At 58.0% G+C, this 140,761-nt stretch overlaps 1 protein-coding gene across 3 annotated transcripts; it reads right to left on the reverse strand.

Moving 5' to 3' along the window:
- Positions 1-34,604: 34,604 nt before the first annotated feature.
- Positions 34,605-90,131, reverse strand: PCDH1 (protocadherin 1). 3 transcript variants are annotated; one of them, XM_068205470.1, is made up of 6 exons: positions 88,719-89,084; positions 82,095-82,909; positions 78,370-80,562; positions 61,775-61,994; positions 37,659-37,701; positions 35,364-35,500 (listed from the first exon to the last, which is right to left on the reverse strand). In XM_068205470.1, the coding sequence occupies exons 1-5, from the start codon at positions 88,780-88,782 to the stop codon at positions 37,676-37,678; spliced, it is 3,318 nt and encodes a 1,105-aa protein (XP_068061571.1). In that variant the 5' UTR covers positions 88,783-89,084; the 3' UTR covers positions 35,364-35,500; positions 37,659-37,675. The 3 variants fall into 3 exon arrangements, with proteins under 3 accessions (XP_068061570.1, XP_068061569.1, XP_068061571.1); XM_068205469.1 differs by lacking the exons at positions 37,659-37,701; positions 88,719-89,084 and adding an exon at positions 89,998-90,131 and having other exon boundaries at positions 34,605-35,500; XM_068205468.1 differs by lacking the exon at positions 37,659-37,701 and having other exon boundaries at positions 34,605-35,500.
- Positions 90,132-140,761: the final 50,630 nt, after the last annotated feature.

The following is a 140,761-nucleotide window of genomic DNA, read 5'->3' on the forward strand; positions in this document are numbered from 1 at the left end:
GCAGATCTGCTGCAGTTTGCACCAGTGGAAGCTTTCTCAGCCTGCTTGGCTCGCTTCCCGGAGATAATGAGCTGCAGTAATTGAGCCCGGAGGTCAGGAATGTGCGGCTGCTGCTGCCAGAGAGGAGAGGGCACTGTGCTGTGCGCAGGGAGGCTCGGCAGAGGTGATGCCGTGTCTCCATGGATATCGGGATGTCGAGCGGTGCCGCAAGGACCAGGAAATCTGGGAAGAGCAGTGCCGGGCAAACAGGGCTGGAGTGAACACTCAGGTGTTGCCTCCCAGAACAGAGGGGAGCAGAACCAGCAGGACCCTGGATCCAGCCAGTGGTTCTGGGGCTCTGCAGGAGCTGTGCCCAGGTGGGAGGGTGGGGGGCAGCCCAGTGCTGCTCCTGGATCCCCTTTGGGATCCAGCTCCGGGCCAAGGTGGGATCTTGTCTGGTTTGAACAGACAGGTGTCTGCCAAGGAAGGCAGGAACCTCCCCTGAAAGGGAAAATGTAAACCCCCTCCCTCTGACCTGTTCCAGTTTTGAAATTATGGGGCTCTCAGGCAAAGATATGGGAAGAGGAATAACAGTTCTTTACTAGAAATTCTAAAAATACAAATGCAATAGTACAAACAAAACCAAACACTGCCAGAGTCAGAGCAGGCCCTGGCAGCCTGTGGGTCAGGCTGGTGGCAGCAGTCCCATCCCATGGTGGCTCAGCCCTCCTGCAGTGCCAGCTGTGCTTCTGCTGGAGCAGGGATCCTGCACAAGGGTGGAGTTTTCCTCTGAAGCTCCAGGGCTGCTGGAGATGGGCCTGGGCTTCCTCTGGGAATGCAGTGGGCAAGAAAGCTGCTCCTCTGGGAATGCAGTGGGCAAAGGCTGCTGTGGTGTTCCCAAGGTCAGATTGTATCCAGGTAGGAATGCTTGGCTCCTCCCCTGGGCGGAGCATCTCCCCATGGATGATGGAATTTTCTCAGCCATGCAGGGACACTCACTGGCCATGAACAGAAGAGATCTCCTGGAGGGAGGATTGGCTGTGGGAGAGATAAAGAAAACTGCCCATGAACAGAGGATATCTGCCCCAGCTCTGACAGACAGGAATAGTATACACGCCCCCAGCCACATCTTTCAGCCCAGGACAGATCTCATCCTGTTTTTCCTATGTGGAAGCTGGGCCAGAGCTCTGCGGGTCCCACTCAGCTTCCCCCGTCACGTGGGGACACTGGGTGACAAGAAGTTCAACAGGACCTGGTGCTGTGTGCAGGTGGGGGAGGAATGATGATTCCAAATGCTGAGATATTTTTATTTCTCTTCTCTTTCTCTCACAGGGGACCCTGGCTGGGTACAGGAGCCCTGAGACCACAAAACCTGCCCAGGTTTAGGGGAACCTCCACAGGGTCCCTGCTGCAACCCTGGGTGGCTGAGCTGGAAACACCTGGAAAACGAGCGATTTTTTTCAGGCACTGGAGCTTTTAATAACCCATGTCTTGCTCCAAAAAACAGGACAGAGGGAAAGCTGGGACAAGGAAAAGCAGAACATGTGCCTTCAAACCCACAGGGGAGCTGCTGGGCACATGGAGCTCACCCGGAGCTTTTCCCCTCCTCTGCAGGCCCAGGGATGCTCTGGCTGTTGTCAGAGCAACAGCAGCTCCTCGGCAGCTTCTCCTGGCAGGAAAGTTCTGCTCTGAGCCTCCTCGACAGCTCCGTGTCCTCCCAGCCCCGCTGCACGGGCAGCACCACCATAAAGCACGTTTGGAGCTGCCCCCAGGGAGAAAGCTGCTGCCAGTGAGCACCAGGCCAGGAAAAACAGCCCCATTGCCCTGGTAATTCCCACTAAAAACCACTGCAGGACAGCACAGGGCACAGCCCACCCCGCTGGCAGCTGTGTCCCACATGCAGCTTCTTGGGATCAGAGCCTGCAGTTCTGTTTTGGGCTGGGCGTGGGGATTGGGTTGGGTCTGCACTGCTGGCAGACCCTCAGCACACTCACACCTTCTGGAGGTGGGAATTCCATATCCCACCCTCCTGCCACCATGGGCAAGGGGTTTTTGCTCCTTGCGTGTTCAGTAGCCCTCAGCTGGCAAGGAAAGCCCCCGTGGCACTAGGGCACAACCAGGAGCTGGTCTGGCACACAGAAACCTTTCTGAGTGCACATCAAAATGAGATGTGGGCATAGAAAACCCCCCAAAAAAGGAAAAATTAATTAAAATAACCTTAGTTATTACACGTTAAATATTAAAAAATATTAATATTTAAATATTAAAAACTATTTAAAATAACAGCCCCAAATGGGAAGGTCTACAGAGGTTTGGGGTCCAAAAGAAAGCCAGGGATGAATAGCAGAGGTCAGGGCTGATGGTTTGCACCCTTCCCAGTGAGCTGGACGGGGCACCAGGCGGCTGGGAGCAGAGTGTGACATCAAGAGGGGTTTTTGCTGCCTTTTGGTTGCTGCTTGGTGTGAGAATTCAATGCTCATAAAGCCCCCTGGGAAGCCCCGCTCTGCTGGGTGCCTCATTAGAAAGAGTTCCTTTATCCCTCTGCCAAAGAAGCCAAACTTCACCATTCCCATCTCCCCCTCCCGGGAATGCCTCTGGGTCCCTGCTGCATCCCAGAGCCTTTGAAAATCCTGCAGTTGCAGCAGCCACACTGACGCTTTCATGGTCGGGGTCACGGCTCCTTCCCAGAGTTATTAGTGTGCCTTTCTCTGGCCTTGAAAGCTCTCTCATATAATGTTCCTTCTATTTGTGTTTGGAAAGGATTTTCTATGGATTTGCTGCTGCCAGGGCTTTTTCTGGGGGGAGTTTTTCCTGCAGTGGAGCTCATGGTGTCCTTTGGCTCTGGCCCTGGCTGGAGGGATCTCTGAGGGGCTCTGGGTGTGGGGGTCTGAGGGGAAAAAAATCGGCAGCACTGATTTTCCAGGCTCCCAGATCCCCAGGAGGATGGGTCAGGGCTCCTCCCAAGGATATCAGGACAAACAGGCACCAATTCCAGCAGCAGGAGGACACCAAGTGCAGCGTGACCCTTGTGCCAGGGGTGTTCCCATCCCTGCTGGACTCTCGGGGTTTGTACCCAGGGCTGGAAATTCCTGCCCCAAAGGGCCGAGTATCCCTTCTCTCCCCAGGCATTTCCCACCCTGCCTGGGACAGCCTCATCCTGCTCCTGCTCTTTGTCCTTTCTGCTTTCCAGAAGCAGATCCCTGCCGTCCCCTCTCCACACCTCAGGCAGTTTTCCCCGGAAATCTCCCAGGATCCTGCAGCAGGGATGAGGCACCTGGTGGAGCCTGGGAGCCAGGTCTTGTCTCCAGTGGGACAATCCAAGTTTGCTGCTTCCTTCTGAGACTCATCACAGCTGCAGCTCCTGGGCTGCTGTCTGACCCATCTCCAGGCTCCACACAAAGTCCTGCCACGTTCCCAGAGGGATCCCCCTCCCTGCAGATCCCTGAGGGCACAAGAGGATGCTTTATGGCCCAAAGAGTGCAAGGTTTTCTCCTGGCTCAGCCAAATGTGTGATCCCGTCCAAGGGTGCCCCCAGGGACTTCGTCTAACCCACTTCCAGGTCTAACCCTCCTCTGATCCCTGCTAAATCCAGATCCTTGGGTGCTCCTTGTGGCCATGAGTCCCTCCAGCTATTCTTTTGCTGTATGTAGGAAACAGATTCTTTTATCTGCTTAGAAGCCTTCTGCTTTCCTGCTCTGGCACTTTCCTTCCCACTTGGAGAGAAGGGGAAAGGGGGACGGGGCTGTTCATAGTACCTGTGATGGACAGGAACCTGCACCACATCCCCAGGCAGCATCTCCTCCCCACACAGTGACTCCAGGCATGGAATCAGGGAATGGGGTGGGGTGGGTTGGGTTGGAAGGGAATTTAAAGCTCATCCAGTGCCACCCCTGCTATGGCAGGGACACCTCCCACTGTCCCAGGCTGCTCAAGTCCTGTCCAGCCTGGCCTGGGACACTGCCAGGGATCCAGGGGCAGCCACAGCTGCTCTGGGCACCCTGTGCCAGGGCCTGCCCACCCTCCTAGGGAACAATTCCCAATTCCCAATATCCCATCCATCCCTGCCCTCTGGCAGTGGGAGCCATTCCCTGTGTCCTGTCCCTCCAACCCATGTCAATTGTCTCTCTCCAGGTTTCCTGTGGCTCCTTCAGGTCCTGCAAGGCCACACTGAGCTCAGCCCAAAGCTTCTCCTCTCCAGGTGAACAATCCCAGCTGTGCCAGCCTTTCCTCCCAGCAGAGCTGCTCCATCCTCTGCTCATCCTGGAGCCTCCTCTGGGCTGGCTCCAGCAGCTCCAGCTCCTCCCTGTGCTGGGCCCAGGGCTGGGGCAGCTCTGCAGGTGGGGGCTCACCTGAGCACAGGACAGTTCCTCTCCAGTTCCCTGCAGTCCCTGGAGTGCAGCACCTCCATGCCCTGCTGCCTGCTGCTTTCCAGCATTCCCATATGTAGACTCCCAGCTCATTGTCCTTGTGCTTCCCCAGGCCAGAATTCTCTTCATTATCCATGTCCTATCCCAGGTCACTGTTGCCCTTCCCCTCCGTGTGACCAACCAAGTCTTTCTCCCCTACCTTTGTGTTCCACCACCAGGCAAAATCTGTCAGATCCTCCCGAGCACAGGAGGAAACATTCTGTCTTGGGAAGGCAGGCAGTGCCTCTGGAAGAAGGGACATGGGATGGCAGTGGGGGAGAGCTCACCCATTTAGCTCAGAGGCCTCAGGAAAATCAATCCTCTGGTGTTGAGTTCCCCTCTCAGGTGTGGATTCCATGCCACGATTCCTGGAAAAGCTCCTGCCCCGCCTGGCTGTGCCCAGGGTGTGAGTGTCATCAGGGATGAGCTCAGGCCCTGAGCTGAGATGCTCCCACTTGGCTTTGGATGTGTGTGGCTCACTTCTCACCGCTCAGTCCCATTTCATTCGCACTCTCTGCAGAGGAAAATCAACTCCAGGCACCACACGTCTGATAGAGTCTGGCACTCACCCCTGAGCTGCTGCAGGAGGAGCCCAGGGTGATTAACGGGGCGAGGATCCCACCTCTGGCCTGATTAGTCTGACCTGTGTCTGGTTTCATCTTCTCAGGAAGACAATTTTGCAAGGAGGGCCGGTAGCACAAAAAGCTGCTGTGCAAAGGCCGAGTCTGTGGGAGCTGGGAGCTCTTCTTCCTAAATGGAGAGGAAAGCAAAGAGATGGAAAAAATCTGGGAGGTTGGAAGGAGTTCAAGCCCTGTCGAGGCTTTCTAGGAGACCCAGAGCGATGATCTCCAGCCAGGAAGGGTCAGAGCCGCCTGCCTGGGAGCAGCAGCTCTGCCCAGGGCTCGGGTGTTCAGGCGGGGTTTCAAGGGCAGCCTCCAAGTGCCCAGTGCTGGAAAACTGGTGAGGGAAAACCCCAAAACATCTCCCTGGAACCAGGAGAGGAGCCAGCATTCCCTGGCCTGCCTGGCACTGGATAAGGGATGGGGGCCTGGAGAGCTGCCCGCTGCCCAGACCTGGGGTCTGGCACAGCACAGGGCAGTGCTGAGCCCGGGTAAGCTGTGGCAGCCCTGCTCTTCCACATCCCATGGGAACACAGGCTGTTCCCACCCGCTGCAGGTCACCCCCTTCTGCCACTGCTGTCACCCCTCCAGGCAGCTGTGGCTCAGGGCCATGTGGCAGCCCCAAGGGACAAGGCAGGGATGGAGCAGGCAGGAGGATGAGGCTGTCAGGGATGAAGAGGGAGGGAAGTGAGGCAAGACAGGAAGATGAGGCAGACACAGGGATGAAGAGGATGAGGATGAAGCAGGAAGGGGATGAGGAGGAAGGGAATGAGGCAGGCAAGGGATGAAGAAGTAGAGGACGATGGAGAAGCAGGGAATGAAGAGGCAGGGAGGGAAGAATGCAGAGGATGAAGCAGGAAGAGAATGAAACAGGCAGGGAATGAAGCAGGCAGCAAGTGAAGCAGGCAAGGGATGAACAATGCAGAGGATGAAGCAGGCAGGGATGAAGAAGGCAGGGATGAAGAAGGCAGGAAGTGAAGCAGGTTGATTTTAGCCCAAGAAGCCAAGCCCTGCTGCAGAAGTTTCCCTGCACTGATTTATCCAGGGCTGGCCCAGATCCCGGCATGCTGCCTGGGACAGAGCCTGTAGGGGCTGGAACTCCTAGGAGGCTCCTCCTGGGCAGCAGGGTGGCACAGATGGTGGCACAGAGGGTCGGGAGGAGCAGGCCCATGCTGGGGAGCTGTCTCCCAGCCATGCAGGGACACGGTGAAACCCACGGGCTGTGCACACCAATGTCCCTCACATCCCTCTATTTGATTAATGGTCTCTCTGGACAGCTGGAGAAATGGTTGGACTCGACAGTGCAAGAGCAGAGATTGGCAATCATGTGAAAAATAAGGAAAAGGGTTCAGTGAAAGCCTGGCACTGTGAAATGAATGGAATTAATTCAAAGGCAGCCAGGCCACAGTGTCACCAACATCACGGGCAGGCAGTGCCCTGCTCGGGGAGAGAGCAGAGCCTGGGAATGTGGGCATGGCCCCATGGCCACCCCATCGATCTGGGCAGGAGCCTGGCCCTGGATGAATCAGGGAAGAGCCTAGAGCCACATCTGACAGCTTGAACAGGGATATAGGAGTGGATGTGTGAGCAATGCCAAGGGCTGGGGTGCAGAGCACGGGCACAGGGCAGTGCTGAGGCACAGCCTGAGGGAAAACAGCACCTGTAGTGCTGCAGGGAGACACGGGGACGTTTGGGAACATGAGGAACTGCCCCAGATTTCATCAAATTCCACCTTTGGCGATGGGAGCAGGTTGGCAGGTGAGCCACGAGCAGGCTGTGTCCCCTGCAGGCGCTCCAGCAGTGGTGACACGGAGTGGGGATGTGTGTGGGCAGTGGGGTCAGGCTGCAGCCAAGAGCTGCTGTGACAATATTTGCTGCTGCTGCTGTGTTTGTCACCTCAGAGCAGCTCCGAGTTCCGAGTTCCTGGCTGAGCACAAAATGATTCTGTTTCATGAGAACAGAGAGAAAAGCCCAGAGCAAAAAACCCATCGAGGGACAAAGGGGAGCTGTCAGCACTTTGAAAATGAAAAGGAAAGCAGCACCAAGCAGTTCCCAGAGGTGGGCTCCTCCAGCAGGATCTGCAGGACAGCTGGAGGGATGCAGGGATCCAGGCAGGGATGGGGCATGGTGGAGGGAGGGCTGGGGGATCTCATGCCGGAGGATCCGTCCCATAAAACCTCCGAGTGCAGCCCAGCAGGGCTGGAGGGAGCACAGAAAGCTCCTGGGATGGTCCTTGATGGGCTTCCCAAGATGCCTCCTCAGATATTTAAATCCCTGTGGCAGCTGGCTGTTTTCCAGCCCTATCCATGAGGGTATCCAAACCTTTCCCACTTCAGAGCTGCATGGAATTAATTTCCATCCATGGGTGATGCCAAGGGATCACAAGGCTTCTCTGGCAGGATCAGAGCAGGGCACAGTGATCCCAAGGCTGTGGGATGGGATGCAAAGCACACCTTGCATCCAAAGCACACTCCTTCATTTCCTACCTGCTTCACTCCCTGCCTCTTCATTCCCTGTGTCTCCATCATCCTCTACATCTTCATCCCCTGCCTGTTTCATCCCCTGCCTACTTCATCCTCATCCTCTTCCTCTTCATCCCTGTGTGTGCCTCATGGCTCCATCCTGGCACTACCTGTGGTGTCACCCCAGGTGTGTTTGGGATGGGGGAATGTCCCTCTGACCTGCTGGATCAGCTGGTTCCCACTGGGAAGTGGTGATAGTAGCACGAGGGAGTCAGCAGAAGGAGGACGGACAATTCCAGCTGAACATCCCGATTTTGCCGGCTGAGAAATGGGAAGTGACAAAAGCCGGGCTCCTTTTGCCGAGGCAGGAGATGTTCCTGGCACGGGCAGCCCACTCAGCATTCCTCAGGGACACATTCCCTGCTGCAGGCCCTGCCCTGGAGCTGCTGCCACCACGGCACAGGCAGCACCCGAGGATCCCTTTTCCCTTGCAGGGATTTGCTCCTGCAGCCAGCGAGGCGTGGGATGCGTGTGGATCCCGGTGTCACTCCCGGGAAAGGTCCCGCCAGTGACAGCACAGCAGGTTCCAGGTGCTCCACGCTGCAGGGTGTGCAGGAATTTTGGGTCTCCAGCCTGGAGCACTCGGCTTAGCCCTGGAAAAATGCATCTGAAAACTCCAGAGATATCCAAGTGTTCTGCAGAAACTCCAGAAAACACAAGGATCTGTCTGGGATCTGGATGTGGAAGCTGAATTTTCCACCCTTGTCCCTCCAGTCACTCATACTGGGATGTACTGGTGCATTTGGAGGTTGCAGCCTCTGCTCCCAGGCAACAGGGACAGGAGGAGAGGGAACGGCCTCAGGCTGGGCCAGGGCAGGCTCAGGGTGGACACCAGCAGGAATTTCCCCATGGAAAGGGTGCTCAGGGATTGGGAGGAGCTGCCCAGGGGGCTTTGGACTGTCCACACCTGGAGGTGTCCAAGGAAGGGCTGGAGGTGGCACTGAGTGCTCTGGGCTGGGGACAAGGTGGGGATCAGGCACAGCTGGGACTCAATGATCCTGGAGGTCTTTTCCAACCTTGATGATCTCGGGATTCTGGGATTCTGTGCTTCCACATTCCCTATCCTTACATGATAGAGAGGAGGAGGATGGCAGAGGATCCATGGATGGAGATGTGCTTCTGGAATGGGCAGGAGCTGCTCCCCATGAGCAGCCTCTGCGTTGGAGCTCCCTGGGATTCTTGATTTCAGGAGCTGCTCCAGTTCAAAGGCATTTCCAGGCTCTTATTGGGAAGATGTGGTGAATTCTGCCTGGCTGAAGAACACACACAAGGAACTGGTATCCAAAATCCAGGCTCTGGGGAAACTCCAGGAACTCCTCTGACCCTTTCATCCCCCAGTTCAAAGACGTGTGATGTTCTCAGCACTTCAGGCTGTGTTGGGAACTGACCAAAAATTCCACCTCATTTGTTTATAATCAGCTCTGAGTTTTCCCCGGGATCTGTGGAAGCTGGCAAGAGGACATGGTTGTTTATTCACCAGAGCTTTGCAAACATGGAATGCAGGGGGAAGGGGCTGGGAGGCTGCAAATGCAGCTTCCTGATCCAAATGTTTGCTCTCCCTTTTCCCCTTGGGTCTGCACAGTGTGGAAAGGGGGTCAGGGAAAAGCGTCCCTGCTTTGGTCACATTCCCATAGGAAGCATCTGCTGCTAAACATATGGTGCGGAATAAAACCCATCCCAGAAACACAAACACAGCCTTCTCCTTGGTTTCTGCCTCACAGAAAATTCAGGAAGGGGTTCTGGGAAGAGGGGAGCTGGCCTGTGGGATGTAGGTGGCACAGCAAGCTCAGAGTAGAGCTGCTGGGAGTGGATCAGCGGATCTCTCCCTGGATCCATCAGCTGAAGGTCAGGAGGGAGCTCTGAGCTATCCCAGCTGTGCCAGCTTCCCAGGAAAAGAGAGCATGGGGAGATGGAAGTGCTGGAATGGGAAATATAGGGTGTGTCCAACTCAGAAAGTACCTTTGTTCCTTTTGGGCAAGGGGTTGTGGCTGCTGCTCAGACTTTGGTGTCCTTATCCATCACCAAGAGGTGGGAACACGTTTCCCATGGAGGCTTGGCCTGGAGTGTCCAGGGGTGTGACTCTGCACCCTCAGAGCCTCTGGCCTCGTGCTGCAGGTCCCTGGACTGGGAACAGACCCAGAGCTGTCCTCTTATCCCTGTTCTCAGCCAGGCACAGCCCTGCTGGGAGAGCCTGGGCTGACCAAAGGGAATTCCACACCTGGAGCATCATATCCAGGCTGTAAACTGGGGGAGTTACTGGGAAAGTGCTGAGCTGCGTTCCAGAATGGGGGTCTGGCATCAGTCAGCGAGTGCTGAGTAATTGTTTTGTGCATCACTTGTTTTTTGCCATTATTATAATTATTATCATCATTATTATTAACATTGTTATTATTATCATTATTATAATTGTTGCTATTATTATTATTATTATCATTATCATTGTCGTTATCATTTGCCATTATTATTTACCATTATCATTTATCACCACTATTTACTATTATTACGGCATTTTACTTTATTTTCAATTATTAAACTGTTCTTATCCCAACACACAACTTTTATTTTGATTCTCCCCATTCCATCAGGGTGGGTCACATCTGGGAGGCTTCTCTAAGCTGTTCAACCTTGCCCAGGCTGGATTCCCAATAATTCCCTTCTCCTACACTATGTGCCCACAGGAATTCTTCCCTGGGATGAAGAACTGACTGACCAAAACCAGGGAACAAACAGGATCTGGAGAAAAGACAACTTGAGACCTGAGCTGAGCAAGAGGCTGGGCTTTAGGTCAGACTTTAAAGGAAACTGTAATTAAAAGTACTGAAATAAATAGAAAAAAGGATTAAATCCCACATGGATTTACCAAAGGCACTCCATGGCAGGTTGGCTTTTTTTAGGAAAGTAGCTGCTTTCCTAGACAAAAGAATTCCAGGAGATCTCATCTCCCTGAACCTCAGTCAAGCATTTGATGTAAGGCACAGAAGAAATTATTAATTAAACTGGTGAGGATGGGGATTAATGGAGAAAGGAACCTGGGAAATGCCCGGAGGGGAGGTGGCAATGGATGGAGTTAAACCAGCAAGCTTGGAGCTGCAGGCAGGCTGCTAATGGAGTTCCTCAAAGATCCATTTGGGCTCTGATTTTCTTTAATATTCCCACTAATGATCTTTGCACAAAAGGTAGGAGGTTGCTGATAAAACCTGCTGGAGGTTCAAAGGAGAAGCCGGTGATGGCAGCAGTGGAATATCAAACAGAAGAGCTTGGGTGACCTCAGAGGCTGCAGGAAGAGACCTGGAAGGGAATTCAGGATTCCAAATGTGGGGTCAGGGGCTCAGGAGCTGATCCAGGAGCTCTGGAGCTGCTCCAGGAAATGCAAAGCAGGAGGAGCTGCTGGGAAGTCACTTGGAGAAGGACCATCAACTCAGTTTGGAGCAGAGGGGAAAAGGGATGGTCAGCTGAGCTCCAGGAGCTCCTGGGGACAGGGATCCCTCAGCTCCAGGACCAGCCCTGCCACTCCTGCTCCCTCCAAGCCTCTCCCCCTTCCCACGCTTGGAAGGATTTGGCTTCCCTGCCCACCAGGATTGCTCTGCCAGCCCAGAGTGATCCAGGGAGGTGATGGAGGAGAACCCTCTGAGCTGAGGGGGGATGTGGCACAAAGGAAAACAGGGTTGGACAAGTCATGAGTCCTGGAATAACAGTGGGAAGAGGACAAGTTCCAGCAATACCTACTAAATATTTGTGTGATGCTGGGAGGGCTCTGGGAACCCCCATGGTCTCCAGCCCTGTGGCCACACAGAGATGTGAACCCCGTGCTCCAGGTTTGCAGAAATTCAGCAGGAATTTCTCCCTGGAAAGGGTGCTCAGGGACTGGGAGGAGCTGCCCAGGGAGGTTTGGAGTGTCCATCCCTGGAGGTGCCCAGGAAGGGATGGAGGTGGCACTGAGTGCTCTGGGCTGGGGACAAGGTGGGGATTGGGTGGCGCTTGGACTTGATGGGCTGGGAGGGATTTCCCAACCTCAGCAGCTCAGTGATTCTGGGAATGAGCCAGCTGGGGCAATGCTGTGTCACTGCTCTCTTCCCTGCCTGCTGCTAGAGGTTTGGCACCGAGCTGGGCACAAGGGACATCCATCAAAATATGTCAGCTCCTCTACATCACTTCTCTGTACTCTACACCTCACGTGACGAGGTGGCTCAGTGTCAGTGTGGGCAGTGGCCAAATCCCCTCCTCCCGGGCCACTCCTTGGGAGCAGCCGAGCCTTGGCTTCTGCTGTGGGGACAAAGCCCCAGTGGTTCCCTAAGGCCACACACCCATGGCACCCCCTTCCTGGGCCGGTCCCTCCGAGATGTCCCCTCTCCCACCAGCTGGAGCGTCACAGCGTGCTGCCAGGCGGGGTGAGGTGACAAGGCTGACGTGTCACCGCTCCATGGAGCTGACAGCCTTGGGATCCATGGCGGTGGCAGGACACACGCGGCCTGCACCCGGCACGGCTCATCCCGACGCCAGCTGTTCCTGCTTCCACTCCATCGCTCCTTGGACTAGCTCCCTGCTGGCAGCAGCTCCGTGCTTGGGATGGCAGCTCCTGGAGGAGGCCTGGGCGCGTGGCAGGCTGGTGACAGTGACAGCCAGGCTGCCCACGGTGACACGGTCCCACTGCTAGGGCAGGGCAGGAGCTGCACGTGGGATGGAGGGAGAGGGAAATGCCAGGAGAGAGTTCCAGGGGCTCACAGGGTTACCTGGAGGGGATGGGTTAGAGGAAGGAACCCCTCCCTGGGCAGAAGGTGCTCCTGTCTCCAGGAGGTTTCCTGAAGAGAGGCCCAAGGCCCTCACCTCCTCCCTGTAGGGCCTCTGCCTCCTTCCCTGAAGGACATTCACTCCATGTTTTCATCTGGAAACAGCCCCACTGCCACTCCAGAGATCCCAAACTGCAGTCAGCCTCCTTCAAACAAACCCACCCTGGGCTGTCTGGGCCCTGCTCATGGGACAGAGGGGTTTTCCAAACCTCCTGAGGGAAGAATTTGATCCTGGGGGATGCACACCAGCTGGAAAAGAACCTCAGGAACCTGCTTAGTCTCACCCTAAGTTGTCCTTAGGGTCTTCCAGCTGCCAGCTCAGCAAGGCCATCGCTGTTTACCCCAGGGAGAGCTTGGGAAGGGGTGTGGATTGAGGGATGTATCCCTGGTGCTGAGGACAAACCACATCCTGCAGCTGTCCCCTGTCCCTTCCTGCAGCTTCCCCAGCACCCACCATTGCCATTCCCTGAGGGATTACCCAGCTGCTGCTGCTGTGCAGCGCTTTTTCCTGGCACTTCAGCCCTTCTCCACATTCCTGCTGTTATTCAAGCACCCAGAAATGGGAGTTGAGATCCTCGAAGACTGGCTGGGGAGTCAATCCCACACAATCCCAGCTCCATCACTTGCCGTGTATCCTGAGCAAGTGAGAAGAACCAGGGAAATCATTCCATGGATAAAGAATTCCCAGCAGCCTCGTTGTGCCTGGAGCAGCAGCTCTGCAGCTGGAGTGATGTGCCCTGAGAATGGGGAAAAGCTGGGAATGAGCCCTTCCAAGCCTTTCCAGCCCATCCTGCCGAACTGACTGTGTTTCCACTGCTCTAAATATTGATCCATGGGCTGGGAGGCACTGGAATGACCTCTGTGCTGGAGCAGGGAAGGGACTGCCTGGAATGAGGCAGTGAATCAGGGGTGACCTTGTCACTCTCTCCAATTTCCTGAAACACGGCTGTGCTCAGGTGGGGCTGGGCTCTTTCTCCAAGCATCAACTGACAGAATGAGAGATCACAGTCTCAAGCTGCACCAAGGGAAATTCAGGTTGGATATCAGGAAAAGGTTTTTTACAAGAAGAGTGATAAAATTCTGGAATGGCTGCCCAGGGAGGTGGTGGAGTCACCATCCCTGGGTGTGTTTGAACAAAGCCTGGATGTGGCACTGGGTGCCAGGGTTTAGTTGAGGTGTTGGGCTGGGTTGGACTCGATGATCTTAAAGGTGTCTTCCAGCCTGGTGATTCTGTGAATTCTGTGACATGCCAGCACCCGGTGTGGCACCAGCCTGTCACCCCCCTGCGCTCACCCTGGGACATGGGGATGTTGTTTCTGGGTGTCAAGGGAGCCGTGAGTCCACCCTGAGCAGCGTTTTCCTGCTGCTTCCCTCGGTGGCTGACATGGAAATCCAGCCTTCTCCCAAACAACGGCTGCTCCTCTCCTCTCCATGATTTGCTCTCCTCGTTCTGCTCATGCTTGACTGCTGCTCTCAGGGCATCCCAGTCCCACTGATGCCTTGAGAAAGCTGCCCTAGAGCAGAGGCTGGACAGAGCTAAGGAATAAAGCAGGGATTTATTAAAGGGTCTCCATGGATCCACCTTGGGCAGCACAAGAGCCCAGCCAGGGCTGCACCCAAGATGAACCAAAATGGTCCCAAAATGCACGACCGCTCCCAGGGGCTCTCACTTTTGTCAGTTCTGCTCCACTTGCATATTGGAGTTCATTGTCCAATTCCAGCTCCAGCCCATGCAGTCCCATCCTGCTTGTTTTTCTCTCTTCAGCCCACGTTGTTTGTGCTCTTGGGCCTGAGATTTGGATCATTTGTCCTTGGTCCCCAGCTGGAGCAGGAATTGTTTTGCCTCCCTGCTCTGTGCAGAGAGCTCACCATGCCATAATATGAAGCCCAGACCCACACACTAAAGCAGCACAGAATATGGAACATAGAAAAGCCAAAACCTGAGGCATCACAAGGGCTGCTGATTTCTGCTTTTCTCCAGCTGGAAAAAACTCAATGGGCACTCTGCCACGCCAATCTGGCCCCGCTGTGGGCTGCAGCCACGCTCCTGCCCGGTTCCAGGGGTGGGATGGGACAGCAGGAAGCCACCTCTGCTCCTGTGGAAATGCAGTGTGTGCCCCACAGTGCTGTGCTCATTCCATTCCCAGTGGATGCACTGGAAATGGGAATGGTGTCTCCTCAGCTTCACCAGCACAGCATAGTGCACTGATGGCCAGGGGTGGAATTCCAAGATTTGATGGCAGGAATGGAATTCCAGGATTTCCCATGGGATTTGGGCTCCTGGCTGGATCCATTGCCAGGGAAGCAGGATGCTCCTGGCCTGGGGCAGGCTGGGACACAGCCCTGGCTCCCTCCTAGGCAGGGGCTGCATTTTCCAGCTGCCAGCAATTTCCATGAGAAACCTCATCAGTGCAGTCAAAACACGTTGGCTGAAGCTGTGCAATTTTGAGGGAAAAAAAAAAAGATATTTTAAGCAATGTCTTGGTCAACAGATAGAAAACTGGGGAGCCTGGAGGAAGAGATGTGGGAAATGGGGAACTTTAAAGGGAATTTTTGAGGGGCAGGAGAGCTTGTGAGGGTGGCTGACCCCACAGAGCGTTGAACACAAGGCATGGTGGTGACAAAGTGGCCCAAACCTTGGTGTGGGGACAGGCACTGCAGTTGTGAGGAGCTGTCACACGTGGAAATTCCCAGCTTGGGAATACAGGGAGAGATCTGACAGGATCCTGAGCAAATCCCAGGAAAAATGAGCCTCAGCTGCTGCCAGCCAGGCTCTGTTTTGTCATTCCTGGCAATCTGCAAACAAAATTTTGCTGTGACTGGTCCAGTTCCTGATAATATTTTTGTCTCCTAACCTGACTGTGCTCTGGAATGAAGAGGCCCAGGAGTTCATCAGTCCCACGATGTCCTTGGGAGCCATCTTTGGGGCCAGACTCAGAGCTTGCTGGGTGCCCAGCTGGAAATGAAGGAGCTGCAGCACTGCTGAGCTCCAAGGTGCTGCAAGCACATCTCTTGATCAAGAGATCAGCATTTCATGGCCTGTCCCAAATAAAGGGAATTTTTTTGGAATAGATTATTTCAGAGGTTCGTCAGCACATGGTGAACCATGGAATGATGCTGTGGATGCACCCAGGACACCAGGGCTGAGCTGGATCCTGCAGGATGAGGGAGTGGAGCTCCACAGCTCCTTCCCCTCTCCTGACCAGGTGAGACATGGAATAAGATAACCAGAGAAGCTGTGGCTGCCCCTGGATCCCTGAAAGTGTCCAAGGCCAGGCTGGATGGGGATTGGAGCAGCCTGGGACAGTGGGAGGTGTCCCTGCCCATGGATCTGATCCTTGAAGTCCCTTCCAACCCAAACCAGTCCGGGATTCCATGATTGCCACAGCCCTGAATACCTCCAGCACACATCATCTCTCAAACAATTCAGGATTTTATCTTTTATGGTGATTTTGTCCAAATCAAAGAAAAAAAAAAACTAAAATATGTCTATTCCCATCTTATTTTATTTTAATAGGATTAAGTATCCTTGTGCTATCAAAATGTCTGTTCAACATTTGCAGGCTGAGGAATTTCTCTGTCTGTTCCAAATGACATTTAGGAACAAAATTAAATCTAAGTGTTCCTTCTACTTGTGTTTGAAACAGTCCAAATTGCAGTGACGTATTTGGGCTTTGTTGACACGGAACATTTGGATTAATCCAAAAGAAACACTTCCCGAACTTCATCTCCAGAAAACACTCAGACTTTGATGGGCCTGTTTCATTTGCAAATGAAGGGGGAAAAAAGGGAGAAAAAGTCACATCCTCAGCATTTCCCAGGAAACTGCAGCTCCTTTCCTTCCCCTTGGTCTCTGAGGACTGGCATGTGTGCCAGGGAGGAACCAGCCGTGGATCATGGGCAGCTGGGGCTGGGCAGGGTGGGGGGGATGCTGTGCATGTGGCACTGGGCAGACTGGGACCGTGGCACCTGGGACTGTGGCCCCATCCCCAGCAGTAGGACCTCCCAGTCTGATCAAATTTGGTTTTCAGCAGAAGCCCAGAGCAGCTGGAAGTGTCCAAGGCAAGGTTGGACAGGGCTTGGAGCAACCTGGGATAGTGGAAGGTCTCCCTGACCATGGCAGGGGCCAAAATGAGATGAGTTTTAACATCCCATTCCATGACTCCATGACTCCATGATTCCATGATTCCATGAAAAGCTGTCCCAGAAGATGCCACTGTCACAGGCACATTCTTCTTTCTTTCAGGATTTTTCACAGAGGTGCACAGAGAGAAAGAAAGAGAAAACAGTTTTTATTTCTGCTCCTTGTTTTTCTCATGTGGAATGTGTTTGGAGAATTGTTTACCTGGGGTGACTGCTTGATTGGATTCTGGTGAGGATTGTTTGAGCCTGATGGCCAATCCAATCCACCTGTGGCTGGACTCTGGCGAACAGGGGCACGAGTTGTTAGGTAGGTATGGTAGTTAGAGAAAGTAGGTACGTAGTTTTAGTATCTCCTTTAGATAGTATATTAATGTATTATAGTATAGTTGTAATAAAGGAATCATTCAGCCTTCTGAACTGGAGTCAGACATCCTCATTTCTTCCCACTGGGTTCACCTGCATTTACAATAATGCCACCCACCCTTCTCCCAGCTCTCAGACCCGGTTCCTACAAGATTGGCCACCAGTGGACCAGCCATTACCACATTGTAAGGGATGGGAAGCTTTGGATACTACTTCCAGCCAGCCCTGGAGCACGTCAGGGGCATTTACAGCAGCTGGAATCTCGTGGCCTGCAGGGAACGTCAGGAGTGATGGATTCAGTGAATATCTCTGCTGCTGCAGGTCAGTCTCAGGGCTCCTCTCCCGCTCCGTGGGCGTTGTTTGCTTATCCGTGTCCTGCATCCATCAGCTGTGAGCTCTGTGTGCCAGGACATGGCTCATTGGGAGAGATTTCACAGAATCCCAGGATCATCAAGGTTGGAAAAGACCTCCAGTATCATCGAGTCCCAGCTGTGCCTGATCCCCACCCTGTCCCCAGCCCAGAGCACTCAGTGCCACCTCCAGGTGTTCCTGGGACACCTCCAGGGATGGGCACTCCAAACCCCCCAGAGCAGCTCCTCCCAATCCCTGGGCACCCTTTCCATGGGGAAATTCCTGCTGGTGTCCACCCTGAGCCTGCCCCGGCCCAGCCTGAGGCCGTTCCCTCTCCTCCTGTCCCTGTTCCCTGGGAGCAGAGCCCGACACCCCCGGCTGTCCCCTCCTGTCAGGAGTTGTGCAGAGCCACAAGGTCCCCCCTGAGCCTCCTTTTCTCCAGGCTGAGCCCCTTTGCATCTCCCTCAGCCTCTCCTGGGGCTCCAGCCCCTTCCCAGCTCCGTTCCCTGCCCTGGGCACGCTCCAGCCCTCAGTGTCCTTCTTGCCATGAGGGGCCAGAACTGGGCACAGCCCTCAGGGGCCTCAGCAGTGCCGGCACAGGGGACAGGCCCTGCCCTGGTCCTGCTGTCACCCAGGTTTTGATCCAGGCCAGGTGCCCACGGCCTCCTTGCCCACCTTGCCCAGGGGACCCCTGGGCTCGTTTCTTCTCAACTCTGGTGCTGCTTTACCCACTCAGGCAGGCCTGGAATTTTGCTAGAATTAATAAACCAGCAAGGCACAGACCATGCACTGTGTCCCCTTCCTGTGCCCCCATCCCTGGGCTGCTGGTGGGAGATGTCACCAGGAAAGGGTGGAATTTTTGGGGTGGGGTGAGGAGAGCCTGAGATATTCCCTCAACAACAGGGCAGCTTCCAGCAAGTCACTGAACAAGGAGCAGGAAAAGAGCAGCCAGCAGAGCTGGGAGCTGTGATGGGCTGGGACGTGATGTCCTGGGGACAGGGGGACAGTGACTCACTGCAACCTACTGGAGGGGGGCAGGGAAGGCACATGAACTCATGCTGCCAAAGAGGGGAAGGGGAATCAGATGGGTTTTTCAAATATATCAGGGGAGTCTCAAATACTGGCAAGAAAGTCGAAGCCATTAATAAATTAGGAAGAAGATTAAATTAATGATGACTCTCAAATGGCTGAAGCACTGCAGAGCCTTCTAAAATCTGCCTTCAACCAAGAAAAAAAAAAAGAAAAGAAAGGGAAGAGAAGAGAAGCTAAAGAGTTTCTGTGGACAATAAGAAAACAATGGAAATCCAAAGGATCACATTTGAATCTTAAGCAAGGGCAGGTGAAGCTGAGCAGGGCTGGGGGCAGGCAGAGGGCCCGGGGTGGGAGCAGGCTTCTGGGACAAAGCAGAGTCCCACATGGAGTTGTTGGAGTTGCAGAAGAGCAGGAAATGACCCGAGGGTTTGGGTGAAGGATGTCCAGCATGGAGGGACAGCAGCGATGGCTGTAGGCTCCATCTGCAGCTCCAGATGGGGAGCCCAGAGCCAGGGAGGCTTCTGGAAAAGAAAGGACTGGGGCAGGGGACCAGCCCAGCACCCACAGCCTCTGCAGGTGGGTTTGCTTACCCACAGAATGCCTGCCCCCTCCCCACACTGCCCAGGGAACTGGCAAGAAGGCTCTTTCTTCCCTTTTCCCTCTGGAGCTGCCAGCTGGGTCCTGCTGCTTCCAAGGGAGCCACTCTGGTCTTCTGGGTCTGGGAATACATTGCGGGATCCAGACAATCAGAGGAGATGGTGGAAAGCCCTCACTGGGCACAGAGATGGGAGCAGCAGCTGTAGGTACAGCTGCTGGATGGTTCTGGAATGGGAATGTTAATTTTCATGGCACCTGGACAAAATGTCTTACTGCACAGGGATGGGAGAATCACTGAATGACAGAATATCCTGGGCTGGAAGTGACCCACAGCATCATCAATCCAGCTCCTGTCCCTGCACACACCCCCCAACAATCCCCCTGTGCCTCCCTGGCAGCGCTGTCCAAAGGCTCCTGCAGCTCTGGCAGCCTCGGGGCTGTGCCCATTCCCTGAGGAGCCTGGGCAGTGCCCAGCACCCTCTGGGGGAAGAACCTTCTCCAAAATCCAGCCTGGCCCTGCCCTGGCCCAGCCTCAGCCGCTCCCTCGGTGCTGTCCCTGTCCCAGAGCAGAGCTGGGAGCTGTCCCTCGCTGTCCCTCAGGAGGAGCTGCAGCCCGGGGAGCTCTGCCCTCCGGCTTCTCTGGGAATGAGCCAAGTGCCCTCAGGCAAGATGCCCCAAATCCCCGACCCAGAGGAGCAGGACAGATCCCACTCTCCGAGCTGCTGGCTCTCTGCAGGGTCAGGGAAGCCTGGCTGGACCAGTCCCACATCCTCACCTCCATCAGGCTTCACATCATTTTGCATCATTTCCCCCCACAAATGCAAGAACCGCGGCTGGGTTTAGCCCAGAGCAGGGATTTTGGCCCAGATTTGGCAGAGAGAAAGCCCTGCAGGACAGAACCCCAGGCAGAGCCCTGGGACTGCCCAGGAGAAGCCCTGCAGTGCCTGGTGCTGGGCTGGGGACAGCGGGATGCTGTGGCAAGGAGCATGGAGAGAGGAATTCCAGGTTGTCCCATGGCTCCTCTCCCCACCCTGGTGCTCTGGCAGATGTTTCCTTCCACACCCATCCCAGCACAGGAGATAAAAGGGTCTCAGGAGGTCACTGGGGACCACCTGTCACATCTGAGGGTCTTGGTGTTGGCAGAGAGGCTCCTGCAGGCAGAGGGGACACCCCAGGAGGTCCCCAAGCATCCTTAGGGACCCAAGCACCCTGCAGGCTCAGGCCTGGACACAGCAGGGCTCCCTGGGGTGGTGCTGCAGGGCCAGACCCCGTGCCTGGGCACAGCTGGAGGCCCTGCTGTTCTGGGGAGGCACCACCACAGGAGAGGCACCAGGGAGGTGCTGAAGGGGCTGAAGGATGGGGTTTAGGAGGCAGATGAGATGAACTCAATCTGTCCAGCTCTGCTGATCAATCACACAGGCAGGGGCCGGATCACTGTCTCCGAGTGCCTGAAGGGTGGGAACAGAGGGAGGTGGAAATTTCTCACTGGAGTTGGGGGATCGGGGGGGGATTGGGAATGCCAGGGCTGCTGACTCAGCTCTTCCTGCCCTCCATGATGGTCCTTCAGGGGCAGGGATTAGGCTGAGCCCCAACCAAACCGTGTCTGGGCAGCAGGGGAAGCTCCTGGCCCATGGCTGAGGGTCAAGGATCTCTGTGGAAACCATCTGGGATGAGGGGATGGAGCAGGGAGGACATAGTGGGAAAACGGGGCTGTGCAAGGAGAGCAGTGGGGTAAGGAAGGTGGGATGGGACAGGTAAAACCTGGACAGATAAGAAGCTGCCAAGATTGGAATTTCTGCCGTGTCTGTGCTGTTCCAGACCCTGGTTTGGCACCGTGGTCCCGTGGGATGTTCCATCAGCCCTGCAGGGAGCTGCTCCTGGGGATGTGCAGGCAGGAGCCGTGGTGGGAGAGCCCAGGAGAAGGGAATGGGGACCCTCCATGCAGAAATCCAGGCACAGGGGTGGAGTTATTCCAATAGCACAGGGACAGAGGTCACCCCAGTCCTGTCATCACTGGAGCATCATCCCAGTGTTATGGGGAGGGCTGGGATTGGGATCCATCCCTCCAGGCATCACTCCCAGCCCAGGCACATCTCCAGTGCCATGAAGCTGCTCTGTGTGTCCCCTTCCCTGTCTGGAGCAGCACTGGTAGCTTTAAGGTGTCCCCCCTCAGTGTCCCCCCCTCAGCCCTGCTGTTTCTTGGGGCCTCTGGCAGAGCTGTGCCTCGTTCAGGCTCTTTATCTGTTTTCATTTTCTATGCACACCTCTGGGGCACTGCTCAGATATAAAATAATCAAAATGACAGTCCCCAGATAAAGGCCACTTCTGTTAGGAACACACCAAGCTCTCGTGGAAAAGCACACAAATGGCAGTTTATTTTCTACCTCAGCTCCTTCCGGGCCTTGCAAGTGTTGGATCCAAAGGAAAACCTCCCGCTCAGCTCTTTCCCACCTGTGAAACGTGGTGCAGTGCATAAAGTTCAGAGGCAGGAGTGAATAACAGTGACTTTCATTAAGTGTCAAGTGAAAGCAGAGCCAGGCTGGAGCCTAATTCCAGTTGGGACCCGTTCAATAGCAAATTAACCTGCCAGTGATCTCCCAGGAGGCTACTGAGCAGAGCAGGAGGAATAATTTGAAACCAGGTTTGGAGAGCTAGGTAATATCTTTTTTATTAGATCAGCAGATAATTTGTAGCCAGATATTTATTCCGCTAGCCTCTGTGTGCGTGAAGAGCCCTCTGCCACCCCCTCTCCCTCCCAGATCCCTGAAAACCTCTCTGGATATTCCCATCACGGAGGCAAGACCCGAGCAGGGGGTCGGGGATGCCCCGGGAAGGGCAGGGGGGCACTTCTGGGCGCTGGTTTCCGTGACCCCTCCCTGGCCGTGCCCGGGGGAGGGGAGGCAGAGCGAGGATGGCCACGGGGATGGCTGAAAAGGCTTTTCCCCCTTTTTTTTCCTTTTTCCCTGGATGCTGGCAGGGAGAGGCAGGGCAGGCGGGCAGTGCCGGAGCAGCATTACCTCACCAGCGCCGAGCCGCGTTGGCTGCAGCGCCCGAGGAGTAGGAGGAGGAGGAGGAGGAGGAGGAGGATGTTATCTCCTGGCAACCCCCGCGCCTGTCACATCCATCACGGCAGCGGATGCAGCGCAGGACCCGCAGCCCCGGTGCCACGGGGGTCCTGCTGAAGAGGGCTCCCATCCCTTGGTCTGGGGCTGTGGGTGACAGGGGTGGCAGCTCTAAGATGAGGGAACAGGAGTGATGGCAGCGTCCTCTCCAGGCTGGAGAGGATGGGTCCAGAGGCAGAAATCCCGAGCTTGTCCCAGCTGATGGGTCAGGACCCCCCCCCCCCCCACCCCCAGGGAGGGGCTGCTGTGGCACTGAGGGTCCTTCCTGCAATTCCAGCTGGGATTCTGTCCATGCTGGGACACAGAGAGCTGCCAGCACAGTGCCCTCCAGGACCAGGGAGCCCAGCAGAGCCCATCTCCACGAGGAGCTGCTCCCGTCTTGGCCGGTGGATCCCTCTGCAGCCACAGCCAGGCAACTCCGCTTTCCCGAGTCCTCCAGCACCGCAGTTTTTCACCTCTGGCTCCCAAAGGAGCAGGATGAGGTGAAATATTTGTGCCCTCTCTGCTGGGGGATGCAGCCACATCTGCATCCATCCCTGGCTCTAACCAAAGATTCCTTCCTGAGCATCCATCCTCTGCCTCTAGCCAAAGATTCCTTCCTGAGCATCCATCCTCTGCCTCTAGCCAAAGATTCCTTCCTGAGCATCCATCCTCTGCCTCTAGCCAGAAATTCCTTCCTGAGCATCCATCCCTGGCTCTGAGCCCCTCACGTGGGGTTGGTGGCTGCGAGCCGGGCAGGTGGGCACATCTCGACAGGAGCAGCACACACCTGTGGATGAGAGGCATGAAAAGCTGGGAATTGGCCTGGGGCTGACAGCGACGGCCTCTCTGGGCTACGGGCGAGTTGCCCTCAGCCTCACCCAGTCCTCCAGCAGCAGCCTGTTCAGGGACTCGCACTGGAATGGGAATGGGGATGGGAATGGGAATGGGAATGGGAATGGGAATGGGAATGGGAATGGGAACGGGAACAGGAAGGAGGCCCTGGGCAGTGCTGGGATGGACTGCAGGAGGAGTGGAGGGATGGGGAAGCAGGAGCAGAGCAGATCCAAGGGAATCCAAGGGGATCTTGGCTCCTCCTGAGCCGCTCTGAGCCACGGGCTCAGTTTTCAGCCGATTCAGCACCAGCCCCGCCAGGGCTGGAGGCGCTCGGCATCCCCGGGATGCTCCTGGCAGCTCCCGGGGCAGGGATGGAGATGGCGCTGGAGAAGAGCCACGATGGCCCCGCACCTCCTGAGCATTCCACGCTCCCGGGCTCCCGCGGCAGTGCGGGAGAGGGGAGGGGAGGAGAGGGAGGGGAGCGGGGAGGAGCGGGGGAGGGAGCGCCTGATGAGGAATCCGGGAATGGGAGGCAGACAGAAAAACTAATCGGGGATGATTGAGGGAGAGCAGGAGGATGAGTGAAAGATTGAGACAGAGTGATAAAGAATATGTCAGATGGACAGGAAAACTAATAAAGAATAATAACGGCCCCTGGCCCTGCACAGCGCCCACACCCGCCTCGGGCTGAGCGGGGGAGGGGCCCAGGCTGGCTGTGACACCCACCCCCTGCCCGGGGCACACAGAGGGACATGCTGTGTGTGAGTGTGACACCCAGCCCCTGCCCGGGACACACACGGGGACATGCTGTGTGTGTGTGTGACACCCACCCCCTGCCCGGGACACACACGGGGACATGCTGTGTGTGTGTGTGACACCCACCCCCTGCCCGGGGCACACACGGGGACATGCTCTGTGTGTGTGTGTGTGTGTGTGTGTGTGTGAGTGTGACACCCACCCCCTGCCCGGGACACACACGGGGACATGCTGTGTGTGTGTGTGTGAGTGTGACACCCACCCCCTGCCCAGGGCACACACGGGGACATGCTGTGTGTGTGTGTGTGAGTGTGACACCCACCCCCTGCCCGGGGCACACACGGGGACATGCTGTGTGTGTGTGTGAGTGTGACACCCATCCCTTGCCCAGGGCACACACGGGGACATGCTGTGTGTGTGTGTGTGAGTGTGACACCCACCCCCTGCCCGGGGCACACACGGGGACATGCTGTGTGTGTGTGAGTGTGACACCCACCCCCTGCCCAGGGCACACACGGGGACATGCTGTGTGTGTGTGTGAGTGTGACATCCACCCCCTGCCCGGGGCACACACAGGGACATGCTCTGTGTCCCCCCCGGATATCTGGTCCTGCACAGAGCAGCTCTGGTAGCTCAGCCTTGCACTCACAGCCATATTGGTGCCCCTGGGGAGGAGGATGGGGGTGTGTGTGGGTGTGCAAACCCGGGTGGCTTTGCCCCCCCACTTGTCACTGTCCTCAGGCTGCTGGGGACACCCCCAGCCCAGCCCAGGGGCAGGGTGAGGTGCTGAGGGAGGTTTGCCCTCACCAGGTATGTCCTGCTGGGTTAGGGGGTTAGTTCCCTTCCCTTCCCTTCCCTTCCCTTCCCTTCCCTTCCCTTCCCTTCCCTTCCCTTCCCTTCCCTTCCCTTCCCTTCCCTTCCCTTCCCTTCCCTTCCCTTCCCTTCCCTTCCCTTCCCTTCCCTTCCCTTCCCTTCCCTTCCCTTCCCTTCCCACCTGCCCCTGGCTGCTCCTGCCATCGTTTCTCTGCTCCTGCTCCAGCCTGGGATGCTGAGGGATCTGGACAAGCCCTCGCTGCTCCTCCCTCTCCACAGCATTCCCTGTGCTCCCCTCCTTCCCAGCCCGTGCTCCGAGCCCCTTGTGCCCAGGGCCGAGCTGTGCTCGTGCCAGCCCCCCAAGCTGTCCCCTGCTGTCCCCAGAGGGGCTGGGTGCCACGTCAGCTCCAGCCTCCTGCTCTCTGCTGTCTCTTGTGAGGTCAAACAAGTGGAGAATGGGAACATTGTCCCTGCTGCATCCCAAACCTGCCAGCACTGACCGCTGGCCCTGGACAGCTCACAGAGTCCCCGGCTCCGGACGTGGCTCTGGGCCGTGGGGAGCTCTGTGTCACTGCTGTGGGCTCGGGGCACTGGCATGGCTGAGATCGGTCTGGTGCCAAAGAACAGGCGTGAGGGACAGAGCTCAGGCTGGCCAGGCTCTGGCTGTGACACATTCCAGGTCACCAGGGCTGGGGACACACTGCCGAGACAACCAGGAGCTCTCCAGGCACCAGGCAGGCTCTGGGGGTCCTAAGGAGGTGAGGGGACGGGATGGGAAAAGGATGGGAGGACAAACATGAGGGATGAAAGCCAGGAGGGTGAAAGCTGGAGGGGACATCTCACACAGTTCTCACGCTGGAACTGTGGGATTTGGTGCTTCCTGGTGTTTCCCAGGCAGGGTGAGGATCCCAAGGAGCTCACTTTTGCCTGGACAGGAGAAAACCAGCACCCTGAAGGTTCAGGTGGGGCTGATTTTCCATCACATTTAGGATCCCACCGCATCCCAAGGCTGTCTGAGGGCCTGTGAAGGTCCCAGCGTTGCCTCCTGCTGCACTCAGCCCTGGCTGGGGGCTGTGCCAGAGCAGATTCCAGCATCCATCGGCCGGAGGCGGAGCCCTGGAACAGGGATTTGATCATCTCTTCATCTCCTGCACATTTGAGTCATGAGCATAATTCAGCAGCTTTCAGGCTTCAGGGAGGCCAGGGAAAACAGCCCCTCCTCGGCTTCTCCTCCTTGGAAATTGTTTGTCCTTCCCCACCCACCTCACCCCAAGCACAGACTTTTGGGGTGCAGAGGGTGCCACCACATTTGGGATGAGCTGGTCCACACAGCGAGGGAGCTGTGCCATGGCAGAGCTACCCTGGCAGCCAGGGAGGCCCTGGGAAAGGTGCCATCCTTTCCAGCAAGCTTGGAAGGGGCAGGGATGGGCAGAGCTTTTCCCAGGAAAGGAATGCTGTGCCCTGGTATAAATTCGTGCTGGTAGAAATCCTGCAGGAACCACAGCTGAGGGAGTCATGGATCTGTTCTCAGGGAGCTGGGCGAGCTGGGCTCTGTGTGTGGATGGAGCACCTGGACCTGCCACGGTCCGGGAGAAGCAGAACCAGGAGCAGAGCAGTGACTGGGATGGGATGGAGAGCACAGGGAGGGATTTGGGGTAGGGATGAGGAGGGCAGGAAGTCTCCATCCCTCCTGACACTTGCCCAGTGCTTCCCCACATCCCTGCCCTGCACTCCAGCCCTTCCTAGCACTTTGCAGATCCATCCCTGCTGTCCTGGCTGTTACAGCCGAGTCCCTCTGGCACAGAGCCCTCTGCTTCCTTCCAGGCTTTCCTTGAAGACCTCGTGTTCCCTTTCCCTGGCCACCCGGGATGCACTCTCAGGGCGAGTGCTCATGAGAGGGGCAGGCCAAGGTGGCCTCTGCTGTCCATTCCCTAAGGATGCACATCCTCCTTTGGCAGCCCTCTGCCGTGTTTGGGCAGAAAGAACTGAGGTTTGGGGCTTTTCCTGGATTTGTGGGTGGTTTTTGTTGGAGTTTTCCTGAGTGAAGGAGGTGCCACTGGAATGTGGTGTCACCATGCAGGCAATGAGTTGTGAGTGGACAGAGCAGCCTTCCTTGATGGCTCCTCCAGATCAGATCTGTGCAGGGAAACTGAGGAATGGTTTGAGCCAGTTGATTCCAGAGGTGTTGACAAAAGGGCACACAAAGTCCTGGGGACACTTTCAGCTCCACCTCATTCCATAGGATCATAGAACATGGAATGGTTTGGAAGCAACCTTCAAAATCAGTTTGTTCTACACCCTGCCACGGCAGGGACACCTCCCACTGTTCCAGGCTGCTCCAAGCCCCGGTGTCCAGCCTGGCCTTGCCACTGCCAGGGATCCAGGGACAGCCACAGCTGCTCTGGGCACCCTGTGCCAGGGACTGCCCACCCTCCCAGGGAACAATACCCTCCCAAAATCCCACGTGTGGCAGTGCCAGAGGAACAGAAACCTCTGCTCTGTGCCTGCAGGGTAACACCAGAGTGGGTTATGGGGGATTCCCCCATGTTATTACAACACTAATTAATCACTGGGCCTGATGGTTTTCCTGTGGGATCCTTGCTGTGCTTCCCAGAAAGCCAAAGTGAGCCTCACGGCTCTGTCCCTGCAGTGCTGGAGCTGTGACAAGGCTGCTGCAAAGAGGGAACTGAGCTGGGGCTGGATATCCAACCTCTTCTAAAACCTCCTTTTTAAAGGTTTTGGGAAAGAATCATCTTTCTCTGGAGTCAAACCTTGCAATTTGGGGCTATTTTAGGAGTGCGGGTGGGCCTCAGCTGTGTCCATATGAGATCAGAGTGGCGAGATGGGCTCAGGGAGGTCATTCCGAGTTTTCCAAAGCTGCCTTTCCCCGGGAATGTGGGTGCTGGGGTGTGATTGGCACCTGCTGGGCTGATGGACAGGCGGGGAGGGAGCCGGGGAGGAGGGGCAGGCGCAGTTCCTCTCCTTGGAGCAGAGCGTGGCTGCCATTCCCGTTAATCCCATTAGGGCTGCTCGCACTAAACCCCTGAGCTCTGCCTGCTCCAGGGAGCGCCTGGGCCGTGCTCTGGGCCAGGCTCAGCGCGGGTGGATGGGCAGGAGAGCCCGGTCCAGGCAGCTGTGCCTCCTTGTGGGATTAAATCATGGTGCCAGGCCAGCCTGGGCACTCATTCTGGGATAAAGGGGGGTCCTGGCAATGGGAGGGGCTGGGAGCAGGGCAGGGATGGGGATAGGGTGGGGTGAGAGTTTTGGGGATGAGGGGACAGGGACAATGTGGGGTGGGAGCTCTGGAATGGGGGATGGGGATGAGGGATGGAGACAATGTAGGGTGAGAGCTCTGGGGATGAGGGATGGAGACAGTGTGGGGTGAGAGCTCTGGGGTTGAGGGGACAGGGACAGCAGTGTGTGTGTGGGGGATGACCAGCTAGCCCTGGACACTCTCCCTGTGTAGGAGGAGGACAGTTCCCCGCTGGCAGAGGAGCAGAGCCCCTGCCCGTGATCAGCTGCTGGCAGCAGCACCCCAGCCTTGTCCCCATCAATCTGCCGTGGCAATAAATGGAGCCGAGCGTTCTGCTGGGGCTCCAGCTCCAGAGCCCCCAAGGGAGGGGGCTGGGCTGGTTCTAAATCTCCTAATCCCCTTCATCAGAGTGCCAGACAAGCAGAGACACCGAGCAAACTGCCTGGGGCTGGGCCCCCCTGCCTCCTCTGAGCTGCTGCAAATCCCAATCATCCTGCGGGCGATTACAGGGGCTTCTCCTGGAGCACAATATCCAATCTCCCCCAGAGGCCATCACAACATATGCAGGGCCAGGCTCCAGGGCCACCGCGGGCTTGTCTCTCGCTCATCCTATTAGCGGAGTGCCTGGCAGGGGTGTGCGGGGCCGGGCACCGCCCGGAGCCGGCGGGGGAAGGAGGGAGCGGCTCCCCCGAGCCGCGGTCCCGCTCCTCCGGCACTCCGGGCTCCGCTCCCCGCCCCGATTCGGCCGCTGCAGCCCCTCCCTGCCCTCTCCATGGTCCTGCTCTGGAGGTTTCACAGCCGCCTGTGGAAACCGTGGAATAAAACACATTTCGTGATTAAAAAAAAAAAAAAAAAAGTGGTGTCAGCTCTTCTGTTCTTTTGGAACCTCTACCCCGAGCACTGCGCTGGCTCAGCGGTGATCCAGAGCCCTGCTGCCGTGCCAAGAGGGATTTGTGGCCATCATCACAGCAGAAAGAGCTGTCCCATTGCTCATCCAAGGAAAAATCCACCCTGCTGGGCCCTCACTGCTCAGCCAGCTCTGGGCAGGGCTCTGCTGGCTCGCTCTGGAGTTGCTTGGCCCAGGAACCACCTCAGCACCTTTCAAATTCTTTAAGGATGCAGTGAGGAGAGGTCAGGCTGTTCTGAGGTTCCCACCTGGCTCACTGTTTCCAGCTGCCAGAAATGCCCACTGTTCTGGGAGTGAGGAACTTGGGGAAGCACAGATGGGATGGGGGTGAGGCCCTGAGGCTTCCCAGAGCAGCTGTGGCTGCCCCTGGATCCCTGGCAGTGCCCAAGGCCAGGCTGGACAGGACTTGAGCAGCCTGGGACAGTGCGAGGTGTGGCACTGGATGGGCTTTAAATTCCCTTCCAACCCAACCCACCCCATTCCCTGATTCCATGCCTGGAGTCACTGTGTGGGGAGGAGATGCTGCCTGGGGATGTGGTGCAGGTTCCTGTCCATCACAGGTACCATGAACAGCCCCGTCCCCCTTTCCCCTTCTCTCCAAGTGGGAAGGAAAGTGCCAGAGCAGGAAAGCAGAAGGCTCCTAATTAAAGCAGATAAAAGAATCCGTAGCTGGAGGGACTCATGGCCACAAGGAGCACCCAAGGATGTGGACTTAGCAGGGATCAGAGCTCCTTCCCCTTCCTTGACCAGGTGAGACACAGAATAAGATGCCCAGAGCAGCTGTGGCTGCCCCTGGATCCCTGGCAGTGCCCAAGGCCAGGCTAGGCAGGGCTGGGAGCAGCCTGGGACAGTGGGAAGTGTCCCTGCCATGGCAGGGGGTGACACTGGGTGATCTCCAAGGTCCCTTCCAACCCAAATTCTTCTGTGCTTCTGTGATCCCATGGCTACTGAAAATCCAGCTTTAAACCTCCCAGTGCTTAGGGCTGAGCAAAGTCCTGCTGGGAAAACCCTCAGGAGGAAATGGTGCCACTGCCCTGCTGAAGCCAGCAGGAGATCCCAAACCTCATGCCCATTACCATGCAAGCCCTGGAAATGACCCTGCCAGGTCTGTGCAGGCAGCTGGATGGCTGGGGCTGCAGGGTCAGGCCCTCGGGAGGCACAGGAATTCAATTTCCCATCAAAATGGATGTCCCTGGCCTGGCACGCACCCAGCTCCCGCTGTAAGCCAGGACCCAATTAAACCAGATGTACCTGGAAAAGCCAGGTCACAACAGGGCTTTGGCACGAGCCCAGCCCAGCCCTGTCACACGCTGTCCCCAGTTGTCACCCCTCACCCCGCAGGGATGGCCTGGAGCTCCCATCTCCTCCACCTCCAGCCAGGAATGGATCCCCACAGATTGACCATGGCACCAAGGCCACATCAGCCCATCCACGGGGACAGGCAGGTGGGACAATCCTGGGGTGGAAGATTCCTGTTCCCACCCCCTGCTGGGCTCCATGGGCACCAAATCCATCCTGAGGGTGCTGCTGGGATCCCTGTGCCCAAGCCCCCGGCTGTGCTGGGCAGCTGCAGCACCCACAGCATCCGCAGGCCCCTTCCCAGGCGGTAATTGATGTGTGCTGCCATGGAAACCAGAGGGTTCCAGCCCGGCTGGATGCGAGCTCAGGGCTGTGCTGGAGGAGTGGAAGGCTTCGTGTGCTGATGTGGGGTGAGGGGAGAGCACAGGAACGGGGAGGAGAGGCAAGGAGGGAACGAGGAGGGCAGGGAGTGGGTGGGACGGGTGGGAAAGGGCCAGCAGAGAGGGGAAGGAGGCACAGATGGTGTCAGGGAGGGGTCTGATATCCTGGAATGACTGAGGAAGAGGGAGTGTGAGGAGCAACTGCAGGGCATGGAATGTTCAGGTCGGACAGGGAGGGCCTGGGACTGTCTCTGCTTAGGAAAACACCTTTTGGTCACCTGTCTCTGCCCTCTGTGCCAGCTGTGCCAGCCTGGAACCACCCTCAGCATCAAGATCCTCTTTCCTTGGGCTGGCAGCAAAGGGCACGGAGCTGCCCAGGATCCCTGGGGACACATCCCTGCTCCCAGCTGGCCTGGGCCTGCCCCGAGGGGCAGCTGGGAGCCCCCCAGGCCTCACCACGAGGGGCAGCCCCTCAGGAATGGGGGCATCAGATCCCCTCTCACGGCCCTGCAGAGCCCTGGGGAGGGGATGGCTCAAAAGGAGTCTCTGCAAAGGGGAGGGGAGGCCAAGCTTCATCTTCACGTGGGAACTCTTCCTTCCTGGAGTCTTCCAAGATGGGAAGGAGCCTTTGCCTGGTGGTCCAACCACAGTGAGCCCAGAGCTGAGCAGGGAGAGGTGCAAGGCTGTGTGTGAGCCCAGCACAGCCCGGATGTGCCACACCTGTATGGAACTCACTGGAGAGGGGAGCAACCCTACCCCGAGCCAGGAAACCTCCTGGGATCGTTGGGATCCTGTGCAAAGGCAGGCAGGGAGACCCCACAGCCACGGCTGGAGGAGCTCCCTGCAGCTGGGGTGGGAAGAGCCACAAATGTGCCCTGGTTTGGAGTGGCCCAGATGTATCCAAAAGGTCTGAAATACCCAAAACCCCAGCCATGCCTGGGAAAGGAGCTGGTGAAATGGTGGGAAACAGACCAAGTCTCCAAGGAGCGGTGGTGGAGATGGGAAGGGGTCTGGAGAGCTTTGATGGGATTTTCCCTGATTCCCACCTTGGCTGGTGGCAGGTGCAGGCAGCCTTGGGGCTGGAGGTGATTTTTCATTGAAATATTTGGGTTTCGATCATAGAATCAATCACACAATCATGGAATGGCTTGGGTTGGAAGGGGCCTGAAAGCTCCTCCAGCTCCAACCCCCTGCCGTGAGCAGGGACACCTTCCACTGGAGCAGGATGATCCAAACCCCGTCCAACCTAGCCTTGCAGGAGTCTGGTCTGTGGGAAAGTGCTCTGGGGACTTATCCTCCTTGTCCTTGTGCAGGAACATCCATCAGCTGGCAAACAGGGAGCCAAGAGCAGGGCAGGGAGGCAGGTAAACCCCAAAGCCTTCCCAGCTCTTTCTTCCCCTGAGGATGCTCAGGGGGACGCGTGGGAAGGAGCAGCCAGGCCCAGAAACAGCCGGGTTTTCACACTTTTATTGTAAAGCTTTAGGAAGGGCTAATTACAATGGAGTTGGTCATCTTGACAGCTCAGCAAACGAACGGAACAGGGGAGAACGGAAAGGGGCATCACGACGGTGTCATGCTCACGGCTCCGAACAGAAAGAGTTACAAGGGAATCAATTGTGCTCACAGCGCCCGGGGAAAACCAAGCCCAAGGCCCAAAGGCTTCCCCACACAGGGAAATGCATCACACATTGAGCAGTACAACCTTAGCAAGAGGCGTCGCCTTAGACATAGGGCACCATCTGAAAAATAGTGGGGGGACTTTACTCTGCCATAGGATTTCTCCTTTAGAAAAGCTACACCTGCATGTACATAAAACTGTACAAAAAACAAGGCATCACAAGCAAGGAAATGAAATCTCGTATAAATAGAACCAACACTGAAGAGCTACAAAGGGGTCGCTTAGATCCTTCCCACGCAGCCCGCCTGCTCCCTGGCTCCCACCTTTGGTTTTCCCCCTGGCTTGTCCTAGTGCAGTGTGAGATACAGTGAACCCTCCTCCTCCCTGTGCTTGTCTGGACTGGGGCCCGTGGGGAGCTGTCCTCCCCCCACGCGCACAGAGGCTTTATCCTTCTGGCTTATAATTGTGCAAATGAGCTTCTTCCCACAGCACCTCTTCCTCGCCCTCCCCCAGGACTGATCCCCAGCCACACTGGCAGCTTCCCCCCGGGGCAAATCCCCTCAAACCCCTCTCCCAGGACTGATGTCCGGCGCCCTCTCCTCCCCAGGGACCCATCCCCCTGCACCCCTGGCAACCCACTGAGGCCCCGGTCCCAATGCCCCCCTCTGGCCTTCCCCGCACACCCACCCAGTGCCCCCAGAGCCCCAACCCCTCTGCACCCCCAGACACCCAAACCTGGCCCCACCGTGCTCCCCTTCAAACCCCCACCAGCCCTCTGTGCACCCCCACAGGACTCAGCCACCCCCAAACCCATCCCCACCCCCATCCTGCGGAGACCCCCCTGCACTCACCCCTCCCTCTGCACCGTGCTCGCACTGAGGACCTTGCCAGTGCTCCAGGGGACAGCACAGCAATTCCAGCCACAGGAATTCCAGCCTCGGGATCCCTCTGGAGACCCCAGCACAAGGTAGGGAGCCCCCCTGCCGGGATGAGGTGATCTTGGACAAGCCTCCCTCAGATGTGGCTCTCCGGGGGTCCCCGAGAGGGGCACTGGACACTGCCACTGCCTGGGCCCAGGGGAGGCGTGAGCAGCCGAGTTGGCAGTGGAGTCAAAGATCGTGGCCAGCGCGGCCAAATTGCACATTCTGCCCAGTTTGGCCCTGAAACTACAGAGCTACAATAAAAACAAGGTCAGGAGTGGCACCTGTTCCGGCAGCCAGACCGGGGGAACGCGGCCCCGAAGGGCAGAGCAGGAATCCCGGCCGGGCGGGCGGCTGGACCTCCACCGGGAGCATCCCGCCCGCTCCAGGGACACCCGGCCGGGCGGGAGCAGCAGCGGGAGGCCGGGAGGAGGGTCCTGCCTCCTCCGGCTGGCACCGCCGGGTGCCGGGGTCGCGGGCGATGCAGGGTGGCAGCGGTGCCACCCGGGGAAGGCAGGGCTGGGACACGAGGGACGCGAGGCAGCGGGTGCGAGCAGGCACCTTCTGCCGCCCTTCCTTTGTCCCCCGGGCTCGGCTGGCACCGTGTCCCCTCGGGGAGCCGCGCGGGGAGGTGGCTGCGTCTGCCACCGCCCCATCAGGGGGAGAGGAGCTGCTCAGAGCGGGGTGCTGGGGGGGAGAGGCTGGGCAGGGGGTCCCGACAGGCACTACAGCTATGGCAGGGCAGGCCCTGCCCCAGCCCTGCGGCGTCCCTGTGCCCCCGAAGCCCGGCAGAGCCCCGCGCCAGCCCCCCGGGCACGGACCGTGCGCTCCGAGGATGCGCTGCCCTGCCGGCCTCGCTCCCTCAGGAAGGTGCCAGAGCTGGAGACGGGAAGCACAAGGGTGCAGCACGGCCCCTCCCGTGGCCCGGCGGGCGAGGACGGGGAAGGGCTACCCAGGAATGAGGCGCAAGTCGCCCGGACCCCTCCGGCCAGGGGTGCACCCCGCAACCAGGACTGTGCCCCGGCTGCCAAGGGAGCAGCGACAGAGCCAGGGGTCCCGCTCTGAGGAGCCCTGTGAGGGGCAGGGGCTCCTCTCCCCCGCCCCGGGTGGGGACCCTGCACGGGAGCTGAGGACGCCGGGGCAGCAGGGACCTGCCGGGGAGACTGGCGACCTTTGACAATGGAAGAGAAAGCTGGACCCCGTGAGAGTGGCCCTGTGGCCTAAGGGCAGCGGAGTCCAGCGGGCAGGGGCTTGGCAGCCCCCGGTGTGACCCTGAGACAAAGCTCCTCCTCACAAAGGCAATGGTGGCTTTACAGGCGGATGGGACGGAGGTCGAGGGCACGGCACAGCCTGGCCTCGTGGGCATCCCCTGCCCCGGAGGAGGCCCGAGGCGATGGGCTGAGAGCCAGAGCCGCTGGCGACCTCCCTGCCAGCAGAGGCGGACTGAGGGCTTCTCCGGACCCAGCCGGTCCCTTCCTGGGGACATCCCCTCCCCGGACCCAGCCGGTCCCTTGACTGGGGGCTTCCCCACCCCTCTTCCACCCGCCAGGTGCAGGGCCACCACCGGGGACCCCCCCCACCCCCAAAGCAGCCCCCACCTATGGCACCGGGCAGTCCCTAGGGACCCTGCAGCTTGTGGGCACAGTGACAACGTTCAGAAAGAGATCCAGGCTGAAAAACAGCAAAGTCCCTACAGTCCAGCCAGGATGCTGCCCCTCTCCTCCAGCTCCCCAGCTGCTGTTTCAGGGACTGATCACATCTCTATTTACAATATAGAACACGAGTGCGGGCTGGACGCTGCACTCCCAGGGGCTCTTCCACGCAGGAAACCATTCAAAGTTGGAACTTGCTCCCTGTGGTTTGATTTTTTTTCTCTTTTTTTTTTGTTTTGTTTTTCCTCTTTTTTTTGTCTGCTTTGTTTTGTTTTGTTTTGTTTTCTCTTTAAGCGTCTTTTTTTTTTTTTTTTTTTTTTTTGTTTCAAGGACAATAAAAAGTTGCGATCAGGCAGGACTTGAATGTCATTCCTATAAGATTCGTATTTACAGGAGTCTACAGCAAAGAGACAGGCAGCTGGCTCCCCGTGCTCGGGGACACTCCTCGTCCTATGCCCCAGGAACTCCACCAGCTCTGCGTGGACCTTTGGTACGTAAGCCCTTCTCTCCCTTCTCCGTGCCCTCCGCACCAGGAGTCTGCCCAGCCCTCCCCGGCAGCAGTTCGGGATGCTCGGCAATCGGGGTTGGGATGCTTTTCACCCTCCCCACCCACCCCCAGCCCTGGGCAACACGGGGTTAAAAAGGCGCTCCTCTCATCCCTGCCTCGCCCTGCCCTGCTCCCCGCAGAGCCCCCTGCCTGGAGAAGCGGCCGGAGCCATAAAGCATCGAAGTGGAAAATGTTCCTCTGGCCTCTGCTCCCTGCCCCTCATGCCCAGCCTCACAGGTAGATCTCCCTCTTGGTGGTCTGGGCCGAGGGGGTGGTGGCTGGCTGGAAGTCCGAGGTCTGGGTGAGAGGAATTTCCTCCATGGGAGAGTCCTTGCAGGGCTCATGGCTACTATTGGAGAAGGCACTGTACGTGGGGAGCAGGCGGAGGTTGGCCATTTTGGTGCTGCGCTCTTCCGACAGTCTGGGGCTGCCGTTCCCGACTTGCTCTTGACTCCCTCTGTCTTGGTAAGGCACAAAAGTGGAGAGTTTGAGGGCGTTCTTGGGCCTGCGGCTGGGGGAGGACTGGCCAGGCATCCAGCAGGTATCGGAGTGGCCGAACTCTGTGCACTCCCGGGTGCAGGTCCCAGTCATGGCTACATCGGGCAGAGGCCGGAGATCTGCGGGGAACAAGGGACAGCGGCGTTACCCCCGGGAACCCCGGCTTGGGAACCCTGCCTCAGGAACCCTGCCTCGGGAACCTTGGCACAGGAACCCTGACTCAGGAACCCCGGCTCAGGAACCCTGCCTTGGGAACCCTGCCTCAGGAACCCTGCCTCAGGAACCCCGCCTCGAGAACCCCAGCTCAGGAACCTTGGCTCGGGAACCCTGCCTCAGGAACCCTTGCACAGGAACCCTGTCTCGGGAACCCTTGCACAGGAACCCTGCCCCAGGTACCCTGCCTTGGGAACCCCATCTCAGGAATCCTGCCTCAGGAACCCTGCCTTGCGTACAACACCTCAGGAACCCCACCTCGGGTACCTTGCCTCAGGAACCCTGCCTTGGGAACCCTCCCTTGGGATGCAGGGATGAGGAGCAGGGACTGGACATTTCTGTCCTGCCCATGCTGGGAGGGACAGCCGGACTCACAGACACCCCAGGAGCCAGACCCATGGACACCCCAGGAGCTGGACCCACGGACACCCCAAGAGGTGGACACATGGACATCCCAGGAGCCGGACACACAGACACTCCAGGAGCTGGACCCATGGACACCCCAGAAGCTGGACACACAGACACCCCAGGAGCTGGACCCATGGACACCCCAGAAGCTGGACACACAGACACCCCAGGAGCCGGACCCAAGGACAAAAAAATGGGAGCAAAGCAGAGCAGGGAGGGAAACCCAAAGGCACAGAGAAACAGGAGGAAGAGCACAGGGCAGAGCTGCCCGAGCCCCTCTGGAGACCAGGATTGCACAGGGAGGCTCCACAGCTTGGATTTGCACAGCAGGACACGCGCTGCCACACCAGGCTTGATCCCAGAAGTTTAGGCACCACCTGGAACCTGCTAAGCTCCAGGAATGCCCATTGGGCACCACGGCATCACTGTGCAGAGACAGAATTGCCCTGGACTCAGCCCCGAGGCACAGCCGTGTGTCCTGGGCAGCTTCCTCAGGCATCCCTGCCCTGCTCCCACTGGGCATTCCAGGCCACATTCCAGCCTCCCCTGGCACCCTCAGTAGGAGCCACAAGCCCAGCCGGAAGTCCTGGTCTCATGTGGAGCCTGAAATCTCTGAGCACGCAGAGGCAAAGCCATGCCCACCCTGAGAAAGGCTGGAGATGCCAGGGGTGCCCTGTGCACCAAACCCCTGCCCCAAGGGAGCCCAGCACCTGAGGGCACCACAGCTCCCTGCTCCTGGCACAGCTGGGACACCATTAGAGCACCAGTTAGACCAATTCACGTACTGGTGTGCTCACACACCAGCCACCCCCTGCCCCAGGTGTCCCTGAGGCTTGGCCAGGTGTCCTTGGCACAGGCAGCACCTGTCATAAGGTTTCTGAGGCTGGAATTTGGCACTTCCATGCAGAGCTGTGTGTCCCTCCCAGAGCCATCCCAGTCACGAGCCAGTGCTTGATTTCTGCCCCAATTTGGGACACCACAGAGTGCCCTGGGACACGTCACCGCCTGCTGCCACAAGCAGATCCAGCCTGGTGCTGATGCTGGGGTGGACGCAGGAGCTGTTTATGACCTTGAGGCTGCTCAGACTTCCAGATGTCCCTGTAGTTCCCAAAAATCCTCTCTGTGTCTCCACCACCATGGAGTTCTCTCCACTGACAGTGATGGAGGGAGATGCTAAGGAGCTCTGGGGACCTGTGGGGCACCCCCTTCCCATGGGACACACACTAGTCCACACAATTCCCTCATCCCAAAAGCAGGGCAGACCCACAGGTGCTCCCTGAGCCCTGGGAAGAAGCAAACTAGATCACCATGGTGGGGTTTCTGCCCTGGCCCACGCTCCCTCCTGCCACCAGTTTGGGACTGCCACACACCCGAGTCACCCTGGCACAGCTTTCACACACAGGATGCAGGAGAAGGCTCCAGACAATGCTGGGAATGCTTGACACCGGCATAGATGAAGGGGTGAAGTCAGCAGCCAACCATTGTGTGAGCACATCTTGCCTTAAAGCAGCCCCCAGTGACGCTCCCCAAACCCTCAGCGGGGGGCTGAGGCAGCCCAGTTTTCCCCCTGGGGCCTGTGCCCACATTCCATCCCTGGCACCCACGGGGGCTCCCCCTGGCAGCTGGGATATCCTGGCGGGAGCCACACGGACATACCTGATGGCAGCCCCCCTTCACAGCCTGCTCCGCTCAGGGGACTCTGATGAGGGGCAGAAAAAGGACGACAGCGTCACATAAGTGCACAGCCCCGGCCTCCACACCCCCGTCAGCCTCTGCCACCCCCTGTCCCCCTGGTCCCCGCTGCCTCCTTGGCCTCTCCTGGCCCTGCTCCAGCCTCCTGGAGGCTGCTCGGCCACCGCTGCTCCTCCCTCACTCCTTGCCCCAGCTCTGTCCTGATCCTCCCTGGAGCCCAGGGGCCCTGGCGGGACTCACACGGGACAGCGGGAGGCCACCTGGCTGTGACACCAGAAACTCGGGAACACAGAGGGGTTGGGGCTGTGCACACACACATGGATACACACACATGGATACCCACACAGGAATACACACACAGGAATACACACACAGATACACACACAGGGATACACACACATGGATACACACACAGGGATACACACACATGGATACACACATGGATACACACACATGGATACACACACATGGATACACACAGGGATACACACACAGGGATACACACATGGATACTCACACAGCGATACACACACATGGATACACACTTGGTTACACACACATGGACACACACACATGGATACACACACAGGGATACACACACATGGATACACACTTGGTTACACACACATGGACACACACATGGATACACACACACATGGATACACACACAGGAATGCACACATGGACACACACATGGATACACACACGGACACACACATGGATAGACACACACATGGATACACACACAGGAATGCACACATGGACACACACATGGATACACACACGGACACACATGGATACACACACATGGATACACACATGGATACACACACATGGATACACACACATGGATACACACTTGGTTACACACACATGGATACAAACATGGATACACACAGGGATACACAGACAGGAATACACACATGGATACACATGGATACACACACAGGGATACACACACAGGGATACACACACATGGATACACACATGGATACACACACATGGATACACACATGGGCATACACACAGGGATACACACACATGGATACACACACATGGATACACACACATGGATACACACATGGATACACACAGGGATACACACACAGGGATACACACATGGATACACACATGGATACACACACATGGATGCACACACAGGGATACACACACAAGGATGCACACACAGGGATACACACACATGGATACACACACAGGGATACACACACATGGATACATACACATGGATGCACACATGGATACCCACACATGGATACCCACACGTGGACACACGCAGGGACACACACATGGATACACACACATAGATAAACACGTGGATACACACACATGGATACATACACATGGATACACACAGGGATACACACATGGATACACACACATGGATACATACACAGGGATACGCACACGGATACACACACATGGATGCACACACATGGATACACACACAGGGATACACACACATGGATACACACACAGGGATACACACATGGATACCCACACATGGACACACGCACGGACACAAACATGGATACACACACATAGATAAACACGTGGATACACACACATGGATACATACACATGGATACACACACAAGGATACACACATGGATACACACACATGGATATATACACATGGATACACACACAGGGATACACACATGGATACCCACACATGGATACACACACATGGACACAAACACATGGACACACACACATTGATACACATATGGACACACACACATGGGCACACACACCTGGATACACACACATGGATAAACACATGGATATACACATGGACACACACACACGGATACACACACAGGGACACACCCATGGACACACACACAAATCCACACTCCGATACATCCCAGCAAGATGCTCCGCCCTGCTTGCCGTGCTGGGGACAGCCATGCTCACTCCGCGGGGACACAAAGCAGCAGCACAAAAGCAGCCCAGGGGACATGGCGGTGGCATGGGCAGCACGAGAGCATGGCTTGGCAGGGACGTCCTTGGGGCTGGCTGTGCACCAGCTGCCCTATTTCCTGGGGAATCACCTCAATTCTCTCTCCCACGTGAGATACAAAACCAGAGGCACAACGGCTTCGTTTCATCCCTGCTCTGGCAAGCAGAAGCAGAGAATGGAATCTGAACCCCAGAGAATCCATCAGGTTTTCCTCTCAGAACCACAGGATGCTCCAGTGGCCACACAATGGCTTGGGTACTTTGAGGTCATGTTCTGTGGTCTTTTCCTTGTGTCCATGAGGAATTATCGCCATCCTTTCCTCACCAACTTTTCTCCTGGATGTCCTTTTCTCTTGCAGAAAGGCCATGGTGCTCTGTGCTCCCAGGGGAGTGGATGAGAGCCATCCCCTCTTCCTGGGGCAGAAGGAGCTTTGCCGAGCCGGCAGTGGGGACTGGCAGGACTGCAATAAAATCCACCTCTGCAGGGAACAAAGCTACGGAGATTTCCTTGTGCCAGCAGCAGCTTGGGAATGGCAGGATCAAGCAGGAACGCTGTGTTCAGGATCTTTTATTCTGCTCTACCCATTGTCTGCTCCTGGCACTGAAGCCTTTTCCAGCGTTGTCCCCTTGCTCGCGGAGCCGCTGAGGAGCGGATTCTGTGCCATGAGCCCGGAACGGGGCAGGGTGGAATTCCTGAATAGCTGGGACTGAGGGAAAACACGACCCCATGGCCTAATTCCCAGCACATGCTGGTGGCTCAGGACTCCGATGTGCCACCAGACAAGGACAAATCCCTCCTTGGTGGGAATTTTGCCCATAGATCTTCCCCAATTTTGTGGGGTGGTGAGGAGGCAGGCTCACATCTTGGGGTGCACAAAGCTTACTCGGGATTTCCCTCCTCCACCCAAAATGCACTTTTGTGTCTCTGAGGCCCTGGAATGTGACAACATTCCCAGGGATGAAGAGGATGGCCACGCCCTCTCTGGTATCAGGGTGTCCTGGGCACGCCAAGTAAAGCTTTGTGCAGCTGCCATGTTTTCCTGAGCTTTGGCCCTTCCTGGTTATTCCAGGCCACCAGATTGTGCTTCCCAGGCAGAGAAGTGGTTGCTTGGGCATTCACAATCCTCACATCCTCTTGGCTCCCCCCTTCCCACACCTTTGCCTCTCTCTGGCATCCCCTTGTCAGCTGCCTCGGGGTGCTCTCCTCCTTAGGGAAGAACCCAGGGCAGGAAAAGTCGGATCCCTTTGGTTTCTTGGGGGGCACAGTTGGGTTTTACACCAGGACACCCTCAGAGATGCCAGGTTGGCTCCTCTGGGAAAAGGCACAAATTGGTGCCTCTGCTAATTATTCCTGTCTCACTGTCTCCCCACCCAGGGCAGGACCTCATCCCGTCATCCTGCCCGGGGCAGGGCTCCTCCAAAACCTTACTGGGGAACTCCAGCAAAGCTCTGGGGCACTTTGGGAACAAGACAAAAGCAGCAGCCTCAGCCAGCAGCACTTCCACCTCCTGCAGGAGATGGGCAGAGGTTCCCTGGCCCTCTGCAAGCCTGGGAGCTCAAATCAGAGGCTGAGAGCCAGCCCCGAGCATGTTTTTTATGCCAGCCTGGTTTTTATCCCCAGCCTGGCTTGGTCCTCCCGTGTCTTCCACTTGCGTCAGTGTGGGTAGAGCAGGGATGGATGATGCAGCACAGCAGAAGTCTTGGAAGGGAGGGGAAGTGCTGGAGCAGCTCTGGGAGGGGAGGCAGTGGGGCTGTGACAGAGCAGAGCATGGCAGAGGATGCAGAGAAGCCAAGGAAAGGGGAGGAGGGAAGCACAGCATGCCAGGAGGGACTGGAGAGGCTCTGTGGTATGGGGAAATGGGGGAGTGTGGGGAGAGCAGCTGGGAGGAAATCCAGATGCTTTCCCTAAGCTGGGATCAGAAAGAGCCTTCTTCCCTCCCTGGGGAGAACTCATTCCAGCCAGCTGCCCCAAGAGCAGAGCCCCAAAGGCCTGACCTGTGCTGCCCCTGGGGACAGAGGGATGGAGCAGGGCCCACGCTGCACCCCGGCGTGCCAGGGGTTCCAAAGGTCTGTCCTGAGCCAGGGAAAGGGGCAGTGCTCCCAGGAGAGGCAGCTTGGTCATGCTGTGGACACATTCCAAGCCCTCAGGGTTCTGCAGACCCCTCTGGGATGTCCCTGACAGTGGTGGCCCCCACGAGATCACCTCCCAGCAGCACTGTCCCCCCTCCCTGTGCAACAAGGGCACCCTTCCCGCCCCACAGCTCCTGGCAGTCGGCACCATTCCCCATTTCACCATTCCTGGTGCCGTTCTCCTGCACCATGGCTCCTCCAGGAACCATTCCCAGGAATCCTGCTCCCCGCTGCCCATGGCAGAGCTGCTGGCAGGCCCCATCCTGCCGTGCCAGTGTTCTCCACAGGTGCCACTCTCCTGCAGTGCCACTCCCCACAGGTGTGTCCTCCCAGGTGTGTCCCCCCAGGTGTGTCCCCCACGGCGCACTCCTGAAGGCACAGCTCTCCCACAGTGCTGCTCCCTCCAGGTGCCATTCCCCACAGCGCCATTCCCGGGAGGTGCCATCCCCCACGGCGCTGTGCCTCCAGGTATGGGTCCCCCAGGGTGCCACGTCCTGCAGGTGCCATGTTCTGTGCTGCTACCTCCAGGTGCTGCCTCCCCCCGCTGCTGCTTTCCCTGCAGGCAGCGCTGCTGCAGTGGAGCCATCTCCCCCAGGTTCCATGTTTTACAGCACTGCTCCCTCTAGATACCACTTCCCTGCAGAGCTGCTTCCTCCAGGCTCCAGTGCTGCTGCTCCCCTCCCTCCTCAGACACCCTTAGGAACAGCTGGGATTATGCAGCCCAACATCCCATGTTCTTACACTGGCTAGCCCCATTGCTATCCTATCCCCCTATCCTATCCTATCCTATCCTATCCTATCCTATCCTACCCTATCCCATCCCATCCCATCCCATCCCATCCCATCCCATCCCATCCCAGGAGCTTCCTGCAGGGAACAGGAGCTCTGTGCCTCATTCCCAACATGTTTTCCCCTTGCCAGGGCTGTTGGGAGAGGGGAGCTGTGCTGCAGGTGGCTCTGGAGCCAGGATCTCCTTCACAAGGCCCAGAGACAAGGTCCCCCTTCATGGTACCCAAATGAGGGGGGCACAGCCAGTGCATTATCCCAGCAGGGAATAATGGAATATTCTGAGCTGAAGGGACCCACAAGGATCATCCAGTCCAGTTCCTGGCCCTGCACAGACACCCCAGCAATCCCCCTGTGCATCCCTGGTGTCCAAAGGCTCCTGGAGCTCTGGCAGCCTCGGGCCGTGCCCATTCCCTGGGGAGCCTGGGCAGTGCCCAGCACCCTCTGGGGAAGAACCTTTCCCTGATGTCCTTCCCAAAGCTCCCCCTGCAGCCGTTCCCTCCTTCCCTGAGCTCTGCCCTCGGCTCCTCTGCTGCAGCTGAAGCAGCCCAGTGCCCTCAGCCCTCCTCGGGTGGCCCCTCCAGAGCCTTCCCCAGCCCGGCCCCTCCTTTGGACACTCTGGAACAGCTTTGGGTCTCTGATGTTGTGGCACCCGAGCTGCCCCAGCACTGGCGGTGAGGCTGCCCCAGCCCAGAGCAGAGCGGGACAGTCCCTGCCTGGCTTATCCCCCAGGGCACCCTTTGGATGCAGGATCCCTCCCACGTCTCCTCACCCATTCCCATATTCCCGTGGACAAGGCCAGAGCACAGCAATGTCCCCTGCAGAGCTGCTGGAGCGCTGCCTGTCCCCACAGCGGGCACGGATGGGCACGGAGCGCTCGGGAGCGGGAGCAGGGGCCGGAGCTCCCCGCAGCCCAGGGCAGCCCCCGCCGTCCCCTCCGCAGCTCCCGCACCCCCTCCCCTCGCAGGCGGCTTGCAGGACCACTGCTAGCGCTGCAACACCCAGCCAGACGGCTGTGGGACCAATCCTCGCACTACAACACCCAGCCAGATGGCTCCCCAAACTTCCCACCCTCGCTCCAGATGGCTCCCGGTATCGGAGCCCGACCCGGCACTGCCCACCGAGGTGGTGGCTGCGGCTCCAAGCCGCACCTCCGGCTCCCAGGGCAAGAAGGAGCAACACCCGCTCTTCCATCATCCCCCGAGCTGCCCGGGCTGCTGACAGCGCACAGACGGGTTTCTCCGGGGCTCCGGAGCCAGGAGATGGAACACACCCCCAGCATCCCCCCGGCCCCTCCCGCCCCGCTGGCTCTGCCCTTGTGCCGAACAACAGCGGCTCCGAGCAGCACAGACAGCTCGCCCTGAAGGGAATGGGCTGCCAGCCCCCAGCTGCGCTCACGGATCAGCCCCCAGCCCCTGCAGGGTATCCCAGCACTCCAGAGCTGCAAACGGCTTCCCAGCCCCTGCCGAGGGATCCCAGCACGAGCCAGGAAGGGATGTGGACAGATGAATCCACCAGGCTTAGCATTGCCAGCACAGCTGGGGCTGGGGCGCTTTCCCTGCTCCCAGGGGATGTGTTCTTCCTTTTCCCCGTTCCCAGGGGATGTGTTCTTCCTTTTCCCTGCTCCCAGGGGATCTGTTCCTCCCTTCTGCCTCCCAGGGGATGTGTTTTCCCTTTTCCCGGCTCCCAGGGGATGTGTTTTCCCTTTTACCCACTCCCAGGGGATGTGTTGAGCCAAAGGAGCCACCTCCCTGCTGCAGTCACAGTGGCCACACCGCCACAGCAACGGCAGGCAGAGCACCCAGACGGATGTTCCCGGACACTGAGCCCTGCAGGGCTCAGCAACACACTGAGGGCTCCCAAAATCCCCATCACCCCACAGCTTCCCTGTGATACCCAGCAAAACAAATTCAACCCCTCTAGAACAGATTTTGTGGTCATGGTGCCACCCCCATGGTCTCCTACCTTGGCACAGAGGGGCTTCAACATTCACTGGACTATAAAAAGCAGAATTATTACATTAAACTGCTGAATAATTATGTTAAGAAGCACCTAAATAGGATTACAGGGTTCAAAGGTTAGGAAATGCCAAAATTAGGATTGTCCAGGCAGCCTTAATTCTCCTCCTGCAAGTGCTTCCTGATGCAGAGCAGAGTCACACTCTGGTGGGAAATATTTCCCCTGGGGTCCCTTTGTGGCTTGCAGGGGGAGGACAGAACCACCTGGGAGATTTAACGGGGAAGGAGCTGATTTGCCAGTGAGCCTCTGCCCCAGAGGCTGCAGAAACTGGGGAAGTTACAAGGAAAGGGTCAAGAGATCACAGAAAACTCCTCCTTTAAAAAGGGGCTGGAGGATGGGGGGGGTGTTTCTCTCCTAATGAGAAAAAACCAGCAATTTTCTCTCTTTCCATAAATAAAATATCCGGGCACATTTCACTGGCACTTCTCTAAATATTTGGTACCTGGCACAAAACATTTGGTACCTGGCACATGCCCTCTATGAAAAATCGGGTCCCTGCAGCTAAAACTCACAGCAGCCAAAAGCAAAGGCACGGAACGAGCATTGCTGGGCAATCCCCTCACTCACATTGCATAAAACAACCCAGTCCAGGCCCGGAGTGAAATCTTGGATCCCAAGATTTATTAATATCCCAACATTATGCTCTGGCTGTCCTACAGACCATAGGCATTGCACAAATATCCACCAGAAAGGCTGGGGAGTCCAAACCAATCCATGGAATAACCAAACCCTCTTCCAGCATTGTCTCCTGCAGCATCCAGGTGAGCAACAACACCTGAGGTTCCTTTAGGGGCGCACAAAGGCCCTAAAACCATGGAATTTGGGCAGTGGAGCTGCCCTCCTTCCCTCCTTGCCCCAGGAGCTGGGGCAGGTGGGAGCACAGGGCTAATGATGGTTATGTAAATCTCATGGGAGCAGCAGCACCTGCCATCCCCGGGGGCTGCCAGCTCATGCATGCCTTGGATGCGCATTCCTGCTGCCCAAATTCCTCCTCGATTGCTCCTGCCCGCATTCCCACCCGGCCCTGCTGATGGATGCACGGGATTCCCCCCCGAGGGGGGCTGTGGGCATGGCCTGTCCCCGCCCTGCAAGCAGGGGCTTCCTGGAGACACAGGAATGGCCACTTCAGAGCTCTCTGGGGACAAAGGAATGGCCACCCCAGAGCTTCCCAGAAACACAGGAATGGCCACCCCAGAGCTCCTTGGGGACACAGGAATGGCCATCCCAGAGCTCTCTGGGGACACAGGAGTGCCCACCCCGGAGCTCCTTGGGGACACAGGAATGGCTGTCCCAGAGCTCTCTGGGGACACAGGAGTGCCCACCCCGGAGCTCCTTGGGGACACAGGAATGGCTGTCCCAGAGCTCTCTGGGGACACAGGAATGGCCGTCCCAGAGCTCTCTGGGGACACAGGAGTGCCCACCCCGGAGCTCCCTGGGGACACAGGAGTGCCCACCCCAGAGCTCCCTGGGGACACAGGAGTGCCCACCCCAGAGCTCCCTGGCACACTCCGGGTACCCTGTGCTGCCAGCCAGTGTGACCCCAAGGGGCCAGGCCACCAGGAGCAGTGTCACCAGTGCCACTCTGAGCACCCACTGACCTGGTGACACAGCCCAGGTGCCCTTCCCAGCCCTCTGGAGTGCTTCACTCTCAGCTGGACCTGGTGAGGGACAGGTGGTGGCCCTGGTGGCACCAGGTCCTGGGGAGCTGCCAGTCCATATAATCACGGGTTGGTGACACACAGTGGTCCTCTTACCCCGTGTCCCCAAGTCCCCAGCTCTCAGACAATTGCTGGTCATGGTTCCAGAAGGGCTGGAGACCTGAGCCATGGCAGGATTGTGCCCTGTGGGGCTGGGGACAGTCCCCCCACCCAGCAGGAGGTTGTCACAGCAGCAAATGCTTCTTCCAGGAGGTGCCTGAGCACATAATCCTTGAGCTTTGAAAGTGCCTGAGCCTGTGAAAGGCCAGGTCTGATCCTCCCTGACCTGTCCCCTCTGCCCTGGGCTGAGGGGAGCACAGAGGGTTCCCTCCAGCCCATGCCACCCAACCCACGTCATTGCACCAGGGGCTGGCCTGGGCACGTGCCTCCTGCTGCATCCCAACGCTCACCCAGCACCTGCAAGGGTTAATCTGCCTCTCCACAGCTTCTCAAAGCTAATTAGAAAGAGCCTGGGCAAGTGTGGTGGCAGACACACTGCACTTATCTCCCCACTTCCGGGGCTCTGCCCTTATCATTTAATTAAAGCTGCAGCCTGCTTCCCTGGCTGGCAGCAGCTCATCACCGAGGGCATTGGAGCTTGAGGCAGCCTCTGCCAGCTCGCCAGGAAGAGCAGGAGAAGGGAGGAACGGGCCCCGGGAAGGACAATCAAAGGGAGAAGAAGATAAAGGAAGAGTCCCTCTGTGCTGGCTGGGGACTGGGAAGGCAGCGAGGGACCCCAGTGTGCCACCCCTGTGCCATGCGTTGGGGGACATGGGGACAGCTCTGCTCCAGGGCGACCAGGGCAGTGTCACAGCCTGGGAATGAGCCAAGGAAATGCCTTGGTGGGAGGCACTTCAGACTGGCTCCATATCCCAGAACCCCCAGAGCAGCTCTCCCACAGGATCCCAGAATCACCGAGGTTGGAAAAGACCTCCAGTATCATCGAGTCCCAGCTGTGCCTGATCCCCACCTTGTCCCCAGCCCTTCCTGGGACACCTCCAGGGATGGGCACTCCAAACCCCCCAGAGCAGCTCCTCCCAATCCCTGGGCACCCTTTCCATGGGGAAATTCCTGCTGGTGTCCACCCTGAGCCTGCCCTGGCCCAGCCTGAGGCCGTTCCCTCTCCTCCTGTCCCTGTTGCCTGGGAGCAGAGCCCGACGCCCCCGGCTGTCCCCTCCTGTCAGGAGCTGTGCAGAGCCACAAGGTCCCCCCTGAGCCTCCTTTTCTCCAGGCTGAGCCCCTTTGCAGCTCCCTCAGCCTCTCCTGGGGCTCCAGCCCCTTCCCAGCTCTGTTCCCTGCCCTGGGCACGCTCCAGCCCTCAGTGTCCTTCTTGCCATGAGGGGCCAGAACTGGGCAGAGCCCTCGAGGTCCCCCAGCAGGGCCAGCACAGGGGACAGGCCCTGCCCTGGTCCTGCTGTCACCCTGGTTTTGATCCAGGCCAGGTGCCCATGGCCTCCTTGCCCACCTGGGCACCCCTGGGCTCCCAGCAAGGCATCCTCAAGGCGCACCCTGACCCTGGAGTCCCAGAGCAGAGCCAGCCATGCTCAACCCTCCCAGAGGAAAAGGACAATCCCTGCCATGCTCAACCCAGCTTCACAAAGGAAACTGGGGGCCACAGAGCACTGGGAAATGTCCGGGAGGGAGGCCACTGAGCAACTGATGGATGTAAATCAGGGAACAGGACAGATGTCCACAAAGCAATGGCAGCAAACCCTTGCTGGTCTCCAAAAGAGAACATGGATCACAAGATCATGGAATCACAGAATAGTGTGGGTTGGAAGGAACCTCAAAGCTCATCTTGTTCTCTGCCATGGGCAGGGAGACCTTCCACTCTCCCAGGTTGCTCCAAGCCCCATCCAACCTGGCCTTGGACACTTCCAGGGATTCAGGGGCAGCCACAGCTTCTCTGGGCAACCTCAAGGCCTCACCACCTTCACAAGGAAAGATTTTTTCCTTAATATCCAATCTAAACCTCCTCTGTCAGTTGGAATCCATTCTCCCGATGGATAAACTCTGGGAATGCTGTTGTCTGAAGGCTACACAGGGCAGCGTGGGCACAGCTCCCCAGGGATGTGTTCTGAGGAACATTCAGTGCACATTTTGGGACTAGCAGCCCCCATGCCAAATCCCACATCTCCCTCCAAAAGTGTGGCTAAGCTAATGGATCTTGAAAGGATATTTTCATAATCACTTTGTTAGCAGGGCTGAGGCAGCACGGCTTGTTCTCCAAAACTAGCTGGAACAGCTCGGTTAAAACTTATAAAAAACAGAGAAAGAAATCAACCTGAGGGGAACCCAGCATGGAAAATTGCAGCTGTGGTTTTGGCAAGCAGCTGAGGCGATAAGCGATCGGAAAGGAGCCTGTGCAGCACAAAATGTCAGAGCCTGAGGCTGCGCAGTGCAGGGAAGGATCCTCACTGCAGGCTCCCAGAGCTGCTCCAGAGGCACGGCCTGGCTGGAGCTGTGTGCATCCGGCACGCCCCGAGTGCCAGGAGCAGGGCCCGGGAGCAGCCTGCTGCCGGCGCGGCATCGGGAACGAGCACCAGCCCGGGGAGGGGCTGGGAAAGGGGCTCAGCTGCAGAGAAGGAGGTTCAGGGCTCACTTTGTGGCTCTGCACAACTCCCTGACAGGAGAGGGCAAACAGGAAATCAGGAGCTGCTCCCAGGGTGAGTGGCCTCAGGTTGCACCAGAAGAGGTTCAAGATGGACATCAAGGGAATATTTCTTCCCAGAAAGATGGCCAAGCCCTGGCAGAGCTGTCCAGGGCAGTGGTGGAGTCACCCTGGAGGGGTTTCAAAGCCGTGTCCACCTGGGGACAGGGGTTAGTGGTGGCCTTGGCAGTGCTGGGGGAATGGTTGGACTTGATGATCTCAGAGGTTTTTTTCCAACCTTAATTCCATGATTCTGTGTAAAGGGTGGTCCTCTCCCGCCCCTTGCTCATGTCCTAATCACACAAGCCAGTATTAACAGGCAATAATTGGATTATTTCTAATTAATTTTCAGCATGGCCACTCCTCTCACCTCAGCTACAGCCACGGGGAGCACTCCAAGGAGCACCAGTTCATGTGCACAAGGATTTGGGAATACCAGCCTGGCTTTGTGAGTCCTCTCCAGTGTTTGCTCCTTGGTGGCTGCCTCTCATTGTTCCCGGGTATTAAAGCTCTTGTGTCAAGGAGAAAAGAAGTGGCGTTCGCATGTCTGCCTTTGAACAAAACCATTGTTCAGCTCCATCAACAGTTTAATAATCCTTCCCTGGCAGGACAATGGATGGGGGGAAATCGTGGGTGCAGGGGGGCTGGGAGCCACAGAGCCAAGCGCTGTTCCCGGCCTTTGAAGTCAGGGAGGTGTTTAAGTGACGAAAGAAAACACAAGTTTATGAAAAGGGCTCCTCTCAAGGAGGAGATCTGCAAACAAAGGGAACTGAGACCACTTGGAGGGAAGCAGAGCAGGGAGAAGGAAGAGCCCTTGGAAGAGAGTCAAGCCAAACCCCAAGGAAACCGGGAGAGGAAATGACAGTATGGATTTGCATGTGGACGCTTTGTTTCCTTGCCACGGATCTTTCCTGGGGTGCTTCCGAGGAAAGGGAGCACCCTCATGTTATTCCAGCTCTTTTACAACCCATCCTGACCCTGTCCTGCAGGCATCAATGGGGAAGAGGCAGATCCCTGCTGGAATTTTTGGTGGCTGTGAGAAGGATCGGGGGACAGGCACTAAATGCAGGGTGAGGCTCTGGGGCTGTGCTGAGGGGGAAACGTCTGTCCCTGCTGGAGGCACACACAGCCCTGGATCCCAAACCCAGCCCTAGGGAATCAAACCCACCTGAAATCCAACACAGAGCAGTCCTGGGAGCATTAGAGCAGGGATACAGCCAGGGAACTTTGCGGGAATGATCCCACATCAAATGGGGCCGTTTCTCTGCTGGTTGCTCTGAGATCCAGAGCCCGAACCCCTGGACTGCCCAGCCCCTTTCTCTGCAGTGCAGCCGTGCCACAAAGCAGCTGAAAACGCTCCTTATTGACGCCTCCAACGCCCACAGACTGCGAGGCTGAAAATCTGCAGTGGGAGCACCACGGGGAGAGGTTTTGTGGCTGGCACGTGGCAGGAGCAGCACCGGTCACATCCTCCTGTGGTGCAGGCAAAATTCACCCCAAGAAATCAACCCTGATGCTTGAACTGGAGCATTTGCCCTCTTGCTTGATTCCCCACCAAGCACTGAAAGGATCTGCCACCCTAATGGCCAGGACTGGGGAGAAATCCCCTTCTCTAATGGCCAGGACTGGGGAGAAATCCCCTTCTCATGGAAAAGTGGGAGGGATCAGCACCAAAGCATCCGGCTGAAGGAGCAAACACGGGCTATGGGGAAGTTTAGGAGCAGGGCAGCTTGGTGATGGCTCATTTGGGAAAAAAACCCGATTCTGATGAATTTTGCTGTGCCCTATGTTTGTTTTTAGGATGGCAGCAAGAAGCCCTTGCGGGAAAGCAAGGAAAAGACAGAAAATCGCTTCCGATAGGGAATATCAACCTCCAGCTACCCCTGGGTGCTGCAGTTTACAGGCTGCTGGAGGAGAGATGCAATAAAGTTTGCACCACTCCAGGGAGGTCTGCCAGAGGCAGTCCTAAAGGCTGCCATGAATAAAACACGCTTTAAAGAGCCAGCGAGGATTACAAAATCCTAAAACCCAGGCAGGACAAGCAGGATACACCATCCCACCCATGTCAGAGGCAGATTGGCAAAGGGGATGTGCTCAGAGCACAGCACCAGGGAGCAGCAGGATGAGCACGAGAAGATTTGGATTTCACAATCCAGCAGAGATGGATGAAAATTTCCAGAATCGGTCCGAGGGCATAATTTTTTGCAGCTATTTTTCCAAAGGGAGGAGACGGCAAGAGCAGGTCTGCTCCTCATGCGAGGGAAAATCCGTGTGCAGCACAGAGCAAAGCAGCGTCTGTGCCCAGGTAGAGAGCTCCGAGGGATCCGCGATTGGAGAGGTCCAGGCCAGCAATTGACCCTTTGAAGGAAGCCGTACATCATCATTAAAGAGCTCCACGTCCCGAGGGACCCGGAGGCGAAACAACCCCGGCGCTGCTGTCCCGGTGTGGGAAAAACAGGGCTCAGGGAATGACAAATGGAATGCACGTGGGCGGCAGGGTTTACCTGCAGCCCCAGCACGGGAAGGGCTCGGGATCTGCTCCTCAGGGAAGCTGATAGGGGAACAATAGCCTGCAAGTGGCATTGTTTGCAGGAAAGGCGAGATATTTGCCTTTTCTCACTGATGTTGCTGCATCTCTGTGGGGGCCCCTTCCTGTGTGGCTAATAAGCAGCAAGACGCCAGACGTGGAATACAAAAATTCCTTTGGCTTTGATTCATTTTCTTTCTGGATAGAGTCAGCCTTACTTTTGTCAAGATCCCTGTTGTCTGGGTAATTTCATCTAGAGATCCTCAAGGAGCAGAGATTTCCACATCACTCCGAGTTTAATATCTCGGTTTGAGCTGGCATATATTCCAGCAATAATTTATACAGCTGAAGAAGGGGGAAAAAAAAAAAAAGATTACTTCTGTCTAATTGGCATTACACTAATTACCAGCAAAATACATCAGGCAAATATCACATCTCCTCACTCTCTGTCATTTTGCATTCCCTGCTCCATTTTCTCTTTCCTCGGCAGCGATAAAACAACACGACAGCCATTCTGACATCCCTGAGCAGGGATCACATCCTGACCCCCTCCTCCTTTACTGCTGCCTCCTTGTTTGCTCACGTCCAGGCAGGTTGTACAAACCCAGACACACACAGCTGACAGAGAACTGCTGTTCCCAGGAACCTGTGCATTCCAGCACCCTGCTCTTCCCTGCTGGATGCTTCCCCAGCCTCTCCCATGCTCCTTGTCCAGAGGATTCATCCCTGGAAGAACATTTTATACCTGAGTAATATAGAACACAGATGTACAGGAGAGTCACAGGTTTCAGCCATTGGACACCTGAGCTGATTTATTCCTGATTCACAGCATCCCTGCCATTCTACCCCAAATTATTGGAAAAATGTTGTTATTTTAGCCCACCACCTGTCTTATGCTGGAGTAAAGATGCCAAGTGTAAATCCAAACACATCCAAGAGCTACCATGAGCAGAGTCCTCATCATCCAGCTCATTCTGAAGTGAGCTCCCTGCAGAAAAGAGCCCTGGAACAGAGCACTTTGGAGGGATCCTTCCCTGTTCTTGTCCCCCAAGCCCAGGAATGAAGTCTGGATGTTTGCTTTTAGGGATACAGCCCTGGAAGGAGCATCCAGGTAGGACTCGGTGTCCATGACACCCTGGGAGGTTCCACGCTCCCACCAGTGAGGTTCAGCCCTCCTTTTCCACAAGGATTGAGGCTGAAATACCTCACTGGGATCATTTGGGAGCCTTGTACCCCGTTCAGAGGCACAACTCCCTCTCCACCCCGCTGGGGACAACACACACAGACAATGTCCCTGCGTGTCACTTCTGGGAAAACAGAGCCTTCCGGCCACCACTACATAAATTCCCCCATTCCTGCTTGTTGGAAGCTTCTTGTCCTGCTCAGAGTTGCTGGAAAAGGAGCCCAGCTCTAGCCACACTGGCCAGGGAACAAGGACTGAGCACCACGTGGCCGCTGTTGTGTCCCTGAGCAAAGCGTGGCCGCCTCAGCTCCCAGGAAATGAGCCCTGGATGCTGGCAGGGAACTGAGCTCTCGAGAAGGAGAGGCAAACGCAGGGGCTGCCACGGTTTGATAACCTCTGAGGCACAGCAGCCTGTCCCTGGGATGGCTCACCACATCCATGACTAATGGGAGATTTATGGAGTGTCCTCTCTGCCGGGGAAGCGGAGCGCCGGCATTCCAGCCACTTAACGGAGGGGACTTCAAATCAGGATGGATGAGAGCCCGTGGGAAGGAGACAAGAAAGATTCTTTAATGGTGACAGCACAAAGGATCAAATCCCGGGGAAGAGCCAACAACTGAGACTGACACCTGACCTGTCTCAACAGCAAAGCTCCCATTGATTTCACCGGGGACAGGGATGAATCCCTTATCCTCTATCTCCTGCTGGTGAAAGGGATTTTCCATGTAAGGGATCCACACCTGACCGATCCTTCAAACTCAGCCACCTGCTATTTTTATGAGAAAGAAACTGCAGTGTGGAGAAGCTCAAATGGGAGAGTTTGTAAGCTCCTCTGGCATTAAGTTTAAACCCCACACTAATGCAGGTCCCTTGCACGGGCAGAGGCACTGCCAGGCAGGTTTATGGAGACATTCCGGAGCATTGGGAGGCAGATAAAGGGGGAATAACTGCGGTAGATCACACAGGAGCTGGAAATGGCACGTCAAATTACTTCAAAAGGAGCTTTCTAAGGAAGCAGGTCTTTGAAAACAACAAATAGTCTGGGGCTGCTGAGGGATCCTGCCTGTCTGTTGCTTTTACACTCAGTGGCTTTTTCTGGTTTAGACGTGTTCTAAAGCTGTATGCCAAGCTCAGAATCCCTGCCTCCCGCAGAATCCCAGCTTCCTGCAAGTTCAGCTCTTTGTGGAGCCACAGAGCAGGCAGGGTGGGAAAACTGCTCTGTCTGGAGAGCAAAAATGGCCAAAAAAATGTGGCCCAGCAAAACCTCAGCCTGGTCACTCCCCTGTCCAGATGACCATGGAGCCGTGCTGGGACAGGCACAGGGGTGAGCCAACCAAGAGGGACAGGAGGGACCTGCCTATTCTGCTCCCAAAACACACAGAGCACTTTGGCTCAGGAGAAATCATCGTTCCCATTCCTGACTGTCCCCCACCTGTCCGAAGAAACAGCAGCAAGTCCCAGGTTCAAGCGTGCATTTTAAAATGGGCTGGGAAACACACAAGAAGAGCCTGAAGCAGCTTCACCAAACCCTCACTCCAAAGAAATGTCCTCCCTGGAGAGGAACGTGGGACAAGCAAAGAAGGGCCCCACCCTCCCATTCCCATTGCAGATCTAATTCGGAAAACTCTTCCTGGAACAGGGTTTAAGGAACTCTCGAGCTGAAGCCATGAATAGTTGGAGGCTGATGTAAACTATTTTTGGAAAATCGACTTTCTACCAAAGAAGGGATGTTGAGATTTGGCCCAGAGATAAGAATAGCTGTGCATGACCATTTGCATGGGCATTTGCATCGGAATTTGCAACCATTGCCAGGGAAAAGGAAAATGCCAAGTCCTGTGTGGGTTGGGTTCCTGTTTTAATGTCACCGGGGTCATGTTCTGCCAGGTGAAAACCTTTTCCCAGGCCTGCTGAGGTGGAATGTGATGGAAAACGTTCCTGCCTTAGACTGGAGGAGTTCCATGGCACAGTTTGGCCTCCCTTGTTGGGAAGATGGGAAATCCTCCCTTCCCTGGGACAGAAGAAGGCGCCTTCCCTCAACGAGCTAATTTATAATTCTTAGCTAAAAACTTCCATATTCCCATCTGTTTGTAGCTGATTCCCTTAAGGAAAGTCTCAAAGTTTGCCATGGAGCTGACCAAGCCTAAGAGTGGTTCCACAGAGTGGGGTGAGCTTGGGGTCAGCAGCTCCCAGCTGCTCCCCAGGCCTGGGGTCTCTGCAGGATTGTCCAGAAAATCCACACAGTGAGGGCAGGGTCACCTCCCCGAGCTGTGCACTCACCATGCACAGGGACAGAGCATCCTGGAGAGGGCTTCCAGAGGGAAAGAGGAATAAAGATTAGGAGAAATGATAGAATTTTCTCCACCCAGTAAATTCAGAGCAGGAGGAATATGATGGATGTATCACAAGTGAGAAGGCATTCACGGATTTCCACCGGCTTGCCACAGACATTAAAAGGGAATGGAAGAGATCCCAGCCCAGCCCAGGGTCGCAATGACCAGCAGAAAACTCCCAAAGTCCAATCCTGAATGCAGCAGGCACACACAGAGCCATGGGGACCTAGACATGCTCCAAGAGAAGGCACCTTCCCGCTGAAATACGGAGATTTTTGTCTCTTGGGCGTTGGCTCTGAGTGACTGCACTGCCTGGACCTTTCACAATCACACCTCAGGGGCTCAGGGACAGAAAGGGGGGAAAAGAGCAGCCAGAATCCAACAGGGAAATGTGGGTTCTACAAATAACTCCTCTAAAGATGTCCAGGATCCACCAAAGATCTTTGGAGAACTCGAGGACAGCCTTATGTGTGTGCTACCACATAATCCTGTGAGGCAAGAGAGGCAGATAAATTATTGCAGCTATTTTGGACAACATCTGAAGCGAGGAGCAGCCTTCTTAGAAGGTCTTGAGAGGATTAAAGGCACTCTTTGGAGCTGGGAGCAATGTGCTTTGTCCTGGGACAGGGGAACAGCCGTCCATCCCCTGTTTACCCTGGCTCCTGGGGACAATTAAGAAAGGTCACCTGGCTGGTGTGGCAGAACAACTGCCCTGCCGTGCCCCAAGCAGCTCTGGCGCCAGAGTTTGCCCAGACACGGCCGCTGGAAAACATGGAAAATAAGGAAATAGGGCTGGAGTTCCAGCTCAGGCAGAAATGTTGAAACCAGGATGGGGTAATCCAGGGCCATTTGCAATCTGCTGGATGTTGTCTGTCCTGATAAAAATCTTTTCCCAGCAGTGATTAAGCAAACCAGGAGCCGGTTTTGGGGATGAACCAACATTAGGTATGGAAAGGAGAAAAGCTCCCAATTTCTTCTGCAAAAGAAGAAGATCACTGAGGGATCCAGAAAGAATTTCCAGAGGCAGTGATGAACAGAACATTCACAAAGAATGTGGACACCCTAAACCTGGGCAGCAGTGGGAGCTGCTGGTCAGGACAAAAGGAATTCCAGCTCTGAAGTGTTAAAAATAGCTGAAGATCAGTTACAAAAACCCCAAACCCACATTGTCTCAGCTAGAGATGAATCCAAGCAGCGGCCAGACCCGAGCTCAGCTGGGCAGAGGTGTGACCTGCTGGATCCCAGTCAGCAAAGTCCGGGAGAGGCACGGATCTAGCTGGAATCCCACACCCCAGACAAAGCCCACTCCAAAGCATTCCTCAGCCTCTGCACCAAAGCAGAAGTGCTGCATGGTACATTTGAAAAAAAAAAAACAACTCCACAGACTGCAAATGTGCCTGGAACACTTCCTGCAAGACGAAAGGGACATTTAGAGATAATGTAGGAAAAAAAAGAATAGATTTTAAGATCTAGAGGAGTCTCTGTGCCAGGGAAGGAGACAGAATGTAATTTTTTTGTCCCATCTGTTGGCTGTGAGGAATTTAACAACAATCGCAGTGAGAACCTTAAAAAGCAGCTCATGACTAGCACTAAAGCAGAGGCAGGAGGCAGTGACTGCCCAGGGCTGCAAATCCATCCTTGTGGTGAGCAGGAAAAGAGGATGGTTGGCTCAGGAATACTCCACTTTCTCAAGGAGCTCAGAGCTGGGGGTGCTCAGCATTGAGAAAACTCCAGGGAGAGCTCAGAGCCCCTGCCAGGGCCTTCCAGGAGAGCTGGAGAGGAACTTGGGACAAGGGATGGAGGGATAGGACACAGGGAATGGCTTCCCACTGCCAGAGGGCAGGGATGAATGGGATATTGGGAATTAGGAATTGTTTCCTGGGAGGGTGGGCAGGCCCTGGCACAGGGTGCCCAGAGCAGCTGTGGCTGCCCCTGGATCCCTGGCAGTGTCCCATGCTAGGCTGGAGCAATCTGGGATAGGGAAAGGTGTCCTTGCCCGTGGAAGAGGGTGGGACTGGATGGTCCTTTAAGGTCCTTTCCAAGCCAAACCATTCCACGATCCCTGGAACTGCAGAGTGCACACACAGCCAGGTGCAGCCATGTTTCCATGCCATGGTGACACTGTGAACACAAACACTCCCAGACACATCATCCCTGCACCTGGAGCTGCTGTGGATGTCACCAAGTGCTGCTGCGGGGCTGTGGGACATCACCTGGACACATCCAGCCCACCAAAAGCTTGTCGCCAAATTGGAGACCATGCAGAGAGGAAAATGAGCCGAAGGAACGGAAGGCTTGAACTATAATCAGAAATGAGCAAGGAGGAGGAGGGAAACTTCTCTCCAGGCTGCCTCTGCAAGGGTTGCCAAAAAGCACCACACACATCCAAGATGTGCCAGATGTTGCTGCTGCCCAGGAATGAGGCTGCAGGTCTGTGGTGGTGGCAGGAGCAGATGGCAATGGCTGGGAGGAGTGCGAGGAAGGGTGGGAGGAGAGGAAGAGACACACAGCTGCCAAAATCTCTTGCCCTGGCTCTGCTCACAGGGAGGGACTTGACTCAGTTTTCTCTCAAAGAGATCTTTAAATGTTGAGTTGCCTTAATGGGATCTCCGAGTACGCACCAGGAGAGGGAATTCTGGTGTTGTGGGACTCAGTGGGAAGAAATGGGAGGAGCTGAAGCAGAGTTTAAGTGTAGACTGGTGAAACTGGGGGCAGAGAGAACTTTCCACTGGGAGGGCTCATCTGGGGTCTCACACACTGTGCTGACAAAGTGGGAAATTCCTAAAGGGATGCTCCCAGCAGAATCACAGGCTGGGATTTCATGGCCATGCCACACACAGGTAAGACAAGCTGCTCCTTCTTCCTTTGCAATGCATCCCTCGAAATCTTCCCTGAAACAAAGGAAAACCTGGACTGGGGGCGGGGGGGCGGGGGGGGGATTGTTTATTGAGCCCAGCAGCCAAACCTGGGAAGTGGAATCTCCATCCATCCACTCCAGCTGTGCCGAGGCATTGGGAGGGGCTCGGACAGCACCGGGAAAAGGCTAGGCTTGGCAAAGCCTGAACCAGACAGGAGGGCTTGAAACCAGATCCGCCACAAAGTCCCAAAGCCAAGTTCTGCTCCTGCCTTGGATGTCAGCAGCAGCCTGGGCTCTGGCATTGGGAGCAGCCGGATTTCTGCCTTGTGCCTCTGGAACACCAGGATCCTGACATGGCAGAGGGAGGAGCTGCCAGCTCATCCAGGGTCACCCAGAGCGAGCAGCCACCTCCAAAAAATGCAAATTGCAATTTTCTGTTTCATTCCCCACCTATGGTGTAGTTTCTTCCCTTGAACTGTGAGGATAAACTCATGAACATCTGGGAAGTGCAGATCCTACGGCACGGAGTGTGTTGGGAAAGCTCATGAGGTGGTTGGCAATTCCATACTCAGAGCACGGTTGTAACTGCATGCATTAAAAATGGCATGGGGTCCCCACTTTAAATAACAGCCATAAAACAGATTTTGGGGGTGGAAAAACATGAATCAGAAATGCCTCATCCAATAAATCACAATCTCAGATACATTTGCACCACACAGGGACAGAGGGAAAACAGGCTCCATGTAACAATTCCTAAATTGCTCATATTTGGTCCTGAAATCCTGTTAAATTCCCTCGATCCAGAGTGACTGGCACTGTCCCCATCCAAGTCCTCCGTGCATTATGGCAGGGCAGAGCCTCCATGGAGCACCAGCATTCCCAGGCTCCTTCCAACAAAAGCAAATCTGGGATCCGGGAGGAACAGATGTCTTTGGGAAAAGCACCGGGTGGCCAAGTGGGAGACTGAGCTTCATTCCCAGCTCAGCATGCCCCACCAAGGTGGGGAACAGCGCCGGGAAATGCTGGGGAGGAAAAACAGTGGGTAGAGAGGGAAAATAGCAGGGATGACAAATGCCTGGGATAACTGAGGAGCTGCCACGTCAGTGCCAAGCTCCTGAAGAAGCCTTCACCACAACCAGCGTAATTCCTCCTGCAAAAGACCTGGCTCAGCCCCTGCAATACAGCATTTTACTGCAGTCTGCACAGCAGAAAGGGTCCAAAAAAGGAGGACACTGAGATGTGTGTTAATCAAATGAAGAACCATCTACAAAGAAAAGGCATGGATCTGTCTTCCAGTTGAAACGCTATAAATAGCCTTGCATACTTGCTTATCAGATTGGTTCGGCTGCAGGGATAATCTCCTGGAGAAAGCAATGGAAGCCCTGTTATGTTGGATATTTATAACCAGATGAAAGCTGAGAAAATGCACAGTCGTGTCAGCCTGGTGTTCGTGCCATGGGATGGGGGTGCAGGATCTAGCACATCTCCGCGGTTTAACAGAAGGTCAAGAACAGCTTAGTCTGCCCAGCTTCCCAAAAACCCAAGGTCTGACCTCTTGGAGGTGCTGGTGCTGCTGGTGAAGCCAAGGCAAGGACATGGTGGGACAATCCCCAGAAGGTCATGATGGTCCCACATCACTGGAAAACCTTTGCAGGAAACAAGTCATGATCCTTCTCGGGACTAACAAGGTCTGGTTGGAAGCACAGATGTGGATGTGCCACACCTCAGGCAGGGGACGGAGCAAACACAACTCTGGTGAGCTGGTCTAACACCCCAGAGCCTCCTAATCCCCAAATCACCTGTCCCAGTGCCAGGGTTCCCTCACAGTCTGCTTAGAGGATCACGACCCTGACCCCAGCTCCTCAGGTCTCCTCTGAACTGCCATGCCAGATTATCTGCAGAGCACCAGGACCAGCTCAGGATAATGCTGGTGGATTCCTGAGAGCATTGACCTGCCACGGCCTCTGCACCCAACACAGGTCAGGACAGATGCTGGAGCCACTGGAGCCTGATTCCCAACCACTGCCATGGGAAGGGAGCCAAGGCAGGATGTTCAGGGGAGGGAGAGCAGAGCAGGGTTGTGGTTATTCCCTGGAAGCCTCCACAGGGTCGGTACCACACAGGGATCTGGTGGTGGACGGGCGTGGGGTGATTGCTGCTCTCCTGGGAGGTGAACACACACAGGGCACCTTGTGCCAAGAGAGGGAGCTGGTTTGTAGGGCAGGTTTGTGATGCTGTGGGCAGGGAGCCATTCCTGGGGCCTCCAGGTAGTGGCCCTTGGCCTTCCTCAGCTCTGCCCATCCAGCCGGGCACACAATGAACATTCCAGGGAATATCCCAAGACAACCCTCTCTGCTCTCCACCTTCCAGGTGCTTCTCTCTCTCCCCTCTTTCTGCTTTTAGCCCTGCTCCTCCCTCATCATCTCTGAGTTTCCTGTCACATTCCAGGGCTCAACCTTTCCTCTTCCAGGTCTGTCACCCCCACTACCTCGCCACATCCATCAGCTCATCCGTGGGGCATCTCCTTGCTCACTACCCTTCCAAGTACTCAGGGGAGCCCAGCACTGTTTCCAAGTGCCAGGGCTCCAGGAAGTGCTCCAAACTGCTCTTTCTAGGTGACTGACTGGCACTTTTGGGGTAGAAAGTCATCTGCACAACACTCATGGACAGGAGAGTGCAACAGATGGATTTGGGAGCCCTACCACGCCTTGCTTCAATGGCTGTAACACAGAAAACTCCAGTGTTACTCCAGGAATAACCTGGGCATTGGGAAGAGATGTTCCACCAGACCCGTCCATTTCCACAACAGAGGGACCCAGCAGGTTTGCAGCTCCCTAAAAGCCATCTGAACACGCACTCAGCCATCTTCCCACCATGCACACACCTGTCCCAAAGTCAAGGATGCTCCCAGAAACAGGAGGAGACTTCAGGAGAACCCTCTGCCACCTCGTCCTCTTCCCTCCCAGAAGTTTCTTTGACCCTGCCACCTCGACAGCCACCTCCCCTGGGGACACGAGCACAGAAGGCAGCAGGTACAGGAGAGAAGATGTTATGTGCACAGCCAGAGCCAAATCCAAGGAAGCAATGGGAGCTGGCCGGAGAAGACAGCTGGGGGGGTGGGCTGCAGCCAGGGGGGCAGCACAGAGGCAGCACGAGCAGCACGACCGCGGGTGAAGCTGCGTCGGGGCAGGGGGAAGCAGCTCTCTGGTGGTGACACCACAGACACCTCCAGGGGTTTTCAGGGAATGCTGGACCCCACTGGGAGGTGACCTGAGGGGCAAGGTGAAGGGACACGTCGCTGTGGGGTTTGCCGCCACCACCACCACACTCAATAAGCCTCTGCTCCGCGGATCTCCTCAGCCCAGCCTGTGCCACTAAACCTGCTCTGCCCTCTGCCCCTGGAACCTCCCATAGCTCAGACTCCAAACGCACATCGGGAGCTCCAGCACACCCCAATCCCCCTGAGGTGGGGATGGGCAACCATGGGACCCCTGAGTGCGGCACATGAGCTCCCTATGGGCTGGGATACAGCCTCTCTGCTCACCCCATCTTGGACCAAATCTACCTGTCCCCTCCCACACCCACCTGTTCCCTGCCACACCCATCTGTCCACACCCTGCCACACCCACCTGCTTCCTGCCACACCCATCTCCTGCCCCACCCACCTCTCTCCTTGACTCTTCCCATCCCACAGCTCACCCACACCTCCCCTCCCTCACCCACCCGTCCCCTCCCCACCACTCCTTGCTGCTCTCTTGCTCTGAGTCTCACCTCTTCTCCATCCTCCCATACCCACCAAGCCGAGCATGTCCCAGCTGAGCTTCACGTCACCCACACCGGAGACATGGATCATGGAGGACCAGAAGCCTTGGGGACAGGTCCCAGGGGAGGGGACAGGCGCAAGGGGTGGGCACGTACCGTTCTCAGGGTGCTCCATCTCCCCGATGCTGCCATCGGGCGTGGTGCGCTCATAGTGGTCCTCGGGCAGGGCCAGGGGCCCAATGCGGGGCCCCGATGAAGACTTGCTGCTGGGGGTCTCGGATTCCTCCAGCCCGCTGTCGTAGTAGCTGTGCTGGGAGGGGTCCTGCAGGTCCTGAGCCTGGCTGGCTGCAGAGAACGTCACTCGGCGATGAGGTAACTGCAGACAAGAGAGAAAATGTTGCATCACCCACCCCACAGGTGAAGGCAAAGGGTGGGGTCATCCAACCTGACCCCATCCTCAGCCCCGAGAGCCATCCTGGCAGACTCAGCACCAGGCTCCATCCCAGCAAAGAGCTCCCCATCACATGTAGGGAGCACACTTTGCATGGTCCCTGTACTCCCCCAACCCATTACTCCCTCCACGGCTCTGTCCCAGCCTCTTCTGTCACCCAGATGTCTGCTCCCACAGCAGGACGGCTCTGGAAAGGTCCCCCCATGAGCACAGCCTCCTGAATCACTGTCCCAACCCTTGGCTGGGGGTTCCAAATGCAACCCCAGAGCCTCACATAGCCAAGGCCACCCCAAAGCCTCTCTGATGGCATCACTGCCCAGCACAGAGCCACAGCAACCTCCTCCCTCTCCTGGCCTGACCCCAGCTCCCATCCTCAGGATTCTCCTCCCAGGGTCACCACCAGTGCCGCTTTTGTGTGCTTGGAGCGTTTCCAAGACCCCACTTCACACTTTCCCTCCCCAGCTCTGCCTCAGAAGCAGCTCCCTGCCAGCAGCCATTAAGCCACATCATTATCCTGCTCCAAATCCTTCCACCAAATCCTTCTTTGGTGTGATTACCGAGGAGTGGAGTGGAGAGTTCAAGGGGCAAGAGCGGGGAATGAAACGCAACCACCGAGAGCAAGAAAAAGCCACCACAATGTTTCTCCACCAGAAACGCAGGAAGAAGCCCAAGACAGGAATTATTTGATGGGGATCTGAAGGTGATGAGGCGAGAGAGGAGCCAACACATCGTTTAGGCTGAATATCTTTTTTTGTGCTGGTGTCTTTCCTACAAATCAGTGGCAATCAGGCGTCCCACACACAGCGAGCACCGGCCAGAAAGGGGAAGGAATTGAGACAAACAGAGGGAAGGAACACAGAGGGAGCATTTAGATGAGCTGCTTTAAGGTTGGTTGGACCTGATTAAATTCACCACAGATGCTTAGAGACCTGATTTAAGTAACTTCAGAGCTGTTAGGGCTGCCTTTTTTTTTTTCCCAAGATATTTTTTTTCTTCAAGAATTTGTAGAGAATCAGGGAGCTTCCAGAAGACTGGAAGTGAGCTAAAATAGCGCCTGTCTTTAATGATGAGAAAAAAGAAGAGCTGGAGAATTATAAAACAGTTAGCTTAATTTCAGTTCCTGGAAAAATACTGAAGCAGATAAAAGAACTCTTTGTAAGTACCTACAAGATAACAAGGAAATGAGTAACAGCCACTGTAGGTTTGTCACAAACAAACATGTCAAGCCATTGAACTCCTTCCTTTGAAAAGACAGCAGGCCTCGTGGAGGGAGGAGGAGCAGTAAATGTTCTAGCTCGACTTGAGGAAGTTTTTTTTTTGACACTGTTTTAGCTGATTTTCTCATAAGTAATGCAAGCAAACAGCAGAGGTGCAGCACAGTACATCCCTGCCTGGGTAATGTGGGTGCAAATCATTTGGAAAGTGTTATTCCCGAAGGAATTACTGCAGACAGCCTTTTCAGCTGGGATCATGGAACAAATTAAAGCTCCGGGTTGTGTCCCAAATCCGTTGCTGCGCTGTGTTTTCATTAGCTGCTGGCATGACAGATGTGGGATGGATCTGTCACATCTGCACCCTCGTGAGGAGCAATCACAGCTGGCTGAGGATCACTGCACACCACTGGCTGGGCATCCACCCACGGTGCCAACCTCCCACCCAAAAATGCATCAGTACTGGGATATGTGAACTGGCTGAGATGTGCCAGCTCTGCTAGGTGCCAGGAGGCTGAACTGGGCACCCGTTTTGAGGAGAGTTCCCCACTTCAGCAGAAAAGAACAGACAAGCAGTCGTTAGATTGGCACCTTTGGCCAAGTGCAATCACAGAATCACGACAGGGTTTGAGTTGGAAGGGCCTTAAAGTTCATCTCATCCCCCACCCTGCCATAGGCAGGCACCTTCCACTAGCCTAGGTGGCTCCAAGCCCCATCCAGCCTGGCCTGGGACACTTCCAGCATGGGGCACAGCACCCTGTGCCAGAGCAGAGGGTGAAACCTCTTCCAGGAGGGCTCTGGAGGAGCTGAGGACAGGGCAGCGCTGCCCAGGTGCCAATGACCCTCTGGAGTCCCCTCCCAACCCACAGGGATTGTGTAAAGCCTGGCACTGCCCTCCCCCTGCCCCCTGCCCACCCAGCTGAAACCATTTTCCTGCCTTGCCCAGCCCATCCCGAGCTCAGGGCTCCTGCTTTCCCTCCGTGCTTGCACCATCCCCGCCAGACGAGCCAGGCTCCTCGGGGCGCTGAGCTAACACAAATAAACAACCTCCCAAAGCCAGCCTGTGACAGCCACCATCCCCCTCCCCGGGGGGCTCCATCCCAACAGCAGCGCTTTTACCTGAAAAACACCACCTTTAAATGTCACCTCCTGCCAGGCAGCCCTCGAAAGGGCTCCTCTCACTGCAGGGCTCCCAAGCCCTGTCCCCTGCAGCCCCACAGGGCAGCGTGGCCCTGGCACGGGGAGTGGCCCCCCTCCTTCTGTGCCCAGCCCCACTGGCAGGTGCCCTGGGAAGGTCTCCACCCGCACAGCCCGGCTCTGGAATCATGGAAAGGCACGGAATCGATTTGTCTGGCCTTGACTCACAGAAACTGGGTTTGGTGTGACCTTTCTTGGGGAGGTTAAACAGCCTTTGAGCAGGCAGTGGCCTCTGCACAGGAGCTGCTTGCGCAGCGCAGTCAAGGCATGCCGGAGCCTTCTGTTTGAGGAGTCAAACACAGCAGGTCCAAGTCACAGCCTGCAAACAGCAAATCTGTTTTGGGACCCTCATCTTTGCTTGCCCCAGTTTTTCACCATTCCTCATCAGAGGTGACCTTTGTAAATGCCATCTCACCAGGGCTTCCTCCAGTGTCTTCCTGCCCTTACAACCTCACAGGTTTTTCAACCTGAGGTCTGTGCCAGGCTCTTAACCCTGAGCTGCTCACGCAGCGTGACCCTTGAATTAATTTCAAAGTCAGCACTTCCCAGGATATCAGCCAGCGTTCCGTTTCTCCACGCGCAGCTTCACGCTGGGCCGCGTTAAAACGCACTTTGTTTAAACGCCCTGTTTACCAAGCAATCCGGATTGCTCTGCATGACTGCCCCGTCCTCAGCACCACCTCCTACTCCACCAATCTCTGTGGCAGCCATGGGTTTATCAGCAGTGATTTCAGATTTCCTTCCAGACCATTGATTACAGCGGTGAATGGCAGCCGAGGAGCAGCTCCAGGAGAACCTCGCTCCACAAGGAATCCCAGCCAAGCTTCCCTTCCCTAAGCTCTGGATAAATCGGATCTGCCTCACAATGCCGTGCTGAGAATCCCAGAATCCCAGAGTGGAAAAGTCCTCCAAGGTCATCGAGTCCAAGCTGAGCCTGATCCCCAGCCCAGAGTGTCAAGTGCCACATCCAGGTGGTCCTTGGACAACTCCAGGGATGGGCACTCCAAACCTCCCTGGGCAGCTCCTCCCAATGCCTGACCACCCTTTCCATGGAGAAATTCTTGCTGATGTCCAACCTCAGAGCAGTGTTCATGCAAAACAATAAAAATAATAATAATGATAATGATAAAATTCCCACTATCAGCTGGAAGCATCCATCAGTCTCCAACTGCTCTGCACCCAACACAAACCAGCTCTGCCTCTCCAGCCCTGCAGGAATGCCTGCAGTGGCCCTTGTTCCTCACAGAGGCCAGGACCATGCCTAAGGAAAGGTTTAAAAGCCAGACCTGTCACGTAATGCCAGTGTCCAGTGTCCGCTGCCATCAGCCACACTGACTGACGTCAGTGCTATTTCCATCAGCCATTCCCTGCTTTAGCCATTAATCCAGTTGTTCCCTGGGGCCGCTGAGGGCAGTGAGCACTGCACAGCCCCAGCCAGCTCTTCCAGCTGCTCGTGGCATCGCTGCCCTACCAGTCCTGCCCATCCCAGGCTCCCCAGCTCCATGGACACCTCCGGAGCAGAGAGATTCCACTCTTTGCTACAAATTATTCCATTCAATTATGTCAAATATCTCTATTTTGAATGCCTTTGCTGGTTCCCAACACATGGGCAGGTCCCACATCCTACGTTTTTATGTCTCAGCCCAAATTACTCCAACTATTTAGTCAATACTTTTGCATTTTTCTCCACAATTAACAATTTTGCAATCTCCACTTAGAATTGACAGTTCCTGAATTCCACCTCTTCCTGGCACATTTTTTAACGTACTTATTGTGTTGACTTTGTAATAATTGATTCTCCCCCAATGTCTTTGGCTTTGCTTGTTAATTTTCTATACTCCAGAACGACTCATTTCTCCTAATTGCTGCAACTCCCTCCTTTTAGCCCCAGTATTTATTGGTTTCCTACTTCCAACTGCTGCCACTGCATTGGAATGGGATTTAGGGCAGAGCTGTCTGTTTTCTCAGCTGAGAAATTGTGGTTTTGGATAAAAAAACCTGCATTTTCAGGGTTCCCTAGTGCTCACTGTGATATTCCTGGTGTGGACACCTGTGCCAGCACCACATCTGAGGGACAAACAGAGCCCACATTCCCTCTTCCCGCAGGGATGCTCTGAAGGGGATGTTCTTCCCCGGAAAAATCCTGCAGATTCCATGCTGCCGCAGCTCAGGGATTTTTCCCGAGGAGGAATAGTTGGCAGCTCTCCCTCTGATGACCCCCATCCTCTGTGAAGTGCTCTCCTGCCTTTTTGAGTCTGTGCCTGCTCCGGCCTCTGCAGATTCCAGCAGCAATGAACTCCCGGCCCATGTGCTCGCTGGAAAAGCTCTTCCCTTTGCTCCTGCCTCTGCTGCCTGCTCATTTTGCCTTGAACTTCTCCTACCTGCAGGGTTGTGAGGAACGGCAGTAATTACTCCTCTCTCTGCCCCCTTCCAATTCCACAAATCCAGGCTGCATCCACCTCTGCCAGGTCCTGCTGCAGACACCAGGCAGGTCAGGCCAGCCCATCTGCCCTTCCCTGTGCCCCTTCCAGCCCATCTGCCCTTCCCTGTGCCCCTTCCAGCCCTGCTGCCCTTCCCTGTGCCCCTTCCAGCCTGGCTGCCCTTCCCTGTGCCCCTTCCAGCCCTGCTGCCCTTCCCTGTGCCCCTTCCAGCCTGGCTGCCCTTCCCTGTGCCCCTTCCAGCCCTGCTGCCATTCTCTGTGCCCCTTCCAGCCCTGCTGCCCTTCCCTGTGCCCCTTCCAGCCCTGATGCCCTTCCCTGTGCCCCTTCCAGCCTGGCTGCCCTTCCCTGTGCCCCTTCCAGCCCTGCTGCCATTCTCTGTGCCCCTTCCAGCCCTGCTGCCCTTCCCTGTGCCCCTTCCAGCCCTGCTGCCCTTCCCTGTGCCCCTTCCAGCTCTTCCCCAGTTTTCCAGCACAGGGAAGCCAGGCCCAAACTCACAGCTCCAGTCTCAGGGCCCGTCTGGCAGTAGCAGGAGCTTGTTTTGGTGAGGAATTTTTGTGGGCTGTCGCCGACCTGCCTGGTTCAGGCTGCACATCCCAAACCCCCCAACACCAATCCCTGCCGTGCTGATTTCTTCTGCCATGAGGGCACATTAGGAAAAATTATACTGGGAGACATTTCTTCATGGAAAGGAGGTCAGGCATTGGAAGGAGGGTGTGGAGCCACCATTCCTGGAGGTGTTCAAGGAACGACCAGAGGTGGCACTCAGTGCTCTGGGCTGGGTGACATCAAATCTTGATGATCTTGGAGGTCTTTTCCAACCTTAATGATTCCGTGAGGATTCCCTCTCATGGATGCTGGATGGGGCTAAGGGGACCCCGCACTCCTCAGCCCCTCTGCTCCCTCCTGCCTCTTCCTTCCCTCATTCAAACATCTCCAGCTCCCAGCACGACCTGCATCAGCCTGATTCTCCTTGCTGAACCCAGGGAAAACAAACTCAGCCCAAGTGACAGCAGTGTCAGGAGGCAACAGGAATTTGGGATATCACCATGTCCCCACAAACGCATGGCATCACTGCCTGTGCAGAGGGCAGGGACCAAGCAGCAGGAGAAATTCCATTGTTCACAAAGGAAACCACAAAATCCGCCCTGGGCACCCTTTTCCTGCTGGCAGGGATGGAGGGGAGCCACCCTGCTCCCCGCTCCCCCCTCCCCGAGCGCACTGGGGAAAATCCAGCCCTTGTTAACTGGCTCGCTGCTGATCCCAAAGCGGGATCTGCGGCTCCCCTGGCCTCCTGTGCCTCCCCACGCGCCAGAAGCCTCCTTTCAGGCAGCTGCCAAGGGAGCTGCTTCCCCAACAGCCACCACAATGCAGCAACTCACAGGGCCGGGAGTGAAAGGCAATGTCAGAGCCAGCACCCGGAATATCAAAATAAGCGACAAGGGAGCCATTGTGGCGCGGGAGTTACTCAACTTCACATGGATTCATCAACCCCTCTCCGTTACAAACCAACCTGGAGCCATGCAACATCCCTGGATATGGAGAGAGACAGATAAGCCCAGGGACAGTGTTTTGAGTGACCCAGGGCCAGCTTCCCATGGGCGGAGGCTTGGGAATTATTTGCTTTGCCTGGCGAGGAGCAGGGCACCAGTGCAGTGCAGCACAGCCCTGGGAGCAAGCAGGAGGCTGAGGGGAATATTATGTCCATGGAAACAAGGGCAGGCCTCGAGGAAAGCTGGAGCTGAATTGCCAAAACCACCCAGGGCAACGCTCAAGCTCCAGGAAATAGGACAGAGTCTCAGCTCATCCCTGAGCCAACCATTTTACAGCTCATCTGAGCCATGAGAGCTTCTGCTGCTGTGCTGGGGTGAGGATGGAGCTGACACAGCTCTTCCCATCCTGTTCCATGACCCACCAGCAGCACATTGTGCAGCCACTGCACTGATTTTTGGAGGAAAAGCCCCCCAAGAGCCCTCCCTGCTTGTTCTGCACTCACCCTGCAGGTGATGGGAAGAGCTCATGGCGTTCCTGGTACAGCAGCACCCTGAGGGACAGGGACAAGGGACAAGGCAAGCACTGCCCTGGCTTGGTGTCACCTGGCATCTACAGCTCCCCTCTGTGCCTGTCCATGGTGGCCTGGGGGTCCTGTCTGTCCCAAGGGTCCCGACCTACCCTGCCACAGCATTTCCAGGGGTTCAGTTGGTTGAGCAGACCCAGCTGCATTCCCAGGATTGCTCCCCGTTTGCCCAACACGAAGGAATTGAGGGAAGGGCTGGTGCTGAGCATGGGATCAGGTCCCAGGAGCTGCTTTGGACAAGGGAGGGACATGGATGGACCCATCTCTAAGCCAAGACCTGTGCACACCTGTGAGACCCATCCTTTGATTCACAACACTCCTTCAGGCCCTCCCAAGATTTTGTCCCTGAAGATGGTGTCTCCCAAAGAGCCTGACAATTCTGGAGCACAGTTAGAGGCCCAAATCTGTGATCTACCAGCCCAACTTTACTGGGGTCACCTCTACCACAACCACTGGGGTCCCACAGGGCACATCAGCTGTGGGGTGACAGCTCTGGTCCGTGATGCTCACGGGGTCTCGTGTGGTGGCTGTGCCTGCCCACAAATCCCTGTGTCCGTCCCCAGCTCCCAATAACCCTTCAGCTCTTTCACTGTTGACAAACCAGAGAAGGAATCCACAACCAGAGGAAAAACACTCAGGAATCCATGGAATCCCACCTCTCAAATCCAGGTATTATCCCAAAAAGCACCTGCTCCACTCCTGAGTGGCTGCTCAGCTGACAATTAGTGAGTGCTGACCTTGCAGTCAGCAGAGGCAGTCTCCAAGTCCTGCCGAAATAATGATAGCAGAGCAGCCAGCCTCAAATGGACATCAGCTCCCGAGGCACTATTTAATGAATAAATCCAGGGAAAATGCGGGCTGACTCCACATAGGTGCCCTGAAGCCTCCTGAAATTTGCATGATGCTCAAAGAAGCCGCCAAAGCCCGGTGCCAACCTGCCTGGTCAGATCGAATTTATCTAACTCAGAGCAAGATCTAACGCAATTAGAAACCCATTTAGGCAGCCTGGGGACAGAGCCTGCCTAACCCTCAGCCTATCCCAGCTCTGAGCCCATTCAGGAGGTGCCATTTGGCTTTTCTTTGGGTGAAATGAAGATGGGCAAGGAAAAGACGGAAATAAATCATCAGAAGGGCGAACGGTAAAATGGAAAGGGGTCATAATCTTTATGGAATGATGTCTAAATTGGCCTGGCCATGCTGGCCTGGAATGTCTGTCACCATCCAGCTGATAATGGAGCTATTCTGGAAATGGTTGGTGTGGAGTGGAAATTGCCCTGGACGCAGCAGGAGGCCTCATAATCACATTAAAACTATCTCCAAATCCCAGAGAGAAAAGGCTTCCAGGACTGGGAGCAACACTTGAATAAAAGCCTCAAGGAAACCAACAGCTGCAGAGTGGGAAAATGATGCTGGGAAAATAATGAGCTAATCTGGCTCCCAGTTGAACCCAGTGGAGCTGACAGGGAGTGTTGAAGGCTCTGGGAAGAGCAGGGGGTCCGAAGCTGTAGACTTAGGACTCTATAAAAAAAAAACTGAGATAACCAGGAATGCTTCCATGGAAGCCTTTCCACAGAAAACCTGTCAATTTGCTGAAATCAGATCATTATTCAAGCGAGCTCCCTGTTTCAGGGTTGGGGCGTGGGGGGAGATCTTTGCTGACACGTGAAAATGAAAAAATGATGCTCTTGCAAAGGTACCTTTCACTTCAGGACTCCAGCCAAGTATTAATTATGGAGCTCAACTCAAAAAGGTCAGGCAGAATCATGCTTTTAGACATTACTAGAAAAGAAAATATTTATATATAATATATATTCTGATTGACCTGGGAAATAGAGGGAAATATTGTCAGTTCTTCCTGATTTGCTTTCAAATTGAAAATTTTCCTCTGAGGGCAAACCTGTTTTGCAACCAGTTCTATTTCCACAGGCAAAGGGCAGCAGCTTTTCCTGTTTGCCCAAGGAATTGTACCTGTTCCAGAGGTCTGGGCACCCACACGCTGCAGAGATGGGCAGAGCCCTCAGTTTAGTGGTCTGGACCTCCGGATGAGTGGAGATACCAGGTGAGACAAACCTTCCTTCAGAGACATCAAACAGGTAGGACAAGTCATAGGAAGGCTTCTTAGGGCCACTTATCTTGCCTGCACTGCTCCAATTCCCATTCCCACTGGCACAGGACCCCAGGGATGGATGAGCTCCTCAAATCCCAGGATTGTTGTCACATCCTTGGCCAAACCAGATCCTGGCTCCAGACAAATTTCCAGCACATTAGCAAAGGTTTATGAGCTCTCTGGGCAAGAGGTGCCCTGATAGTCCCTAATAAACTGTGATCCACTTGAAATCCTTGGGGAAAAAAACCCACCCAAGCTCCTCCAGGCACTTGCAGAGCCTGGAATCACAACACCTCAGAAGGCCTTGCCCCGCCTGAATGAGAATGAAGGGCTCTTTAAACATCTGAAACACGGGTTTTGCTTTCTACAGGGCTCAAGTGCTTTTGATGAACAAGCAGGAAGATGAATGGACAAGTGTGAGAGGAACATCACACATCGCTCCAGCAGGACACTTCCAGCAGGATCTCAGCCACCAGGTGCCCCCCAGCAGGGCCAGGGCCTCCCCAGCAGCTGTTCCTGAGCACCGGGGAGCTGGGAGGATGTGAAAACCAGGCCATGTGGGAGCAAAATAGCTGCAGGTTTTCAGGTTGCTCGGGTCTTTCAAGATGCCTCCGAGGAGCGGAATCAGGGCACGCTGCTCCGTCAGCTCTGGAGCGGGATCGCTTCCCAGGGAGAGAGGTGGGGATTTGCTGCTCTCCCCAAAGGACGGCTCCCAACTTTGATGGAGCGTGCCAGGATCCCTGTGCCATGTGCAGATAGGAGACCAGAGCGGGTGTTTTGCAAGCCAGGAGGAGCTCAGAAGGATGTTTACATCCCGGGAAAGGGGCATCTTCAGGGATCTCTGGGCAGGACCCACAAGGCCTGGCTGTGAGTGCCAGAAGGATGGAAATAATAAGGTGGTAGAGCTTTCTCCTGCTCTCCTGGCAGATCACAACCCACGCTCCCACCACAAACCCACCCACGCTTCCCTGCAAGCAGCTAAAGGTCTGAGGCAGTAAACAGCTTCCACCACACAAGGCATTGATGCAAAACAACCAGGGATGTTTTTTAAGGGATCTGGGGGAGTTGTTTTCTTTCTGGTCCTCTGTCTGACCTCCTCTTCCTCTTGAGAGGGTTGGGTTGGGAATCACACTTGGAAAAGAAGCCTTTACTATAGGTAGGATATGGAAACCAGGTCCTCAAGGGTGCAGAGACCTCCAGAAAAGTTCAGGAAATCAGAGAATAAAATCATGGAATGGTTTGAGTTGGAAGAAACCTTAAAGTCTATCTCATCCCACCCCTGCCATGGGCAGGGAAACCTTCCACCATCCCAGGCTGCTCCAAGCCCCGTCCAACCTGGCCTTGGACACTTCCAGGGATCCAAGAGCAGCCACAGCTTCTCTGGGCACCCTGTGTCAGGGCCTCCCCACCTCCCAGGGAGCAATTCCTTCCCAATATCCCATCTAAATCTCTCCTCTTTTAGTTTAAAAGCGTTCCCCTTGTCCTATCGCTCTCTGCCTATGTAAAATATCTCCATCTTTTTTGTAGCTCTCCTTGAAGTACGGAAAGGGTCAGGACAAAAGACGAGGTCAGTGAAGGACCTGTTGGGGAGAAGCTGAGTGAGGCTGAGTCACATGTCTGACTCCAGAGGTGAAGCCAAGGCTGAGCTTCACCCAGGCTGGACTGGGGGATGCTGCAGCCACAGTCAGAGGTGACAAGAAAGGGGGCACCAAGATGCCATGGGTGACCTCCTCACCCCTGTTCAACCCTCCTGTGCCTCATCTGAGCTGTCTGTGCTGTATGGGGTGCTGAAGGATCAGGGCACTGCAGGAAGAGCCTCTTTTGGAATAATCTCCACTGACCATCTTGGTTTCTGCCAGGAGCAGAGCTGGGTTGTGCAATGGCAGCACAGCGTGCCCTGGGGATGGGCCGTGCCCAGGGCTCCTGGCAGGTGCTCTCACAGGACAGGGGTGTGTGGGGATGAGGGTGGAGGGGCAGGAAGGTGATTTGGACCTGGCACAGGGCTCACATTCCAAAAGATGTGCCAACCAGTGGGACATTTGCCAGGGCACCACAGGGGCTGAGTGTCCAACACTCCACAAACCACGGAGGAGCTTTCTGGGACCTGCCTTGGCACAGCCCCACACTAGGGGATTCATTCTGGGGGTCCCAGCTGGCCACCAGAGCACAGCAGCCACCCCTTTGCTGCTGTCCCACGGATCCCAGGGCTGTCCTCCCCAGCCCTGACACAATTCCAGCCACTCTGTGCCCTTTGCTCCAGGCATTCCTCAGCCCTTGTTCCCTTCACAACACCCTCCCTGGCCTGTCCTACATCCTGTACCCTCTCATTACTCCAACCTCCTTCCATCCCATCCCAGAACATCCCAGCTCTGTCCTCACCTGGGAACACCCCACCCTCCACCCCCTCCAGCCGCATCCCACCCTCTGTGCTTCACCCCATCCACACCTCTGGGTGCTCCGTGGGCTGAGGGGCCACGGAGAGCCTGGGGACACGCAGGGACCACGGGGACACACAGGGACCACGGGGACACACCCTGTCACATCCCAGGTTCTGCCCCAGGATTTGGGTGTCGGGTGAAGCAGCCTGCAGGGCTGGGCCCTGCTCCAGGGAACAGCACTGCAGCTGAGAGCCCGGCCGAGCGGGCAGAGCAGTGCTGGGAATATCAATCAGGGAGGCTTGGAGCGGGCGGCTGCACACACAGCCAGGGCTTTCATCCCCCAGGATCCACAGCTCGGCCGGCAGAGCCAGCCAGGGGCTCAGCCCTGTGTTGGGAGGGCTCAGCATCCCTCTGTACTGGGGCCAGCACGGTCAGGAGAGACTGGGGAAAGCCAGGGAGAAGGGAGAGATCAGGAGAGAGGGTGGAGAGGAGCAGACACAGTTGTGAAAGAAGCAGGAAGATTTGGCGGGGGGGAAGGAGGAGTTCCCCAGATCCAAGCTAGGAAAGGCCAACACTGGCTCCAAGGGCATCAGGCAGGGGAGAGGCTGAGGCTGTGAGGAGGGAGAGGAAGAGGAAGGGAGGGAGGAATGAGAAGCAGGGAGGAATGGCAAGAGGGGAACTGGGCAGTCCTGTCACCCAGCCCCACATGGGGAGTCCCAGGCAGGGAGCACAGGCTGGGGGAGCCTTCAAGGGAGAAAGGACAAGGTCCCCAGCGCTGGTGGGGCCAGGGACTGCCAGGCAGGAGAGAGCCAATGACCTCCCTGATGTGTTAGGGACGGTAAGTGCCACTGTCTCCTTGCAGACACTGCCAACAGAGTTGTCACCTGGCCAAGGCTGCCCACCCTCTGTCACTGTGTCCACCCCACTGCCGCCCTCCACACAGCACAGCCTGTGCACAGCCCTGTGCCCCTCTCTCTGGGGCTGTGCACCCCCTGTGCCACCTCCTACTGCAGCCCAGGCTGCACAGTCCCCACTGCCACCTCCTTGGGGATGGGAGTTGTACCCTGCCCTGTGCCACCTTCCTCCTGGGGGAGACTCCGGCTGCATCCCCTGCATCCCCTACCCCTGACACAGAGCCTGTGCGTGTGTCCCTGTCCCTCCTTGTCACCGAGACCACGCTTCCCTCTGTGACACCTCCACAGGGTGCTGGCAGTGACATCCCGCCGTCACCTCGCACATGGGGGGTGCAGGCTGTCACCCCGCTGTCACCTCCCCCTGCAGCACTGCCTGTGCACACCCACGCTGGCTCTGGCTGCACATCCAGCCTGTACCAGGTGTTGCTCTTCTCCCGTGGCTGAAGTTCCTCATTTTGAGGTCCCAAATGCCCCAGGGTGCTCTCGCTCCCTGCCATCAACCCAAGACCCCAACACAGACGTGTCAGGGGCCACCGCACCTTCCTGCCTTGCCCTTGGTGCCCTCAGCATCCTCACCAATGCTGCAGCACGGTGCACTGCCCACTCCCCACCCCGTCCTGTGCTCCCCCAGCTCCCCCAGGCACCCCAGTGATGCTCACAAGCTGCTGTGCTTTGACACAGCCACTCTTCCCAGCAGATCCAGGGATCTGCAGCCCCTCAACGACACTTCCCTCATTCGATCTCAGCCCGGCAGAGCCAAATCTGACCCAAGTCCCGTCGATCCCAGCAGGAGGAGCTGATTCATAGTGTGGAGCAACTGCTCCCAGCACAGCGTCTCTCTGAAACTGGGGGAAAGCAGGGCAGGTCCCCCATGAACCCTCATCTCCATCTGCAGCTCCTTGCTGGATCCATTTATCAGCTCATTCCACGTGAATGACCTTGAGAAAACCCACTGATCCAGGACAGTGGGAGACTTTCCCAGACATCTGCTAGCACCTAAACCTGCAATTTATGGAGACTCTGAGCTAAATTCTCAAACAAGACGATTTCATTTCTGTCCATTACAGCTACAATATTCCTCTCCTCCCCTCCCGCAGAGAGTAATTAATGCTGCACCGAGCTCTGAGCCTGCAGGCAGGTGCAGGAACCTCTGCTGAGCTCGCTCAAGTTCACACCACTCCAGCTGCCTTCCCGGGTGGTGGGGGGCTGTAAAGACACAGGGCAGCTCTTGGGAGAGGATATAGAGTTATCTCCTCCCGGTAAAAAAGGATGGAGCCTGGGAGCCAGGCAGAAGAAAGAGCTGCTCCCCACGCCAGCGCCTGGAGTTCTAACCCCCGGTTCATCAAAGAGCTGCCGAGGACGAGGAAGGAAGGGAAACTTCTCTCAGAAAGTTCCCAAAGGGAAGCAGATAGCAGGGCTGAGCCAAGCCCCCAGACTGCCCAGCCCAGCCCTGCGGGGAGCAGTTATTGAGGTGGTTGCTGGTGTCTCCTTTCCTCCTCTGCAGCCATTGCATCTCCCTGCGGGTCCCAGCCCTGCCTGCCCAGGAGGCCCAGACACTTCCTGGATGGTTCAAGATAAAACCTTATGCTGTTAGCAAAACAAACGAGGAGGCTGTGAGAGCCAAGGCTGGCACAAGGCTCAAACCACCAAAGCCGGAACCACTGGTTTCCCCAGCTGATCTAATCTCTCCTAGCGCCAGAGCTCATGGCCCCAGCAGCCTGGTGAGGCCACTGGAGGCCCTGGGGCAGAGGTGAACTGGTGTGACAGAGCAGGGCTGGGTGCCCCAGTTTGGAATAAAAACCAGGAGAAACAGGAACGGGTGGCCAGGGAGGGGGGTCCCTGAGATGGGATAGTGGGATGGTGGGAGAGGGGTGTTGGATTGTTCCTGCCTACCAGGGTCCATCTTTTCTCCAAACAGCTGGAGACAAGACCCTGAGCAAGCTCCATGGCATTGGCATCAGCCCCATCCAACCCACCAGGAGATCCCATAGAAGGCAGAGCCATCTGCATGGGGAGCAAGACCACCTGGCTCCAGCAAGCCTTCCTGAGAGGATCTCTCCTTCCCATCACCTGCCAGGGTGGGGGAGCACCGGGATCTGGGCGCTGCTGACATGCCAAGGCTCCATCTGCAACCGCGTGCACCCTCATTGCAGCACTGCGGCGGGTGAGAGCCGGCGGCTGCCAGCCCGTGCCGGCGGGATTTGGGTCAGGCTAGCCAGGCACAGGGATCTGCTCCACCACACTCTGGCTGTGGGACATGGGTGTGGCTCAAGAGGATGTGGAGATGAACCAGGAGAAGTTTTGAGGGAGAATGTTGGTGTGAAATGAAATGAAAGCTGGGCAGGCTGGGCCATGGCTCAGACTGCATCCACATCTACACGTGTGTGTGTGTGTGTGTGTGTGCAGGTGTTGGGAACCCTGTCCTGGAGGGACATCTTCACAGGGCCAGGTAGTGACTGGACATGGGACATGTCAGCCTGGGGATGAAGGGTCAGCACCATGAGGCCTCTGGACTGACCACACTGGGCTGTGGTGGAGGGTTTGTGGAGATGGCTGGCCCACGTGAGCATCACTTCTGTCCTCCACAGGGCCTGAGTGCTCCAGTGGCCAAGGACATGGAAAATATGCCTGGGAAATTGCTGGGAGAGCCTTTTCAGGGGCAGCAGGGAAAATAAGGCACAATCGGTCAAAAATAGAAAACTTTATTGAAGTCAAATCCAACATTGCAGCTGAGCTCAGCCCCACGGCAGGAGCCCAGCCTGCCGCTCACTGGGGTACAAAGAAGGGGGCAAGGGTCTCATGGGGCACAGGGGGTACAGCACGGGGGGGAGTGGGTGGTCCTCACCCACGGGGCCGAAGGAATAAGACAAAGCCACAGGCACTCGCTCCCCCTCTCCCTCCCTGACTGGTTAAGGACAGAAGTGCCAAAGCAGAAACATGGTGCAAGCCCCTAAGTGGCCAGACAGCCTGAGAAAGAGGGTCCTGCAAGCTCCACACTCAGCCCATGACCTTGTGGCTCAGCTCCAAGCTCCAGTGCACACCAGCGAGCAGCCAAGACCTGCCTCCTCCCTGCCCTGCACGCAGAGAACCCCCCGGCAACACCAAGAGCAGTGACCCGACCGCAGCAGAGACCTCAGTGCCCCTCTCCCCCGGCCCCCAGCACAGCCCCAGCCCTGCCACACAGACGGGCCATTCCCATGCCACCAGGATCTGCAGATCCTCTCCCACAGAGCCACAGCTCCAGGCCTGGTGCTTGTGGAAAGGGAAGCCCGGAATTCACCATGCCGGCTGTGGCAGAGGGCCCAAGCCTGGGGGAAGCCAGAGCCTGAGCCTGGGAAAAAGGCAAAGCTTTGCTCCTCCACCCAGCCCCACCTGCCCAGGCAGCTGCAGCAGGCGCAGAGCTCCCTTTGAGGCACCTTGGCGCAGGGATGGTGGCAGGCTCAGCCGCACCAGCAGAGCCGGGCTGGCAACAGTGAGGCCAGAGCCTTCTCAACTGCTCCCTGGAGCAGGGCAGGGCTGGAACCCAGCTGTGGAAGGAGCAGGACCAGTCCCTCCCCCCCATGAGCCAGCCCAAGCGGAGGGAGGGATGGGAGGGTGGGCATCGCCCTCCTTGGTGCTCTTAGAGTGGTCCCCAAAGGGGATGCAGGCGGGTGGCATTCCCTGCCTGGAGCCCCACATGCAGAGCCACACACATGCAGTGCCCTTTGCATCACCGTCACCCGGGCAGCGCCACCAGGACCCAGCCCCGGGCACTCTGACAAGGGCTCGGACAGTTTTTGGCCTCCCTCACACCGTCCCCATCCCCTCCCTGCACCATGACCAGGCTCTGTGGCTCGGCTCCAGGGCAGTCCAACACCAGCCCCCTGGGCCACGCGTGCAGGGCTGGGGGCCAGTCCACGCTCACTCCCACACCTCTGTCCAGATGGCTCCCCGGTGCAGCGGGGGCGCCGCTGCCGGCCTCAGGATGAGCTCTCCTACCTGCTTGTTGGTGTATTTCTGGGGGTTGGTGCGGTAGCTGTAGTCCGAGTACTGCTCGGAGCCCGTTGAGTTGTTGTCCCCGGTGCCAACAAAGGTGTTGGTGGCCGGCAGGTCCTGCACCACTTGGTGCTTCTTGGAAGCAGAGGGTGACTGAGGCTGCAGCTGGATGGAGGGCAGTGGCGAGTTGGAGCGGTAGTGGCGGCCCAGGTCTGGGCTGCCCGGAGGGTAGTTCAGGGGCAGGTGGATCCGGGGGCTGTCGCTAACGGAGTCGTTCATGAGGTTGAACTTGAGTGATTTCTGCAGCCCCGTCTCCTCCTCATCCTCCGCGGGCTTGGGCGGCTTGGGAGACTTGCTCTTCTTCACCTTGTTCTTACTCTTCCCACTCTTGCTGGCCTGTTTGGGTGCATACAGGTCCTTGGTCTCCTTCTTGCCTGCCTGGTAGCCGCTCTTGGCCTCGCGCTGCCGGCAGTAGCGCACCAGGACCACCAGCACGATGACCAGTGTGACAGCCACAATGCCAGCGATGACCCCGAAGAGGATGTTGCTCCGCTGCTTGCTGCGCTCGTACTCAGGGTCGCCGGCGATGTCGATGTCCAGCGGGGTGTCCAGGCTGTGCCCCACCAGCGTGTCCAGCAGCGTGCGGTTGGCCAGTGTCTCATTGACGTAGAAGTGCACCAGAGCCGTGCCGTGCCGCGAGGGCTTGCCCTTGTCATTGACGCGCACGACCAGGCGGTGCAGGCCGTGGTGCTTGCGCAGGATCTCCTTCTCCAGAGTGATATCTCCGCTCTGTGGGGAGATCTGAAAGAGCTCGAAGGGGTTTCCTCCTGTGATGCTGTAGATCAGCTCGGCGTTGATGCCCGAGTCGATGTCCTCTGCCTTGACCTTGCTCACCTGCTGGCCAGGGCTGGTGTGGGGCAGGATGTGCTTGTAGGTGGCGTTGGAAGGGGAAGTGATGAAGGGGGCATTGTCATTCTCATCCAAGACATTGATGGTCACCCCCACATAGGCAGACCTGGGGGGATCCCCACCATCCACCGCCTTTAGTCGGAAGGTGTAGGTGCTCTGCTGCTCCCGGTCAAAAGAGATGCTGGAGAGGATGGTGCCAGTGCCATTTTGGATGACAAAATCCCCGTTGTCTTGCTCCACCGACAGCTGGATCCGAGCATTTTCTCCTTTGTCAGCATCGATGACCGTCACCATGCCCACGGGGCTGAGGGGCGGCATGTTCTCCATCACTGAGAAGTTGTAGCCGCTCAGCATGAACTTGGGGTCATTGTCATTCCTGTCCATGACGTTGATGGCCACAGACGCTGTGCCCTGCTTGCTGGGGCTGCCCTTATCTTCCGCCACCACCAAGAACTCGTAGCGCTCCTGCTGCTCTCGGTCCAGCACTGCCTTCACCCGGATCTCCCCAGAGTCAGGGTCAATGGTGAAGGAACCCTTGGAAGAGGGGTCTGTCACCAGGGAATAAACCAGCTTGGCGTTGGAGCCGCTGTCAGCGTCAGTGGCACTCACCTCCATGACGAGCTCGTCAGGCTCGTTGTTCTCAGGGAAGGCCACCTCAGTGAAGCTCTGGCTGAAGACAGGGGCGTTGTCATTGACGTCCATCACCTGCACCTTCAAGGAGTTGGTGCTGGAGAGGGGCGGGTTCCCTGAGTCCACGGCCACAATCTCAATTGTGTACTCCTTCACTGACTCGTAGTCCAGCGGCGTGGTGGTCTGCAGGAAGTATTTCTTCTTGCTGTCACTCCCTGTCTCACTGGCCTGGCGCAGCTGGAATGGGACATCACCGGCCACCACACAGGTCACCACAGCATTTTCACCCTCATCTCGGTCGGACACCTGCACCAGAGCCACTGCTGTCTCTACTGGCACGTCCTCCGAGATGTTGGCCATGCCATCCTGGTGGGTGACCAACCCTATGCCCCGGATCTCTATAGAGGGCGCGTTATCATTCATGTCCTTGATGGTGACCACCACCTGCGTGCGGGCACTCTTGGGGTTTGCGCCCTTGTCCTTGGCCACGACTGAGAACTTGAGGGTGCCGATGTCCTCACGGTCAATGGGGCCCTGCACGGTGATGAGCCCCGTGGCGCGGTCCAGGCGCAGCAGCCGCCGCACCATGTCCGAGGCCTGGTGGAAGGAGTAGTCGATCTCTGCATTGGCGCCCTGGTCCGAATCGTTGGCTTTCACCTGGGGGACAGAGGGACAATCGATGAGCAGGACAAGGGCACGGCAGAGCGAGCCCCTCCGCAAACCACCACAGCCTTCCCTGAGGACAATCGGGGGAAAAACCAGGATTTCCTCTTCTGGGGCCAAGGACTGTGGGGCAAAGAGCCTGGGACCGGCAGAGCAGCTGGGAGCCACCCTCGGGCATGGAGGCTCTGCCTCGCTCTTCCGGAGAAACCGGCTGGGCTGGTTGGCTGTGCTCCCCTCCCAGCCGGCTCCTGCATGCAGGGAATCCTCCAGAACCATGGAACCGTGATGCTGAGACCCAGCCAGCAGCAGGGAGGGACAGCTCCAGCTGTACCCCCAAGGAGGGGCTGGACCAGCTGTCTGGCTCAGATGAGGGTGAGGAGGGAGGACATGATGTGCGGAGCTGCAGCAGCTCCATCGTGGCTGCAGGGATGCAGCCACGCAGGGATTGGGGCTGTCTGAGCCCTGCACAGCACCGTCCATCCCTGCCCACCCGCCAGGAGCCCTGTATCCCCATAAACCTGCCTCTATGCCTATTATTTGCTTTCTAAAGAAGATGAGGTTTGTCTAACATTTGCCTCCCTAATCGGCTCTCTGAGCAGCCTCTTCTCTGCACCATTTGCTGCTCCACCGTTATCTTGCTCAGCAGATTTGGATGGAGAACGAAAGTTGTTAAATGTAAATTCCACCTTTTACCTCCACTCACAAAACAGGCGGAAGTCATTTTCCCCCTGAAAGATAAAAGCTGAGCAATGGCAGCAGCGGCATCTCAGCCCATTCTCCTCCCGGCCATGCAGCTCCCTTATCTGCTTCCAACTCCCATTCTCTTAACAGTGAAAAATTAATTCTTAAAAAATTCACATCAGAATTAGCAGGCAGATGAGAGCTGGCCGCGCTCCGCTTATTAAGATGGCAGCTGCAGATAAACAGATGTCGACTACTATCATCTCAATGCCCCCTCCAAGCCAAATCCACCAAGATCCAGCCCCTTGGGCTCTGCAGGCCAGTTTGCAGCGCTGCCCGAGACAAGGCAGAGCCCCTGCTCCCTGCAGACAGCAGGGCACCTCCGGAGCCATGGCCAGCCCCGCACACGGGCAGCAGGGATGCTCCCTGTCCCCACCTCCTGAGTTTCCATGGATCGGCCAAGGGAATGCAACTTATGAAAGGGTCTGTGTCTTGTCTGCGGGCAGCACTGAGACCGCGCTGGCCCCAAGCCAGGCTCCCAGAGGCCCTCAGGTCCCAGCCCCCCAGTAACCCAGAACCCTGCTCCCTGCAGCTCTGCTGCTGCCCCTCAGCTGTGTCCTGCAGCCCCATTCCAGATGTGCCTTCCTGTGCATCCTCTCCAACCTTGCTTGAGCAGATGCGATATCCTAGGACCTGCCTGCCCGCTGGCCCTGGGCAACACTGTGGGCTCCTTCATCAAGCCCTCCCTCCTCCCTGGAGGAACCACAGCCATGTCAATGCTCCTGGGTTGTCCCTGCAGCCAGGCAGGAGGGGAAACGGTGAGGAGAAGAGCCCTGCACACTCACCTGGAGGACGGAGTGTCCCACAGGGCTGTTTTCAGAGAGCTCTGCCTCATACAGGGCCTTCTCAAACTTGGGCGCGTTGTCATTCATGTCCAAGATGGTGATGCGGAGCAGAGCACTGCTCGCCCGAGGGGGGTTCCCCCCATCCTGCACCTTGATGGTCAGATCGTAGGAGTCCCACTGCTCCCGGTCCAGGTTCCCCATGACGATCAGCTGAGGCTGCTTCTCATCCTGGTCCTCGGCCACCTGCAGCCCAAAGAGCTCCTGCGCCTCCGGACCAGCCATCAGCTCGTAGGAGGCAACGCCGTTGGGGCCCGAGTCCCGGTCCATGGCCAGGGGGATGGGGAAGAGCGTCCCGACGTTGGTGTTTTCAGGGATGGAGAGGGTGAGGACAGGTGAGGCGAAGTTGGGGGTGTTGTCATTGATATCGAGCACCTCGATCTGCCCCTCGAGCAGGCGTGGGCTGCTATTGGCGTTCAGGTTAGTGATGGACACCTCGAACTCCAGGAAGCAGGGGTCTCCGGGCAGGAGGTGCTGGCATTCCCGCAGGCTCTCCCGGTCAATGGAGGTCTCTGTGGTGTAGATGTCCCCAGTCTTGCCATCCACACGGAGGTACGGGGCCCCCACTTCCAGCTTGTAGAGGTGCCCCATGTCCGGTAAGCCGTAGTCAGAGGCCAGGCTCCCTATGAGGCTGTTGGGGGGTTGCTCCTCCTGCACTTTGTAGACCGCACGTGTCCCTGAGGCCAGGGCAGGGAGCTGGCAGAGGAGCCACAGGCCCAGGCAGGACGCCAGCGGGTTCATCCTATGCTGCAGGGGAGCTGGAGGAGACACAGACACCGGAGGTTAGTGACCAGCCCGCTCCCCTGGCTTACCCCACTGCGCCATGTGGGACTGCGCATGGTCCTGGCATGGCTCCCGAAGGAAGGGGCTGCTGGGGCTAGCTCCTGGCAGCCTCCAGTGCCCTGAAGGACCCGTCCCAGCTTGCAAAGTTCCTGCAACGCCCTGCTGGAGTGAGTAACCCTGTCATTGAAACCTCAGCCCTGCCACTTGCAGGAAGCCACTCCTGCCACTGTCCACCCTCTTCGTCACCACACCAACTGTAATTAGACCCAATGAGGCACACTAACAGGGTGGACTGCAGGCAGCCTGCTGCCAACAACCTGATGGGAGCCGGCCAGACTCCGAGACAGCTTCTCACCACCCAAACACAGAAGCATTGTGTGCCACCAGTGCAGGGGCACTGCCTGCCATGCACGGCAGGGACACATGGGCACTGCACACAGCTGCCAGCACTGCAGAAACGGGAGCACCAAATGGAGAGTTCTGCCTGCTCTGCGGGATGTGGGACTGACACCCATCCGGTAGTGCAGGGACATGGAACATTGAAAGGATGCAGAACTGACACCCACCCAGGGACACAGGGCACTGCAGGGATGCAGGGCTGCTACCCATGCAGGGATGGAAGGCCATGGATCGCTGCAGGGATGCAGGGCTGCCATGCACCCAGCACTGCAGGGACATGGGGCACTGCCAGCATACAGGTCCCTCCCATCCATCACTGCCTGCACTGCAGGAACAGCAGCAGCCATCACTTCGGGGACACAGGCCACTGCAGGAATGCAGGACTGCCGCCCATTCAGCACTGCAGGAACAAGAGGCGCTCCAGGGATGCCGCCCATCCAGCACTGCAGGGCTGCAGGGCACTGCAGGGCCATGGGGTGCTGCGGAGATGCAGGGCTGCCACCCCTCCAGCACTGCAGGGCCACGGGGCACCGCTGTGGCAGGAACAGAGCAGCACTGCCCTTGCTGCACTGCCAGCACAGTGGCACTGCCAGCCTCGCACTGCCAGGTACAGAGGCACCACCCACCCGGCACTGCAGGGATGCAGGGGCCCTGAGCATCATCCCTCCTGCACTGCCCATGGAGCACTGCCACCCCCGGTGCCTCGGGAGTCAGAGGGACACTGGGTCCCTGCCCAAGCTGTGCTGCAGTGCAGGAACCCCCGGGCAGCCCCCGGCAGTGCCCAGCCCCGGTGCACTGCAACGGCAGCACAGCATCCCCCTCGCTGCACAGTCACTAGGCAACCCCACACCCTGCGCCAGCAGCTCCTGTTCCCTTCCTCACTGCAGACACACTGTTCCTTCCCATTCCCTCCCACTCCAGTCTGGGACATGGCACGCACTGGGTGCCCAACCCGTGCCAGTGCCCATCCTGCTGCTGCAGCGGCGGTGCCGGGAGCACTGCCCCCCTGCATTGCAGAGACACCCCTGCACTGCTGCCCCCGCCACTGGCACCTCTTCCCTGTGCCCACACACTGCCCAGTCTGTGCCAGGTATACCGGCAGCCCCACAGACTGTCCCCTCCTGTGCCAAGCCACATGCTCTGCCACCAAGCCCCTGTCTGGTGCTGTGCTTGGCCACCAGCTTTCCCATTCCCTGGTTTCTGTTCTGGGAGCACATTTTCTTCCTCCGGGATCCAGGAGCTTGTGCTGAGCCGTGAGCATAAAGAGGTTCAACACAGCTCACTGGCACCCAAAAACCCAGGGACTGGGTGCCCTAAAATTAACAGCCACAAACATCTGCCAAGGCCCCACAGCATCACCCTGCTCTAGCCTCTCCCATTGCTCCCTCTCTCCATACTCTGCACCCAAGCACAAGCAAATGCTCCATGGGCAAGCGCTCCATCACCATCCCCCTCCGTGGAATGGAGGCACTTGCCACACTGCAAGTACCCAGTTCCTGGTTAGCCTGGCATGGTACGGATCATCAGCAAGCGGAACACCCTGCACTGCCCTCCTTGGTACTTCCCACAAGCCAACAGCTCCTGGTCCCTCCACCCCTCTGCTTCCCCATGGACATGGGGACATGGACAAGATGAGCTCTGCCTCTGCAGTGAAAATACATCTCCATGCCTGGAGAGGAGACTGTGGCCCTGAAGCCAAGCTTGCCTCTGCTCCCTTGTCCTGCCACTTCCTTTGTGCAGAGCAGAGCCATCCCCAGCTGGCTGAGGCCATGCAGAGCTGCCCACACCAGCGCTGGGATGTGTGCCTGCAGGAGGAAGGGATGCGGAGAGAGAGCAGGACATCTTCCATCCCTGGACCGGGCTGAGGATGGAGGTCAGGAGCCAAGCAGATACAGAACAGATTTTTGCATCAGCATGAGCAGTGTGTGCACACACGTGTGTGTCTGTGCTGGGTGTGCACTGTGAACATCCCAGACGTGTGCACCTGCCCGGAGCACGGCCATGTGTCCATAGGTAAAGGCACACACGTCACACCTGTGCCCTAGCAGGGTGTGCAGCTGTGTCACACGGGGCAAGAAGCACATCCCTGCCCGCTCCGGGCCCGTGCCCCAGGTGTGAGCTCGCACTCCTGCACGTGTGTGCGCCCCACACAACGCGTGCGCCCACGTGTGCGCATGCCCCTGGCACCGCCGCCTGTGGATGTGTGTGATGTCACCCGTGCGGGGGCACTGGCACCTGGGTCACGCTCGTGTCTGCCACCCCCCGGGTGCACTCACACCAGACCCCCCTCATCCAGCTGCCTCCATGGGGTGAACCTGCCCCGAGGTCCACCAGGCCTGTGCTGCCATTGGGGATGGCCGTGAGCAAGGACAGGGAAGATGGGCAGCTCCAGCTGTTGGGAAAGGTGTCCTGGAGGATGCCAGGGCTGGGAGAGGCACCGTGCCCACGGCTGGGCTGTTTGCACTGGGCTGTTTGCACTGGGCTGGGCCTGGCTGCTGGTGACGTAGCCACGTCCTGACTAAGCCCTGGTGCGAGGTGAAAGATCGCCAGGAAAGGGGAAAGTCTCAAGGCAGTGCTGATGCCTCACATGGCTGAGGGTGCTGGGAGGGAGGGCCCAGCAGCTGGAAATGCCAGGAGCCCTGTGCCAGCCTAGAGGAGGAAGGGTGTCACCCAAAGGTGCCCAGCACCCAGGATTTCTGCTTCAGAACCAGGGCTGGAATCTGAGCCCAAGCCCCATTCCTGCGGGTGAAGGAAGGCACCCTGCAGAGCAGGGAAGTGCAAGGAGAGGGCCTGAGAGTCTGAGGGGCGCTGCTGGAAGGCACGAGGGGCCCTGGGCTCAGCAGGATAAGGAATTAGCAGGGTCAGGAATCCTGCTCGGCACCCAGGGGTGCGATTGACAGGGCGCAGACGTGAGAGCCCAGAGTTGGGCGTGAGGAGGAGAAGGAGGAGGAGGAGTAGGAGGAAGCCTCCACAAGCACGTCTGTGCAGGAGATACAGGCTTCCCAGGGGCCAGTCCAAGGCACCAGGCTATTTTCCCATGGGATCTAAGGACCATCCCACACTTTCTTCTCTGGTGCCAGGCACCTTTTTCCAACCTGCTGGCAAAGCACAGAACACTTAAAAATAAAAGCCCCTCCCAAAACAACTATTCCTCCGCACACACAATTCTCCCTACGGGGAGTGTGTGAGAGAGACTGAACCACATGAGAGAGGCGTTAGTCACGCTGCTTAATGCATGACTGGGAAGCTCTCAGAGGACAGTGGCATGCAAAATCCGACAGAATTCAGCCATCCCCACCAAAAAAAAAAACAAGCCTTAATGAGAGAGAGGTTATAAAGCACCGCGAATTTAAGCAACTGCTTGAACAAGCCTGTGCTCCCTGCGATTCCCACAGTCTGCTGGCCCCGTTCCACGGGAGGCAGCACCGCTTCGGGAATGGGCACAGAAGTCCAGCCTCTCCTCGCTCCCAGCGGCTGATTGCGTGGCTCGGAGCCACAGCTTACAAGTCCCTCCAAACCTTGCACTGAGCACACAAGTGCTAATCCCCCCTCCATGCTCCCCCCCAGCCCTGTTCCAACACCCGGAGCTGGAGCGACATCCCAGCAAGCAGCAAACAGCTCATCCCAGCTCCACGCGGAGATCAGGGGTCGTGTTAGCCGAGAAAACAGCACCTGATGGTCAGTCCTGCGCCGAAGGCACGCATGGGCTGAATCCTGGGTATTCTGTAGCACGTCCCAGGATTTGCTCCAGCTCCGGCTGCCACTGCGGCTGCTCGGCGTTTCTGCAGGCTGGGCCCGAGCGCCGGGAGCCAGAGCACTCCGCGAGGAGGAACCCCACTGGCCTGGCAACAGCGTCACCCCAAAATCATCCCTGAGGAGCCAAGCAGTGATGAAAAGCCGGCAAAGCCCAGGGCCCTCCCTCCTCTTGCTGCCTTCTCCACATCCCTTCCAAGTCTGGCAGCCAGCGAGGCGGAGACCTGTCAGAGCCTCCCTGGAGTGGCACCCCGATCCTCCCAGCCGTGGGTCCCCCACAGCTACTCCGGTCTCCTGTTCCCTCCCTCCCGGCTGGAGAGGGGCCCTGGGGGAAGACAAAAATGTCGCGGGCCTGAAACACCCCAGCAGGGCCGCTGGGAGCCGGGCACAGCAGGAGCGGCTCTGCTCCGGGGATGCAGCCGGGAGGGTTGGGGGGACCTTGGGGAAGGGGGACGGGGTCCCCCCCGGTCTCGCAGCGCGCCGCGGGAGCCGCTGTTGCCGGCTGCGGCGACTGGGAGGGAGGATGGAGGCCGGGCTCCGCTGCCGGCCGCCGCGGCCGAGGCTCCCCGGTCCCCGCGGCGCTGCCCGGACTGAGGCTCCGGCTGCCGCCGGCTCCGGCTGCGGGCACGGAGGGGAGCGGAGCCCCCGCTCCCCCAGGCGGCTCCGCCAGCCCTGCGCACACGCACAGAGATACGCACAGAGACACGCACACACACACGGACACACGCACGCAGACACCCGTGACAAAACCACGGGAGCCGCTCTGCCGGCACCGGCTTCGCGCTCAGCCTCGCGTACCAGGAAACAGGGATCCTCCGCGGCGCAGGCACGCACAGCCCGCTGACACACTCGGGGCCGGCTGACACACTCGGGGCTCGCTGACACACTCGGAGCCCGCTGACACACCCGGAGCCGGCTGACACACTCGGAGCCGGCTGACACACTCGGAGCCCGCTGACACACTCACCCGCACGCACACCCCGTCACACACACAGCTCCGCACACAGACACGCGCGCCCCACTCGCGTCCCCGCACCCCGGTGTCACACGCACCCCACGCGGACACCCCGCCACGGCCCCCGGCGTGCGCCCCCGCCAGCCCCTCGCTCCCCGCCGCTCCGGCTCACACACAACCCCGCTCCCAGCCGGCTCCCGGCTCACCCGCAACTTCTGCGGCTCCCACGCAGCCGCGCACCCTGCGGGCGCACACACCCAGGGCTGGACGAGGGACACACACCCAGGGCCACCCCCACGCGGAAAAATAAACACCCCGAAACACGCGCGCACCCACCGCCACAGCCGCCCTCCCGCAACCACCGCCCGCCCTGCGCTGCGCCGCGCTGTGCGGGGCTGGCCGCGCTCTACTCCGCGCCGCACAACAAGTGGCAGTGGCGGGCGGGACCGGGGACAAGCGGGAGCCGCCCCGCTGGCCGCGGAGCCCCGCACAGCCCGGCGCGGACCGGAGCGAAGGGATGCGGGATGCTCGGGAGCGGGATGCTCGCCAGCGCCGCTCTCGCCGCCGCCCGGCCCCGCGCTCCCGCACAACGCCGAGCTCCGGCGCGGGGCATCCCGCACCCCCCCGCGGCTCTGCCTGGCTGCGGGCGGGGGTCCCGGCCCCGCCGCAGCTCTTACTTGGATGGTGCCGGCGCTGCGCTCCGTGCCGAGTCCCTGCGCGCTGGTCCCGCGGCGACTCCATCGCCTCCTTCCCGCCGGGACCGCGCTCCCCCCACCCCCCCTGCTCCTCTCGAGCGTTATCCACGGATGAAAACCAAATGGAAAAAAATACTGAAAAAAAAATTAAAAATAAAAATAAAAGAAAAATAAAAATTAAAAAAAAAAAGGGGGAGGGGGGAAAAATATATAAATGTCCCGCGGGAACCGCCCCCCTCCCCGGGCCGGGGCTGCGGCTCCTCCGGCGGAGCGGCGGCTCAGGCTGGAGGCAGCCCCGGTGGGCAGCTCGGTCCGTGCCCGCCTCCGTCCCTCGGTGTGTGTGAGGATGTGCAAGGGAAGCGCAGCGCAGGCACGGCCCCTTCCCCCCCCCCCCGCCCGCCGCTGCCTCCGCCTCTCGCCGCCACCACCATGGGAGGTGGAGCTCCGGCTCCTTATCAGATCCCGAGCCCGGCCGGGCTGCCGGGACGAGCGGGCAGCGGCTGCCGGGCAGAGCCGCCCGGCTCCGGGCTGCCGGCACCGCTCCCAGCGCCGTGCCCGTGGAGAACGGGGACCCCCCCCGGCCCCCCGGGCCCCCTCACCCCGGGGACTCCTCCGCTCCGCGCCCGCACACGTGCGGCTTGTGTCTCCCTTCTCGCTCCCCCCTCGGTTCTCTTAATCATTAATTCGCTCATTTATTCTTCCAGTCGGCGCTTCACAGCCCCGCAACCCCGCTGCACAGGGCCAGGGACCCGGGCCAGCGCAGCCGGGAGGGTCCCTCCGTGGGACCGAGCTCAGCGGGGGCTCTGCCCACCCCTCCCCGGCCCCCCAGCCCAGCAGGGCTGCGGGCAGGGCTGCAGGGCTCCCCTGCTGGCTGCGGTGGTGGGGCTGGAGTGGCCGCTGTGCCCTGCCGTCACACCTCGGTGAATCACGGCTTTATTTAGTGCGGGTGTCGGGGCGCAGCACCACGGAGCACCTGCGACTCCCAAAAACACCCGCGAGCTCCCAGCGCCCTTGCGATGCTTTCACAAGCTGTTCTCCCTCAGCTGGCTCCCCACCCCAGCACCTCGGCTGGCCAAGCGAAGTCCCCGGGGGCCTGGGGACCGCGTGTTCCAGGGCTGCCCCTTTCCTTGCTGCCTCCGCCGCCTCCGCGCTCCTGCAAGGAGCGGCCGCTCTCCCTGCCAGCGGCTGGAGCTGCAGCCCGACCCTGCCAAAACCCTCAGCACCCTCCGAGGGTCGCGCAGCCCGTGGCGCTGCCCCTCACCCGCCTTCCAGGCCGGTTGCGGCGCGGATTTCTCGCCAGGATGCTGGAAAGTCCTTCCCGCTCCGCCGCAGCGAGGATGGGAGCGCGTCTCCCCGCTGAGCTACGCCAACCTGTTGCGCAGCGCCCTTCGCTGCACACATGCTCAGCTCGGCTGCATGACTGCACCATCTAGAGGCTGCGCCTGCCTGCTCGGAGCAGCCCGGCTCTATCTCATCCCCTAAATCACCCCGTTTTCCCCCCAAAATTGCCGGGCTTTTCTCCCAAATCTCCCCGCTTTCCCCGGCAACAAGCCGGTTCAGGCCGTGGCAGGGCTGTGTCCCGCTAGGCAGGAAAAGGGGGCTGGCGAGTCATCCCTCAGGATGGAAAGCCCAGATCTCCTCCCAGACTTTCTGCTCCTCCAGAGATGTCGGCTCCTCCACGTCTGTGTGCAGGGCTTTTTTCCCGAGTGTCAATTCACATGAAGGCAATTTAGCAGAAGATGTGAATTGAGAACCAGGGAAGGTCACAGCCCACCTTTGGGGCAGGGAGAGGAGCTGTGGGGTATGTCAGGCTGTGCCCTGCTGATCCAGCGTGAGCTGGGCAGGGAGAGGGAGTGAAATTCTGCGGAGACAAGGAGAGATTTGATGGATCAGTAACTGGCAGCCCTCCTTGGAGTGACGGAGAGCTGGAGCAAAGGGAAAAACCGAGAGTGACCCCGTGGATCCAAGGCTGCCCGTGGAGCGGGGACAGCAAACTTTAGAGATTGCTGGGGACCAAAGGTTTGCATTTCACAAGAGTCACAGGGCAACCAAGGAGTTGATGGGCAGCAGCACAGGGAGTGCCGGGGAGCTGGGCACGTACGTGGATCACTGGATGCCCCTGATTTGTGGGACACCCGTGACTGTCACCTCAGCCTCTGCTCAGACATGTTTCTGAGGCACAGGTCCAGGCTCTAGGAATGCAGGGGAAAAGTGTCCTGGCACCAGGAACCACCTCTGTGCAGCCCAGGGGAGCAACCTGGCAGAGCAGTTCCAGCAGCACCCATGGCCTGGGGAGCTGGGGGGACACCATGCCCAGGCCCCTGCTGGTCTGGCATCCCAGGGCTGCCTCATCCATCTCTGCCTTCCTCCTCCACCCCACTGCCTTTGAAAGCCTCTCCCACAGTGCTCCTTGCCCTCTGACAAACAGGAAGCTCACCATTCCCTGTACTTCCTTCTCCTGGGAGTTATTGTAGAATCCCAGAATGGTTTGGGTTGGAAAGGAGCTCAAAGATCATCTCATTCCACCCTTGTCTGGCAGGGACACCTTGCACTATCCCATGGTGCTCCAAGCCCCATCCAACCTTGCCCTAAACACTTCCAGGGATGGAGCATCCACAGCTTCTCTGGGCAACCTGTGTCTCTCCACCCTAACAGGAAAAAATTCCATCCTGTACACGTACCAGTTCCAGATGAGTCACCCATCCTCACCTTGTCTTCACCATTCCCAGAAAGCAGAGCCAGTCTGAGCAACAAGAAGCCCTCAGGCTGCAGCTCTGTCTGCAGAGTTATTCCGTGAGCCCCTCCAGGGCTGGCAGTGCCACCGCCCCCGGAGCTGCTGCTGGAGGCTGTGGCTTGCCCCAAGCTCCGGGTCCCCCGTGCTGGGCTGCTCCAGGTACCCTGTGCTGGGCTGCCCTGGCATCACACAGAGGCAGCTGCTTAGTGGTGCCGGTGGGGCCTTGTCAGAAGAACAAAGCCTGCGAGGGAAGAGCATCCAGCTAAATCTCTGGGAAAGCGAGAAGAAAGGGAAACACGGAGAGCAAATGAACCTTACAAGAGAATAAATACCCCCTCCCCAACACACACACTCAGCAACCTGGCTGCCGTCTGCTGCAAGGAGTTCAAAGGCTCCTCTGTTCTCTCTCTCATCAGCTCTGGGCTCCGCAGGAGAAGCAGCAGCTCGGATTTGGGCAGCAAATGCTAATAACACAGATGTTCTGACAATCCGCTTGTTTCTACAATTAAAAACAAAAAGATCCTCAAAACCCAAAAGCGAGGAAATGAGCACATTAAAGAACTTCTCCTCCGCTCGCCTCCTGCGTCACCGAGGGCTGCAGGTTGGCGGGGGAAGGAGCTGGGTGGGTGCAGCCCCATCCGGAGCGTCGGTGGGATGCTGTGGGAGCAGCGCATCCCTCGGATCGCGGCGATGCTCTGGCCACGGGCTGCGGGCAGCCAGCCCCAGCTGGGAGCCACGGAGGAGCCGCAGGGCTCCGGTGTTCGCCGCCTGTCTTGCCTGTGGGATGCTCGCTGCCAAATTATTGGGAGATTGTTTTTATTACTGTTTTAACTCTTTTTTTAACCTTGTTTTTCTCTTGGCTGCTCTTTCACTCACTCATTAATTTTGGTATTTTTCTCACGGTATATAACCCCTGTCACGGCTGCCATGGCAACAGGAGGGAATGTGCTCAGCGCTAAAATATCCTCTCAAAAATAACAAAAATAAGACAACAGAGGCAGCTTCTGTGGGCTGCTGCAAATGCAGATCTGGCCTGGCTTTGTGGTGACGGAGGACGAAAGATCCTGCAAGCCGGGGAAGCCCCTGAGCCCTGGTCCTCCCACAGCGCTCGGCCCACCCCACATCCCAGGGCACAGGGCTGGGAGCTCCTCCTGGGATGGACATTGGGGCTGAGCATCTCCAGTCTCCTCATCCAGCCCTGAAAGCTCTTCCCCATCCTCAGGACCACCGTCCCTTGTCCCTCAAGGCCACATGAGCTCCACCATTGCCACACTAGAAGCTCCCCCTGGGATGGACACTGGGGGCTGAGCATCTCAAATCTCCTCATCCAACCGTAAAAGCTCATCCCCTTCCTCAAGAACCTTTCCTCAGAGATCGCTGTCCCCTGTCCCTCAGTTCCACATAGTTTCCACCATTGTCATGCTGGAAGCTCCTCCTGGTATGGACTGAGCATCTCCTGGGGGCTGAACATCTCCAATATCCTCATGCAACCCTGAAAACCCTTCCCCACCCTCAGGGACCTTTCCTGAGGGACCTTTCCTCAGGGATCACTGTCCCCTGTCCCTCAGGGCCACATGAGCTCCACCACTGCCACACTGGAAGCTCCTCCAGGGATGGACACTGGGGCTGAGCATTACAGAAAGCTCCTCCCCTTCCTCAGGGAGCAGCATTCCCTGGATAATGAGGAGGAAAGGTATGTCTAAGCTTGGAGAAGGTGGTGAGGGCATTGCTCAGGATGGGTTGCTGGTGTCCCATGGGTTTCCATCCACACGTGGATCCCTGGGACAAGACCCACCTGGTGATGTGATGTCGCCAGGCTCGGGAGCTGCAGCCAGCGTTGGTGGCAGGGCCATCAGGGTTGTCACCCATACCTCTGTCTGCATGTGACAGGATCACCGGGCTGGGGGAGAGAGGCACTTGTGTTGATAGAGCACACTCGGATCTCTCCAAGGCATTTGACTTCCTTCCACCTGACATTTTGATTAAAACTTGCATTAGAAGGAATTAACAGGGCACAGATGAGATGGATTCAAACTGCTTCCCTGGCAGATCTCCGAGGGGGCTGCTAATGGGGAGAGAGCAGAAAGGAGCATTATTCCCACCTCCCTCCCCCGGGGCCCCGCACTTCGTCCGCTGCTATGAAACATTTTTATCAATGATGGAGATGAAGAGATGAAATCTTTGCTGGGAAAGCTGGAAAATGACACCCAGAGTGATGAGACAGAAAGAAGAGGATGTTTTCAGCTGGTTAAATGGTCAGGGGGTGTTTGACTGCAGATATCCGGAATATATCTGGGACTGAAGTTTAGATTTGAAGCCCTCAGGCTGGCTCTTGGAAAGCAGTGACTCTGGACGTGCCCATACAGGCTGAGGAGAGGAACCCTGGCTTTTAACCAGCAGCCAAGCCAGCTTTAAGTTTAAGCCCTCCCAGGAATATCTGCCTCGTCCAGCAATGCAGATTTGTCTGTGAAAGAGTAATTAGGGAGCATTGTGTACTGGTGTGTGGGGGCTGCAAATCAGTGAATAGCGCCCTGCTGGAGCTCTTTGTCTGGCACCCACACTGGGGATGTCAGGGGAACACCAGAGAGCTGGAAGGAGCACCACAGACCCCACCACAGGCTGGAAAAGGCAGGCCTAGGGGTGTGATGCTGCTAAAACACCGTTATCAGGTGATCTGAGCACCTGGCCTGTGTCTTCCCACATGGAAAACAGAGTGGGGGAACCCTTAAATCCCTCAGCAAGGAGTAACAAGAGCAGGGCTGGAGCTGAAGAGAGGCAGATTCCACCTTGGATTGAAATCCAGCATCCAAGTGATGAGAGCATTTGAAGGCTGGAGGAGCTTTTCTTGGGGAGATGACGGGCTCACAGCACTGCTGCAGCTTTTGTCACCAGATTAGATCTCACTTTTAAAAAGAAACCATTTAATCCTGGGAGCAGCTCTGAGGCCGAGGCGAGGACGGGCTGGGGTGAGTGACCTCCCTGGTCAGATCCTCCACCTCATCCCTTCCCTCCACAGGGAACAGAATGTCTGCAGTGACCTGCAATTATTCAAGCACTGATTAATCAATCCCCTGCTCCAGGGTTCAGGAAGGTTTCTCCAGTCCCCACCCATCCTCTGCAGCACCAGAGACCTCCTCAAGAAGAAGCAGCAGAGCCCCAAAATGAAACCCTGGGGGCTGATGGAACTTTGGTGCTCAGTGCCTGAGCTGATCCTGGGATTCAGACTGGAGGGGAGCTTCCCTGGCACTCCCAGGCTGCTGGAAACCCCTGGGATGCTCCAACAGCTTCCCCAGGTTGGTAGCCATCCCCAGGGGGCGGCTGCTGCTGTTCCCAGAACCGTGCCCATGCCAGTGGTCTGGGCTGTGGTGGCCTCCCTCCCATCCCCTGCCTCTGGCACTCTCTTTATTCCCAAAACACTCAAATTCCTGCTCCTGGGTATAAAGAAGGAGTGAGCCGGCCTCTGCACGAGGTGTGGGGTCACAGAGTCATGGAATCACAGCATGGTTTGGGTTGGAAGTGGCCTTCAAACTCATCTCAATCCAAAATGGGGATGTCACCCACTAAATCACATCATTCATGTCCCCTGGCCCCCTCAGCTGTCCCCATCCCAGGCTCCCCATGACCTGGCAGGAGCAGGTTTGGGAACAGGCACCCTGGTCAGGACTCTGGTGGTTCCTGTCCTGCTGCTGGAGCTGCTGAGGGTCTGGCAGAGCTGGGGAGAGGCTGGAGAGCAGCAGGAAGAGGGAAGCTCTCAGGAAGTGCAGCCCTGCGAGGAATGGGGCGAGTTTCTCACGTCCCTCCGCTTGCTGAGCTGGCCTCCCCTCCTCCAGGGATCTGCTATTCATTCCTCCTCCGAAGGAGAATTACACCCATTTCCTGCTTTTGTTAGGGTCCAACGGTCTCCTGCCTGAAATCCCACCTCCAGCTGCTGCTGGGAGATGGTCCAGCCCTGGAGACAAGCAAGCAGGCACCGGGGAAGGGAGGTTTCCACATCCTTCCAACAGGAGCTGTTGGGGAGCCCTGACCTCCCTCCACAGGATCCTGCGGCCCAAGGGAGCAGGAGGAGACTCAGCGAGAGCAGAGCAGAGCAGACCTGCCCTGCCCGTGACTGGCACGGGGATGGGACACACAGAAACCTCTGCTCAGGCTGGGACTTGCCCGTGGAGTGAGGAGAGGAGAGGAGAGGAGAGGAGAGGAGAGGAGAGGAGAGGAGAGGAGAGGAGAGGAGAGGAGAGGAGAGGAGAGGAGAGGAGAGGAGAGGAGAGGAGAGGAGAGGAGAGGAGAGGAGAGGAGAGGAGAGGAGAGGAGAGGAGAGGAGAGGAGAGGAGAGGAGAGGAGAGGAGAGGAGAGGAGAGGAGAGGAGAGGAGAGGAGAGGAGAGGAGAGGAGAGGAGAGGAGAGGAGAGGAGAGGAGAGGAGAGGAGAGGAGAGGAGAGGAGAGGAGAGGAGAGGAGAGGAGAGGAGAGGAGAGGAACAGCTCTGGGCATGGAGAAAGGGAGAGGCTCATCCCCCATCCCTGGCGAGGAGGGACCCATGGCCAGCAGAGTTCTGTAAGGTTTAGGGACAGATGGGGACCATGGGAGGGTCCTGGGTGTCAACAGCAGGTCAGGGACTGTGGTGGGGACAGCAGAGCAGGGAGAGCTCAGGGTGAGCATGGATTTGGCAGGAGATGGCAGGGACAGACTGAGGGCAGGGTTAGGGCATGGGAACAGCAGAGGAGACAAGGGGGACAGGGAGCCAAGGTGCCACAAGCACCAGCAGGGCAGGAACAGATCCCTGTGGGCATGGAGGGCAGGAACAGGCAGCCCTGGCACTGGCATGGGGGAGAGCAGGGCAGCACGGGCTGGGAATGGGAATGCACTGGACGCAGGCTGTGGGGGGAGGTCACTGTCCCTCTGGAGCTGGCACAGGACACTGTCCCTCTGGAGCTGGCACGTGGCAGGAGCACAGGGCCAGCCAGGGGCTGGGGTGGGAAGGGTGGCAGCAGCAATGGACCTGAGTGACCTCTGCAGGGCTGGGCTTGTGTTTGCTCCGAGGGGGTGATGCTGCCCCTTTATCTCCACTCTGTGTTTGCTCTGCAATATCCTGGAGTCAACACTTTACAGGGCAAAATCCAGAGGCCCTGGGGTGAGGATGGAAGGGGAATGCAGGGCTAAACAAGTGTCAGACAAGCTGGGATCCACAGGAAAGGCCAGCCAAGATCAGATACAGCCCATCCCGAGGGACAGAAGGAGCCTCAGAGGGATGGCTGGAGGTCTGCAGTGGGGAATCCTGGGGGGGATCTTCTCTTGGGGCTGGGGCACAGTGGCAGTGCTGACCCTGGGATGCAGTGGTGGAATACTCGGGGTGGGACATCACTCCCAGCTGTGCCCAGGTGCCAGGGCGATGGCACAGAGCTCACAGCATGTCCTGTTTCCCCTGTGCCTGAGCATCACCACCCCAGGCTGGCACCCAGCGTGGACCTTCACTCCTGAGGGGGACAAAGTCCATGTGGCCTCAGAGACAGAAACATTGCTGGGTGCCACGCAAGCCAGCGTGCCCTGCCCAGAGCAGGAAGGCCATGGAAGCAGGGAAGGGTGGCAAGGCTGAACGGGGAGGGGGTGAGGCAGATTTGGGGAAGGATCCTGAGGAACTGGGAGCAAGCGAGAGCAGACTTTGCCCATCCTGGTAAACAAACAGCATGGATCACTCCAAAGCAATCCCTGACTCCAATATCCCTAACAGACACAACCTGCAGGGCCCCGAACTTTTGTGTATTTATTTTGGGACAAAAGCATTGAAGGGAAAATATCAAACAACAAATAATCTCCATGCACACCAGCCTGCCAGGCATTCTCTGCTCCCCAGGGCAGGCTGGCAGCTACAACTTGTGCTGCTGAGTGCCACATCACATGCCCATATCTGCCTGTCCCCAGGCCACTGCAAGGTTGGCCCCTCCACATCCACCCCTTGTCCAGCGCCTCAGATCAGGCCGGCCTGGTGGGTTCCTCCAGAGGGGCAGTTTTTCTCCTGGCTCATTTGCTGCACTGGCCCTTGAATTCCTTTTTCCTTTGCAAAGGGGCCCTGTGGGTCCTGGGGCCTGGAGGATTTGAGCAGCCCCTCACAATGCAGGGTGTGCTTTGAACATCTCCAGCATCTCCACATAATCCTCTCTCCCGTCCCTTTGTTGGTTGCCTTTCATGGCACACAATTCCCAGCGTGGAGCCGGGTGGAATGAGCCAGAACAGCTCGCTGTTGGTGGGCTCTGCACGAGGGGCAGCTTCCAGCCTGGACGGCAGCTCCTGTGACCAAAGTGTCTGGGCCAGGGCACCTCCAGGCCACTGCCCAATGCTCCCCAGCAGCCCGGTGTCCCCAGGAGCTGCAGCTCAGCAGTGATTGCTGGCGCTCGCAAGCAGCCTTGTTTCATCTCCAGAGGAAACTCTTCAAAGCCACCCAAGCACTTTGATTTTGGAAAGGTTTTCATTCCTGTGAAGATAAGAAAAGCTCCCTTGGCACGGTGCAAGGGCCCCCAGGAGGGACTGCAGCCCACATGCCTGGGAGCCTGGCAGCCACGGGCTGACAGAGCTGAGCAGGCAAACGAGTCCGTGGCCACCAGCAGCATCACTGGTGGCCTGGCACAGGACAGGAGCTGGCCCTGCTGCCACGGGACCGGGCCCTGTCCTCTGTCAGGGTCAGGGATGTGCTGGGGTGACCTGGAGAGAGGCTGTCTGACATCTGGGGATTGGGCTAGGCACCTCCAGGCACTTGGGACAGGGAGGTGCCTCCTTCCAGCATTGCTGGCGCGGCCTCTCGCAGGGACGATGGGTTGGTGGCCCGGATGCTGCTCCCAGCTCCGGGATCTGCTGCCCAGGGGCTTGGCTGGAAACAGGTGGAAAGTGTCTGGATGTGGGAGCAGTGAAATGAGGAAGCACCAGAGGAATGGACTGGGAGCAGGGGATTTTGGGTCAAAGAGCCATGCAGGGGCTGCAGACGGCATGGAGCAGGCTCTTGGTACAGTCTGGGAATGATGGGGACAGTCTCACCATGGCGGGGATGTTCTTCCTGTCACCCCAGGGCCTGGCCCTGACCCTTCAACCTCATTCTGGCTCAGAGCCATCAAGGTTTCAACCACAACAGAGACTGAGCTGCAGGATGTGGAGGTCAAGAAGCAGAAGCCCTTTTAGTTTCTGGGTCTTCTCCACAGGAAGGAGTAAAACGAATAAGACAATTTGGAGGGCAGATTTGGGTGATGAGATCCCATTGTCATGAGTTAACGAGATCCCTGAGCCACCTCAGCTTCAGCTCCCTGGCAAAACCACCATGAGCTGACCCAAAAGCCTTCAGGAAATCACGACTGAGCGTGGAGATGGCACAGGGGGGTCACAGGGAGCTGCAGCCTTGGGGAGGAGCTGCAGGAAACTGAACCCATGGTGTCCCCATCCCGCAAATCCCACTGAGCTGAGCCTGACATGGAGCCAAGGAGGGAAGTGCCACCAGGGTTAGGGAGGGCTGTGCCAGGCATACCAATGGAGGGGCAGAGGAGCAGAGGACGGAAAATCACTGGAGGGTGTTGGCCTGGCTCACAGCGAGACGTTTGGAGTGAACCTGGTCCCAATTTTGCTCACAAAATGAAAGCTCTTGGCCTGATTGCAGCAGCACCACTCAGACCTGGAGAGGGCTGAGAGCACATCCAAGGGCACTGTGGAGTGGGCGGGGAGCTGCTCAGCCCCTCTGCAGTGTGAGGAAGGTGAAGGGGCAGTGCTGACGTCACCAGGGTGCCCGGTGACAGGAGGTGGGGGCACAGCCAGCACCAGACTGCAGAAATCCAGGGCAGAAGGAGATCTGGGCCCACCTCCTGCTCCCCTGCCCCGTGCAGGGGCTGCCCCACAGCCCATGCTGGGCTGCTCCAGGTGGCAGCTCTTGGCTCGTGTACGACACCCACGGTGCCACCTCACAGAGATGTGCGAAGGGGCAGCTGCAGAAAGCCAAGGAGGGATGGGGAGGACACAGAAATTGTGCCCCCATTACTGCCGTGCCACCACCACTGCTGTGCCACCACCCCTGTCAGCCCCGCAGGGACACCAGCACCACATCCATGGTGATGCTCGGGGTGTCCACCACCTCCCGCTCCCTCCTGGGGGTGCCAGGGGGTGTGGGTTCCTCACCGAGCACCAAGAAGCTCCTGAGTGGTTTTTTAGATGGGTGAAGGGGCAGTCCCCAAGATGGGAACTTCCTGTTCCTCCTCCCTGCCCTACTTTGGCTGTGTGTGACCCCACAGCTGCCCTGGGAGGCACCAGCCAGGCCCAGCTCAAAGCAGGGCCGCTGAAATCGGGGACTCCCTTGGATCTGAGGATCACATTGGTGGAACAGGAGAGGGCAGGGTTGGCAGGAATGAACTGGAGACATGCTGGGACTGATGGAAGGAGCACAGCAGAGCCTGGGAGACCTGGCCTACTTTTCCAACAGTGAAGAGCCAGAGCGGGGGTCCCTCCTGATTTCCCTTCTCAAGCCCCTGGGCTGATGCTGAGGGAGCTGCAGTGGGGACTCCCAGCCCGCAGTCCCGGAGGTGCCCGGTGCCAAGGCTCCGAGGAAGGTGCACGAACGCCCCGGGGCAGCAGGCAGGCAGAGGAAGCCCTGGAGGGAGGCGCTTGCTCTCCTTTCTGCCGAGAACAGCCTGGGGCAGAAACGCTCCCCTGTGCCCCTGCCTGCCCAGCCCCCACTCCAAACAACGGGGAGCTCCAAAGGCACACAAAGAGGGGCACCCCGAGCATCAGGATGATCCCAAAGGTGCTTTTCAGGGAGCTTTGTCACCAAAAATCTTACAGAAATGTCTTTCTCAGCTGGTTTTTCCTGGTGTTTTTTTTCCAGCCTGAGTCAGGTATTTAAAACCCTGTGGACCTTTCCGTGCCACTCCACCTCTTTAGGAAAGTGGGAGGGGAGGATGGGATACAGAGGATCCCATAATTGAGTTTTGGTTTGCAATCCTATTGTTATCAGGGCAAAAATAAACCCCAGAGCAGCAGCAGTGGGAGGCAGCACCCCCAGCCCTGCAGGGACACCCTGGTGCCTCAGGGGACTGCCAGGCCCTTGGGCACTGCAGGATTGGGTTTCATTTCCTGCTCTTTCAGACAGGTTTTCTGAGGCAATGAGGTGATTTTAGCTCCTGGCTGATGTCACCGATGTGAGGGAGCTCTGCAGGATTTAGATCCCAGAATCAGAGAATTGTTTAGGTTGGAAAAACCTCCAAGGTCATCAAGTCCAACAGCACCACCATCTTCACTGTGAAATCATGTCCCCAGGTGCCACATCTGCACATTTTTTGGAACCATGGAGTCACAGAATCACGGGTTGGAAAGGGTCTTTAACACCACCTTATTCCAACCCTCTTGGCAGACACCTTCTCCTAGACTTGCTTGCTCCAAGCCCTGTCCAGCATGGCTTTGAACACTTCCAGGGACTCACTTCAATTTGAAGCCTCCCCAGACTGGTGGCTGGATATGGGGAGGTGCAAAAGGTGCCCTGAAGGAGGAAAAGACACACCAGGAGCAAACAACAACCTCTGGCAGCATCTTCCTGGCATTGCAGCCCCCCTGAGCTGGTGACCAGCAGCTCTCAGGGTGGGTCCCAGCAGCTTGGCAGAGGCTAAACCTTTCTAAAAACTGGGTCCTGCTTTCCTTGAGCTCTGCTGTGAAGGACCTGCAGCTCTCAGGGTGGGTTTGAGGAGCTTGGCAGAGCCTAAACCCCTCTAAAACTGGGTCCTGCTGGCCTTGAGCCTTCTGAGCTCTACTGGGTGGGATCTGCAGCTCTCACGGTGGGTTCCAGCAGCTTGGAAGAGCCTAAACCCATCTAAAACAGGGTCCTGCTGGCCCTGAGCCCTGCTCACAGCTCTCCTTGCTGCCAGCCCCTCCATCCCAGCCCCAAACTGTGCCTGCTGATGCACGGGCACGGCTCGTGTGTCCGTGGGGGGAAGCAGCCCCAGGAATAACCCAGCTTGGAAACCAGGAGCTCCTGTGCTCGTTTGAAGTGCTGGATACGGCAGCTCAGGAGCCCCTGCTCGCCAAGATTTCTAATTACGCTTCTGCATAATTGTTCCAAGCATTTGCTCACGCTGAAGCAAAGCTTATTGGTTTGTGAGCCCGAGCACACCCCGGGGCCTGCTTTCAAATGTAGGCCCAGCCTTTACTGCCCCCGGTGCCACAGTTGGAGGATGTGAATTTGTGTGTTATTGCTGAGAGCTCCGTCACCGGCTTGGGGCTCTTGGAGGGCTCCAGATGTGTCATCTGGGCCAGGGGATTTGCTGCCTTTGGTGCCTTCCGGCCTTGTGGCTGTGAATCCTCCATCTCTGCCTTTGCTTCCCTGCCTGAGAAGGAGGTTGGGTTTGGGAACATGGCCTCTGCTCCTGCATGAGGTTGTCCCAGGGTTTGGCCGTGTATTCCCACATTTCCCCCTTTCCCTGTGCTCCCTGTGCTCCGTGTGCTCCCAGCCATCTCTGCAGCCCAATCTCCATGCTGTGTTTTGCCCCCTGCATTCTCTCCCCCTCTCTGCTGGCTCTCTGTGGGTTAATCCCTGTTTTCTGCACAGCATTTGGCTCTCTGTCATGCATCTGCCATCAGAGCAATAGGAACCTTCCCTGTTTCTCTTCCCAGTATTCCCAAAGCTCTGCTAAGCAGGCTCGAGCCCTGGTCCCATCACATTCCAATTCCAGTCATTCCCACAGGTCTGGGATTGAGCCATGTCCACGTCCTAGGAAATGCAGCACAGAGAGATTTGCTCTTGCTCTTACCCCAGGCACTGCTCCGTGTCTCTGGGATTGCCTTGTGGGAGTCACAGCACCCTTGGGAGGCAGGATCAGAGCCAAACTTGGGGCAGGGACTGAGATTAAATCCAGCTCTAGCTCCTGCCAGGCTTACGGGGCAGTTGGATGGGGCTTGGAGCATCCTGGTCTCCGCCTGTGCAGAGGCTTGGAATGAGAAGAGCTTTCATTTCCAACCCAAACCAGTCCGTGATTCCATGATTCCATGAGAACCTTTCTCATTTCCTCAAGCCTTTGTGGAGGGGTGGGAAATGCTGAACTCCAGTTTGCTCTGCCAGCAGGCAGGAATCCTTGCAGGGTGGAACACAGGAGCTTCCCCTGCCCTCCCAGATGCATTTAGGGAGCCATCCCTGGCAGTGACTGCATGGAGTCACACAGAAAATTGGGAATGTGTCTCCACCAAAGCCCCAGTGAGCCTTGGGAATGTGGTGCCAAAGCCACCCATCAAGACTTTCATGTGTTGAACACTGGGAACAAGTGACATCCAAACGGCTTCTTCCACAAACCCCATATCCCAGGGCTGCTGTCCCCTTGGGATGAGGGAAGGATTCCTTCTGTCAGAGCTGTGGAGGTTCCTGAGCAACCAGGAGGGAGCAGGTTTGGGCTCCAGGCAGCAGAACCTCCAATGGGGCAGCAGCACCAAGGGAGAAATGTGCCCAGCAACAACTTCCCCCTGCTCCAGGGGTGCTTCCCACTGCTTGACTGGTGATCCACTTATCCAGGCTGGAGCTCCCAGTGCTCCCCTGCATGGACAAAGCCCCTGGAGTGTCTCCAAAGCTGCTGATTTCCCCAGAGGAGCCCTGAGCACCTTGGCCAGGACACAGCCACCCTTCAGCTGGGCATCTCCAGGCAGGATCTCTTCCAGGACAAGGCCAGCACAGGTCCCTGGGGAGCTCCCAGGCACAGCTGTGCACTGGTGTTGCCCAGGAAGGGGAGAAGGGAAGAACAGCAGCAGCAGCCCTGCACAGTTATGCAGTAATATCCAAATCTGCTTACTGTCTGCCGCTGTGATTGAAGGAGTTTCTGTAATAATGTATTAGCTAAAGCTTCCAGATTATCCCAAAAACATCAGCTTTAACAAAGGGGTAATGCCTCTTTAATCCCCGCATGATCCCGGTTCCCAGTCTCTGCAGGACATTAATTCACGGCTAATACACAGACTCCGGGGCTGTTAATGTGGGCTGCAGCCCAGTGGGGCCAGCCGGCCACTGCTTTGTTCTCCCTGCTCCTGGGAACGCTGGCATCTTCAGCCTGGCCCCACTTCCTGGGCAGAGCTCCTGGGTTTGGCCACTGCGGTTGGTCTGGGAGCAATATGGGATGTTCCTGCCTTCCCTGCACCGTGGGACAGCCACAGGGCGACCTTGTGGCTCTGCACAGCTCCTGACAGGAGGGGACGGCCGGGGGGGTCGGGCTCTGCTCCCAGGGAACAGGGACAGGAGGAGAGGGAACGGCCTCAAGCTGGGCCAGGGCAGGCTCCAGGTGGGTATTGGAAAAATTTCTTCACTGGAAGAAATATCCCTCACTGAATACTGGATATGGGATATGTTCCTTACCCCCACGTCCCTGGAGGAGGTGTAAAGGACACCCTGGAGAAGGCAGCCCAGAGAAGCTGTGGCTGTTTCATCCCTGCAAGTGTCCAAGGCCAGGTTGGACAGGGCTTGGAGCAACCTAGGATAGTGGACAGTGTCCCTGCCATGGCAGGGAGCGGAATGAGATGATCCTTAAGGTTTTTTTCCAACCCAACCCATTTTGTGAGTCTGGGATTCTGTGAAAATCGGCTGTGGTTCTGTTGCACTTGGCCAACAACTTCCTGGTGGGAAATGCCACGGCCAGGGGTGATGGGACCTCCAGGATCCCAGCAGGGCTTCACCCTGCGCCCATCCCTTGCACCAGAGCAGCTGTCCTGGTGAGAACACCATGGGGCTGGGCCAGGGGAGGCTCAAGCTGGATTTTGGAGAATGTTCTTCCCCCAGAGGGTGCTGAGCAGTGCCCAGGCTCCCAGGGAATGGGCACGGCCCCGAGGCTGCCAGAGCTCCAGAAGCCTTTGGACAGCGCTGCCAGGGAGGCACAGGGGGGATTCTTGGGGGGTCTGGACAGGACTTTAGTGATCTTGGGGTCACTTCCAGCTCAGGACTCTGTGAGGTTTGGAAAAGGACATGTCAGGCTCCTGCGAGTCCAGCAAAGGCAGCACTGCTGAGCCAAATCCCAGGGCTGTGTGCGGACAAACTGGGAAATAGGACAGGAGCTGGATGAACAAACAGCAGACAGAGACCAGGCCATGCCTGTCCCCTTCAGCAGGACCTCAAGAGCCACTTTGTCCCTCCGACAGGTTGTGTGAATTGCTGCTGTCACCCTGGCTTGCTGCAGCTGAGCTCCCCTCCCAGTGTCCCCAGCTCAGCTGTGCACAGGGACCAAGGAGACATCCCTTGAGGAACAGCTTCTCTGCTTTTTCCTTCTGCACCCCATTCTCATCTCCCCCAGGCCCAATTCCACAAGCAGAAGGAGCTGGAACTGGAACTGATGATCATGGTCTGAAATCTGCTGTGTCAAAGAGATTTCGGCCTGCAAAACTCTGCTGGCAACCTCTGATTTGTTTCAGCCAGCTCTGCAGAAAGCTTCTTGTCTCTCTGTCCCAGAAGGAATTCCCTCCATCCTGCTTGGGGTGGGCACATGGAAATATTTGATGGTGGGAGGGAACCCTGGAGTTTTGAGTTCCCCTCCCAGGTGCCCATCCCCATCCCTGGGACGAGGCCAAGAGGTACAAAGCACAAAACAAAAAGCTGAGAACAGCCCCAGCACATCAGAGAAGGCCTCAGGTGCTGGGTCCCCCACACGGGCGGGATCCCTGGCCAGCAGAGCTTTCATCCCGCTGGCTGTTTCCTCACAAAGCCAACACATCCACAGGTCTGGAGTCTTAGCTCAGCGCTACCTGACGATATCACAAATTGTCATCTGGAGGTGTCCGTGCCAAGTGAGCGTGGGCTCCACGGGGAGGCAGTTTGAGCTGCGAGGAACTCGTCCCACCCCATCTGCCGAGGCCAGTTGCCATCTGGGCGAGGACCTGAGCACAGTGCAGCCACAACCTTGGGCCTGCCTTTTCTCAGCTTCCTCTTTTGATGTGGAAATCGGCAGCTCCCTCAAAGAGCTGCTCCGTGGCTGAACGCAGCAGCAGGCGCCTCTTGCAGAGGCTCCTCTCTCCCCAGTCACCTTGCTGGTCTCCACGGTTGTGGCGTCAGCTCGGGGAGGTTCCTCTGCCTGCTTGTCCCTCACCTGTGGGGCATTGATGCAGCCCGGTGCCAGTCCTGCCCTGGGTCACAGCAACCCCGTGGATGCTCCAGGGTGGGGCACAGTGACTGGGAATTGTCCAGTGGGAAAGGCCTGGGGGTGCTGGTGACAGCAGCTGGACATGAGCCCAGAGGTGCCCAAGAAAGCCGTGGGCACCTGGCCTGGATCAAAACCAGTGTGGCAGCAGGACCAGGGCAGGGCCTGTCCCCTGTGCTGGCCCTGCTGGGGGACCTCGAGGGCTGTGCCCAGTTCTGGCCCCTCATGGCAAGAAGGACACTGAGGGCTGGAGCGTGTCCAGGGCAGGGAACAGAGCTGGGAAGGGGCTGAAGCCCCAGGAGAGGCTGAGGGAGCTGCAAAGGGGCTCAGCCTGGAGAAAAGGAGGCTCAGGTGGGACCTTGTGGCTCTGCACAGCTCCTGACAGGAGGGTCGGGCTCTGCTCCCAGGGAACAGGGACAGGAGGAGAGGGAACGGTCCTCAGGGAATGGCCTGGGCCAGGGCAGGCTCAGGGTGGATTTTGTGGAAAATTTATTTGCGGGAAGAGTGGTCAGGCACTGGAACAGGTGCCCAGGGAACTGGTGGAGTGAGACCATTCCTGTAGAATTCAAAAACACGCAGGTGTTTTACCTGGGGACATGGCTCAGTGGTGTCCTGGGCAGTGCACGGGAATGGATGGACTGGAGGATCTTAGAGATCTTTTCCAACCTCGAAGATTCCGTGATTCTGTGACCTTCCCCGGCTGCTCCTGGCATCTCACTGCAGCCCTGGGGACATCGGGGACCTGCCCTGGCCGTTCCCCCATTTGTGCCACCCTGCTGTGTGCCAAGGGCCGCTGGAGGGGTTGGGGCAGGGACCAAGCTGCTGAGGGGACACACACGGATCCACGTGCAGGTGTGGATTCCCACACAGGAATGTCACTTGGACACGCACAGGCCAAAGCACTCAGGTCTTCTTTAACCCTCAGCTCTTCCCAGGCAAGATGAAGGCTCCTGGGTGGAGCCTCTGCTGCAGCTGGCAGTGAGGCACCAGCCAGGAGCATTACTGGTTATACTGGGAGCCTGGTGCAGCCGAAACCAGCCCTCCCACGGTGTCTGGGCTGCAGTGAGTCAGCCATGCTGGCTGCTCTCTGCCGTGTGGGCCTGCACAGGCCGCTGCTGCAGGTCCCTTCCTGGGGGCTTTTCCATGGCTGGGCATTCCCAGAGCCGTGTCACTGCATGGACACAGAGAGACACACGTGTGACACAGAGGTGTGCCAGGGATGGGTCCTGCAGCACCCTGGCACAGTGGAGGTGTCCCTGCCCATGGCATAGGTGGAACTGGATGGGCTTTAAGGTCCCTTCCAACCTAAACCATTCTGTGATTCCATGATGTTATCATGGGATGAGCCACAGAGGGTGTGGGGCAGCAATCCAGCGGGAATCCCTCCTGCTCAGCCCTGGGAAAAGTCACCAAGGTTCATTTTGGCAGCTGCTTCCCCAGCTCTGTTTTGTCCCCATGCTCCATCCCCACTGAGCAGTTTCCACAGCCGGGAATATCCGGGAATGCTGCCCCTGCCTCTGCTCCCACCGAGCAGTTTCCACAGCTGAGAATATCCAGGAATGCTGCCCCTGCCTCTGCCCCGGCTTCCCAATGCCAGCCCCAGGAGATGCAGCAGCAAGCCCAGCCTGGTGCCAGTGCTGCATTCTGGCTCTGCCATGCCACACCTTGGAATGCTCACAGGGAACCAGCCCCTGCGGGGACGTGGGAGCAGCATGGATGGATCCGAGGTGTGACATCCATGGAACAGATGAGGTGGAATCGCCACCTGCATCCCCCAGCCTGTCACCTGCACCGGGGGGACTCCACAATATTTCCAGTAAAATGATGTCTTTGTCTTGTGCAGGAAGTATGGAATATGCCCTTTAATTTGGTAAAGTTAGGTTTTTTTAAAAAAACATAGAAATGCTTTGTTATTGTAGCTAAAAAATCTTAGAAAATTTCTGAAAAACCCTGTGTTTTTTTTTTTACTGTGCCTACTGACAGTTGTTTGCCAACTATTGCTTTGTTGAAAGTGTGATCTTTTTCTTTTCTTTTAATTTTTCCTCCTTGAGTTTCTGCCATGACTTGGGCAGATCTCTGTAATATTTTGTATGCCTTTCAAGCTGCACAACTTAATATTTGGATACTTGATAATTTGTTTTATTATGTAATTAATAAAATGGTGATGTGTATTAATGTTAGTTCAACCGCATATTTATACTGAATTGGGAATGTGTGGTTATAGTTCTGTGGGAGAAATACTTTTGCCAGTGTTCACCAGCTTGTAAAATCTAGTGCAAGAGCTTAAAAAATCTAAATAAAGACTGAAACGCACTTTGAAAAAAAGATAGTAAGGTCCAGATAAGCTGGTAGCTCTCACATCATCAGAACTGTAACCACACAGTGCCAGCACAACATTCCTGCTCGAGCCCAGCCCATCCCGGAGCTGCATCCAGCAGGGCTCTGCCCGTGCCAGGGAATGAGTGATCCTTGCAGGGAGGGTTCCGTGTGCCAGGGAGGCTCTGACAGCCTGAGGAGCTCTGGGAATGGCACCTGACAGGTTGGGTAGCATTTTCCTGCAGGGCATCCTTTCACAGCTACAAGGTGAAAGCTCCACGGGGATTTGTGTGCAGGCAGGAGCAGCAGGACAGGCTGGGAATACCAACAGCTGAGTCAGGGCACTGGCAGGAGAAAAAGTGGGTCCAGTTTGGGCATGGGCAAGAGGGGAGAAGGAGGAGGCAGCTTCCAGGGCAGGACATGGAAATGCTTCCACACAGAGCCTGAGCACAGCTTCCATGGGTTCACCTGGGCTGGCCAGGCTGGGTGAGGCCCTGAGCAACCTGGGCCAGTGGGTGGCATCCCTGCCACAGCAGGGCGTTGGAATGAGATGGTTTTCAAGGCCCCTTCCAACCTAAATAATTTCTCGATTCCATGATTTGTGATCCTGGAAGTTCACCTATGCTTTACCTACAGCTTATGAGCAGCTCATTGGGTCTCTTGCATTTCAGCCATGCAGTTTCCCTCTGACCTGGGCAGAGCCCTGGGCTCAGCATGAGGGGAGAAAACCCATGGGACCACCCCAACATCCAGGGATTTTGAGGTCAGGATGGTGCCCTGAGCCCATGTGAGCTCTGTGCCTCTGCTCGTGCTGCCTGCCACCCGAACTCCAAATACTTCCACGACAAATAAATGCCACATACCGCCCACAGCCAGAGGAGGAGAGAGCTAAAAATACCCTCCCCTCACGTCTGCCAGCAAAGCCCGGCGGGGCCACCTGCCAGCAGGGAGCCAGAGCCACCCGAGCAGAGCGGGCACCCTCCGCACTCTTGGGAACAGGAATAATCCCTGACCTGGCGCTGCTGGAATGGGCTCCTTGGAGCCAGGATGGGTGCCCAGGCAGCTCAGCCCAGCTGGCAGCTCCCCACGCTGCCTCCAGACACAGTGGGAGGCACAGATCCTGGGGAGGCAGGCGAGGAAAACCCCGAGGGGGGTGACATCTTTCTCTGCCACCTCACCAGGAGGCAGAGGAATTGCCAGACCAGGAGGAAAGGTATCAGCAAGGCCATGGAGCTGCTAGCACAGGGGTCGGGGACAGTGCTGGGGACAGGGGACATTGCTGGTGGGACAGGGGTGCTGAGGTGTTGCTGTGGGGTTGGGACAGGGGCATCGGAGCAGCCTGTCCCGCTCTGGAGAGAGGGATGGGGATGGTGGGGAGCTGCTCCTGAGTCTTCATCACCCTGCATGAAGCATGGCCAGTTCTGGGTGCTGGTGGCACCTCCCAGGGTGGTCAAGCAGGAGGGTACAGGCAGCTGCCCTGTCCCCAGATGTCCTGCAGGCTCAGCCTCTCTCATCGAAGTGCCCGTAAGGAACGAGGTTTGCTCCCCCTTTGGAAGCTCCTGGGCTGCCAAGGATGGTCCATATGGACCGTGGCCAGCAGGAGCAGGGAGCTCATCCTTCCCCTGTACTCAGCACTGGTGAGGCCACACCTCGAGTGCTGTGCCCAGCTCTGGCTCCTCAGTCTGGGGAGGACGTTGAGACACTGGAGCACGTCCAGAGGAGGCAAGGAGGCTGGAGAGGGGCTGGGAACACAAACCCTGTGAGGAACGGCTGAGGGAGCTGGGGGTGCTCAGCCTGGAGAAAAGGAGGCTCAGGGGTGACCTCATCACTCTCCAGAGCTCCTGAAAGGTGCCTGTGCTCAGGTGGGGCTGGGCTCTGTCTCCAGGCAGCACTGACAGAACCAGAGCACACAGCCTCAGCTGCCCCAAGGGAAATTCAGGTTGGATACCAGGAAAAAGTTTTTCATGGGAAGACTGATAAAGTTCTGGAATGGCTGTGCTGGGAGGTGGTGGAGTCACCATCCCTGGATGTGTTTAACAAAGCCTGGATGTGGCACTGGGTGCCAGGGTTTAGTTGAGGTGCTGGGGCTGGGTTGGACTTCCTGATCTTGGAGGTCTCTTCCAGCCTGGTGATTCTGTGAATTCTGTGATTCTGTGATTCTGTGAATTCTGATCTCTGGGCAGGCAGTGCCTCAGGATCTGTGGGAAGCTGCTCCCTTCAACTCCCCTGGCTCAGGACAGCCCCTGGGAGCTCAGGGACAGGATGTGATGGAGAGCAGTGGGCCACAAGCTGCCTCTCATTCCCCAAAATGAAAACCTGAGATCCTGGAGGACACATCCCAGTGTAAAGAGCGTGAAACTAGAAAACATCTCGCACCTCCCTGCCTGCCTGGCTCCGCAGAGATCTGCCCACTCAGGCCGAATATGGAGCTGTGGAAAAGGAGCCAGAAGAGCTTTGTATTTGTTCCAACCCTTCGGAGATTTGAAACTTGACAACAACGCAGGAGAGATTTTCACCCTGTTTTTACAGATTATCAGTGCATGAAAACGGCGCCACACTCCATGCCAGAGGCATGGAGCAAACCTGCTCCCAGTGCCCAGGGAGAAAACTCCTCCTATCCCCACAGCCGGCAGCCCCCGAGCTGTGTGTGTGTCCTGTCAGCACCAGAGCAGCCACAGACCCCTGCAGCACCCAGAGCCCCCTGCAGCAGCACCCAGTGAGCAGGGCCCACCCCCCTGCAGGGCTGCCTCCAGCTCTGGGGTCTCCAGAAGGACCTGGGGCTGCTGGGTGAGTCCAGAAGAGGCCACAGAGCTCCACCCAAGGCTGGAGCCCCTCTGCCATGGAACCTGGGGGTGCTCACCTGGAGAGGAAAAGGCTCCAGGAAGAGCTAAGAGCCCCTGCCAGGGCCTAAAGGGGCTCCAGGAGAGCTGGAGAGGGACTGGGGACAAGGGAGGGAGGGACAGGACACAGGGAATGGCTCCCACTGCCAGAGGGCAGGGATGGATGGGATATTGGGAATCAGGAATTTCTCTCTGGGAGGGTGGGCAGGCCCTGGCACAGGGTGCCCAGAGCAGCTGTGGCTGCCCCTGGATCCCTGGCAGTGCCCAAGGCCAGGCTGGACAGGGCTTGGAGCAGCCTGGGACAGTGGAAGGTGTCCCTGCCATGGCAGGGATGGAATGAGATGAGCTTTGGGGTCCTTTCCATCCAAACTATTCCCTGATTCCATGACCCAGAGCCCATCCAAAGCTGCAGAGGATCTTGCTCAGGATGGCTTTGCTTGGGCTGCTCTGCACCCCAAATGTGACCTCTCTTTCCCCTTCCTCCATGGATTCAGGCTTTCCTGCCCTGATCCTGTGTTTGCCAAATCCGAGGGCCCCCACGACCTCGCCCCTCCCCCCTGGACTTCCCAGGGCAATCCCAGACGGGAGGATCCCACATTTCCCACTGAGGAGGAATTTATCCAAAGGGAGAAAATCAAGGCAGGACCCCGAGCCCGTGGCAATTCTCAGGGCACAGGAAGGCGCTGCAGAGGAGCTGCATTGCACAGGACTGAGTCATCCACTCTTCTTGCTGCCTCATGTCGGATTTAATGGACATGAGAGAAAAAAAGGCAGGATTATGTTTTCTCTTCTTCCGCCAGCCACGATCCTGAAGTGTGGCACGGTGGGGACCAGCCTGGCTCCTTCTGGGGCACAGCTCAACCCTGGAAAGCCTGGAAAGGTCTCCCCTGGCTGTGTGCAGGTTTTCGCAGGGGCAGGGAGCAGGTGAGGTGCTTCCCGCCGGGATCTTTCCCGGGATCAGGGTGCCCGCGATCAGTGGGTGCCACACGGCAGGTTCTGAGCTGTTCCTTTGGCATGTTTCTTCCAGCAGCCCGGGCTTGAATAGCCGAGCTTAGGAAAGGCTCTGATTCACCGAATGTGCTCATTCGAGGGCACTTTGCTGTCCCTGCCCCCTGCTCCACCCTCCTCGGTGCTGCCGGACTGGTTGTGCCGCTGCTGGAGCAGGACAAACACCCCCCGAGGCTCCTCCAGTGCCGGGGGCATCTCCAGCCCCACAGACAGCCAGCTCACCCCACAGTGGCCAGGCAGCTCGTGGCAGGTCCCCTCCACTCATGAATCCACCCGGGAAGCTCCCGCTGGAGACTTCCCCAGTGGGTGTGGAGCCCTGCTGCTCCTGGCTGGGCCACCTTTCATCAGTGGGCTGGAAATAAATCCCCAGTCTCGCTGCTGATATCCGCAGCTGACACGCGAGCCTGGCAGAGCAGTAAATAGCGATGAGGAGCCAGCAGCCTTCAGCCCAGGCTGATCCAAGCAGCCCTATTTCATCCCCCAGCTGAGAGTTCGAGCTGGGAACAAGCAGTGCCGGCTGTTCCTGCCAAACTGAGCCCGGGGTTCGGAGAAGAAATATGCAGGAGCAGTAGGAAGTGAGGTTTAGCATCCCTGCAAACCTGAGGGAAGGGGAGAGCTGCTGCTGGGGGCTGAGAAAGCCCAAGGTGGGCTGAAATTCCTGTGAAAGACAGATAAATGCGTCGGGAAGGAACAGGAACAGTGAGGGGGATGCTGGTAGAGCCCTGGGGAAAATAAATGCTCCCATGTGCAGGGAATTCCCATTTCCCCCAGGAATAAACAGTCCAACTCCATCCCTGCTCTGGGAGCTGGTCCCCTGGCCGAGGGGAGGCTGTGGAGCAGAGAGCTCGGGGCGGGGGGTGGGGAGATCCAGGGAGGAAGGGAGACTGCAAAGGGAAAAAGGGAAAGGGGAAAAGGGAAAAAAAAAGGGAAAAGGGAAAAGAGAAAAGGGAAAAGGGGAAAAAAGGAGTGTTTTTTTCTCCCAACTGACTCATGTCTGCATTGCCGTGAGTCAGCATGGCAGGATCACCTGCCCGGGGCAGCCTTGGGATAGAAATGATCTTTAAGGCTCCTCCCCAAAGCACCCGGGATTCCATGCCCGTGCAGGTGGGATGGGGTGGCCCTGCCCCCCCAGGTGTTCCCACTGCCCTGGGCAGGGTGTAACCCCCGGGGGTGAGCCTGTGTCCTGGTGTGTGTCCTGCCAGCCCAGGGGGCCCTGTCCCCTTAGTGCTGCCCCGGTGCCACCTGGCAGAGTGCCAGGGGGTCAGATCCCCATCCAGGAACTAATCCTGCATAAAATTACTCCTTTTTTATTGGATATTTTAACTGGCTTGTTTCTGCAAAGAAATTCCTCAAGACCAGCGCTGTCCCAACCACTGCCCAGTTGTCCCAGTATAACCAGGGCAGCAGTGGAGAGAGTCCCCCCAACACAGGGGACACAAAATGCCAGAAGCCCCCTGGCAGTGGGGTGCCCTCGGTGCCCCCGGGCAATGCCCTGAGCTGGGGGTGAGCAGCACGGTCCCGCTCGCTGTCGCAGGGTTCAGAGGGTGACAAAGCTCCCCTCGCCAGGGTGCAAAAGGTGACAAAGCTCCTCTCGCCGTCTCGGGAGCGGAGGAGCGCCCGGATCCTCGCAGGAGAGCGGAGGGAGCAGGATTTGCATCTGTCCCCGAGGTGGGACTGCAGCGGGGCTCCCACCTCAGCCTCGCACCCTCGGGAATTCTGCCTCTCTTTCCCACCCTGCTTTCCGCCCTCGTTGCCTTCCCACCCCCTCCCACGCCAGCCGGCTCCCGGGGCTGCATCCCGGCAGGAGCATCCTCCTCCTCCTCCACCTCCTCCTCCTCCGCCTCCTCCTCCTCCTCCCCCCAGGCAGCCCCCGCCCAGCCGTGGCAGCTCCCACCCCGCTACCAGGAAAGCGCAGAGTGCTGGGATCCCTGCCAGAGCCCGGCTCCTGCGCCTCAGCTTCCAGCGAAATGCCAGGAACGTGATCCCCGGAGCCTGCCAGGTGACGGGAGGGACGTTCTGCAGCGCTGGCACTGGGGGGGCTCAGGTGGGCCCCTGCGCTTTGGGGTGCTCACGTCGGGCACCCCAGTGTGACACCCCAGAGCTGGGCACTCCCCTCTGCCCCTGCCTGATCCAAAACCCTCTGGAGCCTCCCCGAGCACCAGAGCAGCTCACAAAACACACCTGGGGTGGGCACCTGCAGGTCGGGGGTGCAGAGGGAAGCTCTGGGAGGAGTGGGAAGGACCCTACAGAGCCTGAGGGGAGCAGAGATCTCACCCAAACCAGTAGAGTCTCCTGCTCCTTCCCTGGGCAAAGTGAGGTGGAAAATCACCAAGGAACGCCCGGGAGGTGGGTGATAAGGCTGGGTGCACCCAGAACCCATCCCCACGTTCCCACTGCCCCGTTCTCCCTGCTGTGAGCCCGGGAAGCCGTCGGCAGCTGGATGCTGTGCCCACTGCCTGAGGGACACCTGTGGCTCCATGGCAGAGGCAGCAGGGGAAGGAAGAAGATGAATTCCCACTACACCCTCTGGCTGAGTGGTGGAAACCTTCACCCATGGGCTTTTCTTCCAGTTTTTTTTCCTTTTTCCAACCATTCCTTGTGGTTTTTTTCCACATCCCAGAATTGATCACTGCCCCTCCAGGGATTGCAGGTTCCCTGTGACCTGCACAAAGCACATCCCTCTGTGCCCTCTGTGCCTCTGCTGTGTGGCAGTGCCATGCCAGCCTCCAGGGACATTTGGGTGATGTCCCCTCCCACCCCAGTGGAATCCCCATCAGCCAGCCCTGTGAGGCCGTGGGATGCCTGTCACCCATCAACCCTGCAGGGATGGTCCCTGGGAAGAGGAGAGACGGGCATGGATCATCCCTGGCTGCTCCTGGCATTGTGTGCCCTCTCCAACAGGGCATTCTTGTGTCAGAGAGCATCCAAAGAGCAGGGAAAATACTACAAAATGGCCCATTTTCAAAATGGCACTGCAAAAGGCAAGGGATGTGAAGTCAAGTCTCTGCTTTCAAACCTCCTTCCTCCCCCCAGGAACAGGGAAATGAGGGAAGCATGGAGAATTCCGTGTGACCCTTGCACGTGGCACACTCAGGAGAAGCACTGAAAGCTGGGCACACCTTGCTGGCAGTACCCAAAACGGCTGTGCCACCCCTCCAGAGGCCGCAGGAGACCAAATCCTGCCCTGTGAGCACCCCTTGGGTACAACCTGAGTGCCCACACTGCCGCTGCCACCACGAGCTGCTGGCTCTGGCTCAGTGCTCCCCAGGTGCTGGCACCAGGTTTATTGCCAGGGCTGTGTCACCCTCTGCCTGCTGAAGGACACAGAGGCCACCTGATCCCCACGGCACGTGGCCCGTGATCTCTGGCACTCCTGGGCAGCAGAGTCACAGCTGCCCGGGGTGGGAGCAGCACAGGCAGCACCCACTGAGCCCCTGAGGGTTTGTCTGGCCCTGGCTGGGGGGGAAGGGATGGCACCTGCGACATTCCCAGCCACCCCACACGGGTGGGACACATGGGGCCCGAGTATTTTTATCCTCCCCAAGTGTGTGTGAGTCACTCATTTGTCTCTCCTCCACATCAATCCATTCCAGCACAGCGCCAGCTCAGAGGGAGCGAGCAGGGGAGAAGGATTTCAAACCCAGCTCTCCTCACAGGCTGGAGGAGGGGAAAGGATGGGATCCATCCCTGCTCACCCCCCAACCCAACCCCCCAGCCCTCCCTCCCTCTGCTGCCATCCCCAGCTCAACCCCAGAGCTGCAAATCTCCTCTCTGGCAGCGTGGTCAGCCCCAGAACCGCCTGCTCCTGTCCCAAAGAGTTGGTTGGGCAGGGGGTGGCACTCAGCAGGAGCCAGGCACCAGCACATGGCCGGGAAAGACCTGATGTCCCAGCTTTCTGAAGGTCTGAGTGTGGCCGTGCCCAAAGCAGCATTTGTACATTTCCTATGTGAAGAAAATTTCCCTGGATGCAAATTCTCCCTGTGCAGATGCCTGTGGCTGGCATGGGGGAGCTGGGGGGGCACTGCCCTCGGGTCCACCCATGGAATGGCTGACAGGATAAGGGGAATGGCTTCAAAGGGACAGAGAGTGGGTTTAGATTGGGATATTGGGGTAAAATTCCTCCCTGGGAGGGTGGGCAGGCCCTGGCACAGGGTGCCCAGAGCAGCTGTGGCTTCCCCTGGATCCCTGGCAGTGCCCAAGACCAGGCTGGACATTGGAGTTTGGAGCAGCCTGGGACGGTGGGAGGTGTCCCTGCCCATGGCAGGGGTGGGATGAGCTTTAAGTTCCCTTCCAACCCAAACCATTCCATGATTCCACGATACCACCACCAGGCAGGGTCAGCTCTGGGCTGAGGGGGGAGAAGAGGGACCTGAGCAAAGGGCTCTGTGTCCATCCGAGGTGATGAGGACAGATGTGACTTTGGGATCTCAGAGCAGAGGCCTGGGGGCTGCTCCCCTCCCTGCAGCCCCCCGAGCCCTGCAGCTTGGGCCAGGGAGCCTCAGCCATGAGGAGCTGCAAGATGAGGGACCCCCTGCACCCCCTGGCTCCATTCTCTGGTTCCTTTGCCAGGAACAGACCCAAGTCCTCATGGCTGGATCAAGTCAGGGGGCCAGGCTGCAACACTGTGGGGACAGCACATAAATGGGATGAGCACTGGGATCTGGGAGCCTGGCACGTGTCCCTGGCACTGCCACCACCCTGCAAGGCTGCTGCCAGTGCCCCCAGCTCCGGGGCAACCAGAGACAAAGGGCTGAAGGCTCCAGCTGCTGGTCCTTCACAATTCCAGCTGCTGGTCCTTGGCAGTTCCAGCTGCTGGACCTTGGCACTTCCAGCCTCTAACCTTGGGTGGGATTTGCAGTTTTAGCTTCACTCCTGCACTGCAGAGGTCTGGCTGTTCCCTTGCTCCTGCTCCCAGCTGAGCTCCAGCAGTTTCTACCCCAGAGCGGTGCTCCAGAGCAGGAGCTGGGGGCCTTGGGGACACTTGGGGACTCTCAGGACAACCCCCTCCTCACCTGGAGCCAGCTAGGAGCTGCTGTGCTGGCACCTCCTGTCCCCCCAGAGTGGTGCTGGGAGGGGCCAGGGTGGCACAGAGGGTTCCAGAGCCAGGAGCTGCTGGTCCATGTGTCAGAGATGAGAGGTCCCTGCTGGCCGTGGGGACTTGGGGACAGCTCATAATGTCATTTTTCCACATTTCCCTGTTCTCCGTGATCTTCCCACGTGTTGCCCCTGCTCCCTGCCATGGTCAGTGCCCAAGGATGTGCAGGAGTGGGGGAAAGGCTGAGTTGTGAGGATGAGGAAGGTGGGGTCAGGCCAGGCTTGGGCTTGTTTGGCACTTGTACAAGGCGGGTTTGAATCCCCCTGAGGGGGCTGGATCCCTCTGAGGGGGATGGATCCCACCGAGGGGGCTGGATCCCACCGAGGTGGATGGATCCCACCGAGGGGGCTGGATCCCACCAGGGACTGGGTGAAGTTGTTTTCTACAGCTCTGTGCGTGGCCCTGACACCCTGGGCATGGACCCATGAGGGACCAGCAGCCCCCAGAGATGGGAGCACAAATTTGAGGCGTCTCTGGAGCCCTCCAAGACCCCCAGCCCCACTTCTGGCTCAGTTTGCTGCAGGAAGCAGCCCCGCATGCCACAGCACCCCCCACTCCTAATCGCCCTAATCCCTTGAAACAAAGTCTTAATCCCGGGGAGCTCAGCGAGGCAGAGCGGGGTTCCTGCGCCGTGCCATGGCTAAACAGTGCTCTAATCCCAGAGCAAACTGCTCTAATCCTGGAGCACGGCTCCCTGCCCCCGCCCGCCCGCGGATCTGTAACCGAGCGCACCGGGGCGGGGATGCCGGTGGAGCAGGGCCACCCTCGCTGTCACCAGGGCCACCCTCGCTGTCACCAGGGAAGGGTCAGGAGCACATGGGGGACACCGGACGAGGGGAGCAGGGCTGGGGACGCTGTGGCTGAGCCCTCTCCGTGCCGGACAGCTCTTGGCAAGGGCCAGGCTGGGCTCCTGCCCACGCCGTCGATTGGCCTCAGCAATATTTAAAACTCCCGTTTAATTTCCAAATGCAGAGGAGTGGTTTCCACTTGTCTGGCTGGCTGTGAGCATTTCCAGCTCTGCTGGGCTCTGGGAAGACGGGCAGGGAGGGGGGACAGAGGCCTGCAGGGGTCACGGCGGGGCCAGGTGCCCAGGGAGGATCCCTGCTGCTGAAGCCGGGCTGGCGGTGCCCGGCTGGGCTGGGGACGTGAGTGGTGCCGGGAGCTGCAGAGCCCGAGCCGGCCAAGCCAGCCCTGCCTGGCAGGATGCCCGTGGGGCCATTTCGGAGCACCGGCAGATGGGGAGGGCTCTGCAAGCGGGAATCGCCTCCCTCTCCCCGGCAGACGGGAGGAGGAGGATTCCCCCGGGGCTTTGAACCCTCCCCTGCCACTGCCCAACTCATCCTGCAGCGCTAGGGAGCACCAGGCAGTGCTGGATCCTGGATCCGCAGTACCTACAGCAGCAGCCGGGGCTCCTCATCCTCCCAACCCCCCCGCAGGCACCTCACCCGCATGAGGCTTCCCAGGGAACGCAGATCCCACGGTGCACTGCCCCATGCTGCAAATTCCCAGCTCAGCATCCTCCCCAGCGCATGTGGTGCAGATCCCAGCTCCCATCCCTCCCAGCTTGCAAGGAAAGTGGTTTTATCCCGCTGGAACAGCTCCCCCGGGGGCAGTGTCATAGCTCGGGCCGTGCTGTGCTCCGGCCAGGGCGATTCAGTGCCTGCCTGGCTGAAGCTGCTCCCCTCAGAGCCTTTGAAGCCCGCACACGCCGTTAAAACACCGCCTGAAATATTTATCGAGTCAATTTGCAACTCACATAAACTCCGTGCTTACTAAGGGGGAAAAAAAATATAAAAAAATCCCTCTCATTTTCCCCGAATCCCTGAAATGCAAATCGAGCCGCAGGTGCCAGGTGGGCTGGATGCCACCCCCTGCCTCGGGGTGCAGGGTGTGCTCTGCACCCCCACGCTGCCAGCTCCTGCTCCCCGTGGGCTCGTCGGGCTGTGTCCTGTCCCTGTCCCTATTCCCATCCCTGTCCCCCTGTCTACCTGGGTCCCTCTGCTCCTGGCACAAGGGAGCTTTAGGCTGCCCCGAGCTGCTGGAGCAGCTGCCGGGCCCCTTTGCAGTGCGAACGCCCCTGGCTGGCGCAGCCCGAGGGTCCCCGAGCAGCCCCCGCCGGGCAGGAGCGCAGGGAGGAGCCTTTGTGTCCCTGCCCGAGCAGCGGGGAAGGGGAGGGGGAGATTTGCCATGAAAATGGAGCTGCGGCTCTTTGAATATCCCCAGCGAAAGAGCCATTAGCGCTAATGACAGAGCAGAGGGCACTTCCCATCCGCAGCCTCGGAGCGCTTTGCACGGAGCCATTTCCCCCCAGCTCCCCACCCCGCAGTGCCGGAGGGTGTGAGATGCCAGGGATGCTCCTTCACGGCTCTTCCAGCGCCGGAATGGGAGGGAAAAGGGCTGGGATCCATCCCCGCGGCCCACAGCCTCCCACAGAGGTGGTACTTCTCTTGTCCTCTCCTTCGAGGACTTTGTGTCACCTCTGAAAGTCTCTCGGGGACTCTGGGGTTGGGGATGGGTCGCAGGGTTCATCCTACAAAGTCTTGCCTCATCTCCTAGGCCTGTGGAAGGCAGGGAGCACAGGGACACCTGCCCAGCCATGCCACCAGAGCCTGGCAGTGACCAGAATTTCATCCCAACCAGTGCCAAGAGATCCAGGGAGAGGGAGAGGCAGGGAGCTGCTGTGGTGGGAGCTGCCCTCTCAGTGGGGCAGGGGGATGTGGGAAGGCTTTCCAGGCAAACCCCACGGCTCCAAGCTGAGCTGTTGCTGTAAGAGCACTGCAGCAGGGCTGGGAGAGCAGCTCCGACAGGCTCTGGCGATGAGCAGGAATTAGAAATGCATTAGGAGCCGCTTCAAAGCCCTCCCCGATGGGAGCTGCAGTGTCTGATGTCACAGATGCTCCGTGCTGAGGCAGGAGGAGCGGGCTGGCACAGGGCTCTGCCTGCCCCAAAGCCACCACATCCTCCACCCTGGCCCTGTGTGCCCCAGGGAGTGCCACATCCCGAGGAAGAGCCGTGCCCCCTCAGTGCCCAGCTGCTGGCAGCTGCCAGCCCATCTCCCTGGATGCAGGAATGTGTGGGTACCACCCCTGGGTGCCGAGGGCAGGGGGCATCACACCGGCTTTGTGCCCCGGGGCTGCAGCAGCGAGCAGGTCCCTTCTCCTGAGGCAGGGAGGAGGGGAGAGAGGGAAAATCCCAAATGCTGCCCCACCCAGCCCCTCTCACACAGCCGGGCTGGGGTTTCCAGCTGCCTTTCCCACACCCAGCCCTCTCTCCCAGCCAGATCCCAGGTGGGCGCTGGCTGAGGATCCCAGGTGGGCACTGGCAGAGGATCCCAGGTGGGCACTGGCAGAGGATCCCAGGTGGGCGCTGGCAGAGGATCCCAGGTGGGCACTGGCAGAGGATCCCAGGTGGGCGCTGGCAGAGGATGCGTTCAGCTGGCTCCTGTGCCTCTTTGGGACATCCCCGCTCCATTTAGGGACATTCCCCCTCCCTCTTGCGAGCAGGACATTAACCCCAGGTCCATTTTCTAAGCCGTGAGTCCCAGGGGGCCGTGCAGAGACCCGAGCACAGCACTGGGATCCCAGCCAGGGATATTCCCGGCGGAAAATCCTGTAAGGGAGAGCTGCCAGCCCCCAGGCCCCATCCTGCTGCTCCCTCCTGCGTGGAGGAGGCAAAAGCAGGGCTGCAGCGTTGGGGTGCAGGGGTTAACTCCGGGGTGCAGCTCCTCCTGCCAGCCCCAGGGCCCTTTCCACGCTGTTTATTTTTATCCCTCTCTCGATGGATCGCTGCGCGGCGTCGATGGTGCCAGAAGATTTCCCCCCCAGTTCCATCACACGGCAATTTAAGGTTAGTCCAGCCTGCCAGAATGAGTCAAAAGCTTTTAAAAAGCCTATAAAGCAGGCATCTATCTTGCCCTGGTTTGATTCCACTCCTTTGTTTATGGCTGAGGTCACTGGCTCGTGCCTCAGGGAGGAATCCAGGTCACCGCTGGCGGTGACGTGGGGCGAGGGAGGCACTCCCTGCCTGGCTCGGACACCTCTGCTCCTGCCTGGGCTCCACCCACGGGATGGGCTCGCCCCTGGATGCTCACACAGCGCCGGGCACGGACCGAGGGGGCAGGGGGGCTGGAAGCAGCAGGGCGGCCCCAAAACACCTCCCCGGGGAGGAGATTTCCCCTCGAGGAGCTCACCGGCCTCAGCGAGACCCCAGCGCTGGCCAGGAAGCCAAGGAAAGATTCCAGGGAGCAGGAGGCTCATCCCCAGCAGGGCAGGGGCGCGCCTGGGGACACGGGGATGTTCTGCGGCTGCGTTTGGTGCTGGGGATGCCCTCGGGCAGGTTTGGTGCTGGGGATGCCCAGCTGGTGGGTTCTGGGAGGCACAGGGGGGTTTTGTCCCCAGAGCAGCGCTGTCTCTGCTGCCAGGGCAGATGTTGGCCAGGCAGCAGCTGGATGCCGCTCCAGCCCGCTGGTGGAAGGCACACGGAGGGTGGCACAGGGACACCCACGGTGCTCGCAGCCCCTCAGGCAGTGGCTGGGGATCAGCACAGCCAAAGCATATCCCTTAATCCTCCTCCCAGCCCGGCAGTTGCCATGGAGAGCGCCACTGAGCACTTCTTGTCACCCCCTGCCCTGCCTGAGACCCTCCTCCCATCCCTCCCTCTCGCAATTTTCCCATTCCAGGTGGAAATCCTGACGGTTTCCCCAGCGCAGCGTCTCTGGGAAAGCTTTTCCAGCCTGGCTTTCCCCTTCCTCCCGCCTGGGACAGCCCACACCCGTCTGTGCTGCTCCCAAACCTGCCAAAGCCATCCCCACCTCCTGCCAGGCCGGCTCGTGTCCCCTCGCTGCCTTTTCCCAGGGATGGGGACCGTGTCCCCTTGCAGAGGGGTGACAGCTGTGCCCACGTGCTCCCTGTGGGGAGGCAGTGGCAGCTCCCAGCCCGCGGTGGGGCAGAATTCCCAGGTTTGCCATGAATCCGGTGACACGGCCTGTACACCCCGCTCTGGGAGGGCACGGGGCACCCCAGGCTGCTCCTTCTGCTCGCTGCCAGCCCCTGCCAAGCCAGGCTGGCGGGTTTGGGAGAGTTTGGTCTGGGGCTGTGGCTGGCACCGAGGATCCGCGGGGCCAGCCCGGGTGGAGGGACAGCAGCTGGAGTGGGGAAGGAGCAGGAGGATGGGCGGGATCCCTTCATCGGCATCTCTGCTGATTCCAGGGCACCCCAGCTCTCCTGGCGGTCGGGAGAGGGCAGCAGGGAAGGGGAGGGCACCCGGGATGCGTCAGGAGGGGAGGACACATGGCCACACGTCACCTCTGTGTCACCTCCAGTGGTCCCCGGGCTGCAGAGCAGCCCTGCCTGGCTGGGTGCTCCCAGGGGAGGATGCAGCAAAGCGGTGCCAGCAGCGCTCAGCCCGCCCGGGAGGAGGTGCAGGGCCATGAGGAGCAGGAGGAGGAGCAGGGAATGTCCCCTGAGGTCGGGGCTAGGCACATGGCCTGCTGGCACCCCCACAGATGGGGCAATGTGGGATTTAGGGTGTGAAACGGGGGAGCTGCTGTGACTCCCTCCCGGCCTGGCAGCTCAGGGGGTCTCTGTGCTCTCCTAGGGGTATGGACCCCAAAATCCAGCCCAGCCCCATGAGTTTGGTCTCTCTGGTCCCACCAAGGGAACAGGGGAAGCCACAGCTACCTCTGAAATCCAGCCCATGCAGCTTCCTAAATTTGGTCTCTCTTTGGCCTCTCCAAGGGAACAGGGGCAGCTGCCCCACAGACCACAGAGGTGTGATTGAGCCAGCTCTTCCTCCAGGGTGCAGGAACAGGCTGTCCAAAATCCCTGAGAATGAGCTGGTTCTTCCCTGAAGCCCCCGACAGCTCCCAGCCTGCATCAGCCACCGGTATGTACCGGATGGGAAGCTGGTGCTGGAGTGAGTGGAGCATTCCCCCAGCCCTAAGGAGCTGCTGCTCCCTGCCTGCTGCCCACCCCAGGAGGGACATTCCCATGCTGCAGGTTCACAGAACTCACAGAATCACAGAATCACAGAATTCACAGAATCACCAGGTTGGAAGAGACCTCCAAGATCAGGAGTCCAACCCAGCCCCCACACCTCAACTAAACCCTGGCACCCAGTGCCACATCCAGGCTTTGTTAAACACACCCAGGGATGGTGACTCCACCACCTCCCAGCACAGCCATTCCAGAACTTTATCACTCTTCCCATGAAAAACTTTTTCCTGATATCCAACCTGAATTTCCCTTGGGGCAGCTGAGGCTGTGTGCTCTGGTTCTGTCAGTGCTGCCTGGAGACAGAGCCCAGCCCCACCTGAGCACAGGCACCTTTCAGGAGCTGTGGAGAGTGATGAGGTCACCCCTGAGTCTCCTTTTCTGCAGGCTGAGCACCCCCAGCTCCCTCAGCCGTTCCTCAGAGGGTTTGTGTTCCCAGCCCCTCTCCAGCCTCCTTGCCTCCTCTGGACGCGCTCAAGCGAACCCCAGAAAACGGCTCTTGCTCAAAGCGTCTCAGGATAGGACATTCCAGGAGGATAAACCCCTCCCCAGGGATGCAGCCACCTGGGAGCTGCAGTCTGGGGCAGATGTGGTCACAGATCCAGCTGTTTGCTGTGCCCCGAGGCCTCCAGGGCATCCTGAGCTGTGTGTGAGGTGCCTTAGTGCCCTCCCCACCCTCCCTCCCTCTCCACAGGAGTGGCCCCCAGGGAAAGGAAGTGAGAAATCATCGGCAATGAGCTGGTTTTGAAAGAAAATCTGCCCAAAGTCAGCTCCCAGAAGTGTCTGTGCAGAGCAGGCAGTGCCTGCTGGAGCTCAGAAGGGAACAACAGCTGCTTCCTGCTGCAGCCCAGCCTCAGGAACCAGGCCTGGAGCTCCGATGGTTTCCCTGTGCCACGGAAAGTGCTGGGCACCTCTGCCCACGCCCTGGGCCAGGCTGTGCTCAGACACAGGATCAGAGGGGGTTTCTGTGCTGGCTCCAGCTGGGTGTGCAGGTTGCCATCCCCCTGCTCCTTGGACATTCCTGGTCCCCAATTCCTGGCTGGTATCAGGCTGCGTCAGCCCAGGGCTGATCCCCACCATGAGGGAATATGGATTTTGTACCCCCTGCTCCTCCCTGCCAGGAGCCAGCAGGGCCTGGCTGCTCCATCCCACCACAGATGGGCAGCTCTGGGCCCTGGAAAAGCACCGGGCCGCTGGAGGGTCCAGTTTGGGCCAGCACCTGTGATTTTGGGCAACAATGGATGAGCAATAACCATCTGCCTGCAAGGGCCTTCAGGCCCACCCAGCTGCCTCTCTGTTGGCACTCTGGGAACAGCAGGGTCCATCCTGGATCCTTCCTTTGACCCCTGCAAAAGGCCGGGTTTCACCTTGTCCCGTTGTCATGATGAGCCACAGGACCCTGAAGAGGCACAGAGGGGGTCAGGAGCGGCTGGGGTCTTGGCAGGGTGACCCAAAACCTTGTGACACATGAGGTGACATGGATGAAGCACCCTGCCCTTCTTCTGGAGCCTCCTGCTTCAGGGTGCCCTCCCCAAATGCTCCATGCAGCCGCGGGCCACAGCCACCCCTGAGATCCTTCAAAAATCCCCACAGCAGGGATGGGGCTCCTACACGTGGCTCCTTGGCACAGTGACCCTGTGACGTTGGCACTGCATCTCTGCTGCTGGAAGGTCCCTGCCGCCACCACCCGCAGTGTCCCCTCAGTCCCCACTGCCCTGGGGACCCCCCCAGCCCCAACAGCCCCATCCTGGCCAGGGGCTCCCCGGAGGGTGCACGGAGCAGGGCTGGCAGGAAGCCCCGGGGGCTGGCAGTGCCAACGTGCCCACCCATTTGTCTGTAATTAAAAGTTGCGTGTAGAGATTTCCTGTGACACGTCCCGCGAGTCCAGCTGCAGACACGGTGCTGTTGGAAGCAGGAGATGCTAATGAGTGCTTGTGCATATTAAATACCTTGTTTACACTTAGACAACAGCCGGTGGAGCTGGGGGAAGGAGGGGAGGTGGCTGGAACCTTCACTCAGGCTTTCTGCCCTCCAGGAGGGGTTAGGCCAGGCTCAGGCAGTGGGGATAGTCCAGGGCTCTCAGCAGATGCCACTGCTCTGTCTCAAGCCCTGAGTGTCACTCAAGTCTGCCCAGGGATTTCCTGTGTGGGGACTCAGGGGGAGTTTTGGGGCACCAAGCTGCCCACCGTGCCTGAAGCCCACCAGCGGGTCCATCTCACCTGATCCTGGGCATGGGGGTCTGTGGGAACTGGGAAAGAGGAGAAGGCAGCAGGATGGGGGGGAAGCAGGAGCCACCCTGCCCAGGCACTGCCCACACTCAGCGGGCAGTTCCTCAGTGCCCGGTGGCTCTGTTTGCACGAGATGCAGGGAAGGTCCCCAGCCCTGCCCTGTGCCAGGGCAGGATCCCACCCTGCCCAGAGGGACAGCTCTGGCTCTGGGATGTGGCAGGACTGGGGTTTGCCAGCACAACCTGCCCTTCCCCAGCACTGTGGGGGCTGAGCTGAGGGCTCAGGGGCTGTCCTGGCTGACTGTGGCCTTGGGCTGCTGTCCACAGCCCCTGTCCCCTTCCCAGCCAGAACCCCCAGCCCAGGGCCCTTCAAGGCTCCAGGAGAGCCCTCGTGTCCCTGAAAATACGGAGGGGCAGGCACAAGGGCAGCAGCTCCAGTCCTGGTGGTCCCCAGGCTCACCAGGCTGGGGGACAGCTCTCAGCAGGGCAGTAATCAGGCAGCTCCCTCCACCTGCATTCAAAGAGCTGGACAAACTCCAGGAAGGAGCTCCAAGGACATCAAACAGTCCTCAGTGTGACCCCAAGGTCACTGCCCGGGCTGTGGGTCACCCTTCCCTGGCCAGCAGCCACCCAGCGAGCTCCTGAACCCCCCACAACACTCAGCAACCAGCACACCGTGGGCACGAGCTGTGCCAGCTCCCCCCTCTCTGGGGCATCCTCAGGGGGCTGCTGGGTCCCTGCTGCCCTGAAACCACAGCTTCAGCTCGGCTGCTCATTGCTGCTGCCTCGGGAGGAGGCTCCTGGGATGATGCACATGTGCCACCCACATCCCAGCCCAGGTTATCCCACAGCCTCTGCGGAGCACGTCCCGGGAGGCCGGGCCGGGCTGAATGATGATGTGATCGCTGCCAGGCTGTCCGAGCTGGGCACTGTGCAGCTCTTTCTTCCCCCCCAGCTTCCTCCAGGGACAGGCAGGCGACAGCTCCAGGAGCTGTCGGAGAAGGCGGGGAGGGCTCAGCTCATCCAAAGCCGAGCTGGGACCCTCGGGGACACCCCCCCACATCCCCCCGGCAGCAGCTGGAGCTCGGCACCCTGGCTCTTGTGTTTTGCATGTTCCCTGTCGTGCCTGGAGCAAGTTCCCGCAGCGCGCTCCCCAGCCGCGCACCGCCTGAGCGAGCCGGGCCGGGCAGAGCCCGTGCCTGGAGCCATGGATGCCTCCGGTGGGGAAAGCCGAGCACTGGGAATGAGGAGCTGCCTTGCCTTGTGCCAGGCTGTGTCGGGAGGGCGGGCAGGAGGATCCCAGGGACCCCAGCGTGTGCCGGGTGACAGCAGCAGGGCCCTGTGGCAGTGCCCCCAGCCCCAGACACCGCTGCGGGCATCCAGAGCCCATCCCTGTACCCTGGTGATGGTGCCCCGGGATAAGGGATGGTCCAGGGACCTCAGTGTGTCCCCACATGGTGATCTCACACGGACTGTGCCAGCCAGGGCTGCCCACTGGACTCACACCCTGTGAACTCCCAGTCCCTGTCTCCAGGAATTCCCCATCCCTGTCTCCAGGGCACCATGGCTTCCTGCCCCTCAGTCTCACACCTCATGGAAGAGGGGATCCTGTTTGCACCCCTGCCCGGCCCCCTCGGGTGCTCCCCACCTCTCAGGGCTCCTCAGGCACAGCTGGATGGCTGGGGCAGTGGCATGGCCAGGGCAGGACTGGCACCAGGGGCACACAGGGAGGTGTGGGACCAAGACAGGCTGACCCCAATGCTCATGGTTGCTGTGGAGAGTCTGTAGCAAAGCTTTTTGGCGGGGAGAAAATGCCTTTTGGGGCTCAAGAAAGACCTGGGGCAGCAGGCTGCACCCCTGGGACACATCCCTTCTTCTGGAGCCCTGCGTGCCCGGCGTGGGGCAGGCACGTGTCCTGCCTGGGTGACAGATGTCCCCTCCCCTGCCTGCGCTGTCCCCAAAGGCTACAGCTCCCAGGGAGCAGCCGAGATGCCACCAAAGTGTCACCGCGCGCCAGGTGCTGGTCCCTGCCCACGCCCCCTGAAGAGCCGGGGAGGATCCAGTTCCCTCCCACAGCATGGTGGGCTGGGGGCTGGCAGGAACCAGCTCAGTGCCACCCTCAGCGAGTGGCTCTGTGGCCCTGACCCCGTCAGCAGTTTCCCCATCCCACCTGCACCCTGGAGCTCTGCCCACCCCTCCCACAGCTCCCACCCAGCCCTGGCGTTCCACGGAGCTGCCAATCGCGAGCGTTTTAAATGTTAATGACGACGTTTCAGATTTGTAGTGGAAACTAATTAAAATTGTTATTGTTAGCGGGTTTGAATTGCCCAGGTGTGAATCATTATCCTCATTAAAATAATCAGGGAGACGGGGATGTGACAGGAGAGCAGATGGATGAGGATGAGCCTGAGCCAGCGATCCGGCCGGCCGGGGAGCCTCGGTGCCCATGGGGAGAGGGGGCAGCGCTGCCCAGGCGGGCACAGACCCCGGCTCCAGCCCGGTCCAGCACGTCCTGCCCCATGGAACTGTCCCAGGCACAGCTGCTGGCGGGATACTGGGAATGTGCAGCACAGGAACACTGGGGAGAGGCTGCAGGGCTGGCTTTGGTCATCACCCATCATTCCCCCAGCATGGCTCCTGCTCCCCCCGGAGCCATCCCGCTGTGTCCTGGCTGTGCTGCCCAGTGTCCCCCCGGCACGGGGACCGTCACCTTCCCCTGCATGGCCTCCCTGGAGCAGCGGGGTGTGCTCCCTGCCCGGCACACTGGCAATGGGGTGACATTCCCCAGGCTCGGCTGAGGAGCTGGAGGCTGTGGGCTCCTGCTGCAGCTGCCAGCCTTGGGGACACGGGGTGGCTCCCGACGCCGCCCCGCCGGAGCCATCGGGCCGCTCATGGCCCGGGGCTGCTCGTGGCCCGGGTGGCCCCGCGTCGCCGCAGCTGCTCGGGGCCCTGCGGTTCTGTCTGCAGGGAACAAGGGCCCCTTTCTGCCCCGTGAATGGGCTCAGTGTGCACAGCCCCCGGCCGCACCCCGCAGCCCCCGGCCGGCAGGGCTGGGGTCAGCAGGACCCCGCGGGCACGGAGCTATTCAGGGAAAGGGCACGGACCTCCCCGCGCTCAAGGTCGCCTTTGTGCCATGAATCCCAGAGCCGCGGCTCCCCTGGGGACGGGCGGTGACACCAAAGGGAGGAATGATGGCACCCGGCCAGCGCTGGGGCTCTTCACAGCCAGGCTCGCCCCGAGGCTGGGTCTCGTCCCTTGTCCCCGGCTGTGCGCAGCGCCTCTGGAGATGGTGCCCAGGATTCCAGCCGGGAAAGGTGGCACCGGGAGCTGTTTGCCAGGCGCTGGCCACGGGTGACTGCGGGGATGTGCTGGCCAGGTGGCACTCAAGACTAGTTTATCTGCTGATGTTTTCATCTATTCACAAATCTATTATTGATGACACACTTTCCTGGGCTTGGCAGAGCTCTGTCCGTGCTCCAATCACATCCATCCAATAAATCTCAGCCGGGGCTTTGCCATTGCTGCTGAATTAATTATCCCCAGATTGTTTTTTCATAAATATTTGACAAGCACTAACAATGCAAGGCGTGAAGCCCCCTGGCAATTCTGTGGCTCCAAATTCCCCTTCAGAGGGACCTGTCACCTCCAGCACCGTGGGACCAGGGTGTCTTTGGGAGACAAGAAAAGGCTGGGGCAGGACCTCGGATGAGGAGAGGCTGCTCCCCCCCTGGGCTGGGGGGTTCCACACAGGGGGGTGTCAATGGGGCACAGCACCCTGACCCATTTAATTCATGCATCAAAGGAGCAACAAGGACAACAAACCAGCCCCACCTGGATGGATGAGGATTGGATGGGACAAGGATAAGGTGTGGAGCTCCTGGGATGCACAGCTGGGATGCTGACCCCCTCTGTGACAGCACAGCTGGCTGATGAATCATGGAATAGCCCGAGGTGGAAGGGACCCACAAGGATCACCCAGCCCAGCTCCTGCTGCTGCACAGGACAATCCCAGCAACCCCACCCTGTGCCTGAGGGCATTGTCCAAATGTTCCTGGAGCTCTGGCCACCTCGGGGCTGTGACCACTGCCCTGGATGTCTTGGGGTGTTGGGCATTTTGGGCATTAGCCAGCAGAAAGCCTTGGCATGGTGTCACTGAGCTGTGATAGGGTGGAGTGGAGCCCCTGGAAGGGGTCACCCAGTACGGAGTGGGCTGTGGGGCAGCAGAGCCCAAACCTCTCTGCACAATGATGTCCTCACACAGCTCTTCCTGGGACACAACCTCCATGCTGTGCCCCTGGAATGGGATGACGTGGAAAAAATGGAAAAGCTCTGGGATCAGCCTTGGGGTTGGTTTCCAGGCATCCACCCTGTCCCACAGCCCAGCTTGCTGCAGTGTCTGGGGGGGCACTGGGAACAGGATGAGCCCCTGTAACCAGGCTGATCCAGGACTGATGCCACGGAGCCCCAGCCAGCCGTGCTGCAGGCACAGGGAGGGAACAGGGGAGGGAACAGGGATCCAGGAGCAGTCAGGAGGCTGCGGGAAGCACCACCAACCCAGAGCAAGCACTGCAGGCAGCACAGGGCCAGCTCCAACCCAATCGAGGAGAAAACTGGAAGCTTCCCAGCAAAGCCCGCAACCGGGAGGGGCTGGAGCAGGAGCCACCACAGCTGGCCTGCAGCTCTTCCCGCCGGGCCTGGAGGCTGGCAGCAACAGCCAGGATGCTGTTGGAGCCCAGCACAGGTAGCCAGAGAGTCCCCAAGGACTCTGCAGAGCTCACAGAGCTCAGCAAGCACCTGAGGTGGGAAATAGGCTCATTCCGTGGCACTTGGAGCACAGCCTGGAGCAATCTTTGGGAAGGGCTGGGGTGTCCTAACCCCACAGAATCCATCCTCTGCTCTCCTGCTCAGCCCAAAGTCAGGTAGGGAGGGGGTGCCATGGACTGAAACCTGCCTGAGGAGGCTCTTCCCACCTGGCCCAAGTCCTGGCATCTTCTCTGGGCTGGGTCTGAGCTGAGGCCACGGCTTGGAGTGCTGACAGCGCTGCAGGAAGAGCTCTGGGCAGCCCCTCACACCCCGCAAGGATTCCCAGGATGAACTGGCAACAGACCAAGGTACAGATGCTGAACTTGGCTGGGCAAATTAAACTGAGAGAAAGGAGGCCAAAAGCACCCGGGAGAGACTGGGAATGGCTCTGAGGCTGGAATCTTCCTCACAGAGTGCACCAAGACGTGCTGGAGGTGGGAGTCTGGAGCCCTCCCCCGGGAAGGGGCTGGCACAGGGCAGGGTGACTCTCAGCTGGTTCCTGGAGTTATCAAACAATTAAAGAAGTGATAAATTTAGCCCTTGGAACAGGAAATTGGCAATAATGCTGAAATGAAAGGAAGCAGTTGAGCTAACGGCTGGGCACTCTACAAAATTGGCTATAAAAAAGAAGGACTGCCATAAATAGGAGGGCAGCCAGGAAAGGACATTGCTGGTAATGAAACCCCTGCTCCCCATGCGGGAAGACACAGAGCTGGAGATGGGAAAATATCAACTATGGCAGAAGGAGTGGGAATGGACGGACAGCAGCCAAGACTGTGCTGGCCTCTCTCATTCCTGAATTGATGGTGTTGCACTGAGAGGCTCCAAGAGCTGCAAAACCCTCAGAGCATGTGCTGAGCTCCAGCAGTGTCCCTGAGGAGAGGTGGGAATGGGCTGGGACAGGCACTGGGATAACGGGAGAGCTCAGTCTTAAGCTGCACCAAGGGAAATTCAGGTTGGATATCAGGAAAAGGTTTTTTACAGAAAGGGTGATAAAGTTCTGGAATGGCTGCCCGGGGAGGTGGTGGAGTCACCATCCCTGGATGTGTTTAACAAAGCCTGGATGTGGCACTGGAGTGCCAGGGTTTAGTTGAGGTGTTGGGCTGGGTTGGACTCAACGATCTTGAAGGTCTCTGCCAACCCAGTAATTCTGTGAATTCAGTGAATTCCCTGGGATTGCTTTGCCCAATCCATCAGGTTCTAAATGCCAGGAGGGGGGTCAGGCAAGTGCAGCCCATGGAAGTGGCCTTTGGAGGCCTCTCCCCAGGCAGCAGCAGCCTTTGGGAAGCTCTGGGTTCTGCGGAGCTGCTCCCCCTGAGCGAGGCAGCAGCAACAAGAGCTCCTGACAAAACCGAGCTAATGAATTGTTAACAGTGACTGGAGCTATTTTCAGCTGATCCAGGACAAAACATTCAGCAAAATTCCATCTACGGGAGGAAAAAACCTGGCAACACAGCTGCCTTGTGTTCCAGAAGCAGGAAACTGGGATCTCACAGGATGCGGGCGCATCCAGGGCACCTTGGGCTGGTGGCCACGACACCTCTGTTCCCTCTGCCTTCGTAGGGAGAGGGCTTGAGGGGGTTTCACTGCTCTGCTGCCAAGAACTCAGCAGGGTTTGGCTGGTCCAGGCTACCCTGGGTTGGTGGCATCCCTGGTGGGACATGGAGCTGCTGGCTGGGAGCTCAGGCATGGCCGGGGTTTGTCCCATGGGGTTGGAGGAGCTGCTGGAATTCTGGAATTGTGGCTCAAGCATGAAGCTGCTCTGGGGAGTGTCCATCCCAGAGAGGGAGGGGGCTTCTCTCAGCACAGAGCTGCTGGGTTGTCCCACAGCCCCCCCATGGGGAATGGGACCTCCCATCCCTGCCCTCCTGAGGAGGAGTGGGGAGCTAAAGGGGCCTGAGGAGGGTTCTGGGTGGTCTCTGAGGAACCCCGAAGAGCAGAGGGGTCTCCACACACCCCAGCTCTGGGTGGCTGCTGCAGATCAAGGCCCTGTACGTGGCCCCCCTGCAGGGCACTGTGCTTTGATCCCATTCCCAGCTCATCCCTGGGATTGCAACCTGGCTCCTGCAGCCCTGCTGTCCCCTGCCCTGCAGCCACCCCTCAGCCCTTCCCAGCCTGCAGCAGGTCTGGCCACCTCCGTGGCCAAAAGAGAACCTGAACATCCATGCCAGGCTTCATTTCCATGGAACTGAGGGTGGCTTGGGCTCGGAGACCTCAGGGAGAGGCAGTGCAGAGGAAATGCTGTTTTATAACACCCTCCTGCCCATCTGTTGTAATCCTGAACCTCAATCCCAAAAAATGTCACTTTCTCTGCTCTAAGGTGGTCCCTCCTCAGCTCTCTGCTGGCTCCCTGCCCCTCCCAGCAGCCCCCAGCCCCTCTGTGCTGCAGGTTCCCCAGGCTGGGGTGCTCCTTCTCCATCCCTTCCCTGCATCCAGCCCATCCCCAGGGCCTGGCTGCTCCATGGGGACCATGGGATGAGCGATTGCAGGGGACTGAGGTGACCCTGGCAGTGCCCAGACCTCCCCCAGCATTCCTGAACCCGCCTGGACCACCAGGGGGTACCGATGGAGGGAAAACCCCACTTGAGGGGGCTCCTGGCTCGGAATGGTAGTGGATTTGGGCACCTCCACAGTCCAAACCCCCCGAGACAGCCAAAGGAGAGCTCCAGCCACGGGAGGGGGACACAAGACCCCCAGCACAGGCTGGTGCCTCTGCGGGAAACCTGCTCCAAGAGGGAAAATCCTCTCACCTCTCAGCAGAGCAGCCCGCTCCGGAATTTCCATCGGGCACCGCCGGGTCCGCAGGACAGTGCCGGGCACGTGGGGCTGCCCCGAGCTGGGGACGGCTCAGGCCACATGAGAGCCACCCCACCACCCCACGGAGTCTGCGGTGCCGAGGAGGGGACAGCTGAGTCACCTCGGAGAGCGCAGCCCACGCTCACCCATCTCCCAGCAGCAATTAATGCCAGCACTAAATACAAACACGGCCCCGTTAGTCACCGGCGGGACGCGGCCGGGTGGCAGCGCCGAGCCTTCCCCAGCAGCAGCTTTAAAAATGAAACAAACTCCCACGTGGAAACCTCCAGCTCCTCTTGGATCCGCTAATTTATTCCCCTTGCTGCTGCTGCTCAGCCTGCAGACAGGCCCTGGTGTGTGGGATGAGTCCAGAGCTGCCCGTGCCCACCTTCCCCGGGAAAAGAGCAGCCAGCAAGGGGCAGGCAAAAGGGCAGAGCGTGGGGAGGGAGGCAGGGCAGGACGCAGCTCCGATGGGGGGCTGATGGAGCAGGTGGAAAAGAGCTGTGGGAGGACAGCTCCCGGCTGAACCACACTGGGCTTGAGCTGCACCGCTGTGGCCCCAGTCTTCCCTGGATCACGAGTCCTGGGGGGTTTTATGGATCAGAGCTCCCTGCTCTCCCAGCAGGCTGTGGCTGGACACATTTGGACAGCTCACAGTGCTCAGTGCAGCTGGTGGCCGTGACCCCACGTTCTGCAGCAGCTGGAAATCGATATTTTCTCGCCAGGCTCTGTGAAATCCCTGGGGTGGTGTGAAAGGCCCCCCTGCTCTGCCAGGGTTATCCCAGGATGGGACAGCACAGGTTCCCACTGCCCTCAGGGGCTGGGCACCATCCTGGTGCCACGTGGTCCTTTTGGGGAGCACCTGCTGTCATTTAATAGAAGTAACGAGGCAGAAGCCAAGCAGGCTCTGCGTCACCCCTGGAGCGCACCCTGTGCTGGGCGGAGGTGGCTGGTCACTGCCACCGAGTGCCACCCTGCTCTGCCTGGGGCTGCTGCTCCTGCTCCCTCTTCCTGCCATCTCCAGGCCACCTTGTGCAGCAGCAGAGCAGGAAGAGCTGTCCTGGAGCAGGGACCCAGGTGTCCCACCCAGCCATGGGACAACAGAGCCCACAGATCCCCAGGGTGGGACCCCCAGAGATGGGAACCCCTCCGGCTGCTGCTCATTCCACACCTCCAGAGACATACTGGGACCAGTATGGGGCAGGGACAGGGTGTCCCAGCCCCCCTGGATCCCTGGGGTCCTGCAGAGCCCCTGAGGGGCCGTGGGACACTGGGAGCTGAGCCTGGCAGCCCCCACACACCCCTCTGGCAGCGGGGCCCAGCTGCCTGGGCACCTCTGGATAATCCATCTGCTGAACACGCTACAGGCCATTAGCTTTAACTAGAGGGAGTTGCGGGGAGAATCATTAAAGGAAAAGTTCACAACACAATTAATAAAGCACCTCATTAGGTCTCCTTCCTCTCTGAGTGTGCAGCTCCCACTGCTGGCTATAGTGCTCCTGCTCCCCTGCTCTCAGGAGATGCTGATGCCCTTCCCTTTCCCTTTCCCTTTCCCTTTCCCTTTCCCTTTCCCTTTCCCTTTCCCTTTCCCTTTCCCTTTCCTTTTCCCTTTCCCTTTCCCTTCTTTTCCTCTATCTTTCCCCTCAGGAGGCAACACAAGGCTGGAGATGGCACTGATGGTTTTACCCCACCAGGGGCCTGCCCAGGTGTCCCCCAGCTCTGGGATCCTTCAGGGCAGCTCTCCATGCCCAGGGCACCCAGAGGGACAAGCAGGATGCAAATCCATCCCTGGAGGGGGATGCAGGCTCCAGGCCCCCTCCCCTGCCCTGCTCTGTTCCCGTGTTCCCATTCCCTGTGGGGGACCCACCAGCATCTCCAGGGCTGCTGACACTTCACCTCTGTGCTCCTGGGCTTCACTCCAAACCAAAACTGCATTCTTTACCCCCAGGGCTCTCTGCAGCCCCCACAAGCTCAGGAGAGCCGGGCAGTGCCAGCGCTCCGGGCCGAGGGCTCAGCACCCTGTGGGACACAGGGAGCCCCAAAGGGGCCAAGGGCTGCATTTGGGGTTTGCCACTCAGAGCTCCCTGCAGTGGCACACGGGGGTCTCCTGGGTTGGACCCAGAGGTGTGGAAGGGCAGGCCAGGCTTTGGGCTGGTTCCTGGCTGTGCTTGGCTGACCATGGTGGCCATGGGCAGGGCTTTGTTGCTGCTTTGGCCACCACCAGACACCGGGGCTGCTTTCAGGGACAAATTTCACATCTCCTCTCTCACCTGCTCAAGGTCCCTTTTGCTTCCCTCTGCCAGCACCCAGGGGAAACTCCTGGGACCCTGTCCCAGACGTGTCTGCACAGCACCCAGGGGGACACGGCCTGGAAGTGCCACAGAAGGACAGGAAGTGCCAGGAGGGTTTGTCATTCCTGACTGCTCTTTTTGCTCCCAGCCCCTGTCTCCCATCTCTGGCTCTGTTTCAGTTTCCTTCATCTCATCCTCACCCTTGAAAAAGATGCCAGGTCCCGGTTCCCACTGGGATGGAGGATGTACCAGAGCCATCTGTGCCTGCCAGATTCCAAGGGGAGCAGCATCCTGATCTCAGCAGGAAATGAAAGACCAGCATGGTGGGGCTGGGGGCTTCCACTGGCTGTGCAACCAGGAGAGAGGAGAGCAGAGATCCTAGGAAACCGTGGTAGTGCTGGGCAGTGGAACATTTCCATGGGACTCAGGGCTGGATTCAGCTGCCCCTCTTGGCAGGAGGGATTTCAAGGCAATAAGGGAATTGCACCCCTTGGAGCAGGAAAAGAGGCTGGCAAGCATGGAGGTGTCCCCAGGACAGGGCTGGAGCTGTGGGAGCTGTGGCAGTGCTGGAAGTGGATCCCTGTGGGAAAGGGAAGCAGGAAATGCCAATTCCTTCCATCTCATCTGCAGGCCCAGCAAGGGGTTTGTCCAGAGGGGAGTGGGCAGGATCCAGGGGGAAGCCATCAACACTGATGCTGACCATGAGGAAGGAGGTGCAGGCACTTCCAGCGATGCACAGAAGGCCCAGAGAGGGCAGAGGAGCTCTCCAGGCCCCGTTCCTGCTCCCTGAGCTGGGTTGGTTCAGGACCAGCTGTTGCATTCCTGCACCACGAGCTGCTGGAATGCGTGGCCAGGGCTCCGAGGGGCTGCAGCAGATTTCCCATCTAAATCAGACTCCTTCTCTCTTAATCTCAGCCGGTACAAGTGGCTTAACCCATCGGACCAGCTCCAAATCCTCCTCTCCTCCTCCCGATCCCACTTAAGCCCCGAGTTTTGCCCCTCCATAATCTCTGATTCGCTGGGATCACGGGATTGCTCTGCCAGCTGCACAGGTCCAGATGCTTTGCTGCTGGGTGGGCACCCAGATGGGGATGGATGCAGCTGGGGGATCTTAGGGACCCCTCCCTTCTCTCCTGCCCTGCCCAGCCCTGCTGCTCCCCTCCTGGGGAGCCCGGAAAAGCAAAGCCGTGGCACTAAGCAGGGAGAGGTGCCCAAATTCCATGAAATCCACAGGTTCCTGTGGCAGGGCACAGGTTCAAACATCCCTCTGGGAGCCAGGATGGGATACAGGACCTCCTGACCAGAGCTGGCATGGCTGGCCTGGGTCATGGGCTGTGCATATGCTCCAGAGAATTCCCAACTGAGGGATGGAAAACAAGGGCAGGGATGAAAAACAAGGGCAGGGAATGCTCTGCTCTGCCAGGCTTATCCTCCAGGATCTGTGCAACACCCTCCCTGCATGGAATCTTCTTCCAGCCATGCAGCCATGGGCTCCAGAGGCACAGGCAGGGAGCTGGGAGCATCTCCAGGCTGCTGGAAGCTGGACCCTAGAGCACACAGCTCCTGCAGTGGGATGCTCTGATCTCCAAAACCAGACTAAACCCCCTCCAGCCCTTCCCCTGCTGCTGCCCTGATTACTGGACAGGACAAAAGCAGGGAACAGACTGGGAAGAGCCTGCCTAGCCCAGGGCATGTCTGAGTCCTGTCTTCCCCCTCTGGACACATTGTCCAAGGGGAAAATCCCGACATCAGAGAGCAGGGAGCCGTCACACAGGTGGGCAGTGCCCAGCCACACGTTCCACGCCACCCCTTCTTGCAGGGAAACGTTCTGACAGTGCCACTCTCCCAAACTGCCCTCTCCAAGCTGGGAAATCCCTGCCTGCCAGGAATGAGGATCAGTGTTGCTGTCTTGCAGCCATTTTGGAGGCATTTCCTTCACATTCTTCTGTGTTTTTATATTTTTGCTTTGCAGCCTGAATTCCCTATAACGTTTTCCACCCCTGGGAACAGGCACTGTGTGCTTTTCCCTCTGGAAACACAGAGTACCCCCAGCATCTCATGTAGGGCAGGATGGAGGATGGAGGGAGTGGTGCAGGAGCCCGGTGGGCTCTGCTCCCACATCAGCCTTTCCTTCATCTCTCCTACAACAGCCTCCTGCCTAACGGCATTTGCCTAATTAGCAACGTGCCAAATTGTTTTACCCAGCAGGAGAATGGGCTGCTCAGCTGAATCTCTCGGTGCTGAGGGGTACCCAGAGCCCCAAAATGAGGAGCTCCAGATGACAGAGGAACATCTTTTCAGGTGCTCTGTTCTGGCAGAGGGCCTTTGGTTCGGGGGATTGTGCAGCATGAAAGGCCAGGCTCCTTGCAGCCTTTGTGAGACTGAGAGGGAGATATTAAAGTTTGATGCAGAGCTCGGGGAGAGGCCCCGTGATGGAGAGAGCAGCCTTGCAGGAGCTGGGCAGGCTTTGGCATCTTCGGGGGCTGTTTGTTCTGTGTTTCCTTGCCTAATGGGCTGCACGTGAGCAGAGTGCTGAGGTCGGGGGCTGTGCTGCTGTGACCTTGGCTGATGATTTCGCCGGGGAGGAGCCGGGAGCGGCTCCGGTGAATCGCGGGCAGTGACCCTGGGTGGCTGTGAGCAGCCTCTGCCATTCCATTCCGTTCCTCGTGATTCCAGAGGAGTTACGGCTGGGATCGGCGGGTTTATGCTCCACACGGGTCCCAGCAGAGGTGACTGAGAGGGTCCTGGGGTTTCCTGCAGCCAGCACTGGCTCAGGCTGTGCGTGTGCCCTGGCAGCCTCCGAGTGCAGAGGCAGCTGCAGGTCTCCCGGTGACCGCTGTGGCACGGGGCATGGACAGCAGGATTTGGGCTTGGAGTGGGTTTGCAGCAGGAACTCCCTGCCCATCGGGCCCCTCTGCCCTTCCCCGGGGATGACAGTGCTGGAGCAGGGCTGTGGCCAGGGACAGGACCCTGCTCTCACACACCCCACGGGGAGCTCAGCGAGCCCGTGATGCCAAAGCCACTGCAGGGTCCTGGACTTCCTGGACTATGGGTCCTGGACAGCAGCAACCCAGCCAGAGAGGCCTCTTCAGGCAAACCCTGGGGCTCAGGGCCTGCTGGGCAGTGTGGCCACCCCAGAGCTGCCTGGTAGCACCCCTGAAGCAGCCCAGGGGTGTGTTTGGAGTCCTGTGCTTGCATTTGGCTGTCGGTGTGCAGGGCCAAGCCTCCTCCAGCTCCTGCCCAGGGCAGGGCACAGGGAATGGGCATCCCTGAGAGGGCAGATCCTGCTGCTGCTGTGCCCACATCCACAGGGAAGTCTTCCCAACACCCAGCACCATGGCAGCTCCATCCCAAGGATGTTCCAAGGACTCCAGGCTCCGGCCCTGAAGCCGTGCTGGCTGCAGGAAGTGATCAGTCCCCAGGACAGCTCAGCTCTGACACATTTCCCAGGACTGAGTCTTCCATTCTTGCTTTAACCTTTCCTGGTGACTCGTGGTGGCTGTGTTAAACCATGATATGCCTGCAACATGACAGTGATTTGTTTAAAGAGCTCACACTCGTCCTTGTTAGCGCTCACTCGGGGCTCTGACACTCTTGTCAAAGCCTCGGCACATTTTTCTGTTCTCTCCCTCATTTGCTGCTGTCACCACGGGGAAATATCTGGATAACAAAGGCCCTGGTGACATTTGAGCAGCTCAGGGGCCTTGGCTTGGCTCCTGGTCCCTGCCCAGCGTCCTGAGCCTGGCCCTGTGCAGCAGCAGCACTGAGGAACCTGTGGGTACCAAAGGTTTCCCAGCTCCCAGACCGGAGCAGGGTGCTGATCCCAAACCCCTTCATGGCCTGGATTTGGCATGGCTGGATCCTGGGAATGGGCTGGGTGAGGAGCAGGTGCTGGTTCCTGCCCAGGGGAAGGCAGTGGAGTTTGGGAACTGAGCAGCTGTCCCAAACCCAGCGTTTTCCAGCTCAGGGATCCCTGCTGCCCTCTCCCCAGCGGGTGAGTGAGCAGAAAGGGGATGGTGCTGTCGAGGTGTAGTGGCAAAACCAGCACACAACGCCTCGGATTGAACGTAACCAGGGCAGGCAGAGAATCAGGGATGAAGAAACTGTCCTCTCCAGGGAGCTGCTGGGGAGTGAGGTGCCTTTCTGAGCATTTAAGAGCTAATGCTCCAGTGTCCAGGGAACTCCCACATGGATGAGCTTCAGGGCTGAGCATGGCAGCGGGGAGAGGAGATTTATGCTGAGGTTTGGGTAAATCAGAGTGAGCTTGGAGGTGGTGTGGGAGGACTGGCAGCAGCAGGTTTGGTGTGCAAACAGCAGCGTGCTCCAAGCTGAGAGTTTCCAGCCTGGACCATGCTGGAAACGCTGGGAAATCCAAGTGGTCCCTCTGCTGTAACACCTGCAGGTAGCCTGGAGAAGGAGGCAGGGGGAGGGCAGTGGAAACTGAAGTGGAAGAGGGGTACCCAGAACTGACTGCAGCCCTGCACTGGGCAGAGCAGCCCTTCCCAGCCCATGCAGTCTCCTCCTGCCTGCTATGAGCACCACGAGGAATCTCCATCAGAGCCACCTCACACCCGGCCAGCCCCTGCACCCTTCCCAGGGGATCCTGGCCTATTCCCTGCGCTCCAACGAGGGTGCAGGGCTGTCACCTCCCACTCTGCTGCCCCACCTGGCAACTGGGACCCTCCATTCAATCTGTTTTAGGTTGAAAGATGTGGCTGGGGTGTATATTCCATCACCACCTCTCAGAGCTGGGGCAGATACCCTCTGTTCATGGGCAGTTTTCTTTATCTCTCCCACAACCAATCCTCCCTCCAGGAGATCTCTGCTGTTCATGGCCACTGAGTGTCCCTGCATGGCTGAGAAAATTCCATCATCCATGGGGAGATGCTCCGCCCAGGGGAGGAGCCAAGCATTCCTACCTGGATACAATCTGACCTTGGAACACCACAGCAGCCTTTGCCCACTGCATTCCCAGAGGAGCAGCTTTCTTCCCCACTGCATTCCCAGAGGAAGCCCAGGCCCATCTCCAGCAGCCCTGGAGCTTCAGAGGAAAACTCCACCCTTGTCCAGGATCCCTGCTCCAGCAGAAGCACAGCTGGCACTGCAGGAGGGCTGAGCCACCATGGGATGGGACTGCTGCCACCAGCCTGACCCACAGGCTGCCAGGGCCTGCTCTGACTCTGGCAGTGTTTGGTTTTGTTTGTACTATTGCATTTGTATTTTTAGTTTTCCTAGTAAAGAACTGTTATTCCTATTCCCATATCTTTGCCTGAGAGCCCCTTAATTTCAAATTTATAACAATTCAGAGGGAGGGTGTTTACATTTTCCCTTTCAGGGGAGGCTCCTGCCTTCCTTAGCACCCACCTGTCTGTTCAAACCCAGACACCATCCTGGCACATCCAAGACCCCCTTGGATCCATGGAGCTGCCGAGCCCAGAGCAGCCCATTTCCCAGAGATAATGTTGTGTTTCTGGAGTGCGTGTAGACAAATCCGGCCAAATGTTCCCCTCCCTGAAGCCATCAAAGCCCCAATGACTCTGTAATATTTAATGGCTTGTTTTGCTCCCTAAATGATACAATGAAAAGGATTATTAATGTTAATAGCGTTCTTATCAGATTTTAATAGCATCATGCATAACCCAAATGTCATCTCAGCACATATTTCTCCTGCTCTCACCCAGGGTGCGGAGCAATCACACTCCAGGGATGTGGAGAGGGAAGAGGCATCGGGCAACAGGGTGGAAAGGGGGGGCTGGAGCCTGAGGAGGAGCTGGACTCGGCTGAGTGGAGAGAGGGGATGCGAAGATGCGTTG

This window comes from Anomalospiza imberbis, chromosome 15, assembly GCF_031753505.1.
Source record: "Anomalospiza imberbis isolate Cuckoo-Finch-1a 21T00152 chromosome 15, ASM3175350v1, whole genome shotgun sequence".
Lineage (NCBI taxonomy): Eukaryota > Metazoa > Chordata > Aves > Passeriformes > Viduidae > Anomalospiza > Anomalospiza imberbis.

Coding starts and splice junctions, on each gene's coding strand:
- PCDH1 (XM_068205468.1), bottom strand. CDS start 88,782: ATGGAGTCGCCGCGGGACCAGCGCGCAGGGACTCGGCACGGAGCGCAG. Junction 82,910..88,718: donor GCAGCGCCGGCACCATCCAA/GTAAGAGCTGCG, acceptor TGTCTCCTCCAG/CTCCCCTGCAGCATAGGATG. Junction 80,563..82,094: donor TGGGACACTCCGTCCTCCAG/GTGAGTGTGCAG, acceptor TCTGTCCCCCAG/GTGAAAGCCAACGATTCGGA.